The sequence below is a fragment of the Dendrobates tinctorius genome, unplaced genomic scaffold (genome assembly GCF_039654945.1).
Source record: "Dendrobates tinctorius isolate UK_male_01 unplaced genomic scaffold, ASM3965494v1 ptg000095l, whole genome shotgun sequence".
Lineage (NCBI taxonomy): Eukaryota > Metazoa > Chordata > Amphibia > Anura > Dendrobatidae > Dendrobates > Dendrobates tinctorius.
The window spans coordinates 21,107,672-21,251,850 of record NW_027361763.1 but is presented as its reverse complement, the minus strand read 5'-3'; positions in this window follow the sequence as shown (position 1 = coordinate 21,251,850).

The following is a 144,179-nucleotide window of genomic DNA, read 5'->3' as shown; positions in this document are numbered from 1 at the left end:
CCCCCTGCTTGCTCAGGATCACAGCACTTGCAAGGTTGAAATACTGTGCAGTGAGATGGAAGATGGGGACGAGGAGGAGTCCAGACTAGTACAGGGATTCCCTAGCGAGGAGACTTATTTGATTGTTTTCAATGTTGGGACAGCAATTTTTGGGGAGCACTATACTCTGGAGAATGATAGATGGGGCCCACCATACACTGGAACATTCCAAAGGTGGACATCAGACACTGGAGCAGCATTTACAGGGCCCATTATACACTAGAGCATTAGAAATTGGGCCCATTATGTTTGGAGCATTATTTGGGCCCATAAGACAGTGGAGCTTCATCCATGGGGACCAACATATACTGTAGCATTATGTGGAGCTCATCATATACTGTTTCAAACATTATATGGGACCAATGATTCTGTATGGAGAAATAGATGGGCCTCGTCATGAGATGTAAAAAGTGCAGTATTTTTCATTGTACTATACCGCTATTTCTCTGCCGTATCGGAGCATGATGAGTTGTGGTATTATGTGTTAAAGGGGCACTCTTTCGCCCAGGGCACATGAAAACCTGGAGCCAGCCCTACCCCCCCACAACTTTAGCCAAATAACCCCCATTTTTCAGTGCGTCACTAGTATTATGAAGTTAATTAAGGTTGACAAGCTTAAGTAAGAAGAATTGATGCTTTTGGCATTCAAATGGGCACTGTAGGTGTGTTTCCTGTCCTCCTCTCACTGCCGACTTTAATTCCCCATTGACTTACATTGGGTTTCGTGTTTTGGTCGAAACCCCGACTTTTCCCTATAGTCGGACGATTTTGCTCGACCCGACTTTTGGAAAAGTCGGGTTTCATGAAACGAAACTCGACCCTAAAAAAGCAAAAGTCGCTCAACTCTAGTCTTCAGTGCTGCTGGATCAATCCTGACAGAAAAAAGGACCCGTCCGTCGACCCAAAATGTGGATGATCTAACCTTCATTAAAATGAACCATGCATGGGTTTCAAAGGATCTTGTCCCACCTTCCTCTGATGACACATAGGTTGACAGAAAAATGGCTTGCATTGGTCCTCCTCTTCCTGGGACTTGACCAATTTCGCCTTTTGCATCAGCTGAATGTCCAACATCAACATATGCCAATTTGTAAACCTCCCTAACTTTGCTGCCTCCCCCCCCCCCCCCAAGGCCGGGGTCACCACCTAGCGCACAAAACCGTGCGATTGCCATTGCCCTGGACGGGTGGTAAGGTCGACTCTTGGGTGCGGGCACTGGCACAGGGTCCCTCATAGTGCAATCAAGTGTCTCTGACGGTGGTGGTGCACACCCGCCATCAGACACACCGCCATACTAAGAGGGGCCCACTGCCAGTACCGACGCCCACGAGTGGGCCCCCCTTGCTTGGGCAGGGCTACAGCATTTGCAATCTTTACCTCTCCCTGCTCCTCCGCTGTGTAGCCTGGGCTGTGAAATCCATACTGGACCTGACACCGTCTGAGCCTGCCTCCTGATCTATAGGCATATATTTTGAATGTGTAAACTATGCTATCCATACATGTTATGTGGTGATACGGTACCCTTTCTCACCTTTGTACAATCACGTGTAATCCATACTGGGCCTGAGAACGGCTGGCGAGCTGTTAAGTAAGCTACAGCACCTGTGGTTTGCACACGTAAGTTTTTCATTTTTTCAGGAATGACGGTTAGGCCTAATTCCGGAACTGCGGTTGACCAGCACTTACTGGGAAATCATCGTTCACGGGTAATAATTGTAATCCCAGATCCCCATCACTAACGTTGTTCAGCGGGTTATCTGCACCTGTAAGCGACAAACGCTGGCCTTTTCAGTATAGCACACATGCAGCCATGGACATGTAAGGGCATGACACACCAGTTATTGGCCAATCTCACGTGCAAGAGCCTCGCGTGTCCCTCTAGTAAGCCAGACTCGGACCGCGGGGCATGACGGAGTCTCGTTCGTTAACGGAATTAAGCTTGCAATGTGTGCATCTTTTCGGTTGCTGGATGGTTGAGGTTGCCCGTGTTGAGTCAAATTACGCCGCAGGCTCCACTCCTTGTGGTGCCCTTCTGGTCATTCCTTTAAGGTTCAGCTTTGCAACCATACTGCCCATGTAAACCAAACACTTTGCCTTCATGGACGCTGTTTGGAGGGTCGTGACTCGTGGGAATAACGCCGCCCAATCAGTTGACCTGCTAGAGAGATCCTTCGTTGCTCCCAAGTATGACATCACACTCCCTAGGAGGAAGGTATGCCACTGTGGCGACCGTACTCCTGGTTGCGACACAAGTGCACTGATGCCCAGCCACTGGGCGATGACTCTGCTGGTACATTGACCCAGACCACTACATTCCCCTCGCACTCTACACAGCCTGAATCTGACCCTAATGAAACTCAGGTTACCCTTCCCATATACTGTTCCACCTTATACGGTGACAAAGAGGAAGCTGCAGATGAAAGTGCAGGTTTGGCCCACCCGCCGTCAGACACACTACCATACTATCAGGGGCCCTGTGCCAGTGCCATCGCCAATGAGTGGGCCCCCCTGCTTGCTCAGGATCACAGCACTTGCAAGGTTGAAATACTTACCTCTCCCTGCTCCACCGCCATGACGTCTTCTGCGTTTTCTGACAGTGATATTCTGATCAGAGAGCACAATGACATCACGTCTGTACGCCCTCTGCCTAAACAGCCAAGTGCAGTGAGATGGAAGATGGGGACGATGAGGAGTCCAGACTAGTACAGGGATTCCCTAGCGAGGAGACTTATTTAATTGTTTTCAATGTTGGGACAGCAATTTTTGGGGAGCACTATACTATATATGGAGCATTATGTGGGCCCATAAGACAGTGGAGCTTCATCCATGGGGACCAACATATACTGTAGCATTATGTGGAGCTCATCATATACTGTTTCAAACATTATATGGGACCAATGATTGTCTATGGAGAAATAGATGGGCCTTGTTACTCTGTATAGCGCACTATGCGGTGGCCATAATACTGTATGGAGTAATACACTGTCCGTTTTTGGAGCTACTGGAGAATTTAAAATGGATATCAGTCATGAGATGTAAAAAGTGAAGTATTTTTCATTGTAGTATATCACTAATTGTCTGCCGTATCGGAACATCATGAGTTGTGGTATGTGTTAAAGGGGAGCTCTTTGGCCCAGGGCACATGAAAACCTGGAGCCAGCCCTACCCCCCCACAACTTTAGCCAAATAACCCCCATTTTTCAGTGCGTAACTAGTATTATGAAGTAAATAAAGGGTGACAAGTTTCAGTAATAAGAATTTATGCTTTTGGCATTCAAATGGGCACTGTAGGTGTGTTTCCTGTCCTCCTCTCACTGCCGACTGTTCTTCCCCATTGACTTACATTGGGTTTCGTGTTTCAGTCGGACCTCCGACTTTTCACTATAGTCGGCCGATTTCGTTCGACCCGACTTTTGCGAAAGTCGGGTTTCGCGAAAACCAACTCGACCCGAAAAAAGGCAAAGTCGCTAATCTCTAGACAACAGTCAATTTTTTGAAAAAATATATTTTAAATGCGCCCAGACTAGTGGTTTATAAAAATTTTAACCCACTGTAACTTTGCACAAAGCATGTTAAACTGTATGTATGACTAATTGAATTAAGAAAACTATTTGAACTTTTTTGGAGTGTTTATATATGACGAAAATGTACCCATGAACACGTAATGGTGTATGGATGAGCACTATAATATCACTAAATTTTTAAGAAGTTTTTTTAGGCTTTTATGGCAACAAAGTGTACTCATGAATAGTGTTGAGCATTCCGATACCGCAAGTATCGGGTATCGGCCGATATTAGCGGTATCGGAATTCCGATACTTAATTCCGATACTTTTTTCATATCGGATTCCGGGATCGGAATCGGAATAGGAAGTTCCCATCATGCTATGAGCCTGCTTGCTTTGATTAAGCCAATGGGAATCCTCCGAAGTGTGGGCACATCCTGTTAGGCATGTAGGCATGTTAACTATTGGCATGGCTGTGATTGGCTGCCGAAATGATGTCATGATGCACTATAAAAGCCACCGCAGCCGCCATTTCTGGTCACTCTGCTGTGAATTCAGTTAGGGACAGGCTGCTGTAGAAGACTGTGAGGGACAGTTAGAAATAGCGATTCCACCAAACATCTAGTGCTTTACCCAGGCTACATAAACCACCACTGTAGCCTTCTTTGCCCTAGCAGCAGTGTTCACAGCTGTCTGCAAGGGCTGTGTGAGTGCAGCTCACGCTGTGGAGTGGGTCCTGCAGCCACGTCAGGCTGTAGGCCACCCAGTGTGATCACTGCTGCCTCATACATCTTTTATTTTTTGAGCTGCATTTTTTAAATAATTTCAATCTAGTGTGCTTCCATCCGTATCCATATACGTTGGTTGCAAACACTAGTAGTAGACAGCGGAGCCTTTCTGCAGCCTTTCAGTGCTAGTGTCCACTTTGCTGCACTGTTCACGGCTGTCTGAGAGGTCTCTGACTGTGTGTGAGTGCAGCTCACGCTGAGTAGTGTGTCCTGCAGCTACGTCTGGCTGTAGGACGCTCAGCGTGCGTCACTGCCTCACACATATTTTTATTTGAGTGCAGCTCATTTTTTCTTCTATTAGTGTGCATCCATCCGTCTCCATCTACGGTGGTTCCAAACACTATATAGGAGTACACAGCGGAGCCTTTCTGCAGCCTGTCAGTGCCAGTGCCCACTTAGCTGCACTGTTGACGGCTGTCTGAGAGGTCTCTGACTGTGTGTGAGTGCAGCTCACGCTGAGTAGAGTGTCCTGCAGCTACGTCTGGTTGTAGGACGCTCAACGTGCGTCACTGCCTCACACATATTTGTCTTTGAGTGCAGCTCATTTTTTCTTCTCCTATTAGTGTGCATCCATCCGTATTCATCAACATTGGTTGGTTGCAAACACTATATAGGAGTAGATAGAGGAGCCTTTTTTTCTGGCTTGTGCCCTGCCGGCGCAGCCAGATTAGTATTACCCAATTTTTTGGGAGCCTCATCTTTTGCATTGTAGGTTACCTGCCTGCATTGTAATAGCTCCAAAAAGTTGGTGATACTATCAGTTTCAATTCTTTGTTCTCATACTTTGAGTTTGTTTCAAACAAAGAAACCACATAAAAAGTTCACCAAACACTACATTTTGAACTTGTGTAGGCCACATCAGCTCCTATTAAAGTCTAGTCCACACACACACACTTCATAAAATTAGTGTTTCTTGTACCTGTAACCAGCTGTTCAGGAATAAGCACACTAAGGCCCCCCTTTGTACTTTTTTGCCTATCTTAAGCAGTCTTGCAAGATGAAGAAGGCAGGGAGTAAGGCGCGGGGGCGTGGGCGTGGAGTTTCAGCAGGGAGAGGACGTGGGGATTCTGCAGGGAGAGGACGTGGGGATTCTACAGGTAGAGGACGTGGGGATTCTGGGCCTGCTGCGGGCACCAGTGGATCAGCATCCCCCAGTTTTAGCAGGCAACAGTCCTTTATGCGCAGCTTTGTAGGACCTCAACGTACCCCACTGCTGCGGGAGGAACAAATTGAAGCCGTTGTCGGATGGATGGCAGCTAACGCATCGACTTCAATTACTTCCGCATCCTCTCAGGGTCAGAGCACCGAAGAGCAACCATCTGTCTCTTCACCACCTGCCAAAGTGCCCAGGCAGTCAGAGAGACATGGACAGGAGCCATCACAGTCTCTACTTCTGTTCTCGGAATCTGTTGGCTTGGAAAGAGGGGGCCAGCCAAGCAGCATTCCTGAATGTGAAGAAGAGGGAGTATGCAGTGATGCGCAACTTCTTTGTCCCTCTGAATCTGAAGAGGCGAGTGGGCCAGTGCCTATGGTCAGCACACCTCAGTACGCATCAGATGATGACGAGACTCAGTTGCCACTTTCTGGTGCGTACGGTGCTGGCGAGACAACCCCGGAGAAGCAGCTGTTTGAAGAGGGGAGGGAAGATGATGAGGTCCTTGACCCATCATGGCGTGAGCAACAGGAAGGTGGTGGGAGCAGCTCGGAGGAAGAGATTCCCCTACCGGCCAAAACAGGAGGCAGAGGGAGGGGGAAGACTTGGTTGCCTGTACCCTCCACTTCGGCACCCGTTAGGAGCATTCCTCCTTCCAAAGGCAAACCGGGCGCTCACAAGAGTTGCAGTGCGTGGTCCTTTTTTGACACAGTTGCAAATGACATTTGCTTTGTCAAATGCAAGCTGTGTCATCAGAGAGTCAAAAGAGGGAGAAATGTCAGCAACCTCAATACCACAAATATGTGGAAACATGTGCGCACCAAGCACGAGTTGGAGTTGCAGAGACACCCTGAAGACGTAGGCCAACGTACAGCACCACCTACCACCTCTTCAGTTCGTGTTGGGCCCTCTTCCTCCAGCTCACACACTGCTGGTTCGGCTTCCTCACAGGATCGCCAAGGAAGAACCTCTGCCACTGTTGTCCGGAGACCCTGTCAGATTCCACCCATAACAGCACGTTCCCATCCATCACAGCCATCGGTAGCACAGGCATGGGATAAAAGGCGCCCTTACTCGGCAAACCATCCCCGAGCACAGTCTCTGAATGCTGGCATTGCCAAACTTCTGGCATTTGAAATGCTGTCATTCAGGCTGGTGGACACTGACACCTTCCGGGACTTAATGGCATTGGCAGTCCCCCAATACAACGTGCCCAGCCGCTTTTATTTCAGCAGGCGAGCCGTCCCTGCCCTGCAGAAACATGTTGAGGGCAAAATAAAACATGCGCTACTAAACGCCGTTAGTAGCAAGGTCCACCTGACCACCGATGCGTGGACCAGTAACCATGGACAGGGACGATACCTTTCCCTCACTGCCCACTGGGTCAATGTTGTGGAGCCGGGTACGGATCTGGAGAGTGGCGCTGTACGTGTTCTTCCAACGCCACGGATTGCAGGACTCCAGTCTGTACACATAGACTCCTCCTCCTACTCAAGTTCCTCAGAAACAGCAGAGCAGGAGCCTGTTACGACCGATATGAGCACAGCCGTGGCCAAACGTCAACAGGCTGTACTCAAATTAATTTATTTGGGGAATCGAAGCCACACAGCGCAGGAGCTCTGGAATGCTATCAAGCTGGAGAGCGATGTGTGGTTTGGGCCAGCGAATCTCCAGCCGGGCTTGGTAGTGTGTGACAATGGCCGAAATCTGGTGGCAGCTCTTGGCCTAGGCAACCTCACACACATCCCATGTCTGGCACATGTTCTTAACTTGGTCGTGCAGAGCTTTCTGAGGGACTATCCGGATCTTGATGCACTGTTGCACAAGGTCCGCATAGAGTGCGCTCACTTGCGACGTTCCAGCACGGCAAGATCGCGCCTCGCTGCTCTGCAGCGACGATTTGGCCTTCCGGAACATCGCATCATATGTGACCTACCCACCCGGTGGAATTCAACGTTACATATGTTGGAGCGGTTGTGTGAGCAGCAGGCAGCAGTCATGGAGTACCAGCTGCATCAGGCGCAAACAAGTCGCACTGTGCGCCGTTCACACTTCAGCACCATTGAGTGGGCCTCTATGAAGGACATCTGCCTCGCTTTGCGTGCCTTCGATGAATCCACGCGGATGGCGAGTGCAGATGATGCACTAGTCAGCATGACTGTCCCCCTTATCTGCCTGCTTCAACAAACACTGCAAGCACTAAGGGATGAGGTTTCAGAAGAGGTGGAGGATGAGGAGTCCCAAATGCCATCTGCTTCTGGACAGTCTGCGCTACGTGTTTCCTCACAAAGGCCTAGGCAGGGGACACTTTGTGAGGAGGATGAGGAGGAGTCGATGGAGGAGGAAGACATCTCTCCAGAGGAGGGAGGTACACAAACCTCTACTCAGTATGTACAGCGAGGGTGGGGTGATGCAGAGCAGGTCGAGGTCACGCCTCAAACAGGGGACAGCGGTTCTTTGGCAGTTGGGAGTCTGCAGCACATGGTTGATTTCATGCTGCAGTGCCTGAGAAACGACCGCCGCATCGCCCACATTCTCGTCTCGGCTGATTATTGGGTGTACACCCTCCTAGATCCTCGCTACCGGGACAGCGTACAAAGGCTCATACCAACGTTGAACCGGGAGCGAAAAATGCGGGAGTACGAAGAGTCACTGGTGCAGTCCATAATGTTTTCCATTCCACCCGACAGCATTGTTGCTAGTGCTTTACAAAGCAGCTCTGTGCGTCGAGGCAGTGGAGGAAACTCTGCACAAAGAGGGAGCAGAGGCAGTGCCGCAGCACAAGGCAAGACCACTATGGCCCAAATGTGGCAAAGTTTTGTGTGTCCACCACAATTGTCTACACCATCAGCGACGCCTCGAGTCAGCAGGAGGCAACGCTTCCGTCAGATGGTGTCAGACTACATGTCTTGCCCTGTCGCTGTACTCCCAGATGGCTCTTCCCCCTTCAAGTTTTGGGTCTCTAAGCTGGATACATGGCCAGAGCTTAGCCAGTATGCATTGGAGGTGCTGGCTTGCCCTGCTGCCAGTGTATTATCGGAACGTGTCTTTAGTGCCGCAGGTGGTGTACTAACAGACCGTCGCACGCGACTATCTTCCGATAATGTTGACCGGCTGACTTTTCTGAAAATGAGCAAGGCCTGGATCTCCAAAGACTTTGCCATTCCTCTTACAGACTAAATTAGTGGTTGGCAACTGTATCCAGGTCTGCTGGTGTGTTCATTTTTCTACCACCTGAACTATAATCCCTGTGCTTCAACACAGCCAGTTGTCACTCAGATGTGTCGTCTGCACAGAGAAACACACTAGCTCCTGTGTTACTGGGGTTCAGTAATGCCAGCTGATCCCCTGCTGTGTGGACGGCAGAGTCACCAGCTCCATCAACATTCAAACCACTACTGATTTTTAACCGTGCCCAACTTAGGTCTCTGGCTCCACTGTCTCTACTATTTCCCCTGACCTCCAACCCCGCCATCTACATCTCTGAAGTGGCGTCAGCACAATCTACACTTGTTCCTGTGTTCCTGTGGCTCAGTCCCATCAGTTTATCCCCTGATGTGTGTCCGGCAAGGTCTCCTGCTCTGTCCACATTCCCATAACCAGTAGTGGGAATGAGGACAGAGCTGGCGAACTTGCCGGACAAACATCAGGGGATCAACTGATGGGACTGAGCACCAGTAACACAGGAACAAGTGTAGATTGTGCTGACGCCACTTCAGAGATGTAGCTGGCGGGGTTGGAGGCCAGGGTAAATAGTAGAGACAGTGGAGCCAGAGGCCTAAGTGGAGCATGGTTAGAATCAGTAGTAGTCCACATCCTCCATAAAAACCGATGACCATTGGCCTCTGCATGCGGCATGCGTAATCCTGGGCTCCAACAGCGTCAGTTGGTGTTCAGAAGTGTCGTCTCCACAGAGCCAAACACATTCGTTCAAGTGTTAGTGGGGTTCAGCACTGTCAGCTGTTCCCCTGCTGTGGAGATGGCAAGTCTCCTGCTGCCTTCACCTGCCAAAATCCAGTAGGCCCCAGCCTGCTCCTCGTCTAATCCTGGGCTCCAACAGCGTCAGTTGGTGTTCAGAAGTGTCGTCTCCACAGAGCCAAACACATTCGTTCAAGTGTTAGTGGGGTTCAGCACTGTCAGCTGTTCCCCTGCTGTGGAGATGGCAAGTCTCCTGCTGCCTTCACCTGCCAAAATCCAGTAGGCCCCAGCCTGCTCCTCGCCTAATCCTGGGCTCCAACAGCGTCAGTTGGTGTTCAGAAGTGTCGTCTCCACAGAGCCAAACACATTCGTTCAAGTGTTAGTGGGGTTCAGCACTGTCAGCTGTTCCCCTGCTGTGGAGATGGCAAGTCTCCTGCTGCCTTCACCTGCCAAAATCCAGTAGGCCCCAGCCTGCTCCTCGCCTAATCCTGGGCTCCAACAGCGTCAGTTGGTGTTCAGAAGTGTCGTCTCCACAGAGCCAAACACATTCGTTCAAGTGTTAGTGGGGTTCAGCACTGTCAGCTGTTCCCCTGCTGTGGAGATGGCAAGTCTCCTGCTGCCTTCACCTGCCAAAATCCAGTAGGCCCCAGCCTGCTCCTCGCCTAATCCTGGGCTCCAACAGCGTCAGTTGGTGTTCAGAAGTGTCGTCTCCACAGAGCCAAACACATTCGTTCAAGTGTTAGTGGGGTTCAGCACTGTTAGCTGTTCCCCTGCTGTGGAGATGGCAAGTCTCCTGCTGCATTCACCTGCCAAAATCAAGTAGGCCCCAGCCTGCTCCTCGCCTAATCCTGGGCTCCAACAACGTCAGTTGGTGTTCAGAAGTGTCGTCTCCACAGAGCCAAACACATTCGTTCAAGTGTTAGTGGGGTTCAGCACTGTCAGCTGTTCCCCTGCTGTGGAGATGGCAAGTCTCCTGCTGCATTCACCTGCCAAAATCCAGTAGGCCCCAGCCTGCTCCTCGCCTAATCCTGGGCTCCAACAACGTCAGTTGGTGTTCAGAAGTGTCGTCTCCACAGAGCCAAACACATTCGTTCAAGTGTTAGTGGGGTTCAGCACTGTCAGCTGTTCCCCTGCTGTGGAGATGGCAAGTCTCCTGCTGCATTCACCTGCCAAAATCCAGTAGGCCCCAGCCTGCTCCTCGCCTAATCCTGGGCTCCAACAACGTCAGTTGGTGTTCAGAAGTGTCGTCTCCACAGAGCCAAACACATTCGTTCAAGTGTTAGTGGGGTTCAGCACTGTCAGCTGTTCCCCTGCTGTGGAGATGGCAAGTCTCCTGCTGCATTCACCTGCCAAAATCAAGTAGGCCCCAGCCTGCTCCTCGCCTAATCCTGGGCTCCAACAACGTCAGTTGGTGTTCAGAAGTGTCGTCTCCACAGAGCCAAACACATTCGTTCAAGTGTTAGTGGGGTTCAGCACTGTCAGCTGTTCCCCTGCTGTGGAGATGGCAAGTCTCCTGCTGCATTCACCTGCCAAAATCAAGTAGGCCCCAGCCTGCTCCTCGCCTAATCCTGGGCTCCAACAACGTCAGTTGGTGTTCAGAAGTGTCGTCTCCACAGAGCCAAACACATTCGTTCAAGTGTTAGTGGGGTTCAGCACTGTCAGCTGTTCCCCTGCTGTGGAGATGGCAAGTCTCCTGCTGCATTCACCTGCCAAAATCCAGTAGGCCCCAGCCTGCTCCTCGCCTAATCCTGGGCTCCAACAACGTCAGTTGGTGTTCAGAAGTGTCGTCTCCACAGAGCCAAACACATTCGTTCAAGTGTTAGTGGGGTTCAGCACTGTCAGCTGTTCCCCTGCTGTGGAGATGGCAAGTCTCCTGCTGCATTCACCTGCCAAAATCCAGTAGGCTCCAGCCTGCTCCTCGCCTAATCCTGGGCTCCAACAACGTCAGTTGGTGTTCAGAAGTGTCGTCTCCACAGAGCCAAACACATTCGTTCAAGTGTTAGTGGGGTTCAGCACTGTCAGCTGTTCCCCTGCTGTGGAGATGGCAAGTCTCCTGCTGCATTCACCTGCCAAAATCAAGTAGGCCCCAGCCTGCTCCTCGCCTAATCCTGGGCTCCAGCAACGTCAGTTGGTGTTCAGAAGTGTCGTCTCCACAGAGCCAAACACATTCGTTCAAGTGTTAGTGGGGTTCAGCACTGTCAGCTGTTCCCCTGCTGTGGAGATGGCAAGTCTCCTGCTGCATTCACCTGCCAAAATCCAGTAGGCCCCAGCCTGCTCCTCGCCTAATCCTGGGCTCCAACAACGTCAGTTGGTGTTCAGAAGTGTCGTCTCCACAGAGCCAAACACATTCGTTCAAGTGTTAGTGGGGTTCAGCACTGCCAGCTGTTCCCCTGCTGTGGAGATGGCAGTCTCTCCTGCTGTCTCCGCATTACAAAGACAGTAGGCCTCTGCCTACACCCTCCTATTTCCTGGGCTTCAACACAGCCAGTTGTAGCTCGGAAGTGCCGTCCACACGGAAAGAGACACTTGCTCCCGTGTCTCAGTGGGGTTCAGTAACGTCAGCTGATCCCCTGCTTTGTGGATGGCAGTCTCTCCTGCTGTCACCTCTTTCAAAATACAGTAGGCCTCTGCCTACACCCTCCTATTTCCTGGGCTTCAACACAGCCAGTTGTAGTTCGGAAGTGCCGTCCACACGGAAAGAGACACTTGCTCCCGTGTCTCAGTGGGGTTCAGTAACGTCAGCTGATCCCCTGCTTTGTGGATGGCAGTCTCTCCTGCTGTCACCTCTTTCAAAATACAGTAGGCCTCTGCCTACACCCTCCTATTTCCTGGGCTTCAACACAGCCAGTTGTAGTTCGGAAGTGCCGTCCACACGGAAAGAGACACTTGCTCCCGTGTCTCAGTGGGGTTCAGTAACGTCAGCTGATCCCCTGCTGTGTGGATGGCAGTCTCTCCTGCTGTCACCTCATTCAAAATACAGTAGGCCTCTGCCTACACCCTCCTATTTCCTGGGCTTCAACACAGCCAGTTGTAGTTCGGAAGTGCCGTCCACACGGAAAGAGACACTTGCTCCCGTGTCTCAGTGGGGTTCAGTAACCTCAGCTGATCCCCTGCTGTGTGGATGGCAGTCTCTCCTGCTGTCACCTTATTCAAAATACAGTAGGCCTCTGCCTACACCCTCCTATTTCCTGGGCTTCAACACAGCCAGTTGTAGTTCGGAAGTGCCGTCCACACGGAAAGAGACACTTGCTCCCGTGTCTCAGTGGGGTTCAGTAACGTCAGCTGATCCCCTGCTGTGTGGATGGCAGTCTCTCCTGCTGTCACCTCTTTCAAAATACAGTAGGCCTCTGCCTACACCCTCCTATTTCCTGGGCTTCAACACAGCCAGTTGTAGTTCGGAAGTGCCGTCCACACGGAAAGAGACACTTGCTCCCGTGTCTCAGTGGGGTTCAGTAACGTCAGCTGATCCCCTGCTTTGTGGATGGCAGTCTCTCCTGCTGTCACCTCTTTCAAAATACAGTAGGCCTCTGCCTACACCCTCCTATTTCCTGGGCTTCAACACAGCCAGTTGTAGTTCGGAAGTGCCGTCCACACGGAAAGAGACACTTGCTCCCGTGTCTCAGTGGGGTTCAGTAACGTCAGCTGATCCCCTGCTGTGTAGATGGCAAAGTCTCCTGCTGCCTACACAGTCATACCACTACTGATTTTTAACCGTGCTCCAATTAGGCCTGTGGCTCCACTGTCTCTCGTATTTCCCCTGTCCTCCAACCCCGCCAGTTACAGCTCCGAAGTGGCGTCTGCACAATCCACACTTGTTCCTGTGTTACAGGTGTTCAGTCCGGTCAGTTAATCCCCTGATGTGTGTCCGGCAATGTCGCCTGCTCTGTCCACATTCCCATTATGGGAATGTGGACAGAGCAGGCGACATTGCCGGACACACATCAGGGGATTAACTGACCGGACTGAACACCTGTAACACAGGAACAAGTGTGGATTGTGCAGACGCCACTTCGGAGCTGTAACTGGCGGGGTTGGAGGACAGGGGAAATACGAAAATCAGTGAAGCCACAGGCCTAAGTGGAGCTTGGTTCAAATTAGTAGTCTACAACCGATCTTAAAATTTCTTCAATGCAGCCTCAGCCTGCTCCGTGCTTGTCCCTGGGCTTCAACACAGCCAGTTGTTGCTCGGAAGTGCCGTCTTCACAGAGTAAAACACTAGCTCCTGTGTTTGTGGGGTTCAGTAACGTCAGCTGTTCCCCTGCTGTTTTGATGGCAATCTGTCCTGCTGCCTCCCAATTGACAGCACATCAGGCCTCAGCCTGCTAAGTGCTTGTCCTGGGCTCCAACATCGCCAGTTGCTGCTCATAACTGACTTTGGCACGGGTACTCCCTCCTGCCCAGCTTGGTTCCAGCCCTGCCTGCTGTTTCCGGGAAGTGTCAATGTCAGTTTGCCACCCCAAGTTGCCATGTCGTGTTGCGGTTGGGTTAGCCGAGGCTAGGGTGCCAGCAGTTTAGGTGCTTCCTATGTGGACTGCGGGTTCTGGTAAGAAAGGCTTGTTCCATAGTGCCAGTAGGACAAGCACCCCCTGTAGGACTGTGTGATTCGGTAACTGCGGCCAGCTTGCGGCATGCCAACTTTGCTTTTCAGGGGTAACTTCTGATACCCCTCCGTGTTCCAGCACCGTCAGCTGGTTCTCGTCAGAGCCTTTGGCCTAGGTGCCTCCATCTCGGTATCCGAGTTCCGGCAACGTCTGCTGGTCCTTGGTAGTGCTTTGTAGCACAGGTACCTCCTGCTTAGTAACCGTGTTCCAGCACCGTCAGCTGGTCCTCGGTTGTGCCATTGGCTCTTATTCCTTCTGCTGCCCCTCCGGGTGCCAGCACTGTCAGCTGGTCCTCGCTATTTCCATTTGCTCTTGCAGCTTATGCTACCCCTCCGGGTTCCTGCACCGTCAGCTGGTTCTCGGCAGAGCCTTTGGCCTAGGTGCCTCCATCTCGGTATCCGAGTTCCGGCAGCGTCTGCTGGTCCTTGGTAGTGCTTTGTAGCACAGGTACCTCCTGCTTAGTAACCGGGTTCCAGCACCGTCAGCTGGTCCTTGGTTGTGCCATTGGCTCTTATTCCTTCTGCTGCCCCTCCGGGTGCCAGCACTGTCAGCTGGTCCTCGCTATTTCCATTTGCTCTTGCAGCTTATGCTACCCCTCCGGGTTCCAGCACCGTCAGCTGGTTCTCGTCAGAGCCTTTGGCCTAGGTGCCTCCATCTCGGTATCCGAGTTCCGGCAACGTCTGCTGGTCCTTGGTAGTGCTTTGTAGCACAGGTACCTCCTGCTTAGTAACCGGGTTCCAGCACCGTCAGCTGGTCCTCGGTAGTGCCATTGGCTCTTGTTCCTTCTGCTGCCCCTCCCGGTGCCAGTACCGTCAGCTGGTTCAAGAGGACAAAGAACAGGAAGACAACCACCAAGATGCAGAACAACAAGAGAGAGAAGACCAAGAAGCATAAAAAAAACAAAGCAGAAGAACATTAAGCATAAGACTAATACTCTGAGCAAATGATATTATCTTATTTATAAGCAGAAGAAGACTAAGCAGTGTATGGGGGTGAGTCCGTTCCTCCTCGTGGTGCCCCTGGAAAAGGCCTGCTGCTGCAGGCCAAACTGAATGCGGACAAATCCTGTTGTAAATCTTTTGTGACAGGCAGAACGGAAGGTGTAAACTTCTAACTTTTCCAGATAACAACTACAGGAATGCCTGACACAAACAAGAATATGATGAAGAAGAATAGGAAGAAGATGAAGAAGTTGAATATGTAGAATAATAATTGTTGAATAAGAAGAATATGAAGAATGTAAGAAAAGGAAGAAGAAGAAGAAGAATGTAAAAAAAGGAAGTAGAAGAATTTAAAAAAGGAAGAAGAAGAAGAATGTAAAAAAAGGAATAAGAAGAAGAATGTAAAAAAAGGAAGAAGAAGAATGTAAAAAAAGGAAGTAGAAGAATGTAAAAAAAGGAGGAAGAAGAAGAAGAAGAATGTAAAAAAAGGAATAAGAAGAAGAAGAAGGTAAAAAAAAGGAAGAAGAATAAGAAAGAAGAAGAAAGAAGAAGAAGACATACATGTCTGGCAAAATATAAATGAGGCTAACATAGTCAATATCTTTGTAACTCCTAACATCTTTAAAAAAAAAGTTTAATTCCTGCTATTCCATTTGATTGGGCTAAACCTCTATGGCTTTAATGTCTCCTCCACCTCCCACAATACATTCTACATTATTCTTAGTTGTTTTTCTTCATGTAGAATTAACCTACAAGGAAAGAAAGGTTTTTTTTTAATTCCGATATTTTGGCCCCATTGACTTGCATTGGTTCCCGGTATCGGAATCGGCGATACCGATACTTTTTTTTAAGATCGGCCGATCCATTCCGATCCGATATTTTCAAGTATCGGCTGGTATCGCTCAACTCTACTCATGAACACGTCATACTGTGAGGATGATCAGCATAATACCAATAAAAAATTTTGACAACATTTTTGAGGCTTTTATACTGACGAAATGTAACCAAAAAGACGTAATACCCTATAAATGAGAAACATAATACCGTTACATTGTTGAACAAGTTTTTTGAGGTTTATATAGTGTCAAGATTTGAGGTTGTGGGTTATAAAAATCACCTAGGCAGGTTAACGATGCAACTATTTTTTATTCCATAAATCCGTGTTGTGCAACAAATCCAAGTAGATGGCCAACATACACTGTCCTCAGTTCTCAAGTTCCCTATCTGAGATCAGTAGTTCCACTAGCCCTGTACCAGGCGATACCCACTGTCTCCCCACTTTTGGTTTGCCCACAGATTTCATATCTCCAGCCAGTATAGTGTGCAGTCACAGCCTATATTCCTCCAGATGATAGCTATCGTGACCGTAGCTCATGGATTCTCCTCCAGCCAACAATCTTTCTCCCAAACTGCATAGATCATCCATCCATACAGCTTGGAACCTCTCTCATCAAAGTCACTGATTCAAAGCATGTGTCTTTTTCTCCCTCCTCTGTGGTGATGACTCCCCTGGGTCTACTCTCTCCAGCCACACAATGGGCCTAAGCTGGTAGAACAAAGGATTGATAGGATGATTGCTTTACTTGTACCTTTAGCAATCTACTGTTTGATCTTAGGTTTACATAAGATCCAGCCTGCTGGTCTTCCTCTATTTCTAGTCACTGAATGGAAACATTGATTCCTGAGGATGAACTGAAGAGCAAGCAGGTCACTAATAAAGCACAAGAAAATTTCTAATAAACAACACAACAATATCGACTAGTGATGAGCGAGTACTAAAATGCTCAGGTGCTCATTGCTAGGGTCGAGCAAATTGGAATGCAAGGCTGCACAACTCGAACAATGAGCCCAATGTAAGTCTAAGGAAAACCCAAGCTATTTTGTCGTGATCGACCGGAGGTTTTTTTAGGGTATCAAAACATCGGAAATCTATGGGAACAGTGCTCAAATGACATCAGCATTTCTGACTCCCAGGTCACTACTGTGAACAATGTTGTCAGAGTCTTACGCCACTTTTGCTGGCGCACAATAAAACATACAAAAATGAAACCAAAATGTATTTTCCTGGAAAATATGTTAAGGAACATTCTTTCCAGGGTAATGATTTGTATGCGAGGCAAAATAAATAACCAAAAAAAGTGTTCTTCCACCGCTTGGGCTATGTTCACACGTTTTTGATGCGTTTTTCAACTTTAGCACTGCTTTCAACCAAGACAAATACATTCAGTGGGAAATGTCATTTTAACATTTTACAACCTTAGCCGGCCATGTGGTGTGTGACACATGATCAGACACATCCTGTTCCATTCATGAATGAGGGACTGTAAAAAGAAGGAGGAGGGCCATGAGGCAGACTTTAATATTTTTAAAGAGACAGCAGTTGGTCCTCACAATTCTTATAGAGCCCTCAGCTGGCTAGGCTTTGTTGTTCCCATTATTAAACAGTGGGTCTCCTATGCTGTTATTGCCTATGCAATGAATGCAAGGACTGACCCAAATTTAGTCGCACCCCAATAACCCTTTGAACAGACGTCTTGGATGGCCATCTGAAAGCATTGTTCCCATAATTAGTAATTTTGCCCTCCCATACTGTTTGGCTATGCATTGAATGCAAGGTCTGCCCTTCCTTAAAGTTTCAAGCACCGCAATAACACTTGGAACAGACATCCTTGATGGCCACATGAAACCAAAGATCCTATTATTATGAATTTTGTACTTCCACAAAATTTTCCCATGAAGTGAAAGCAAGGCCTGATCCAAATTTGGGTACACCACAATGACCCAAAAAACAGATGTCTTGGATTGCCACATCAAACCAAAGTTCCCATTAGTATTCATTTGTTACTGCCATACTGTTTGCCTATACATTTAATGCAAGGCCTGCCCTGCCACAATTTTACACGCACCCCAATAACACTTTGAATCGACATTCTGGATGGCTACATGAAACCAAAGTTCCCATTATTAGAAATGTCATAGTCCCATACTGTTTGCAGGCTCTTCATTTAATGCATGGCCTGCGCCAAATGTGCATGCACACCAATCCCCCTTGGAAAAAAAGTGGAGGAGGGCCTCATAAAACTTTTTCCCATTACAAAAGAGCGGGTTTCCTTTACTTGTAATGCCCATACACTAAGTGTATAGTGACAAACATACTATGTAAACATTTTTTTTTACGGGTATCATAAACACCCATTTTATATCTGAGAGCCTCCGCAAAGGACATATTCGCCATTCTGTGTCTCCTGTTGCTGCAGGGTTCTTCTTTGTAAAAAAAAAAAAAAATGACTGTGGTCTTTGGCCATGCCCTGACTTTCGTGAACTTAATATAATCACGATTAGAAACACATATCCTCTTCCACTCATGCCAATTTGTGTAATCAATTGTCTGGGGCCAAATGGTTTTCGAAGTTGGGCTTGCAGGGGGCTTATAACCTTATCCGGGTAAGGGAGGGGGATGAGTGGAAGACTGTGTTTCTTACCTCTGAAGGGTTCTTTGAAAATCTTCATCATGTATGTGTTCTCTGATTTTATTGAGCAGTTTGTGGTCATATATGTAGATGATATTTTTATCTATTCATCAGATAAATGAGCCCACATTGGTCATATGCAGGCTGTTCTCCAGAGACTCAGGGAGAATCAGCTCTTCGCTAAATTAGAGAAATGCTTGTTTTTTTGTTCAAGAACTGTTATTCTTGGGGTTCATTGTCTCTGGTGAGTGTTTTCCCATGGATCTCAAAAAGGTTCAGGCCAATGTGGATTGGGTGCAGCCCCGGGACCTTAGGAGTCTTCAGTGCTTCTTGGAATTCGCCAATTAATACCGGAGCTTTATTAAAGGGTTTGTAATCCATACATAGAAAAAAGACTCAGCACAGCTGCACCTCCACAACCTCTGCTGTATGCCTAGAAGTCAAATCACACACATAGTTAAAACGCCATGAAACCACTAAGAACGGGTGCTCAATCCATGAAGCAAACAAGGTCAATGTCCAAATAAAATAAAGGCTACTATATTTTGAATGGTGAGTACCATCCTTTACTTTTTTTATTTGGTTATTAAAGGGTTTTTACAGGTGGTCAAGCCCCTTACTGACTTGACACAAAAGGGGGCTGATGTGAAGAACGTTACCAGCTTTCTTGACTCTGAAAAATTGTTTTATGACTGCCCCGGTTCTGGTTTCAGCTAGATCCATCTGAACCCTTTGTGGTGGAGGTTGACACCGCGGAAATGGGGGTGGGAGCGGTGTTGTCCAAAGAGCCCCCCACATTGACCAATCTGAGACCTTGCGCCTTGTTTTCTAAAAAAATTTTCCCCGGCAGAAAGAAATGTGGGCAATCGTGAACTGCTGGTGGTGAGGTTGACTTTTGAAGAATGGAGGCATTTTTTGGAGGGGGCTGCTCATCCTATTACGGTGATTACTGATCACAAGAACCTGGCATACATTGAGTCTGCTAAAAGATTGAACCAGAGGCAGGCACGATGATCACTTTTTCCCGGTTCCAGTTTTTGATCACTTTTCGTCCAGGATCCAAGAATATGAAGGCCGATGCCTTGTCTCAGTCTGGATCCGATTTCTTCTTCGGAACCTCCATCCTCCATTCTTCAACCAGTGGTAGTGGTGGCTGATGTCTCATCGGAGGTGGAATGGGAGATTCAAGAAGCTCAGTCTCAAGCTCCCGCATCCAAACCTGTTGATAAACTGTTTGTTCCAATTCAGTTTCGCCTCAGGGTTCTTTGAGAGTTCCATAATTCGGTTCTAAGTGGTCATCTGGGATCTCAGCTATGCGGGAAGCCATCGTAAGGGTATTTTGGTGGTCTTCTCTTTCGTCTGATGTTAAGAAGTTTGTGTCTGCTTGTGAAATTTTTGCCTGCACTAAGAGCTCTCATAACCGGACGGCTGGGGAATTGGTGCCTTTGCCAGTTCCTGATTGACCATGGATACATTTGTCCATGGATTTTATTACCAATCTTCCCCCTTTCAAGGGAAATACTGTCATATGGGTAGTTTTGGACAGATTTTCTAAACAAGCACACTTTGCACCCTTGGTGGCTTTGCCTTCTGCAGAAACTTTGTCCAGGGTGTTTGTACAGCATGTGGTTCGTTTGCGTGGTGTGCCCTTGAATGTGGTGTCTGATCATGGAGTGAAGTTTGTGTCCAGGTTTTAGAGAGTTTTTTGCAAAAGGCTGGGTATTGAGTTGTCCTTTTTATCTGCATATCATCCAGAGACCAAAGGCTAAACTCAGCGGACAAACCAGTCGGAGCAAATTTTGCGCTGTCTCTCCACTTCCAGACAGGATGATTGATGTGATGCATTATCTTTAGCAGAGTTTGCCTTCAATAACTGTCTTAATCATTCTGCAGGCTTTTCTCTGCTCTTCTGAAATTACGGGTTCAATTCACACTTTGGGGGAGTTCTCCCATTTGGACTCTGGTTGCCCTGGGGCTGCTAAAGCTTTAGAGTGGTTGGGGGATTTGTGGTGGGAGGTCCAGAGGAATATTGGGGAATCTCAGAGGAAGTTCAAAGTTTTTGAGGACTGGGCTGTGGGACCTACGCTCCAGCAGGTTGGGGATAAAGTTTGGCTGTCTACGAAGAACATTAAGCTTAAGGTTCCTGTAGTGAAATTGGGGCCTAAGTTTATCGGCACCTATGAGATCATGGTAGTGGTTAACCCGGTGGTGTTTTGCTTGTGACTTCCTTCGTCTTTTAAGATCCCCAATGTATTTCATATGTCCCTGTGGAAACCATTAGGGGCTGTTGAGGAAGGATCAGTGAATCTTTTGCCACCCATTTCGGTAGATGGGCTGGAGGAGAATGAGGTAGAGCACATTGTGGATTCCCGGATGGTCCATCGTTCTCTTCAGTATCTTGTGCATTGGAAGGATACGTTTTGGAGGACCCATCTTGGGTTCCTGCTCGTTCGGTTCATGCCGATCGTCTGGTGCAGTCTTTTCATGCCCTATTTCCTGGGAAACCTGGGGGTTCGGTAGCCCCCCTTGTGAGAAGTGTGCTGTCATGACTTAGGATGAGGTCATTCTGGCCCCATCCTGGTCAGGTCAGGGATAAGTCTGTCCTTTTCTCTTTAGTTCTGGGGTGGCTACTTAATGCTGGCAGTTCCTGGGTAGTGTCGGTGATACTTCCACCTAGTCGGTTTGAGGTCGCTGACTCAGGTTACTCTCCATATCGTTGTTCTTCTGCGTGTCTCTGTTTGCTGTGTATGACCCAGTTTGCCCCCTGACTATGGTCTCTATCTTTCTGCTCGGTACTGACTCATTCCTCCTGGTCTGTCTTGTCCCCGGTTGCCTCATTCCCATCTGGCTTCTGACCCTCAGCTTTGCACTGACTACATTATTGGTTTTGTCCTTTGTATTCTGTGCCCTCGGCCAGCATCTGTCCTTGCGCGGGTTAGCTTCGCCCCCTAAAGTCATGTAATTGGGTAGCTCCACCTCTGCGGTCACGTGACCTGCTAGATCCGCCCCCTGTGCTCATGTGACTGGCTAAGCTCAGGTCCTGTACGCACTTCGCTCCTCTGTCTAGTGGCGCACCTCCCTTGTTAGCGCCCCCAGCCTTAACCCCAGTGACACTGTCCCCATGTCACTACAGTGATTATCTGGATTTATTTTTGATATTTTATCTCTCAATGTTAAAATTAACCTTCATTTAAAATCATAGACTGTTAATGTCTTTGTCAGTGGGCAAACTTAGAAAACCAGCATGGGATCAAAAACTTATTTCCCCACTGTCCCCCATCTATATATCTATCTATAGTCAGTCAGCGTTCTCTCAGAACATGTTATCAGCGCTGCTAGTGATGTTCTGATCGGTACGCCTATCCATCTAGACTGCCTAAATTTCATTAAAATTAACAAGAATCGCAGATGACTTTTGCATGCCAGTCTCAGATTGGGCAGACTAGGCGATGGTGTCATTTTTAGTGTCATGTATTGATCTCGCATTATTGCAGTCTGTGCCATCTTTGTGGTGTCTTCTTTGCCTGGTGTTGCTATTGCTGCTGATGTTACAAACAAATTTTTGAAATGTGGAGACTCCACGTTGGGTCTCCTTCTGGTAGGTTGCCTATGGTAGGGTGTGTGTCAGAGGCCTATTATAATATTTCTACTCTGTGGAAAATGATGCCACTTTAGTGGTGTGTGACAATTATTTTTTGAAATGTGGAGACTCAAAGTTGGAACTCCATCTGGTGGGTTGACCGTGTAAATAGGGCTCTCAGACAAGCAGGCGTGCACTTACTTTCAGATCATTATCTGTGTTACTATTCTTACTTTTTTTATCAATAGTACTCAATGAAACTGATATTAGTGCCATTTAAGCATGGCTGGAATAAGAAAATAAAATTGGAGATATGGCATGAGGTGTGAGGTCTCCCATCTAAGAAGGCTTACACCGTTACATTAACAACCAGGTCCTCATTAAAACTTTAATTCCAAGCTGTAAATGTTGGGCAGGCCCTGACACCTCATTTATTGCCCATGGCTGACTGCTGCTATGCCGTTATAACAGGTTCTACTGCGGGTCAATGAATCAGTCAACTACCTGTGCTACTATTTTTGCATTTTTTCTATCAATAGTGGTCAATGAAATTGATGTTTGTGCCATCTGAGTGTGGCTGGAATAATATGGAATAATAAAAAAGTAAATTGGAAGTGTTGCATGAGCTGTGAAGTCTCCCAGCTAAGAATACTTACCTCTCCCTTCACCACCACATACTCATTTAAACTTCAATTTCTAAAGGGTAAATGCTGGGCCAGATACTGATACCTGATGCATGACCCACTGCTGACTGATGCTGTGTCATTTGTAAATTTCTATTGTGGGTCGATTGATGCCACTATTCATGGTGTCTGCCCCAAATTTTAGCAGTTTTGGAAGCCTTTCGTCACCCCATACAGTGGTGTCAAAGCCTTTGGCTTTGCCCTCATTGTCTCCAATGGGATTTGGATATGTTTGTCGAACCATTCGGGGAATGGTTTGGCGAATGGTGGTCCGTTCAGTGAATCCAAACCGACCTTTGAAAGTTGGTGAGCAGGAAGGCAGTGAAGCTACAGTTCAGGCAAGAAAACAGCAGCATGGTGAAAAAGCCGAAATTGGGCACAAACTGCCCACACCTCCACAGTGCTGCCCAATCTGCCAACAACTCCAACATGTGTAGGCAGTTTTTCAAAAATCTCTGCACCACCAAGTTCAGCACATTTACCAGGCAAGGTATATGTGTCAAACCTGCCAGGCCCAATGCTGCTGTGAGATTTCTCTCATTATTGCATACCACTAGGATGGTCTTGAGGTTCACCGGCACCAACAACTCATTTGTACGCGGTTTGATCCCAGTACACAGCTCCTGTGCATTGGGGGATTTGTCCCTCTAACAGAGAAGTTTCAGAACAACCTGCTGTCATTTCCCCCTGGTCTGTGCTGAAATTGATGGTGCAAATGTTCCTGTGACGGGTTGAAGAGGTGGTAGGGCAAGTGGAGTAGGAGGAGGCAACCTGGACAAATAAATGTCCAGCCATGCTAGATGGTGGTAGTTAGAGTTGAGCGAAACAGGTCGGTCAGATTCAAAAATCGGCAACTTTCACCAAAGTCCGGTTTCGCCAATCGAAACCCGACCCTAACGTGAGGTCGGCCATGAGGTCACCGATCAGTGCGCCAAAGTCACGTTTCAAATGATGCTTTCAGCGCCTTTTCTCACCCAATGATGGAGGATTCACACTGTGGGCAACGAGACGACATGCGCAGCAGCCAGCACCATCTTAGAGAAGGGCATTGAAGTGATTGGCTGGCTTTGTGGGGCGTCACAGTGGGTATAAAAGGCTGTGAACGCCGACCGCCATCTTACTTCTGCCGATCTTACAATAGGGAGAGGTGCTGCTGCTGATTCTGAACAGGGAGAGAGTTAGGCAGGGAAGAAGAAAAAAAAACTGCTTCTGCTGATAGCGCTTTTCACTGTACAGTTAGTGTGCAGTGAAAGGGGAGGATTTTTGTTGTGTGCAGCAGCGCTGGTGGTGATTAGGCTGCCTTTTAAGGCTACCTGCTAGTTGCATTGCTGTGTGCACACTGCTGATCAAACTGCTTTTTTCAAAGCACTCCAAATTTTATTATTTTGCCTGGTGAGTTACTGAGCGTTCATTTTTTCACACACTGTCTAGCGGTGTACGCTCCTCACACATTACCGTGTATCAGCTGGTATCACGGACAAATAGAAGCTATTTGGGTGTGACTCTGGAAGAAAAAGCCGAGGAGTTTGTCCATTTTTCCAGACCTACACCTTAGAGTTGTGTCCGTTTTTCAAACAGTTTTGTAGATCTGCTGTTTGATCATGGTCAAAACTAGACAGAGACAGCGTGTGTCAGTCCGTATACAAATACACGGAGCTTGACAATTTTACATACACACACTGCACAGCGGTGTACGCTCCTCACACACTACCGTGTACCGCCTTCTAGTACGGACAAATAGAAGATACCTGTGTGTGACTCTGGAAAAAAAAAGCCGAGGAGTAGTGTAGAGCGATACCATCCGATATCGTGAAATATCGGATCGGATTAGATCGGACCGATACCCAAAAAGTATCGGGTATCGCCGATTCCGATACCGGAAACCCATGCAAGTCAATAGGGCAAAAATATCGGAATGAAAATAAACCCTTTCTTTCCTTGCACATCCAGATCGGGAGGGGGGACTGTGCGTGTGTGCGGGTGGGGTCTGTGCGGGCCTGCCGGGGGTCTGTGCGGCCTGCCGGGGGTCTGTGCGGGCCTGCAGGGGGTCTGTGCGGGCCTGCAGGGGGTCTGTGCGGGCCTGCAGGGGGTCTGTGGGGGCCTGCCGGGGGTTGTGTGTGTGTGCAGGCATCGTCCGATGGGACTACAAGTCCCATCGGGCTATGCCTGCTACAATGACAGTGATTGACACATTAGCCAATGATGGGACAGTAGTAGTCCCATCATCCGGCTAATGTGTTGAATGTAAAAAAAAAAACCATACATACTACATATATACAACATACATACTTCATATATACTACATTCATACAACATGCACACATACTACATATATACAACATACATGCATGCATACTACATTCATACAACATACATACTACATACTACATACATACTACATATATACAGTTGTGGCCAAAAGTAGTGACACCCCTGCAATTCTGTCAGATAATACTCAGTTTCATCCTGAAAATGATTGCAAACACAAATTCTTTGGTATTATTATCTTTATTTAACTTGTCTTAAATGAAAAAACACAAAAGAGAATGAAGCAAAAAGCAAAACATTGATCATTTCACACAAAACTCCAAAAATTGGCCAGACAAAAGTATTGGCACCCTCAACCTAATACTTGGTTGCACAACCTTTAGCCAAAATAACTGCGACCAACCGCTTCCGGTAACCATCAATGAGCTGCTTACAATGCTCTGCTGGAATTTTAGACCATTCTTCTTTGGCAAACTGCTCCAGGTCCCTGATATTTGAAGGGTGCCTTCAACAAACTGCCATTTTTAGATCTCTCCACAGGTGTTCTATGGGATTCATGTCTGGACTCATTGCTGGCCACCTTAGAAGTCTCCAGTGCTTTCTCTCAAACCATTTTCTAGTGCTTTTTGAAGTGTATTTTGGGTCATTGTCCTGCTGGAAGACCCATGACCTCTGAGGGAGACCCAGCTTTCTCACACTGGGCCCTACATTATGCTGCAAAATTTGTTGGTCGTCTTCAGACTTCATAATGCCATGCACACGGTCAAGCAGTCCAGTGCCAGAGGCAGCAAAGCAACCCCAAAGCATCAGGGAACATCCGCCATGTTTGACTGTAGGGACCGTGATTTTTTTCTTTGAATGCCTCTTTTTTTCTCCTGTAAGCTCTATGTTGATGCCTTTGCCCAAAAAGCTCTACTTTTGTCTCATCTGACCAGAGAACATTCTTACAAAACGTTTTAGGCTTTTTCAAGTAAGTTTTGGCAAACTTCAGCCTGGCTTTTTTATGTCTCGGGATAAGAAGTGGGGTCTTCCTGGGTCTCCTACCATACAGTCCCTTTTCATTCAGATGCTGACGGATAGTAGGGGTTGACACTGTTGTACCCTCAGACTGCAGGGCAGCTTGAACTTGTTTGGATGTTAGTCAAGGTTCTTTATCCAACATCCGCACAATCTTGCGTTGAAATCTCTTGTCAATTTTTCTTTTCCGTCCACATCTAGGGAGGTTAGCCACAGTGCCATGGGCTTTAAACTTCTTGATGACACTGCGCACGGTAGACACAGGAACATTCAGGTCTTTGGAGATGGATTTGTAGCCTTGAGATTGCTCATGCTTCCTCACAATTTTTCTCAAGTCCTCAGACAGTTCTTTGGTCTTCTTTCTTTTCTCCATGCTCAATGTGGTACACACAAGGACAAAGGACAGAGGTTAAGTCAACTTTAATCCATGTCAACTGGCTGCAAGTGTGATTTAGCTATTGCCAACACCTGTTAGGTGCCACAGGTAAGTTACAGGTGCTGTTAATTACACAAATTAGAGAAGCATCACATGATTTTTCGAACAGTGCCAATACTTTTGTCCACCCTCTTTTTTATGTTTGGTGTGGAATTATATCCAATTTGACTTTAGGACAATTCTTTTTGTGTTTTTTCATTTAAGACAAATTAAATGATGATAACAATACCAAACAATTTGTGTTTGCACTCATTTTCAGGAAGAAACTGAGTATTATCTGACAGAATTGCAGGGGTGTCAGTACTTTTGGTCACAACTGTACTACATTCATACATACATACTACATACTACATATATACTACATTCATACAGCATACATACATACATACATACTACATATATACTACACTCATACAACATACATTCATACATAGTACACACTACATACATAAAACATGCTACAGACATACTACATACAATACATTCATACATTACATACATATAGACATACAGTACATATAACAGAGTACATAGTCACCATCACTTATCACTTTGATCCCCGAAGCCAGTGTCATCTGTAAAAATATTAAAATAACAAACAGTCAATATACTCCCTGATCCACAGAAATCCATGAGTGTCCCACGATGATCTCCCGTGGAGAACAGCAGCATCAGCTAATGCGACCGCTCTCTAGGGGCCCCAGGAATACAATGACAGGAGGTTGGTATTCTTCCGCACTGTATTCCTCCGCCACTGTAAAAAAATAGTCCCTAGTCTCACTTTTGGCACTGCTGTGTCAGAAAGTTCCCACGCAGCTTTTGCCATAAAGTGAGACCAGTGAACTATAGTAACCTCTCAGTGATGCACTGCAGGAGATCGTCGTGGGACACTCGTGGATTTCTGCAGATCAGGCAGTATATTGGTTGGTTGTTATTTTAATATTTTTTACAGTGAGATGACACTGGCTTCGGGGATCAAAGTGACAAGTGATGGTGAGTATGTACTCTATGTTATATGTACTGTATGTCTATATGTATGTATTGTATGAATGTATTGTATGTTTGTATGTAGCATGTTGTATGTATGTTGTATGTATGTAGTAAGTATGTAGTATGTATGTTGTATGAATGTAGTATATATGTAGTGTGTATGTAGTATGTATGCATGTTTTATGAATGTAGTATATATGTAGTATTTATGTATTATGTAGTATGTATGTATGTTGTATGAATGTAGTATGTATGTATGCTGTATGAATGTAGTATATATGAAGTATGTATGTTGTATATACAGTATGTAGTATGTATGTAGTATGTATGTTTTTTTTTTTTTTTTTACATTCAACACATTAGCCGGATGATGAGACTACTACTGTCCCATCATTGGCTAATTTGTCAATCACTGTCATTATAGAAGGCATAGCCCGATGGGACTTGTAGTCCCATCGGACGATGCCTGCACACACACAACCCCCGACAGGCCCGCACAGACCCCCGGCAGGCCCGCACAGACCCCCAGCAGCCCGCACAGACCCCTGGAAGGCCCGCACAGACCCCGGCAGGCCCACACAGACCCCGGCAGGCCCGCACAGACCCCCGGCAGGCCAGTACAGACCCCCGGCAGGCCCGCACAGACCGCGCATCATGATGACATCATTTCAGCAGCCAATCACAGCCATGCCATTAGTTAACATGGCTAACACAACTGGCTCATTGCATTATGGGAACTTCCTATTCCGGTATTCAATATTGTAAAAATATTGGAACTCGGTATCGGAACTCCGATACAGCGAATATCGGCCAATACCCGATATTTGCAGTATCGGAATGCTCAACACTACCGAGGAGTTTTTCCATTTTTCCAGACCTACACCTTAGAGTCCTGTCCGTTTTTCAAACAGTTTCGTATATCTGCTGTTTGATTATGGTCAGAACTAGACAGAGACAGCGTGTGTCAGCCCATATACAAGTACACGGAGCTTGACAATTTTACATACACACATCGTATAGAGCTGTCCGATTATCCAAAAGTATTGTATATCTGCTGTTCGCATTTCAGTCACTTTTATACCTAGTCAGCGTGTGTGTGTGACGCTCTATAAATACCTATACGGAGATTGTTAGTTGCACAAAAATCGTATACAGCTGTACACTTCTGATACAGTTCCATATATCTGCTTGTTGGATTACGGTTCAATACATACTGTGTGAGCGTCTGTGACTAACATAATATATACGTTGATTTAATTTGTTTAATACACCTTACACAGCTGGACGCTCTCATACAGTACCTTCTCTCTTCTGGTATTTTTGGTACATTTTCCCAAACATGAGGAAGTATGGTGGAAGAGGCCGTGGACGTGGGCAGGGGGGCGCAGCTGGTACTGATGGTTGTGGTACATCGGCTGGTTCTGGCAAAGGCACAATAGCAGCTAAGGCAGAAGGTGTTGAGCTTGCATCATCCTCTGGCTCAAGAAGGCCTGTAAGGTTGCCTTTTCTTGGAGTAGGAAAACCGCTTTTAAAGCCGGAGCATCAGGAACAGGTTTTGGCATACATTGCCAAAATAGCCCCCAGCTCTATTGCCTCCTCTTCTGAATGGTCGGAACCTGCAAGCACGGAGTTGTCAGAGCAGGGTTCTGGTCATAAAAGACCTCTTTCCTTGTGTCCTTCACCCCCACCAAAAGTTAAGGATGCGGCAGTCCACACTTCAGATTACTATATGGAGCTCTTTTCACATACCATGCTTGGGTTATCCAGTCAAATCCTGAATTCCTCAGTCCAAGATGAATCTTACATGGAGTGCACTGATGCTCAGCCACTGCTAGATGATTTTGCTGGTACATTGACCCACAGCACTACATTGCCCTAGCAGTCTATTGACTCAGAATCTGACCCTGATGAAACCCAGGTAACCCTTCCCGCATGCTATACCACCTTACACGGTGACACAGAGGAAGGTAAAGAGGAAGGTGCAGATGAGGTGATGGATGACCCAGTTCTGGACCCGGATTGGCATCCATTGGGGGAGGAGGGTGGCGCTGGCAATAGCTCAGATAAGGAGAAGGATCCGCAGCAGGCATTCATATCGCAGCAGTGGTTATCTAGCAGGCCTGTAGCTGTCCTAAAACATGGAACAAAAACTAAAAGAGTTGCAGGACAGCTTGACCAGACGGTCAACTTAGCACAGCCTGCAAGGCCAGAAAATGTTTACCATAGTACGTCTTTGTCCAAAATCCTACTGATGAGGCAGAGGTTGAGGCAGCGTTGCACACGAGGTGTCCCGCTATCGAACAGCTAGTGGTAAGCGTCAGCAGGCTGTGTTAAAGAGGATATCTTTGGGCGACAACAGACACACCGCGGAGGTACTGGCCGACTACTTGCAGCAACAAACAGAGTCATGGCTGGGCAGTCTACATCTTGAGACAGGCAAGGTAGTCAATGATAACGACCGTAATTTTGTTGCAGCCATAGCCCGTGCAAAACTCACACACATACCTTGACTGTCTCACACTATGTACCTGGTGGTGCAGTGCTTCCTTAATAATTATCCTGAGTTAACATCCCTGCTCCATAAGGTGCGAAGACTGTGCTCGCACATCCGTCGATCGGCCGTACACTCCAGTCGTACGCAGAAGCTGCAGTGATTGCTCCACCTCCCCAAGCACCACCTAATCATAGACTTTGCAACAAGGTGGAACTCCACCCTGCACATGGTTGAGAGGCTGTGCGAACAGAGGCAGGCTGTAATGCATTTGTGGGAGGATACACGGGCAGACAGTTTGAGGGAAGACATGGAATTGTCAGGTGTGCAGTGGTCAAAGCTGTAAGACCTCTGTAAAGTCAATAAGTGTATTGAGGAATGCACACGGCTGGTAAGCGCAGACGACGCCATCATAAGCATTAGCATCCCACTTATGTGTCTGCTCATGCAAAGTTTGATGCACATTAAGGATCAGGCATCTGCAGCGGAGGAGGAGGAGGAGGGAAGCCTTGATGACAGTCAGCCATTGTCTGGTCAGGGAACGGTCCTGGATGAGGTGGAGGAAGAAGAGGAAGAGGAGTAGGATGAAGATGAGGGGAATGATTATTTTGGGCAGGAGGATGTTTCTCAGGGGGCAAGAGAAAATGTTGGCATTCCAAGGTCAGGTACAGTCTTTGTGCGTGACTGTAGGGACGTGGATTTGCCAGAAACTGCTCCTTCACCCACCAAGGGCCAGTGCATCATTGACACCTGGAACATTGGCCCACATGTGCGATTATGCCTTGCGGATCCTAAAAAGGGACCCCCGCATTGCCAAAATGATGAGGGATTATGACTACTGGCTGGCCAGCATCCTCGATCCACGCTACAAAGGCAAATTACACAACGTCATGCCACAGGAGAACCTAGAGATAATATTGGCAAACAAACAAGCAACTCTGGAAAACCGTTTGTTTGACGCTTTCCCAGCAGACAGCAGCGGTGCTGGTTCTCCCACGAGCCGTAGTGGGCACAATGGAAGAGGTTTTCGTGGTGCACACAGCAGAAGTGGCGTTGGAGACAGGGGTTTAATGACCATGTTGTGGAATGATTTTTCAAGTACCGCTCACATGACTGCTAATACTGCATCGATGGAAAGTGACAGGAGACAGCAGTTGTCAACTATGGTTACAAACTACTTTTCCTCCCATATCGATGTTCTCCCTCACAGGTCATTCCCCTTTGACTATTGGGCCTCTAAACTGGACGCCTGGCCTGAATTGGCACAATATGCCTTACAGGAGCTCGCTTGCCCTGCTGCTGGTGTGTTATCTGAAAGAGTCTTCAGTGCTGCTGGATCAATCCTGACAGAAAAAAGGACCCGTCTGTTGACCCAAAATGTTGATGATCTAACCTTCATTAAAATGAACCATGCATGGGTTTCAAAGGATTTTGTCCGACCTTCCCCTGATGACACATAGGTTACCAGAAAAGTGCCTAGGTCTTTTCCTCCTCTTCCTCGGACTTGCCCAATTACGCCCTTTGCAGCAGCTGAATGACCAGCCAACACATCAACATATGCCAATTTTTAAACCTCCCTAACTGGGCTGCCCACCCCTCCCCCAACAGCTGGGGTCAAGACCTGGCGCACCCGGGCAAGTGCCATTGCTCTGAACAGGTGGATGGGCCCACTGATGGCCGACGGCAATGTCTCAGGGCTCATCATAGTACAATACAGTATCTCAGACGGTGGGAGGGCCCACTCATCAGACACACCAGCGTACCATGAGGGGCGCTGTGCAAGTATCGTTGACCATGATTGTGCCCCCCCCTGCTTGGTCATGGCCAAAACACTTGCAAGTTACAAACTTACCTCCCCCTGCTCCACCGCTATGTAGTCTGGGCAGTTAAATCCTTCTCAGGGACGGCCACTAGAAATTTGGTGTCTAAATCAATGATGGTTAAGATGTAGCTATGGCCTGTCCTGCTGGCCTCTACCTTCAGATGATCAATGGCTACCATTTGAAATGGACGTCAACTTACAAGCGGATGCAGTGGTGCTTTATGATCACCTTTCACAATTGTGATAGTCACAGACGTGTGACATTCCTGCCACCATTTTTTCAATGTCTCCTCTCATGCCAATCCAATAGAATCGCCTACGGCCTGTGGCTTCTGTCTTTTGCACTCAAAAATGACCAGACACATCATGATAGGCAGTGAGGACCATGAGTACATCTCTCCCTGTGATCACAATTTGATGGAGACGAGTAACGGCAATGTGATCCACACTACTGCAATAAAGCAATCCTTTCTTCACAAAGAACCTTTTTCGCTTTCTCCACAGACACAGTAATTGAGGGTCTGCATCGCCTCTGCAACATCTACCGGGAGGTTTTCCCACGATGAGTAATTCCAAAATTTCTGCTAACACTCGACTTTGCGTCTATAATTGTATCCATGTAGTTTCCAGTAGCGGAGAGTCTGGACTGGCTTACTGAGATTGAAATATATACAAAGATTTAAAAGTACCACAACTCTGTATACTGGTGTACGCTATGAATACCTTTCCCTTTTTCTACTTTTTTAATTCTGGTGTAATACATAGTGAGCCTGTGAGTGTCTGTGTCTGACTCCGGAAGTATAGACGGAAATTTAACCCTAGACCGGACACACCAGATATGTACCTTGTTTCAAAAATTTGTATTAAGGTATCATCTGTAGGATAACCAACTGTGGGGGGACCCTCTTCTTGCCGCAGACAAACACGAGACTGAGACAGAGTTTGTATTGAACAGGTCTGTTTTTAGTGCCCATCCTTCTGTCGACAACAGCAATTCACCACAGCCGTTTCACATTTCTCTGTACACAGGCCCCGGTACCTTCACTACCTTTGTAACCATAATCGTTGCGTCCTCTGTGGCTCTTCCACTGTGGCTGGTCTAGGCCCAACCACCACAGCGCTGCCCCAGTCTGAGCACATCGTCTGTATGATAGCCCCAGGCCGTCTTCGTCTGTGGCTACCGTCCTCTGAAAGCGTTGTGTTACATAACCCATTTACAGCTTTTCATATTCTTGTGTAATCCATAGTGGGCCTGAGAGCGTTTGTGTCTGCCTCCTGAAATGTATATGGAGAATCAGAATGTTTACACTATACTATATGTGCCTTGTATTTGGTGATACTGTACCCTTTTTCAACTTGTTATTTTATTGGGTAATCCATACTGAGCCTGTGAGCGTCTGTGTATGCCTCATGAAATGTATACAGAGATTTACTGTTATCCATAGACTGTATAGAGCTGTACGCTTCTCATACAGTACCATATATCTGCTGGTATTTTGGGTCCATTTTCCAAAACATGAGGAAGTATGGTGGAAGAGGACACGGATGTGGGCGTAGAGGGCCACCTGGTACTGATGGTGGTGGTGGTGCATCTGCTGGTAGTGCCAAAAGCACAATAACAGCTAAGGCAGGAGGTGTTGAGCCAGCGTCATGGTGTAGCTCTGGAAGGCCTGTAAAGCTCCCTTTTCTGGGAGTAGGTAGACTGCTTTTAAAGCCGGAGTATCAGGAACTGTTTGTGGCTTATATTGCTAAAACAGACTCCAGCTCTATCGCCTCCTCTTCTGAAGTTGTAAAAAATGCAAGCACTGAGTCATAACTGCAGGCTCCTGGTCAGGAGCAACCCCTTTCCTTGAGTTCTTCACCCACACCAAAAGTGAAGGATGTGGAAGCACACACCTCAGATTACTCCATGGAGCTCCTTTCACATACCATGCCTGGGTTAATTAAAAATAGGGCCCATCATGTACTGGAGCAATGCAAATGGGGTAGATAAGAGCAGCATCTAAGGGGCCCATTATACACTGGAACATTACAAATGGGGCCCATTATATATGGAGCATTATTAGAGCGCATCATACACTGGAGCATTATCCATGAGGCCCATCATGTACTGGAGCAATGTGAATGGGGCAGATCAGACACTGGAGCAGCATCTAAGGGGCACATCATACACTGGAGCATTAAAAATGGGGCCCATTATATATGGAGCATTATTAGGGCCCATGATATACTGAAGCTTCATCCATGAGGCCTGTCATGTACTGGAGCATTGTAAATGGTGCAGATCAGACACTGGAGCAGCATCTAAGGGGAACATCATACACTGGAGCATTACAAATGGGGCCCATTATATATGGAGCATTATTGGAGCCCATCATACACTGGAGCATCATCCATGAGGCCCATCATGTACTGGAGCATTGTAAATGGGGCAGATCAAACACTGGAGCAGCATGTAAGGGGCACATTATACACTGGAGCATTACAAATGGGGCCCATTATGTATGGAGCATTATTAGGGCCCTTCATACACTGGAGCATCATCCATGAGGCCCATAATGTACTGGAGCATTGTAAATGGGGCAGACCAGACACTGGAGCAGCATCTAAGGGACCCATTATACACTGGAGCATTACAAATGGGGCATTATGTGCAGCTCATCATACACTGCATGGAACATTATATGTGACTAATTATTTGGTATGGATAAATATATGGGGCTCATTATTCTGTATGGCGCACAATGTGGTGGCCATAACACTGTATGGAGTAATATACTGTCCTGTTTTTGAGCTATTGTACAATTTAAAATATATCAGTCATGTCATGTAAGCAGTGAAGTATGTGTCATTGTACTACACCTATATTTCTGTGGCGTATCAGAGCATCATAATAATAATAATATTCTTTATTTAGCATCATGAGTTGTGGTATGTGTTAAAGGGGCGCACAAACACTCTTTGGCCCATGGCACACAAAAACCTGGAGCTAGCCCAACCCCCCACAACTTTAGCCAAATAACCCCCAGTTTTCAATGCGTAGCTATTATTATTAAGTAAATTAAGGTTGACAAGCTTCAGTAATAAGAATTGATGTTTTTGGCATTGAAATGGGCACTGTAGGTGTGTCTACTGTCCTCCACTCCCTGCCGACTTTGCTTCCCCATTGACTTGCATTGGGTTTCGGGTTTCAGTCGGCCTCCGACTTTTCCCTATAGTCGGCGGATTTCGTTCGGCCCGACTTTTGCGAAAGTCTGGTTTCATGAAACCCGACTCGACCCGAAAAAAGGCAAAGTCACTCATCTGTAGTGGTAGTACATGAGCTAGAATGCCTTCCGCCTCTAATTAGGAAAAGGAGAAGAGGTCGTTAGGGAGATGTAACATTCCTGGCCGTGCTTACTGGTCCACATATCGGTGGTTATGTGGACCTTGCCACTTATATTGTTGTGCAGTGCACACTTTATTTTGTCCTCAGCATGTGTGTTTAGTGTAGGGATGGCAAGCTTGGAAAGAATTCGTGATTGGGAACAATGTACTGCAGGACAGCCACAGGCATCGTTTTTCTTCTTCTTCCATCTCCACCAGCCAGAATAGCAGCATTTCAAAAGGCCATTAGTTTGGAAATACTGACGTTCAGGGCTATAGCTAGTGAGTGGCTTGGAGGGTATACCCTATTTCTCTAGAGGGTTTGGGGAATGGTAAGCTGAACACTTCCATGGGACGCTGTGGAGATGTTTGGTTACACTGGTGGTGGTTGTGATATTGTCACATCCTCTCTTTGAGGGGAAGCAGGTGGCCCTTTTGATTTTGAACTTGGGGAAGTGTCCGAGATGGCAACATAGGAGGGAGCAGAAGAAGGATCAGATTTGTAATACTTTTTAATACATGTTTTTAATATAGTCCCCTCCTCTTGTATTTTTGGGGACCAACTGGATACCGTAGAATGTAATGCCTATGTACGATTTATTATGTTTTTCATAGAAGTGTCATGATAAGGGGTGCCCTCTGAAACCTTGACTTATGTCGTCTAGGTGTTCTTTAATCCAGTCCCTTAAATGTCTTTTGGTGCGGCCGATGTATATTTTATCGCATGGACATTTGAGGCTATAAATAACCCCAGTGGAATGGCGCAAGTAATCATGGATTTTATGGAGTATTTGTTTATATTATTTGAATCGCTAAAAGATGTGTATTTAGAATTGAGAGTCCTCAGTGGTTGATACCTTTTAAAGGCTAACTGAAAAGATGGTAACAAACTGCAAGCTCTCAAGACTACGCAGGTCTCTTCATCAGGCTAGACTAATACAAAATCTGAAAATCTAAAAAGGTATCACCCACTGAGGACACCCAATTCTAAATATTCTTCTATCTACTGGCTAACATGGTACAAAGATATATATCTTTCCCGTAAAAGAAATGTAGGTAGTTTTACCACATTTTGTGCGTATACAGCACGGGCATCTGCCACAAGATAAAAACCACTGGGCTTTGATATTGTGTGTTTATTTGGAATAGAAATTATGCAAATTGTCTCTCCAGAGAGGAAGAGGACTAGAACTCTAGTGCCACCTATTGGAAGTAGCAATTCTAAAAGTCAATGTTGACCCTTTAACGAGTCTTGTTACATAACTTAGGATAAAAGCCAAGCCAGAATCTCCATTGCAGACACTGTTTCGGGGTACTGCCCCTCATCAGTGCAAAGTGTGAGATCTGGCTTTGCTATGTGAGAGGTTTCTGACCGATATTCAAGAAGTATCATCTCTCCTTGCTGAGAATGACATGCCAAGCATGTCGAGGTGGGGAGACTTGAAAAATGAAATTCTCAATGCACAATTGTTAACAATTCCGAAAAGAGGGAAGAATAGGAAGCATTAAGGAAACCAGGATGGATGAACACAGAACTTAAGCACATGCTAAAAAGGAAGAAAGAAATGTTTATAAAATAGAAAGAGGGAGGCATATCTAAAGAAGAATATAATGCTGTCTGCAGAACTTGCAGGGCACAAATCAGATTATTAAAGCTGACAATGAATTGAGGCTTATTAGAAGGTGACGGGGTGCTCACTGCTCCAGTCTGGTGCTCAGAGGAAAAATTAGAACATATTATAGAAAAAACCTCGGCACACAGTAATGCATGAATCCAATGAATTGAGGCTTGCAAGAGACATCAAAAGCAATAATAAAGGATTTTGGGGATATGTCAAAAGTAAAAGAAAAGTCAAAGATGCTGTAGGATTTTTACAGGATGAAAATGATGAAATAGTAAGACAGGATGTTGAGAAGGCTGAACTTTTAAATTACTATTTTGCATCTGTTTTCTCTCAGAAAGGAAATGTAACATCAACTGTTCTTCACAGTCCTATTAAGGGAATAGAAGAATCCAGGATATCTATAAACAGAAAGATAGTGAGGAAACACTTAGCTAACCTAAATTAATTCAAGTCTCCAGGTCCAGATGAATTACACCCAGAGTATTGAAGGAGATAGCAGAAGACATTTTTGAACCCCTCTCCATAATCTTTGAAAGTTCTTGGAGAACAGGAGAAGTCCCAGAATACTGGAGAAGAGCAAATGTTGTCCTATCTTCAAAAAGGGGAAGAAGGTGGACCCAGGCAACTATAGATCTGTGAGTCTGACTTCTATACCAGGAAAGATCTTTGAACAAATTATTAAACAACATGTATGTAAGTACCTGGATAAGAATGAAGTGATTAAACAGTCAGCATGGGTTTGTAACTAATAAGTCATGTCAGACTAACTTATTTTCCAATTGATTGGGTGGCTCAGGGAAATGCTGTAGATATAGTATATCTTGACTTCAGCAAAGCATTTGTCAAAGTATCTCACACAATCCTTATTGAAAAAATGGCTTATGGAATGGACAAGGCAACTGTTAGGTGGATTCATAACTGGCTTAGTGATTGGACTCAAAGAGTGGTCGTAAATGGCTGCACATCCAATTGGAAGAATGTCTCAAGTGGGGTACCACAGGGCTCTGTCCTGGGCCCTGTGTTGTTCAACATCTTTATCAATATTTTAGATGAAGGAATTGAGGGTAAATTGATTAAATTTGCTGATGACACAAAGCTAGGAGGGATAGCTAATACTAGAGAAGAGAGAGAGAGGATTCAAAAAGATATAAATAAACTGGAGCAGTGGGCAGCAACTAACAGAATGGTTTTTAACAGGGAAAAACACAAAGTACTACATCTGGGCAATAAAAATGAAAAAAGCATATACAAAATGGGAGGAATAGGGCTTGTCATGTCCCACGACTTGGGAAATCTTTTAATATTTGCATTGCTTGTGTTCTATCCTTGTTGCTAGGCAGAAGTTTGCCTTTCCCTGTATTTTGTCCCTCCACCTGTATGCATCTTCTTACATGTCCTCTGAAGAATATTCCTTTTTACCTGCTGCTTTCATCATCATACAAGAATTTCAGTTAAAGCATCCCTCTTTTCCTGGAGTCTTCTTACATGAGATCGTGGCTGAGTTAAGCTGTCTGATTAATCGGTATGAACGTGAGTGCAGGTCGATACAGAAAGGGCCCAGAAAGAGAGGTCTATCCAGGCACCATACGTTCTACATATCCATGAGTCAGAATAGTAAAAAGGAATAACCTGCCTTCAGAGACAGTAACTCAAGGTCTGTGCTGAATCTCAGTGGAAAAGGACATTTTCCAGATAGACTGTAACCCAGTTCCAGCCAGACCCCAGCGTGCATAGAAGCCACTGCAGCTGAACAGAGTGGAATATAACTCCCATCATTACACAGGACCCTGCAGCTGCTCCAGCATTAGATACAAAGTATCAACTCTGTGCAGAGTCTCTGTGTATTTCCTGTTGCTGAACAGTGAGAAGTATAACCCTCATCATCAACTCTTCCTGCCTGCAATCTAATCATGTCTGAAGCAAGGAATACAAGGTTCCTACCAGACTTACAAGCACAGGAAAGAGACCCAGACCCCCATCCACCATCTAGCGAAAGGGGAAAACGTACAGTCAAACCCACATGGAAAGTCATGGAGAATTTAGAGACTGCAAAATGTGAATTATATAGTGATGTGTCTTTAGTATGGAAGAAAGTGCTGAGTCATATAGACACTGCATCAAGGCCTGCTTCTCATGAGTTACCACCAGAGGGAGTCCTAGAACAATTATGCACAGCATACCAAATGTATGTGGAGAAGAGTGACCAATATATTATTCTCCTGAAGAAACTGAATCTCCCAGAGACTTTAAACGAATTGCAAGGTTTCCAGCAGCTTAATTCTGAAAGAGACTGCACTGTACTTGACATTAAAGCCAAGATAGAGGCTAGAATCGCACGAACACCAGATGCATCAACTCGCACATCCAAATCGTGTAAGCACTCAAAACGTTCATCTAGGTCAAGTTCATCAAAATATTCTACTCTTACTGAGCAGCTTATAAGAGCACGTGCTAAGGCTGAAACTACTAAGGTACAAGCTGCCTTTGCACAAAAGAGAGCAGACATGGATGCAGCTGCTGCACAAAAGAGAGCAGAAATGGATGCTGAAGCGGCACGCATGGAAGCTCTAGAGAAGGAATGTGAGCATGCAACAGCCATGGCAGAATTAAAGGTACTCGAGCAGGCTATCAGTGGGAGTCAAAGAGACAACGTCAGTTTGTATGAAATGGAGGCAGAAGACCCTATCGAACGCACAAGAGACTACGTGCTAAGCCAAGATGGCGAACCGCAGATCATCACTAACACTCCTGATGGTGTTGACGCTTCTCCAGAGCACCAGGATGCCGATCCACTTACAGAATCCTGCATTCAAGGTCAGTACAATGCTCCCAAACTTGAACTTCCTTCATATTCCAGTATGCGCCAAAACCCTGCATCTCACCAAACTCCACAGGCTAATACCTACATGCAACCCAATATGCCGGCAGGTCATTATACCCTCGACAACCACACAGTGCCACCTCCGCAGGTAGCAGAAACTATACCCACCAAACCAGTTGCTGGACTAAATGCATATGCCACTCCATACTTCCCCATGTTTCAAGGCCAAGACATCTCCACCCCTATGTACAACACCGCTCAGCCTACAATTGTGCATCCTAAGTCAGAAAGAACAGACATGTCCGACTTCGCAAGGTACATGATTCGCCGTGAACTTACTAAAACCGGTCTCACAAGGTTCGACGACCAACCTGAAAATTACAGAGGTTGGAAAAGTGCCTTTAGAACCGTAACTAGTGACCTCGGCATCACTGCTGCGGAAGAGCTGGACCTGCTGATCAGATGGTTAGGACCACAATCCACAGAGTGTGTCAAGAGACTCAGGTCTGTACATATCAGTAATCCAACGGCTGGTCTCATGGCTGCATGGGAAAGACTAGAGAGAAACTTTGGCAGTCCAGAAGCCATAGAGGATGCACTGTTCAAGCGACTACAGAGTTTTCCAAAGATATCAAGCAAGGACAGTTCAAAGTTCCTAGAGCTCAGTGACCTGCTGTTAGAGCTCCAGCTGGCCAAGGCAGACACCCACCTACCTGGCCTCAGCTACCTGGACACTGCTCATGGAGTAAACCCCATTATCTCCAAGCTACCATACAATGTACAAGAGAAGTGGACTGCAATAGGGTCAAAATACAAGAAAGACCATCAAGTGTCATTTCCTCCATTCTCCTACTTCTGTGAGTTTATAAAAGACATTGCAGAGCGTAAGAACGACCCAAGCTTTTCCTATGGAGAATCCAGTTGCCCAGCTTCACCTCCTTCTAAATACGTGAGCACACACTCGAATGACAGAAACCGCAGGGGTCCAGTGTCAGTGAAGAAGACGGATATTCTTCCCTTACCAACATCAGCCCCAGGCAAGAGCAACAAGGGTGAAAAGATAGAGAACCCAAATCGTGAGTGTCCCATCCACAAGAAGCCACATCCCTTAAAAAAGTGCATCGGCTTCAGGAAGAAACCGCTCCAAGAACGCAAGGAACTTCTAAAGAAGTTCAGGGTATGCTACAGATGTTGTGCTTCTACTGAACACCTTGCTAAAGACTGTAAAACTACAATTAAGTGTATGGAGTGTGACAGTGAGGATCACGTACAAGCACTCCACCCATACCGTCCTGACTCTACACGTACTCCTTCCCCCACCACGAGCCATGGAGGGGAGGACGCAGCTCAAACTGCAAGTCATACCACAATATCTTCTTCATGCACAGAAGTCTGCGGAGAAGGTCTCTGGGACAAGTCCTGTGCGAAGATTTGCCTGGTGAACGTATATCCCAACGGTCACCCAGAGAAAGCCGTGAAGGTGTACGTCCTCTTGGATGATCAGAGCAACCGATCACTTGCAAGGTCAGAACTCTTTGATATGTTTAACTTAAAGGGAAATGCTTACCCTTACACCTTAGGTACCTGCAGCGGTGTTACAGAGGTCTCTGGGAGAAGGGCCAGTGGTCTCATAGCAACATCCCTCGACAACACCGTGGAGATACCCTTACCTACACTTGTCGAGTGCAACCAGATTCCATCCAATCGAGAAGAGATCCCAACGCCAGAGGCTGCTCTTCATCACCCACATCTCAAGGGGATAGCAAACAAGATACCAGCCCTCAACAACAGCGCAGATATCCTGATTCTGCTTGGCAGAGACATTCTCCGGCTGCACAAGGTACGTCAGCAAATTAACGGACCACACGACGCACCATTTGCCCAACGCTTTGATCTAGGCTGGGTAATTATAGGCAATGTTTGCATACTCAAGATGAAGAGACCTAATAACTAGAGTTGAGCGAAACGGGTCGAAAAAATTCAAAAGTCGCCGACTTTTGGCAAAGTCGGGTTTCATGAAACGAAACCCGACCCTAGGATGAGGTCGGCCACGAGGTCGGCGACTTACGCGCCAAAGTCGCGTTTCAAAAGTTTGTTTTGCGCTCTTTTTCAGCCAATCAGGATCCACGGACACTGTGGGCAACGTGATGACATAGGCACGGGTCACCACCATCTTTCAGAAGGGCATGCAAGTGATTGGCTTGCTTTGGTGGGCGTCACAGGGGTATAAAAGGGCGTGCATGCCAACCGCCATCTTACTTCTGCCGATCTTAGTATAGGGAGAGGTTGCTGCTGATTCTGTAGGGAGAGCGTTAGGCAGGGAAGAAGACAAAAAAACTGCTTCTGCTGCTAGCGATTTGGCCTGCACAACACACAAGTCACTGTGTGTGCAGTGCAAGGGGAGGCTATATTGTGGTGTATCAGTGGTGTTGGTTGTTGGGCTGCCTTTTAAGGCTTCCTGACACGCTGGCATTGCTGTTTACCCACTGCTCCGCAAACTGCTTTTTTAAAAGCAATCCAATCTCCCTTATCCTCTCGTCACTTTGGTCACAGGCAGCTGTGCCATCGAGCGTGTCACATAGTGCTCAGATATCAGTGGGCCTCACACCATCCACAAGTGTCCAGTGTCCAAAAGTGTACGCAGAGATTCAAAATCTCCATTATCCTCTCGTCACTTTGGTCACAGGCAGCTGTGCCATCGGGCGTGTCACATAGCGCTCAGATATCAGTGGGCCTCACACCATCCACAAGTGTCCAGTGTCCAAAAGTGTACGCAGAGATTCAAAATCTCCATTATCCTCTCGTCACTTTGGTCACAGGCAGCTGTGCCATCGAGCGTGTCACATAGCGCTCAGATATCAGTGGGCCTCACACCATCCACAAGTGTCCAGTGTCCAAAAGTGTACGCAGAGATTCAAAATCTCCATTATCCTCTCGTCACTTTGGTCACAGGCAGCTGTGCCATCGAGTGTGTCACATAGCGCTCAGATATCAGTGGGCCTCACACAATCCACAAGTGTCCAGTGTCCAAAAGTGTACGCAGAGATTCAAAATCTCCATTATCCTCTCGTCACTTTGGTCACAGGCAGCTGTGCCATCGAGCGTGTCACATAGCGCTCAGATATCAGTGGGCCTCACACCATCCACAAGTGTCCAGTGTCCAAAAGTGTACGCAGAGATTCAAAATCTCCATTATCCTCTCGTCACTTTGGTCACAGGCAGCTGTGCCATCGAGCGTGTCACATAGCGCTCAGATATCAGTGGGCGTCACACAATCCACAAGTGTCCAGTGTCCAAAAGTGTACGCAGAGATTCAAAATCTCCATTATCCTCTCGTCACTTTGGTCACAGGCAGCTGTGCCATCGAGCGTGTCACATAGCGCTCAGATATCAGTGGGCCTCACACCATCCACAAGTGTCCAGTGTCCAAAAGTGTACGCAGAGATTCAAAATCTCCATTATCCTCTCGTCACTTTGGTCACAGGCAGCTGTGCCATCGAGCGTGTCACATAGCGCTCAGTTATCAGTGGGCCTCACACAATCCACAAGTGTCCAGTGTCCAAAAGTGTACGCAGAGATTCAAAATCTCCATTATCCTCTCGTCACTTTGGTCACAGGCAGCTGTGCCATCGAGCGTGTCACATAGCGCTCAGATATCAGTGGGCCTCACACCATCCACAAGTGTCCAGTGTCCAAAAGTGTACGCAGAGATTCAAAATCTCCATTATCCTCTCGTCACTTTGGTCACAGGCAGCTGTGCCATCGAGCGTGTCACATAGCGCTCAGATATCAGTGGGCCTCACACCATCCACAAGTGTCCAGTGTCCAAAAGTGTACGCAGAGATTCAAAATCTCCATTATCCTCTCGTCACTTTGGTCACAGGCAGCTGTGCCATCGAGCGTGTCACATAGCGCTCAGATATCAGTGGGCCTCACACCATCCACAAGTGTCCAGTGTCCAAAAGTGTACGCAGAGATTCAAAATCTCCATTATCCTCTCGTCACTTTGGTCACAGGCAGCTGTGCCATCGAGCGTGTCACATAGCGCTCAGTTATCAGTGGGCCTCACACAATCCACAAGTGTCCAGTGTCCAAAAGTGTACGCAGAGATTCAAAATCTCCATTATCCTCTCGTCACTTTGGTCACAGGCAGCTGTGCCATCGAGCGTGTCACATAGCGCTCAGATATCAGTGGGCCTCACACAATCCACAAGTGTCCACTGTAAACAAGTGTGTGCAGAAATTCTAAAACTCCCCTGTCCTATAGACACCTTGTACCTTGTTTTACATTACTATATAGTTTGTTGGATTTTGTCTACATTTCTACCAAAAATGAGGAAGGCTGGTGGAAGAGGCCGTGGAATTGGGCGGGGGTTGGCAGCTGGTAATGATGGTGTTGGTGGTGGATCTGATGGTAGTGGCAAGAGCAAAATAGGACCGAATGCAGGAGGTGCTGACCCTGCATCATCGTCTGGCTACATAAGGCCTCGAACGCTTAGTTTTCTAGGAGTTGGCAAACCGCTTTTAAAGGCAGAGCATCAGGAAACAGTTTTGTCTTACATTGCTGACTCAGCCTCCAGCTCTATCGCCTCCTCTTCTTCAGTTGTAAAAAGTAAAAGCACTGAGTCGTCATTGGAGGCTCATGTTCATGAACCACACCTTTCCTTGTGTCCTTCACCCCAACCAAGATTGAAGGATGACGCAGGCCATACTACTGATTACTCCATGGAGCTGTTTTCACATACCATGCCTGGATTATCAAGTGAAATGGTGAATTACCCAGGCCAAGATGAATCTGACATGGAGTGCACTGATGCACAGCCGCTGATGGATGATTCTGCTGGTACATTCACTCAGAGCACTACATTGTCCTCGCAGTGTACAGAGCCAGATTCTGACCCTGATGAGACTCAGGTGCCCCTTCCAGCACACTATACCACCATACACGGTGACACAGAGGAAGGTGCACATGACATAGAAGAGGAGGTGATGGATGACCCAGTTGTTGACCCAGATTGGCATCCATTGGGGGAAGAGGGTGCTGCTTCCAATAGCTCAGATGAGGAGCATCCACAGCAGACATCGACATCGCAACAGCTGTTATCTGGCAGGCCCGGAGCACTCCAAAGACAGGTTCCAAACATCAAAAGAGTTGCTGGACAGCTTGTCCAGAGGGTCAAAAGATCACAGCGTGCTAGGCCGCAAAATGTCTGCCAAAGTAGGAAGAGTGCAGTGTGGCACTTTTTTGAACAAAATCCTCATGATCAGGCCAAGGTTATCTGTAAGAAGTGCGCAAAGACCTTTAGCCGTGGGAAAAATCTGAAAAATTTGAATACCAGCTGCATGCTTAGACATTTAACCAGCATGCACTTGCAAGCGTGGACACAACACCAAACCTCAAGTGCCACATGTGCAACTGATCACAACGAAGGTAGTCAGCAACGCTACATTGTTTCCCCCACTGTAAGCCCACCGGTTAGCACAGCAGCAAATGTTGAGGTGTCGTTGCAAGGCCACAGCAGTCAGGGAATCCCACTGTTATATCAACGAAAGACTGATTCTAGGCCATCAGAAAGAACACCAACTCCATCACCATCATCAACCCTCTCTCAGTCCGCCCTGTCCACCGCTACTTCCACCATATGCAGCTCTCAAGTCCAGCTCACCCTCCCAGACACTATGAGTAGGTCAAGAAAGTACTCAGTCTCTCATCCGCGTACACTGGGTTTGAACGCCCACATTGCCAAACTAATCTCGTTTGAGATGATGCCCTTTCGGTTGGTGGAAAGCACAGCTTTCCGCGAACTGATGGCCTATGCAGTACCACGCTATGACCTACCCAGTCGCCACTTCTTCTCTCGCAAAGCCATCCCAGCCCTCCACCATCATGTGAAAGACTGCATTGTCCATGCACTCAAGCAGTCAGTGAGCGGAAAGGTGCACCTCACAACTGATGCATGGTCCAGTCGGCATGGCCAGGGCCGTTACGTGTCCATCACTGCGCACTGGGTTAATGTGGTGGATGCAGGGTCCACAGGGGACATCGGTGGTGGGACAGTGCTGCCTAGCCCACGGTATAGGAAACAGTTGGCTGTAGGCGTTCGACCCTCCTCCTCCTACTCCAGAAGCGAAAGCTCGTCCACAGAGCGCAGTCGTACGAGCACTCCATCTGCAGCTGCCACTGTTGCACACGATGTGTCCCCCTATCGAGCAGCTAGTGGAAAGCGTCAGCAGGCTGTGTTGCAGATGATGTGTTTGGGCGACAGACACACCGCCGAGGTGCTGGCCGAGTACTTGAAGCGACAAACTGAGTCATGGCTGGGCAGTGTACATCTTGAGGCAGGCAAGGTAGTTAGTGATAACGGCCGTAATTTTGTGGCAGCCATAGCCCTTTCAAAACTCAGCCACATACCTTGCTTGGCTCACACCTTGAACCTGGTGGTGCAGTGCTTCCTCAAAAATTATCCGGAGTTAACAGCCCTGCTCCAGAAGGTGCGAAGACTGTGCGCGCACATCCGCCGGTCGCCTGTACACTCCGTTCGTATGCAGAAGCTGCAGCGATTGCTCCACCTTCCCAACCACCGCCTCATTATCGACATTGCAACAAGGTGGAACTCCACCCTGCACATGGTGGAGCGGCTGTGCGAGCAGAGGCAGACTGTAATGCATTTGTGGGAGGATACACGGGTAGGCAGTTTGAGTGCAGACATGGAGTTGTCGGGTGTGCAGTGGTCAAAGCTGAAAGACCTCTGTAAAGTCCTTCTGTGTTTTGAGGAATGCACACGGCTGGTAAGCGCAGAAGACGCCATCATAAGCATAAGCATCACACTTATGCGTCTGCTCATGCAAACTTTGATGCATATTAAGGATCTGGCATCTGCAGCGAAGGAGGAAGAGGAGGAGGAGGAAAGCCTTGATGGCAGTCAGCCATTGTCTGCTCAGCGAAATGTCCTGGACGAGGTGGAGGAAGATGAGGAGTAGAATGAGGGGGATGATTATTTTGGGGAGGAGGATGTTTCTCGGGGGGCAAGAGAAAATGTTGGCTTGCCAAGGTCAGGTACAGGGTTTGTGCGTGACTGGAGGGATGTGGATTTGGCAGAAAGTGCTCCTCCACCCACCACTGTTAGTGCATCATTGACACCTGGAACATTGGCCCACATGTGTGATTATCTCTTGCAGATCCTAAAAAGTAACCGCCGCATTGTCAAAATTATGAAGGATGACGACTACTGGTTGGCCAGCATCCTCGATCCATGCTATAAAGGCAAATTACAGAACATCATGTCACAGGAGAACCTAGAGCTAATATTGGCGAACAAACAAGCAACTCTGGTAAATTGTTTGTTAGAGGCATTCCCAGCACACAGCAGCGGTGCAGGTTCTACCATAAGCCGTACTGGGCCAAATGAAATAGGCGATTGTGGTGCACACAGCTGAACTGGCGTTGGAGACAGGGGTTTCCATGTTGTGGACTGATTTCTTGAGGACCACTCACACGACTGTTAATACTGAATCAATTGCAACATACAGGAGACAGCAGTTGTCAACTGTGGTTCAAAATTACCTCTTCTCCCCTATCGATATTCTCCCTCACAGTTCATTCCCCTTTGACTATTGGGCCTCTAAACTAGACACCTGGCCTGAATGGGCACAATATGCCTTAAAGGAGCTCGCTTGCCCTGCTGGTAGTGTGCTATCAGAAAGAGTCTTCAGTGCTGCTGGATCAATCCTGACAGAAAGAAGGACCCGGCTGTCGACCCAAAATGCTGGTGATCTCACCTTCATTAAAATGAACCATGCCTGGGTTTCAAAGGATTTTGTCCCACATTCCCCTGATGACACATAGGTTGCCAGCAAAATGGCTTGCTTTGTCCTCCTCTTCCTCCGACTTCTGTAATTCCTACATTTGCAGCTGCTGAACGTCCAGCTTACACCTCAACATATGCCAGTTTTTCCACCTCCCTAACTGGACTGTCCCCCCAGGGCCAGCGTCATCACCTAGCGAACCCGGGCAAGTGTCGGGGCCCTGAGCAGGTGGGGGGACCTACTCGTGGGCGACGGCACTGGCACAGGGCCCCTCACAGTATGCAAAAGTCTCTGATGGTGGGGGGCCCACTCGCCGTTACAGACACAGTCGTACTTTGAGGGGCCCTGTGCCACTGCCGTCATCCACGAGTGGGCCCCCCTGCTTGCTGAGGGCACCAGCACTTGCAATACTTACCTCTCCCTGCTCCACCACTGTGACTTCTGTGTTTCCTGACAGTGACATTCAGATCAGAGAGCGCGATGATGTCTCATCTGTACGCCCTCTGCCTGAACAGTCCAAGTGCACAGAGCTGGAAGATGGCGACACTGAGGAGTCTAGAGTAGAGCAGTGCCCAGCGAGGAGAGGTATTTCTTTTTTTAATGTTTGGAGCAATATATGGGGAGCATTATACACTGGAGAATTATATATGGGGCCCATCATACATTTGCGCATCATAGATAGGGCCCACTATACACTGGAGCATTATATAGGCCCATCATACACCTGCGCATTATAAATGTGGTCCATCATACACTGGAGCATCATATTCAGGGCCCATTATATATGGAGAATTATACACTGTTTGCATAATTATTATTAGGCAAGTTGTATTTGAAAGGATTCTTTTTATTATTGAACAACAACTATGTTCTCAATCAACCGAAAAGACTCATAAATATGAAAGCTTCATATTTTTGGAAGTTGGAGTGTTTTGTTTTTTTTTTAGATTTGGCTATCTTAGGAGGATATCTGTTTGTGCAGGTAACTATTACTGAACAGAATTATTAGGCAACTTAATAAAAGCCAAATATATACCCATCTCACTTGTTTATTTTCACCAGGTAAACCAATATAACAACACAAAATGTAGAAATAAACATTTCTGACATTCGAAACCAAAAAAAGGGACCAACATAGCCACCTTTCTTTACAATGACACTCAAAATCCTTCCATCTATATATTCTGTCAGTTGCTTGATCTGTTTACGATCAACATTGTGTGCAGCAGCCACCACAGCCTCCCTGACACTGTTCCCAGAGGTGTAATGTTTTGACTCCCTGTAGATCTCACATTTTATGAGGGACCACAGGTTCTCTATGGTGTTCAGATCAGTTGAACAAGGGGGCCATGTCATTATTTTTTCATTTTTTAGACCTTTACTGGGCAGCCACGCTGTGGAGTATTTGGATGCATGTGATGGAGCATTGTCCTGTATGAAAATCATGTTTTTCTTGAACGATACCGACTTCTTCCTGTACCACTGCTTGAAGAAGGTGTCTTCCAGAAACTGGCAGTAGGTCTGGGAGTTGAGCTTCACTCCATCCTCAACTGGAAAAGGTCCCGCAAGTTCATCTTTGATGATATCAGCCCATACCAGTACCCCACCTCCACCTTGCTGGCATCTGAGTCAGAGTGGAGCTCTCTGGCCTTTACTGATCCAGCCTCGGGCCCATCCATCTGGCCCATCAAGAGTCACTCTCATTTCATCAGTCCATAAAACCTTACAAAAATCTGTCTTAACATATTTCTTGGCCCAGGCTTGACGTTTTATCTTATGTTTCTTGTTCAAAGGTGGTCATTTTCCAGCCTTCCTTACCTTGGCTATGTCCCCGAGTATGGCACACCTTGTGCTTTTTGATACTCCAGTAACGTTGCAGCTCTGAAATATGGCAAAACTGGTGTCAAATGGCATCTTGGCAGCTTCACGCTTGATTTTCCTCAATTCATTGGCAGTTATTTTGAGCCTTTTTTTATCAACACGCTTCTTGCGACCCTGTTAGCCATTTGCCATGAAACACTTGATTGTTCAGTGATCACTAGTGTTGAGCATTCCGATACTGCAAATATCGGGTATCGGCCGATATTCGCTGTATCGGAATTCCGATACCGAGTACTGATATTTTTTCAATATCGGAATCGGAAGTTCCCATAATACAAAGAGCCACTGCTGTGGCTCTGATTGGCTGCCGAAATGACGTCATCATGATGCGCGGTCTGTGCGCATGATGATGCGCCGTCAGTTCGGGCCTTCCGGGGGAGTCTATGCCGGCCTGCCCGGGGGTCTGTGCCAGCCTGCCCAGGGGTCTGTGCAAGCATCGTCCGATGGGACTACAACTCCCATCGGGCGATGCGTGCTACCATGACGGTGATTGACACATTAGCCAATGATAGGCCGGATGATGGGACTACTACTGTCCTATGTGTTGAATGTAAAAAAAAAAATATATATATATATATATATATATACATACTACATGCATACTACATGCATGCAACATACATACATACTACATATATACCACATGCATGCAACATGCATACTACATGCATGCAACATACATACTACATATATACCACAAGCATGCAACATGCATACTACATATATACCACATGTATACTACATGCATGCAACATACATACAACATACACTCACTGGCCACTTTATTAGGTACACCATGCTAGTAAGGGGTTGGACCCCCTTTTGCCTTCAGAACTGCCTCAATTCTTCGTGGCAGAGATTCAACAAGGTGCTGGAAGCATTCCTCAGAGATTTTGGACCATATTGACATGATGGCATCACACAGTTGGCGCAGATTTGTCGGCTGCACATCCCTGATGCGAATCTCCCGTTCCACCACATCCCAAAGATGCTCTATTGGATTGAGATCTGGTGACTGAGGAGGCCATTTGAGTACAGTAAACTCATTGTCATGTTCAAGAAACCAATCTGAGATGATTCGAGCTTTATGACATGGCGCATTATCCTGCTGAAAGTAGCCATCAGATGTTGGGTACATTGTGGTCATAAAGGGATGGACATGGTCAGCAACAATACTCAGGTAGGCTGTGGCGTTGCAACGATGCTCAATTGGTACCAAGGGGCCCAAAGAGTGCCCAGAAAAAATTCCCCACACCATGACACCACCACCACCAGCCTGAACCGTTGATACAAGGCAGGATGGATCCATGCTTTCATGTTGTTTACGCCAAATTCTGACCCTACCATCCGAATGTCGCAGCAGAAATCGAGACTCATCAGACCAGGCAACGTTTTTCCAATCTTCTACTGTCCAATTTCGATGAGCTTGTGCAAATTGTAGCCTCAGTTTCCTGTTCTTAGCTGAGAGGAGTGGTACCCAGTGTGGTCTTCTGCTGCTGTAGCCCATCTGCCTCAAAGTTCGACGCACTGTGCGTTCAGAGATGCTCTTCTGCCTACCTTGGTTGTAACGGGTGGCAATTTGAGTCACTGTTGCCTTTCTATCAGCTCGAACCAGTCTGCCCATTCTCCTCTGACCTCTGGCATCAACATGGCATTTCCGGCCACAGAACTGCCGCTCACTGGATTTTTTTTCTTTTTCGGACCATTCTCTGTAAACCCTAGAGATGGTTGTGCGTGAAAATCCCAGTAGATCAGCAGTTTCTGAAATTCTCAGACCAGCCCTTCTGGCACCAACAATCATGCCACGTTCAAAGGCACTCAAATCACCTTTCTTCCCCATACTGATGCTCGGTTTGAACTGCAGGAGATTGTCTTGACCATGTCTACATGCCTAAATGCACTGAGTTGCCGCCATGTGATTGGCTGATTAGAAATTAAGTCTTAACACACAGTTGGACAGGTGTACCTAATAAAGTGGCCAGTGAGTGTATATACAACATGCATACTACATATATACTATATATGTATGTTGCATGCATGTGGTATATATGTAGTATGCATGTTGCATGTACTATTTATGTATGTTGCATGCATTTAGTACATGCAACATGCATACTACATATATACCACATGCATGCAACATACATACTACATGCAACATACATACTACTAGTGTTGAGCATTACGATACCCGATATTTGCAGTATCGGCCGATATTCGCTGTATCGGAATTCCGATACAGAGTACCGATATTTTTTCAGTATCGGAATCGGAAGTTCCCATAATGCCAAGAGCCACTGCTGTGGCTCTGATTGGCTGCCGAAATGACGTCATCATGATGCGCTGTCAGTTCGGGCCTTCCGGGGGGCTTGTACCGGCCTGCCGGGGGGGGGCTGTGCCGGCCTGCCCGGGGGGGGGGCTGTGCCGGCCTGCCCGGGGGGGGCTGTGACGGCCTGCCCGGGGGGGGCTGTGACGGCCTGCCCGGGGGGGGCTGTGACGGCCTGCCCGGGGGGGGCTGTGACGGCCTGCCCGGGGGGGGGCTGTGCAGGCATCGTCCGGGGGGCTGTGCAGGCATCGTCCGGGGGGCTGTGCAGGCATCATCCGATGGGACTACAAGTCCCATCGGGCGATGCCTGCTACCATGACGGTGATTGACACATTAGACAATGATGGAACAGTAGTAGTCCCATCATCCGGCCTATGTGTTGAATGAAAAAAATACATACTACACACATACTACATACATACTACATATATACCACATGCATGCAACATGCATACAACATGCATACTACATATATACAACATACATACATACTACATATATACCACATGCATGCAACATGCAAACTACATATATATTACATATATACCACATGCATGCAATATATATGAAACATGCATACTACATATATACTACATGCATGCAACATGCATACTACATATATACCACATGCATGCAACATACATACAACATATATACTACATGCATGCAACATACATATATACTACATGCATGCAACATACATACTACATATATACCACATGCATGCAGCATGCATACTACATATATACCACATGCATGCAACATGCATACTACATATATACCACATGCATGCAACATGCATACTACATATACTACATGCATGCAACATGCATACTACATATATACTACATGCATGCAACATGCATACTAAATATATACTACATGCATGCAACATGCATACTAAATATATACTACATGCAACATACATATATACTACATACAATACATTCATACAATACATACTGTGATAAAACACTCCGGGATCGCCTTTGCTGGGGTCAAAGGTCACGTGCATTCAGCATGAAACTCAGGCGCAGAGCTGGGATTCGTGTATAACTGACCCTGGGTCAGGTTTATTAACGGTGAAAGCAATGCAAAAGGAAATAAAACATAAAACAAATCCTTGCCTGTCCGGCACTAACTAAACAATGGACAACCTAACTACCAACTGGCGGGCTTCTCCCGTCCAGCCAAACCACAGTTGCAGTGGGCACTGCTTCCACTCACGTGTGTCTCTCACACAGACAGGCTCTCTGTGTTCCCAGGCTGAGACACTCACACAACCACCTGGCATCCTTTTATATCCACCTCCCATTATTCATTAGCAAGCAGGTGCGATACTGACCAGACTAGGCCACATAGGAAAGGAATCTGGGCGAGATATACCTGCCCTCATCCACTATTCCCACATGATTCTCACATATCCCCCCCCTCTGCTCAGACCACTCTGGTCGAGCAATGACACCCGCCAAACAGTGCACTCGGGACAGGGCATCTGCATTCCCCATCTGTACCCCTGGGCGGTGCTCCACCGTAAAAGTGTAGGCCTGCAGGGCAAGGAACCACCGGGTCACCCGGCTATTCCGTTCCTTGTTCAAGTGCATCCACTTGAGAGGGGCATGGTCAGTGATCAGCCTGAACTTTCGGCCCACCAGGTAATATTTGAGGGCCTCTAGAGCCCACTTAATGGCGAGGCACTCTTTTTCTACGACTGCATACCTTTGCTCGTGTTTATTCAGCTTCCTGCTGAGATAGAGGACTGGGTGTTCCACTCCGTCCCTCACTTGTGAGAGTACGGCCCCGATACCGGTATCAGAGGCATCCGTTTGTACCAAAAACTCGCTGCGGAAGTCCGGAGTCACCAGTACTGGTTGAGAGCAAAGTGCCCGTTTTAGGCTATGGAAGGCTTCTTCAGCCGCTAAACTCCATTTAATCATGACGGAGTCTTTCCCTTTTGTAAGATCCGTCAAGGTGGTAGCGATGGCTGCAAAATTGGGTATGAACCGGCGATAATAGCCGGCGATCCCCAGGAAGGCTTGCACCTGCTTCTTGTTGACAGGTTGTGGCCAGTCCTGAACCGCCTGAATCTTATCAACCTGGGGTTTAACAACACCCCTCCCAATTACATACCCCAAATACCGGGCTTCTTCTAGCCCGATGTGACATTTCTTGGGGTTCGCGGTTAGACCTGCCTCCCACAGGTCGTCAATCACAGCTTGTACTTTCTGGAGATGAGTCTCCCAGTCCAAGCTGTAAATGACAATGTCATCCAAATAGGCCGAAGCGTACCGCCTATGTGGCCTCAAGACTCGATCCATCAGTCTCTGGAAGGTCGCCGGTGCCCCGCGCAGTCCAAACGGCATATACACAAACTGAAATAAACCTTCCGGCGTAGCAAATGCCGTCTTTTCTCTGGCAGCCTCAGCCAGAGGGATCTGCCAATACCCCTTTGTTAGATCTAGGGTCGTAATATACCGGGCTTTTTCTAACAGATCTATTAACTCGTCAACCCGGGGCATAGGATAGGCATCAAATTTTGAGACTGCATTCAGTTTCCTGAAGTCATTGCAGAACCGGATGGTGCCATCCGGTTTAGGAATTAGCACAATCGGGCTGGACCACGCACTGTGCGATTCCACAATGACTCCTAACTCTAACATTGCCTTCACTTCCCGGGAAACGGCTTCACGGCGCGCTTCCGGGATTCGGTAGGGCTTTACGTGAACTGTGACACCAGGTTCCGTTACGATGTCATGTTTCATTAGTATAGTCTGCCCGGGTTTTTCTGAGAAAAACTTTTGGTTGTGAAGTAGAAACTGCCTGACCTCCGTCTTTTGCCGCTCCGAGAGAGTCTCTGCAACCCGTACCTCCGGTACGGTATGCGAGCAGACAGGACGGGCCAGCTCCGCTGACAAGGCAGAACGATCCTTCCAGGGCTTTATCAGATTTACATGATAAATCTGTTCAGGTTTCCGTTTACCTGCCTGGTATACTTTGTAGTTTACTTCACCAACTCTTTCGTTAATCTCAAAAGGGCCCTGCCACTTTGCCAGGAACTTACTGTCCACCGTGGGGACCAGGATCAACACCCTATCTCCGGGTGCAAACGTACGGATCTTGGCGCCCCTATCATAGATTCTTTTTTGGGCTCCTTGAGCCTGTATCATGTGTTCTTTGACGATAGGCATAACAGCCGCAATACGGTCCTGCATTTGTGTGACGTGATCTATCACTGCTTTAAATGGAGTGACCTGACCCTCCCAGGTTTCTTTTGCAACGTCTAACAGTCCGCGAGGACGTCGGGCGTACAATAACTCGAAAGGCGAGAATCCCTTGGAATACTGGGATACTTCCCTGATGGCAAAAAGCAAATACGGAAGTAAATAGTCCCAGTTCTTCCCATCCTTGTCTATCACCTTTCTCAGCATCTGCTTCAGAGTTTTATTGAACCGTTCAACCAACCCGTCTGTTTGAGGGTGATACACGGATGTGCGCAACGGTTCGATTTGTAACAATCGGCAGAGCTCCTTCATTATCCTGGACATAAAGGGGGTCCCCTGGTCGGTGAGTATCTGTTTTGGTATACCGACCCGACTAAACACATGCACCAGTTCCTTGGCAATCGTCTTGGTGGCCGTGTTACGCAAAGGGATGGCCTCCGGGTAACGAGTGGCATAATCCAAGATGACCAGGATATGTTGGTGTCCACGTGCAGACCGTGGAAGGGGCCCAACTAAATCCATCCCAATCCTCTCAAACGGGACTTCAATAATAGGTAGGGGTACCAAAGGGCTACAGAACTGGGGCTTAGGTGCAGAGGCTTGGCAGTCAGGACAAGACTCACAATATACACGAATATCGTGATGCATGCCTGGCCAAACAAAACAGTGTAATATCCTTTCGGTGGTTTTCTGGACTCCCAGGTGACCTCCCATCACATGTCCGTGGGCCAGGTCCAGCACCTGCCGCCGGTAGGGTTTTGGCACGACTAATAGTTGCACCGTATCTTCCCCCTTTTTCTCTATCTGATAGAGTAAATCATTCTCCAGAACCATGTAAGGATATGCCAGCCTAGAGCCAGGTTCTACGGGTACCCCATTTATCACTTTTACATTTGTCCTAGCCTGAGAAAGGGTAGGATCCTTTATTTGCTCGCTTTGTAAGTCATCTTTCTGAACTTCTAAATACGGCAAACGGGGAGGTGGACGGCTGTCGGCCTCCTCCTCTTCCCCGGTCTCCTCCGTATCACCCGCCATGACTGAAAACGGGAACTGCAGGTCATTTCCCGCAGACTCTTCCCCAGAGTCTTCTGGGGAGACCTCTTCCAGGGGTTCGGGACCCCCACGCGCCCTGGGAGAAGAATCATGTACACGATTAAGCAAGGGCATCAGCTGATTCTACCACAATTGCCAGAAGTGGGGAAAATCCCGGCCCAGGATAACATCATGCAATAACGCCGGGACGAGTCCCACTTTATACTGCACAGACCCATAGGAAGTAGTAATGCATATGATCGTGGTGAGGTACGAACAGGTGTCTCCATGCACACACGTTACAGAAAATTTGTCTGATGGTCCAGTCGGGGCTGACACCAGACTGGCCTTCACCAGAGTCACCACACTTCCCGAGTCTAACAATGCCACCACATTTTTGCCATCAACAGTTAAATCACACAAGTGTTTTTCCGCATCCTTTTGACCGGCATTCACACTCACCACCCGTGCAACCATAGACATGCGGTTTTTAGAGTCTGTGACGTCGCACTGCATGGGTTCAGTAGTGACCGGACAGTTCGCAGCAATATGTCCCATCTCTTGGCAGCGGAAACACCTAACGGTCCCCTTGCTTAGACCATAGTTCGTTACTCTCGGCCTCGCAGTGCAGGCAGTCCCGTTTTCCTCCCCCACTGTCTTAGGGATTTTTCCTTCTCCCCTACTCCCTGGAACAGTCTTACCGGTTCCCCGTGGAGATGATGAAGAACGAGGTGGGGTAGCGTTGTCTCGGAGTCCTTCCGCCACGGAGTAACGTTCAACCAGATCCACCAGTTGATCTGCCGTCGTAGGATTTCCATGGCTTACCCACTTCCTCAGGGCTGGCGGTAGAGCTCTCAAGTACTTGTCCATGACGACTCTCTGGATTATCTCTGGCGCTGTCAACACCTCGGGTTGTAGCCACTTCTTGGATCAGGTCGAACATCTGTGACCGCGGTGGTTTATCCGGCTGATAAGTCCATTGATGCACTCTCTGTGCACGGACAGCGGTCGTCACTCCCAGCCGGGCCAAGATCTCGGCTTTCAGTTTGTCAAAGTCCTGCGCGGCTTCAGGCACTAAGTCATAATAAGCCTTTTGGGCCTCACCGGAAAGAAACGGGGCAATCAGGCCGGCCCATCGTGCCTTCGGCCATTTTCCTCGCACCGCCGTCCGTTCAAACGTGGTCAGGTATGCCTCGACATCATCTTCGGTCGTCATTTTCTGCCAGTACCGACTCACGTGAATCACTCTCGACTCGGCTTCCAGGTTAAGCTCAGGTAAGCTTGCCAAGCGCTGCGCCACCTGCTGGAGAAGCGAACGATCGGTAACTGTCATGTCCACCAACTCCTTCAGCTGGGCCATCATCACCCGATTAGCTTCTTGCTGGACGGCGGTGGACTGTACCAGCGCTTTCACCACGTTCTCCATGTTCATGCTTGCAACGTGTTGCCCGCGTTCTCCACCACAATGTGATAAAACACTCCAGGATCGCCTTTGCTGGGGTCAAAGGTCACGTGCATTCAGCATGAAACTCAGGCGCAGAGCTGGGATTTGGGTGTAACTGACCCTGGGTCAGGTTTATTAACGGTGAAAGCAATGCAAAAGGAAATAAAACATAAAACAAATCCTTGCCTGTCCGGCACTAACTAAACAATGGACAACCTAACTACCAACTGGCGGGCTTCTCCCGTCCAGCCAAACCACAGTTGCAGTGAGCACTGCGTCCACTCACGTGTGTCTCTCACACAGACAGGCTCTCTGTGTTCCCAGGCTGAGACACTCACACAACCACCTTGCATCCTTTTATATCCACCTCCCATTATTCATTAGCAAGCAGGTGCGATACTGACCAGACTAGGCCACATAGGAAAGGAATCTGGGCGAAATATACCTGCCCTCATCCACTATTCCCACATGATTCTCACAATATGTAGTATATATGTATGTTGCATGTAGTATATATGTTGCATGCATGTAGTATATGTAGTATGCATGTTGCATGTAGTATATATGTTGTATATATGCATGTAGTATATTTGTTGTATGTATGTTGCATGCATTTATTAACTATGTAGTATGTATATTGCATTTAGTATATATGTAGTATGCATGTTGCATGCATGTGGTATATATGTAGTATGTATGTATGTTGCATGCATGTAGTATATATAGTATGTATGTAGCATGTATGTAGTATGTATGTAGTATGTATGTATGTTGTATGAATGTAGTATATATGTGGTATATATGTAGTATGTATGTATGTTGCATGAATGTAGTATATATGTGGTATATATATGTTGTATGTATGCATGTTGCATGCATGTAGTATGTATGTAGCATGTACGTAGCATGTAGTATGTATTTTTTTTTTTTTGTACATTCAACACATAGGCCGGATGATGGGACTACTACTGTTCCATCATTAGCTAATGTGTCAATCACCGTCATGGTAGCAGGCATCACCCGATGGGACTTGTAGTCCCATCGGACGATCCTGCACAGACCCCCGCAGCCTGCACAGACCCCCGGACAGTTGATACAGCCCCCCGGCAGGCCGGCACAGCCCCCCGGCAGGCCGGTACAGACCACGGCAGCCTGCACAGACCCCCGGACAGTCGGTACAGACCACCGGCAGGCCGGTACAGCCCCCCGGCAGGCCGGTACAGACCCCCGGACAGTCGGTACAGACCACCGGCAGGCCGGCACAGCCCCCCGGCAGGCCGGCACAGACCCCCAGACAGTCGGTACAGACCACCGGCAGGCCGGCCCAGCCCCCCGGCAGGCCGGTACAGACCCCCGCAGCCTGCACAGACCCCCGGACAGTCGGTACAGACCACCGGCAGGCCGACACAGCCACCCGGCAGGCCTGTACAGACCCCCGGACAGTCGGTACAGACCACCGGCAGGCCGGCACAGCCCCCCGGCAGGCCGGTACAGACTCCCGCAGCCTGCACAGACCCCCGGACAGTCGGTACAGACCACCGGCAGGCCGGTACAGATCCCCGCAGCCTGCACAGACTCCTGGACAGTCGGTATAGACCACCGGCAGGCTGGCACACCCCCCCGGCAGGCTGGTACAGACGCCCAGACAGTCGGTACAGACCACCGGCAGGCCGGCACAGCCCCCCAGCAGGCTGGTACAGACCCCCGTAGCCTGCACAAACCCCCGGATAGTCGGTACAGACCACAGGCAGGCCGGTACAGACCCCCGGACAGTCGGTACAGACCACCGGCAGGCCGGTACAGACCCCCGGACAGTCGGTATAGACCACCGGCAGGCCGGCACAGCCCCCCGGCAGGCCCGTACAGACCCCCACAGCCTGCACAGACCCCCATTCAGTCGATACAGACCACCGGCAGGTCGGCACAGCCCGGCGGCAGGCCGGTACAGACCCCCGGACAGCCGGTACAGACCCCCGCAGCCTGCACAGACCCCCGGACAGTCCGTATAGACCACTGGCAGGCCGGCACAGCCCCCCGGCAGGCCGGTACAGACGCCCAGACAGTCGGTACAGACCACCGGCAGGCCGGCACAGCCCCCCAGCAGGCTGGTACAGACCCCCGTAGCCTGCACAAACCCCCGGATAGTCGGTACAGACCACAGGCAGGCCGGTACAGACCCCCGGACAGTCGGTACAGACCACCGGCAGGCCGGCACAGCCCCACGGCAGGCCGGTACAGACCCCCGCAGCCTGCACAGACCCCCGGACAGTCGGTATAGACCACCGGCAGGCCGGCACAGCCCCCCGGCAGGCCGGTACAGACCCACGCAGCCTGCACAGACCCCCGGACAGTCGGTACAGACCACCGGCAGGCCGGTACAGACCCCCGGACAGTCGGTATAGACCACCGGCAGGCCGGCACAGCCCCCCGGCAGGCCGGTACAGACCCCCACAGCCTGCACAGACCCCCGTTCAGTCGGTACAGACCACCGGCAGGTCGGCACAGCCCGGCGGCAGGCCGGTACAGACCCCCGGACAGCCGGTACAGACCCCCACAGCCTGCACAGACCCCCGGACAGTCCGTACAGACCACTGGCAGGCCGGCACAGCCCCCCGGCAGGCCGGTACAGACCCCCGGACAGTCGGTACAGACCACCTGCAGGCCGGCACAGCCCCCCGGCAGGCCGGTGCAGACCCCCTCAGCCAGCACAGACCCCCGGACAGTCGGTACAGACCACCGGCAGGCCGGCACAGACCCCCGGACAGTCGGTATAGACCACTGGCAGGCCGGCACAGCCCCCGGCAGGCCGGTACAGACCCCTGCAGCCTGCACAGACCCCCGGACAGTCGGTACAGACCACCGGCAGTCCGGCACAGCCCCCCGGCAGGCCGGTACAGACCCCTGCAGCCTGCACAGACCCCTGGGCAGTCGGTACAGCCTCCCGGCAGGCCGGTACAGGCCCCCGGACAGTCGGTACAGACCACCGGCAGGCCGGCACAGCCCCCCGGCAAGCCGGTACAGACCCCCGCAGCCTGCACAGACCCCCACACAGTCGGTACAGACCACCGGCAGTCCGGAACAGCCCCCCGGCAGGCCGGTACAGACCCCCGCAGCCTGCACAGACCCCCGGGCAGTCAGTACAGCCTCCCGGCAGGCCTGCACAGACCCCCGGACAGTCGGTACAGACCACCGGCAGGCCGGTACAGCCCCCCGGCAGGCCGGTACAGACTCCCGCAGCCTGCACAGACTCTTGGACAGTCGGTACAGACCACCGGCAGTCCGGCACAGCCCCCCGGCAGGCCGGTACAGACCCCTGCAGCCTGCACAGACCCCCGGGCCGTCGGTACAGCCTCCCGGCAGGCCGGTACAGACCCCCGGACAGTCGGTACAGACCACCGGCAGGCCGGCACAGCCCCCCAGCAGGCCGGTACAGACCCCCGCAGCCTGCACAGACCCCCGCACAGTCGGTACAGCCCCCCGGCAGTCCGGGACAGCCCCCCGGCAGGCCGGTACAGACCCCCGCAGCCTGCACAGACTCTTGGACAGTCGGTACAGACCACCGGCAGGCCGGCACACCCCCCCGGCAGGCCGGTACATACGCCCGGACAGTCGGTACAGACCACCGGCAGGCCGGCACAGCCCCTCGGCAGGCCAGTACAGACCCCCGCAGCCTGCACAGACCCCCGGATAGTCGGTACAGACCACCGGCAGTCCGGCACAGCCCCCCCGGCAGGCCGGTACAGACCCCTGCAGCCTGCACAGACCCCCGGGCAGTCGGTACAGCCTCCCGGCAGGCCGGTACAGACCCCCGGACAGTCGGTACAGACCACCGGCAGGCCGGCACAGCCCCCCAGCAGGCCGGTACAGACCCCCGCAGCCTGCACAGACCCCCACACAGTCGGTACAGACCACCGGCAGTCCGGAACAGCCCCCCGGCAGGCCGGTACAGACCCCCGCAGCCTGCACAGACCCCCGGACAGTCGGTACAGACCACCGGCAGGCCGGCACAGCCCCCCTGCAGGCCTGTACAGACCCCCGGACATTCGGTAAAGACCACCGGCAGGCCGGTACAGACGCCCGCAGCCTGCACAGACTCCTGGACAGTCGGTACAGACCACCGGCAGGCCGACACACCCCCCCGGCAGGCCGGTACAGACGCCCGGACAGTCGGTACAGACCACCGGCAGGCCGGCACAGCCCCCCGGCAGGCCAGTACAGACCCCCGCAGCCTGCACAGACCCCCGGATAGTCGGTACAGACCACCGGCAGGCCGGTACAGACCCCCAGAAAGTCGATACAGACCACCGGCAGGCCAGCACAGCCCCCCAGCAGGCCGGTACAGACCCCCGCAGCCTGCACAGACCCCCGGACAGTCAGTACAGACCACCGGCAGGCCGGCACAGCCCCCCGGCAGGCCGGTACAGACCCCCGGACAGTCGGTATAGACCACCGGCAGGCCGGCACAACCCCCCGGCAGGCCGGTACAGACCCCCGCAGCCTGCACAGTCCCCCGGTCAGTCGGTACAGACCACCGGCAGGCCGGCACACCCCCCCGGCAGGCCGGTACAGACGCCCGGACAGACGGTACAGACCACCGGCAGTCCGGCACAGCCCCCCGGCAGGCCGGTACAGACCCCTGCAGCCTGCACAGACCCCCGGGCAGTCGGTACAGCCTCCCGGCAGGCCGGTACAGACCCCCGGACAGTCGGTACAGACCACCGGCAGGCCGGCACAGCCCCCCAGCAGGCCGGTACAGACCCCCGCAGCCTGCTCAGACCCCCACACAGTCGGTACAGACCACCGGCAGTCAGGAACAGCCCCCCGGCAGGCCGGTACAGACCCCCGCAGCCTGCACAGACCCCCGGACAGTCGGTACAGACCACCAGCAGGCCGGCACAGCCCCCCGGCAGGCCTGTACAGACCCCCGGACATTCGGTACAGCCCCCCGGCAGGCCGGCACAGCCCCCCAGCAGGCCGGTACAGACCCCCGCAGCCTGCACAGACTCCTGGACAGTCGGTACAGACCACCGGCAGGCCGGCACACCCCCCCGGCAGGCCGGTACAGACGCCCGGACAGTCGGTACAGACCACCGGCAGGCCGGCACAGCCCCCCGGCAGGCCAGTACAGACCCCCGCAGCCTGCACAGACCCCCGGATAGTCGGTACAGACCACCGGCAGGCCGGTACAGACCCCCAGACAGTCGATACAGACCACCGGCAGGCCAGCACAGCCCCCCAGCAGGCCGGTACAGACCCCCGCAGCCTGCACAGACCCCCGGACAGTCAGTACAGACCACCGGCAGGCCGGCACAGCCCCCCGGCAGGCCGGTACAGACCCCCGGACAGTCGGTATAGACCACCGGCAGGCCGGCACAACCCCCCGGCAGGCCGGTACAGACCCCCGCAGCCTGCACAGTCCCCCGGTCAGTCGGTACAGACCACCGGCAGGCCGGCACACCCCCCCGGCAGGCCGGTACAGACGCCCGGACAGACGGTACAGACCACCGGCAGTCCGGCACAGCCCCCCGGCAGGCCGGTACAGACCCCTGCAGCCTGCACAGACCCCCGGGCAGTCGGTACAGCCTCCCGGCAGGCCGGTACAGACCCCCGGACAGTCGGTACAGACCACCGGCAGGCCGGCACAGCCCCCCAGCAGGCCGGTACAGACCCCCGCAGCCTGCTCAGACCCCCACACAGTCGGTACAGACCACCGGCAGTCCGGAACAGCCCCCCGGCAGGCCGGTACAGACCCCCGCAGCCTGCACAGACCCCCGGACAGTCGGTACAGACCACCAGCAGGCCGGCACAGCCCCCCGGCAGGCCTGTACAGACCCCCGGACATTCGGTACAGCCCCCCGGCAGGCCGGCACAGCCCCCCAGCAGGCCGGTACAGACCCCCGCAGCCTGCACAGACTCCTGGACAGTCGGTACAGACCACCGGCAGGCCGGCACACCCCCCCGGCAGGCCGGTACAGACGCCCGGACAGTCGGTACAGACCACCGGCAGGCCGGCACAGCCCCCCGGCAGGCCAGTACAGACCCCCGCAGCCTGCACAGACCCCCGGATAGTCGGTACAGACCACCGGCAGGCCGGTACAGACCCCCAGACAGTCGATACAGACCACCGGCAGGCCAGCACAGCCCCCCGGCAGGCCGGTACAGACCCCCGCAGCCTGCACAGACCCCCGGACAGTCAGTACAGACCACCGGCAGGCCGGCACAGCCCCCCGGCAGGCCGGTACAGACCCCCGGACAGTCGGTATAGACCACCGGCAGGCCGGCACAACCCCCCGGCAGGCCGGTACAGACCCCCGCAGCCTGCACAGTTCCCCGGTCAGTCGGTACAGACCACCGGCAGGCCGGCACTGCCCCCCGGCAGGCCGGTACAGACCCCCGCAGCCTGCACAGTCCCCCGGACAGTCGGTACAGACCACCGGCAGGCCGGCACAGCCCCCCGTCAGGCGGGTACAGACCCCCGCAGCCTGCACAGACCCCCGGACAGTCGGTACAGACCACCGGCAGGCCGGCACAGCCCCCGTCAGGCCGGTGCAGACCCACGCAGCCTGCACAGACCCCCGGACAGTCGGTACAGACCACCGGCAGGCCGGCACAGCCCCCCGGCAGGCCGGTACAGACCCCCAGACAGTCGGTATAGACCACCGGCAGGCCGGCACACCCCCCCCGGCAGGTCGGTACAGACCCCCGCAGCCTGCACAGACCCCCGGACATTCAGTACAGACCACCGGCAGACCGGCACAGCCCCCCGGCAGGCCGGTACATACCCCCGGACAGTCAGTACAGACCACCTGCAGGCCGGCACAGCCCCCCGGCAGGCCGGTACAGACCCCCTCAGCCAGCACAGACCCCCAGACAGTCGGTACAGACCACCGGCAGGCCGGCACAGCCCCCCAGCAGGCCGGTACAGACCCCCGGACAGTCGGTATAGACCACTGGCAGGCCGGCACAGCCCCCCGGCAGGCCGGTACAGACTCCTGCAGCCTGCACAGACCCCCGGACAGTCGGTACAGACCACCGGCAGGCCGGCACAGTCCCCCGGCAGGCCGGTACAGACCCCCGCAGCCTGCACAGACCCCCGCACAGTCGGTTCAGACCATCGGCAGACAGGAACATCCCCCCGGCAGGCCGGTAAAGACCCCTGCAGCCTGCACAGACCCCCGGACAGTCGGTACAGACCACCGGCAGGCCGGCACAGCCTCCCGGCAGGCCGTTACAGACCCCCGGACAGTCGGTACAGACCACCGGCAGGCCGGTACAGACCCCCGCAGCCTGCACAGACCCCCGGACATTCAGTACAGACCACCGGCAGACCGGCACAGCCCCCCGGCAGGCCGGTACATACCCCCGGACAGTCAGTACAGACCACCTGCAGGCCGGCACAGCCCCCCCGGCAGGCCGGTACAGACCCCCTCAGCCAGCACAGACCCCCGGACAGTCGGTACAGACCACCGGCAGGCCGGCACAGCCCCCCGGCAGGCCGGTACAGACCCCCGGACAGTCGGTATAGACCACTGGCAGGCCTTCACAGCCCCCCGGCAGGACGGTACAGACTCCTGCAGCCTGCACAGACCCCCGTACAGTCGGTACAGACCACCGGCAGGCCGGCACAGTCCCCCGGCAGGCCGGTACAGACCCCCGCAGCCTGCACAGACCCCCGCACAGTCGGTTCAGACCACCGGCAGGCCGGAACATCCCCCCGGCAGGCCGGTACAGACCCCTGCAGCCTGCACAGACCCCCGGACAGTCGGTACAGACCACCGGCAGGCCGGCACAGCCTCCCGGCAGGCCGTTACAGACCCCCGGACAGTCGGTACAGACCACCGGCAGGCCGGTACAGACCCCCGCAGCCTGCACAGACCCCCAGACAGTCGGTACAGACCACAGGCAGGCCGGCACACCCCCCCAGCAGGCCGGTACAGACCACCGGCAGTCCGCACAGACCCCCGGGCAGTCGGCACAGACCCCCGGAAGGTCCGTACACCCCCTGAGAGGCTGTACAAGGACAGAAAAGGGCTTTTCTTATTCCGATACCGGAAGTCCCATAGACTTGAATTGGACTTCCGGTATCGGAATCGGCGATACTCGATATTTTTTTCGTATCGGGCCGATACCAACCGATCCGATATTTTAGGGTATCGGATGGTATCGCTCAACACTAATATATGCATGTTGCATGCATGTAGTACATATGTTGTATGTATGTATTGCATGCATGTAGTATATATGTTGTATATATGTATGTTGCATGCGTGTAGTATATAGATTCAAGATTCAAAAAAGCTTTATTGGCAGGACTAAATACACATTAGTTTTGCCAAAGCAGGTGTGCAGAAGGGAATAGGGATAGGGACTGCAGGGATGTCGGGTAGGGGCTGTAGGAAAGGTGGATGGGGCAGATCCAGGATGGGGCTATAGAAATCCATGGCATAGGGAAGGTGGATGGGGGCATGGGGGCAGATCCAGGATGAGGCTATAGAAATCCATGGCATAGGTAAGGTGGATGGGGGATTGGGGCATATCCAGGGTGGGGGCCATAGAAGTCCATGGCATATCATAGTTCTCTTTCTTGCAGTCTATGGCATTCGCTCACATATTGCGCTGCTATCTCCACTGCTCTCTCTTCTTCCCCCAACAGGATATATGTTTTCTCTTCCTCCTTCATGGTGGTGAAATCCGGGAAGAGATGTGAGAGTCTCCTGAAGTGAGTGTCCCTCACTGCTGAGTACTTGGAGCAGTGTAGCAGGAAGTGGGTCTCATCCTCCAGGGCCTCCTGGTCACAGTGTTGGCACAGTCTTTCCTCCCTGGGCTTGTAGCTCTGCCTGTGTCGGCCGGATTCGATGGCCAGACTGTGGGCACTGAGTCTATACCGGCTCAGGATCTTGCGGACTTTGGGGTCCGGGAGTTTCTCCAGGTATGGAGCCAGTCTGTAGTCTCTCTGTATATATGTATGTTGCATGCATGTAGTATATATGTAGTATGTATGTTGCATGTAGTATATATATATGTTGCATGCATGTAGTATATATGTTGTATGTATGTATGTTGCATGCATGTGATATATATGTAGTATGTATGTATGTTGCATGCATTTAGTATATATGTATGTTGCATGCATGTAGTATATATGTAGTATGTGTGTTGCATGCATGTAGTATATATGTAGTATGTATGTTGCATGCATGTAGTATATATGTAGTATGCATGTTGCATGCATGTAGTATATATGTTGTATGTATGTTGCATGCATGTAGTATATATGTTGTATATATGTATGTTGCATGCATGTAGTACATATGTAGTATGCATGTTGCATGTAGTATATATGTAGTATATATGTATGTTGCATACATGTAGTATATATGTGGTATATATGTAGTATGCATGTTGCATGCATGTGGTATATATGTAGTATGTATATTGCATGTAGTATATATGTAGTATGCATGTTGCATGTAGTATATATGTAGTATGCATGTTGCATGCATGTAGTATATATGTAGTATATAAGTAGTATGCATGTTGTATGCATGTAGTATATATAGTATGTATGTAGCATGTATGTAGTATGTATGTAGCATGTAGTATGTATGTAGTATGTATGTATGTTGTATGAATGTAGTATGTGTGCATGTAGTATATGTGGTATATATGTAGTATGTATGTATGTTGCATGCATGTAGTATGTATGTAGCATGTATGTAGCATGTAGTATGTATTTTTTTTTGTACATTCTACACATAGGCCGGATGATGGGACTACTACTGTCCCATCATTGGCTAATGTGTCAATCACCGTCATGGTAGCAGGCATCACCCGATGGGACTTGTAGTCCCATCGGACGATCCTGCACAAACCCCCGCAGCCTGCACAGACCCCCGATACAGACCACCGGCAGGCCGGCACAGCCCCCCGGCAGTCCGGTACAGACCCCCGCAGCCTGCTCAGACCCCCGGACAGTCAGTACAGACCACCGGCAGGCCAGCACAGCCCCCCAGCAGGCCGGTACAGACCCCCGCATCCTGCACAGACCCCCGGACAGTCGGTACAGACCACCGGCAGGCCGGCACAGCCCCCCGGCAGGCCGGTACTGACCACCGGCAGTCTGCACAGACCCCCGGGCAGTCGGCACAGACCCCCGGAAGGTCCGTACACCCCGAGAGGCTGTACAAGGACAGAAAAGGGTTTTCCTTATTCCGATACCGGAAGTCCCATAGACTTGAATGGGACCTCCGGTATCGGAATCGGCGATACCCGATACTTTTTTCGTATCGGGCAGATACCATCCGATCCGATATTTTAGGGTATCGGATGGTATTGCTCAACACTAGTGATCACGCTTCAAAAGTTTGGCAATTTCAAGACTGCTGCATCCGTCTGCAAGACATCTCACAATTTTTGACTTTTCAGAGTCCGTCAAATCTCTCTTCTGACCCATTTGCCAAAGGAAAGGAAATTACCTAATAATTAAGCACACCTTAAATAAGGTGTTGATGTCATTAGACCACACCCCTCCTCATTACAGAGATGCAAATCACCTGATTTACATAATTGGCATTTGTCTTTCAAGCCTATACAGCTTGGAGTAGGACAACATGTATGAAAGGATGATGTGATCAAAATACTCATTTGCCTTATAATTCTGCACACAATGTATAGGCCCACCATACACTGAAGCATCATCCATGGGGCCCATCATATACTGCAGCATCATATGGGGCCCATTATATATGGAGCATTATATAGGCCCATCATACAATGGAGCATCATCCATGGGGCCCATCATATACTGGAGTATCATATATGGAGCATTATATAGGCCCATCTGTTGTGAATTCGCTTTCTGGCCTCCCTCTGGTTATTACTGAAGGTAGTGGAGCTGGTCAGACTGACAGATGGTTTGTGAGTTCTCTATCTGGGCTCCCTCTGGTGGTTACTGGAGGTAATGGAGCTGATCTGATTAACAGAGGCTTGCCACCTGATAATGAGGACGACGATTGGAAATCTGGGGTTTTAGATTGGGATTTAAGACAGCCGACTCCCTCTATCCCTGCTGGTGATTTTCTTCTTGCCTCCTGAGGTCTGATGTTTCCAGCTCAGTCCCTGCATGTTCAGCTAAGTGTTCATTTGCTATTCTGTTTGCATTTGATCTGGTTTTGTCTATCTCAGTTTTGTGTGGGTCAGCAGGCTCCGGCTGGGGCTGTGCAGAATCAGAAATAGCGGGATTTTTTATCCAACAATAGAGTTCAAATTAGCACAGGATAAAATATAACCTTTAATGATATGTTAAAATAACTGACAAAGCATCACCACAGTGAAATACTAACAACACCAACCGCATAAACGGAAAAAATAAATGTAAAAAGTACTCAAAGATCTCTCTATCCTATTAACAGTACAGGCCTCTGATAGCCACAGCATCTATTGGAATGTTTTTACATATAGCAGGTTCTCCTTGAAGTGGAATGTCTGCATCACATTCACTGAACCGTCTGTATAGTGAAAAACTTTCTTCCAAAAATTTTTATGCCAAAAAAAAGCTATAGTGCATAACATGAATTACTGCAACAAATCTTCAACATAGATAATTAACAAACATGGATCCTTATCCATATAGTCATACATTGAATAGAGAGTTATTGCACAAGAGGCCATATACATATACGCAGCTAAATGAAGGAGGCAGCGGGGAGAAAAAAAAAGATATATAATGCAAAATGACCATATCAAGGAACCTTGCTGCCTCACTGTACAAGTGAGCATTCACATTGCTCAATTTCATATAAACAGGTAATGCCGCTTTAACACATGCTTTTATTGCGGCTTTTGCATGAAAAGATCTCACCCATTAAGGAGGTTTCACAGTTCTCCAGTATTACCAGATCACCAGGTCCATGTTGCGTTAGTGGTGCGGTATTAGCTGCCTCCAAATTGCGTCTCCCGATGCGTTTCTTTTAGATGTACTCATCAGGGGAGTCTATAGCAAAAGTAACCGGCTGCTTTACCAAGGTCCCCCATTATCATGGTTGAAATAGCGTTCACTGGGAGCGACATCACTCAAAGACACGCCCACAGCGTGTGACGCGCTTCCTGTGGATGGGCGCGCTTGGTAGCGTCATACAGATCCGGCCAATATCACGCTCCTGTCACTATAGTGACCATCAGAGCTTAGGAAGAGAAAACTTCCATTCAAAGCCATTCTGCTGTGTCCATTCATAAGTATCGCGTCGTCCACAAAAATAGTTAGAAATAATAATAAAAGCACATAGGGCTCCAAAGGACATTAACACAATAAACCTTTACTTACAGAAAGGCATTGTATATCTATCATATATCCCCTGTTTCCAAAATATTTATATAAAAGGGGAAATAAATCAATAGTGGCATAATTCAGAAAAAATCAAAACATTCATGACAGCAACCATAAGAGTCAATCAAGGCAATTTGTTATCCTAAGTCCTGAAAGAATTATTTTTAAAAAATATTTTTTTAAAATATTTTTGAGATTCATTTGAAACTACCTCGAGGAGAGGAGGAGAAAGGACCAAGGGCTGTGAAGAATCACCATCCATTGTTGTGAGTTCATTCTCGGGTTCCCCTTCTGAACTCCCTCTGGTGGTGTTGGGAGGTGGTGCGGCTGGTTTGATCGGTGGAGATCTGCCACCTGAGGATGGGGATGATGATTGGATCTCGGGAGTCTCAGATTGGATTTAAGACAGCCGACGCCCTATTTAGTTGCTGGTGATTCCTTCTGGCTTGTCAGCTCTTGGTTTTCAGCTCTGTTCCAGTCATCTAAAGCTAAGTTTTTCTGCTAATGTTCACACTTGATTTTGTTGGTCTATTCAGTTTTTTGTGTGGTCTGCCAGCCCCGGCTGGGGGCTGAGCTGAATTTCCACTCTTATTTATCAGTATTTTGCCAATTGGCTTTTTGTCCCTTACTAGTTCGGTCTCTTTTTCCTCTGTCTCAGAATATTCCAGAGTGCTGATATAGTGGGAGAAGTCTAGTGACTTCAGGGTTAATTTTGCTATCAGAAGTGTTGGACATTATTTTATAGGGTTTTTTGCAGGTTGCAGACAGTGACTTGCCTTTCCTGTCTAGTTAGTTTGAGCCCCATCATTTGCTCAGCCTATTTTCCTGCCTGTGTTTGTGCCTTCATCTTATTTCACCGTCAATACATGTGTGGGGGCTATCTATTCCTTTGGGGTCTGCTCTGGGGCAGTTAGTTTTCCCTTTTCTTGTTTTAGGCTTATGTAGTCCTCCGGTCATAACGAGGCATCTAGGAACATCGTAGGCACGCTCCACGGCTACTGCTAGTTGTGTGGTAAGATCAGCGATCTGCAATCTGCATAGTTACCAACTTCTCTGGTTTTCTGTGGCATAGCTAGTTTTGTTTTTTTTCTCCTCGGTGATGAATTCATAACAGAATCATCAGCCATACCGCAGATTCTAGGGTACTCAAAAGCAGAAAAGTAAAAAAAAAAAAAAAGTGTCAGAATTTTTTTATGTATATTTTTTCCTCTTTTTCTCTGGGGCTGTAGGAGGATTTTTTTCTTTTTTTTTTCTTAATGGAGATTAAGAAGAAGAAGATTAAGATTAAGAAAAATGGAGATCGTGTGGAGCAGCTCACTGCTGAAGTGCGGGGAATTTCCGCCTTTCTCGCTCATTCACATGCTGCTGAACCAAAGATCCCTACTTCTGATGTGGTTTTTGGGGACCGGTCTAAATTTTTTAACTTTAAGAATAATTGTAAATTATTTCTTGCCTTGAAGCCTAATTCATCAGGGAGCTCTGCGCAGCAGGTTAAAATTGTCATCTCTTTGCTGCACGGCGATCCCCAGGATTGGGCGTTTTCTTTGACACCTGAAGATCCTATTCTGTCTAATGTGGATGCATTTTTTCAAGCCTTGGGGTTGTTGTATGATGAATCTAATGCTGTTGATCAAGCTGAGAGAACTCTGTTGGCATTAGACCAGGGTCAGGATTTTGCAGAGTTATACTGTCAAAAATTCCGAAAGTGGGCAGTCCTTACTACATGTAATGATAGTGCCTTGTCAGCTCTCTTTCGGAAGGGTTTGTCAGAAACTGTAAAAGATACTATGGTGGGATTTCCTGTTCCCTCTGGTCTTGATGATTCTATATCATTAGCCATTCAAATTGATCGGCGTTTATGTGAATGCAAAACTACACGAGAGGCGCTGCCACCTTTTGGACAAATGTCTGAACCTATGCAATGTGATGGGGTTTTGTCTAGGGCGCAACGTCAGGAGTTTAGAAGGCGTAATAAGCTGTGTTTTTTCTGTGGAGACGTCTCTCATACTATTTCTGTCTGTCCAAAACGAGAGAAACGTTTTGCACACACATTTGTTGTGGGCAGTATACAACCTAAGTTTCTTTTGGCAATTACTCTGATCTGCTCCTTATCCACATTTTCCACGAAGGCTTTTGTGGATTCAGGAGCAGCATTGAATCTGATGGATTTAGACTTTGCTAAACGTTGTGGTTTTTCCATGACGCTTCTGCGGATGCCTATTCCTTTGAGGGGTATTGATGCTACTCCTTTGGCGGAGAATAAACCTCAGTTTTGGACCCAGGCGACGATGCGGGTTTCCCCAGACTGCCAAGAAAATTGTAGATTTCTGGTGCTGCATAATTTGCATGATACTATTGTTCTGGGTTTTCCTTGGTTGCAAACTCATAATCCAGTTTTGGATTGGAAATCTGGGTCTGTGGTGAGTTGGGGTTGTCAGTGTGTTCTTAGGGACGCTCCTGCTTTCTCCATCTCTCCTCAGTCTCATGATATTCCTGATTATCTATCCAATTTTTCTGATGTATTTAGTGAGAGCAAGTCTGCGTCTTTGCCTCCTCATAGGAGTTATGACTGTGCAATTGAGTTGATGCCTGGGTATAAATTTCCCAAGGGTCGGCTTTTCAACTTATCAGTACCCGAACATGATGCTATGCGATCCTATATTAAGGAGTCATTGGAGAAGGGTCATATTAGACCATCCTCATCACCTTTAGCTGCTGTTTTTTTTTGTGGCCAAGAAAGATGGTTCATTAAGACCGTGTATTGATTATCGTTCCCTTAACAAGATGATGGTTAAATATCAGTACCCGTTACCTCTGATGTCTGATTTATTCTCCAGAGTTAAGAGTGCCTGCTGGTTTACTAAGCTTGACCTAAGGGGGGCGTATAATCTTATTTGCATCAAGCACGGGGATGAATGGAAGATGGCGTTTTATACTCGGGAGGGACATTTTGAGTACCTGGTGATGCCTTTTAGGCTCACTAATTCCCCTTCTGTCTTCCAGTCCTTTATGAATGACATTTCCCGTGACTTTGTGGATAAGTTTTTGATCATCTATCTGGATGATATTTTGATCTTTTCTATTGATTGGGATTCTCATGTTGAACACGTCCGGACTGTGTTCCGGATTTTGAGGGAGAATTCCCTATTTGTTAAGGGATCGAAATGCCTCTTTGGTGTACAGAGGATTTCATTTTTGGGATTTATCTTATCTCCATCAACTATTGAAATGGACCCGGCCAAGGTACAGGCCATTTGTGATTGGGTTCAGCCTACTTCTTTGAAGGCCCTCCAGAAGTTTTTGGGTTTTGCTAATCTCTATCGTAAATTTATAGGCAATTTTTCTTGTCAAACCACTGACTGATCTGACCAAGAAGGGCGCTGATGTGCTGAACTGGTCTCCTGAGGCTATCTCAGCATTTCAGGAGCTTAAGCAGAGATTTACTTCAGCTCCAGTTTTACGGCAACCTGATGTCTCACCTCCATTTTAGGTGGAGGTAGATGCTTCTGAGATTGGTGCAGGAGCTGTTTTTTCCCAAAAAGACCTTGTGACTTATAAGATGAATCCCTGTGCCTTCTTTTCTCGAACGTTCTCCTCATCTGAACGCAACTATGACATGGGGAATCGGGAATTGTTGGCCATGAAGTGGGCATTTGAGGAATGGAGACATTGGTTGGAGGGAGCTAGACATCAAGTTGTGGTCCTCACCGATCACAAGAATTTGATTTATTTGGAGTCGGCCAAACGCTTGAATCCTAGAGAGGCTAGATGGGCCTTGTTTTCACGCGTTTTAATTTTGTGGTCTCTTTTCTTCCGGGCACTAAGAATGTTAAGGCAGACGCCCTTTCTAGGAGTTGCTTTGCCGATTCTCTTAGTGTGACTGAGCCTACTACTATTCTAGGTGAGGGGGTAGTTCTTTCTGCCATTTCGCCCGATTTGAGACGCGCCTTGGAGGAATTTCAGGAGGAAAAACCTGAGCGTTGCCCTATGGGAAAATTGTATGTTCCGGACCAGTGGAGAAAGAGAGTGATGTCTGAAGTTCATTGCTCCACATTGGCTGTCATCCAGGTATTTTTGGTACCAGAGATTGGTGAGTCGGTCTTTTTGGTGGCCTGTCTTATCTCGTGATGTCAGGAGTTTTGTGCAGTCCTGTGTCACTTGTTCTCGGTCCAAGCCCTGTTCTCGTTCTAGTGGGTTGCTGATGCCCCTGTCGGTGCCCAGGAGGCCATGGACCCATATCTCAATGGATTTTATTTCCGATCTGCCTGTCTCTCAGAGAATGATTGTTATCTGGGTGATTTGTGATAGATTTTCTAAGATGATCCATCTTGTACCACTCCCAAAGTTGCCATCTTCTTCTGAGTTGGCGCCCTTGTTTTTACAACAGGTGGTTCGGTTGCACAGGATTCCTGAGAACTTTGTGTCGGACAGAGGAGTCCAGTTTGTTTCCAGATTTTGGAGAGCTTTTTGTTCCAAACTGAGAATTCAGTTGTCATTCTCCTCTGCATTTCTTCCTCAGACCAATGGACAGACTGAGAGAACAAACCAGACTTTGGGGTCATATTTGAGATGCTTCATAACTGCTGATCAGGATGACTTGGTCTCATTTTTGCCCTTGGCTGAATTCACGCTAAACAATAGAGCTAGTTCTGCCACTTTGATGTCGCCCTTTTTCTGTAACTTTGGGTTTCAGCCTCGATTTTCTTCAGGGCAGGTGGAATCTTCGACCTGCCCAAGTGTGGACACTGTGGTAGAGAGAATGCAGCAGATTTGGCACCAAGTGGTGGATAAGTTGTCCCACTCTCAGGAAAAAGCCCAACGGTTTTCCAACCGGCATAGGACCATTGGTCCCCGATTTAAAGTGGGTAATATGGTTTGGTTGTCTTCAAAGAATATTCCTATGAAGGTTGTGTCTCCAAAATTCAAGCCAAGATTCATTGGATCTTATAAGATTTTGGAGATCCTTAATTCCGTTTCTTTCCGATTGGCTTTTCCAGTTGCATTTAAGATCCATAACATGTTTCATAAATCTTTGTTGAAAAGGTTTGTAGAGCCAGTAGTTCCTATGGTGGCGCCTCCTGACTCTGTATTGGTAAAAGGCAATTTGAAATATGAGGTAGAGAAAATATTGGATTCTCGTTTGGCTAGACGGAGACTCCAGTACTTGGTCAAATGGAAGGGTTATGGCCAGGAGGATAATTCTTGGGTCTCTGCTTCTGACATTCATGCCGAAAGATTGGTTCATGCTTTTCACCTGGCCCATCCTGATCAGCCTGGTGGCATGGTTGAGGGTTCGGTGACCCCTCCTCAAGGGAGGTACTGTTGTGAATTTGCTTTCTGGCCTCCCTCTGGTTATTACTGAAGGTAGTGGAGCTGGTCAGACTGACAGAGGGTTTGTGAGTTCTCTTTCTGGGCTCCCTCTGGTAGTTACTGGAGGTAATGGAGCTGATCTGATTAACAGAGGCTTGCCACCTGATAATGAGGACGACGATTGGAGATCTGGGGTTTCAGATTGGGATTTAAGACAGCCGACTCCCTCTATCCCTGCTGGTGATTTTCTTCTTGCCTCCTGAGGTCTGATGTTTCCAGCTCAGTCCCTGCATGTTCAGCTAAATGTTCATGTGCTATTCTGTTTGCATTTGATCTGGTTTTGTCTATCTCAGTTTTGTGTGGGTCAGCCACCACCGGTTGGGGCTGTGCAGAATCACCGTCCATATGCTACTGCTTGTGCCAGTTTGTTTTTGTCCCTTATAAGATTGGCCTCTTTTTGCTCTGCTTTCAGAATATACCAGAGTGCTGATATAGTGGGCGAAGTCATGCAACTTCAGTGTTTTTTGCATCAGATGTGTTGGACTTTTTGCAGGGTTTTTTGCGTGATTGCAGACAGCGTCTTTCCTTTCCTGTCCTGTCTAGTCAGTGTGGGCCCCATCATTTGCTCAATCTATTTTCCTGCCTGCGTTTGTGTTTTCATCTTGTCTCACCAACAATATATGTTTGGGGGCTATCTATTCCTTTGGTGTCTGCTCTGGGGCAGTTTAGATTTCCCCTTTCTTGCTTTAGGCTTAGTTAGCTCTCCGGTTCTGCCGAGGCATCTAGGATCATTGTAGATATGCTCCACAGCTGCTGCTAGTTGTGTGAATAGGATCAGGGGTCTGCATTCCACTTAGTTACCAACCTCTCTGGTTTTCTGTGGCTTAGCTTGGGCTTGCTCTCCTCCTCGGTGACCCAATCATAACACACATCATACAATGGAGCATCATCCATGGAGCCCATCATATACTGGAGCATCATATGGGGTTCATTATTTATGGGGCATCATATAGGGTATGGAGCATTATATGAAGCACATATGGGGCCTATTCTGTATGGAGCATTATATGGAGCCCATGCTGTATGGAGCAATATATGGGGCCCATCATATACTGTATGGAGCTTTATATGCAACTCATTATACTGTATGGAGCAATATGTGGGGCTCATTCTACTCTATGGAGACCGTCCTATACTGTATGGCACATTATATGGGGACCATCATATACACTGTTGCATTATGTGGAGCTCATCATATACTGTATGGAACATTATATGGGACAAATTATTCTGTATGGAGAAATAGATGGGGCTCATTATTCTGTATGGCGCACTATGTGGTGGCCATAATACTGTATGAAGGAATATGCTGTCCGGTTTTTGAGCTATTGTAGAATTTAAAATAGATATCAGTCATGTTATGTAAGAAGTAAAGTATTTGTCATTGTACTATACCAATATTTCTCTGCCGTATGGGAGCAAAATGAATTGTGGTATGTGTTAAAGGGGCCCACTGACACTCTTTCGTCCGGGGCACACAAAAACCTGGCGCCAGCCCTACCCCCCCACAACTTTAGCCAAATAACCTCCAGTTTTCAATGTGTAAACTATTATTATAAAGTAAATTAAGGTTGACAAGCTTAAGTAATAAGAATAGATGTTGTTGGCATTGAAATGGGCACTGTAGGTGTGTTTCCTGTCCTCCACTCCCTGCCGACTTTGCTTCCCCATTGACTTGCATTGGGTTTCGTGTTTCAGTCGGACCTCTGACTTTTCGTTCGACTCGACTTTTGAGAAAGTCGGGTTTCATGAAACCCGACTCGACCCTAAAAAAGGCAAAGTCGCTCATCTCTACCCAGGAGCCTAAGTGATATTTTGTGGTACATGGAACGATCCATTACCACAATGCCGCCACCTTTATCCGCCGGAAGGATAATGATTTCATTATCTTCTTGGAGATTAATAATAGATTTCTTTTCCTAATTGAGATTTTGAAAGGCATTTTTGGGATTGGTAGTACGTAATTTTCTAATGTCCTTAATAACGATAACTTCTCATGCCTTAAAGGAGTTGGAATACTCCTGGACTGGGTTGAAGATGGAAGGATTTGAAAGATTGGTGTGGATATATTCTGAAGGTATGGTATTAAGAGAAGAATAGTGAATACTAGGGTTGGTTGCAGTTTTCTTTAAAAAATATTTATTTAACCCTCCGTCAGGAACAATGGATCTGACAGGCGCAGCTCTTCTACTTTCATTTCTCCCTTCTCACCAGATTTTCAGGAAACCCCCTCCCTCTAGAAAGTCTCCTGGCTCTAGCTGCTGTGTGAAACCTGATACCACAGTTGGTCTGCAGAGCTTCAGGAAGGAAGATATAGCTGTGCTGGCTTCTCAGGCTCATTGGTCCCGAACACATCACACTTTATAAGGTTGGTATGTAATGTTTTTAGTCATTACTATTGTTTATTTAGCTTGTTTTATGAATGGATAGAGAAAGGTTTGTGGATATTTCATATAAATAAGGCAGATTTTCTAACAAATGAAAGTGTGCTTCTCAGGCACATTGTTCCCTAATGCATATTCTCTCTCTTGCTTCAGATTATCTTCTGAAATGGAGAAGAAAATGTATGATCTTTCAAAACCCCATCATGTTGAGGAAGTGGGAAACATGCTGTTAAATGATGAAGATGATGCAGACCCCACAATGATGGAAAGGTTTTGGTTTCCTATGTACCATGCGAAAAAAAAAATGTACTTCTTCTCTCAACGCTTGATAATGATGATGCCATCGATCCTAAATCTGAAGCACAACAAAAACCAGAGATTATTACTTTTTATAATGAAACCAAAGGGGGTGTTGATACAGCTGATCAGATGTACTCAACTATTAGCGTCAGCAGAAACACCAAGCACTGGCCAATGGTCATATTTTTCGCTATGCTAAATTTGGGTGGTATAAATTCACAAATCATTTACCTTGAAAACCAGCTTGAACCACTCCGTAGACGCTTGTACCTGAAAAAATTGGCCCATTAACTAATGCTTGAAGAGCTACGCAGGAGAAGTATGAAAACCATCGGTATCCCCTCTGGCCTTCAAGTTAGGCTCAAAAGATTCCACCCAGATATTGATACTGAAAATCCTACACCTGTACCACCTCCCAAAAGAAGGAGATGCACCACCTGCACCATGGAAAGCGGGAACAGAAGGCTTTCTAATTATGAATGTCTCAAATGTCATCATGCAATCTGCCTGACACATGCAAAAATGTATTGCAATTCTTGCTCTTTGCTTTGCAAATGTGTTTTTTTCTGGGGAACCTTCAGGATTAGTGTTGAGCGATACCGTCCGATACTTAAAAGTATCGTATCGGATGGTATCGGCCGATCTGAAAAAAATATCGGGTATCGCCGATTCCGATACCAGAAGTCCCATTCAAGTCTATGGGACTTCCGGTATCGGAATAAGAAAAACCCTATTTTTGCCTTGTACAGCCTCTCTGGGGTCTGTATGGGCCTTTCGGGGGGGCTGTGCCGGCCTGCCGGGGGGTCTGTGCAGGCTCCGGTGGTCTGTGCAGGCCTGCCGGTGGTCTGTGCAGGCTCCGGTGGTCTGTGCAGGCCTGCCGGGGGGCTGTGCCAGCCTGCCGGTGGTCTGTGCAGGCTCCGGTGGTCTGTGCAGGCCTGCCGGGGGGCTGTGCCGGCCTGCCGGTGGTCTGTGCAGGCTCCGGAGGTCTGTGCCGGCCTGCCGGTGGTCTGTGCAGGATCCGGGGGTCTGTGCCGGCCTGCCGGGGAGCTGTGCCGGCCTGCCGGGGAGCTGTGCAGGCTCCGGTGGTCTGTGCCGGCCTGCCGGGGGGCTGTGCCGGCCTGCCGGGGGGCTGTGCAGGCTCCGGGGGTCTGTGCAGGCATCGTCCGATGGGACTACAAGTCCCATCGGGCGATGCCTGCTACCATGACAGTGATTGACACATTAGCCAATGATGGGACAGTAGTAGTCCCATCATCCGGCTAATGTGTTGAATGTAAAAAAAAAAAAAAATTACATGCTACATACATACAACATGCATACTACATTTATACTACATGCAACATGCATACTACATACATGCTACATACTACATGCATGCTACATACATGCTACATACTACATACATACTACATACATAATACATATATACTACATGCATGCAACATACATACAACATATATACTACATGCATGCAACATGCATACTACATATATACTACATGTAACATACTTACTACATATATACTACATGCTACATACATGCAACATACATACTACATACATAATACATATATACTACATACATGCTACATACATACACACTACATGCTACATACATGCAACATACATACTACATACATGCTACATACTACATACATGCTACATACATACTACATATATGCCACATGCATGCAACATGCATACTACATATATACTGAATTTCCCATGCAGCAATGGCATAAAGTGAGACTAGGGACTACTACTGTCCCATCATTGGCTAATGTGTCAATCACTGTCATGGTAGCAGGCATCGCCCGATGGGACTTGTAGTCCCATCGGACGATGCCTGCACAGACCCCCGGAGCCTGCACAGCCCCCCAGCAGGCCGACACAGACCACCGGAGCCTGCACAGACCACCGGCAGGCCGGCACAGCCCCCCGGAGCCTGCACAGACCACCGGCAGGCCGGCACAGCCCCCCCGACAGGCCGGCACAGACCCCCGGAGCCTGCACAGACCCCCGGACAGTCGGCACAGCCCCCCGAAGGCCCGAACTGACGGCGCATCATGATGCGCACAGACAGCGCATCATGATGACGTCATTTCGGCAGCCAATCAGGGCCACAAAAGTGGCTCATTGCATTTTGGACTTCCGATTCCGGTATCCGATACGAAAAAAGTATCGGTACTCGGTATCGGAATTCCGATACGGCAAATATCGGCCGATACCCGATACTTGCGGTATCGGAAAGCTCAACACTATTCAGGATCTAATTCAGATTAATTCTGTGTGTAATATTATTCTAGGTGCCTAGAAAATGTTTTTGTGCCAAAATTTTCTCTTTTTAATAACCGTTACTTGATATCATTGGGGCTATTTGGTGAGAGTTTTGAAATTTGTGTATATCAAAGTTATTACTTTTATGTTGAGTAAATGGGTTTGTTTTGCACCTGATAATGTGTAGTCTCTTTTATTACATCCCTATGAAGGTCTCTGATCACTTTTAGATCACTGAAATTGAGAAAATTAGATATTCTAGGCATTTTTCTAGCCTGCGCTTGACAGGCACATTGTTCCATTACGAGTTAGTGCGAATATTGTTCCTGACGGAGGGTTAAAGCTAAGTTTCTTAAAAATTTCTTTACACTTACATACAGGTCAAATGGTCTGGCAGGGCTGGTGGCAGCAAATTTTAATCCTTTTTGTGAGAGTGTTTGCTTGTTTGGTGTTAATTCATGCAAGCTGAGGTTGAACATTTTCAGTTCATTTGAAGCTTGCTTTTTTATTGTTTTCTATTTGGTGAGTTTCCCACCCTCTGGCTTGCGGTCAGAAAAAATGCCGAGTGATTGTGGGATATGTTTTAGTCTTAGTATTATTTTTGGTAATACCGGTAGGGTTAATGGATCTGTTTGGAAATTTCTTTAAATGAGTAATTGTTCATTGGGTTTAGCGACCTTGTAGAATTGTTTTCGGTCTGTTATATTTAGTGATAGATGTTTGAAATGATGATTTGTGATTTGTACTGGTAGAAGGAGTAATACAACCCCTACACGTGGTCCTTCAGCATTTAACCTGTGGTATGTCGTTCTGAGGCTCATGTATGTCTGTTTGGTGAAGACTGCCAGCCACTATGCATAATAAGCACTTTTGCACTATGCATGCACTTTTCCACAAACTATTTTTGCATTATGCACTTGATTTTTTATTTTTATGCAATTGAGTAGTGCCCTGCGCTCTTTACAATCCATACATGAGAATTATAAATAAATGAATTTGGATATTCATGAATTTTTAGAAGGATAATGTATTTTTTCCACCACTAGGAGGCAGTATAAAGATAAAGAATATATATAAAACTATGTGATGCATTTTCTCAAATAATTTTTAATAAAACTATGTAAATAACTAGAGATTTTTAAAATGCACATGTTTTTTCCTTCTATGAATTAATGTGGATAATTTCTAGAGGTTAATATATATGAATTAAGAACGACTTTATGATAGGATAATTGTGTCCTGGAAAAATCTGTATAATTGATACCACATTTTAAAAGGACGTACCATGTGTTGCCTAATCATGTACCATTTTTAATGTGTATGTTTTGCTATATGTCAGTAATGTTTATTTTTTAATATTACAAATCAAGTAAGTACGTTCATTCCCTTATAAGGTCCACATCCTTCCTCCCACTTCACCCACTTTTTTTTTCTTTAGTGGGTGATTCACCTCATAAATCCATTGGACCTATATTTTTCCACTTGCTAAACATCTGGACCTATATCCACTACACCACCAATGACTTTAAGAGTATGTACATCTCTACTACTCTCAAATATTTAGTGCGGTGATTGTCATTATTGTCTATTTTTTATTTGTGTTTGACTAATAATTAGATTAGGGTTTGTGTGTAAAATTTGGGACATGTAGGTGTTAAATTAAGGGGTAAATTCGTTGAAAAAAATTGCGTGGGATCCCGCGATAAATTCGCAACCAGAGAGGGAAAGCCAGTGAGTGAGGGCTGATATTAATAGCCTTGAGAGGGACCATTGTTTTTGGCACCCCCCTGGCAAAAATCTGCCCCCAGACACCAGCAGTTTTGGGCACCACATTTTAAAAAAGACATCAACAAACTGGAGCAAGTTCAGAAAAGAGCGACCAGAATGGTGACCGGTCTGCAAACCCTGTCTTATGAGGAAAGGTTGCAGGATTTGGGATTGTTTAGTTTGCAAAAGAGAAGACTGAGAGGAGACTTAATAGCTGTCTACAAATATCTAAAGGGCTGTCACATTGTAGAAGGATCAACTTTATTCTCATTTGCACAAGGAAAGACTAGAAGCAATGGGATGAAACTGAATGGGAAGAGACACAGATTAGATATTAGAAAAAACTTTTTGACAGTTAGAGTGATCAATGAGTGGAACAGGCTGCCACGAGAAGTGGTGAGTTCTCCTTCAATGGAAGTCTTCAAACAGAGGCTGGACAGACATCTGACTGGGATGATTTAGCGAATCCTGCTTTGAGCAGGGGGTTGGACCAGATGGCCCAGGAGGTCCCTTCCAACTCTACGATTCTATGATTCTATGATTCAATGCCACTACTAGGCGCTGACTCTAACTTCGATAACCCTATTACATACACAACCAAGGGAGGGGAATTATAATGAGTCAGTCACCAGAAACATGCATCCATCATCACACACACCAGCACATAATTCTATACTAGCGCATGGCCGGGTGGCCATGCGAGGCTTTTATAGTTGCAGCCTTCCGGGACCTTTCTAGAGGTCCAATCGGAGCAGCAACAGGACCTGAGCACATGACCTGCGACCTCCAATGAGAGGTCGTCCCACGGGCATGCTCAGTGGACCGAAAGAGGGACTTTGTCCCAGGAGCTGCTCGCTGCTGGCTAGTATGGATTGCTATAGCTGTACCAGAGGTGGCAGCAGCAGCAACCAAACCGACAGCACTGACTTGGGCAAGACTCTGGGATCGACTTCTCTGCTGAGCAGTCTACTCTGCAGTCGGGGAAGAATGGGAGACCTTAGAAGGCAAGGCTTGGGATTCCTCCTGTGCAGAAGGAGAAGCTCGATGTCTAACACTCACTGGCTTTCTCTCTCTGGCTCCAAATTTACCACGGGAGCCCATACAATTTTTTTCAAGTAATTAACCCCTTTATTTATCACCTATATGTCCCATATTTTACACACAAATCCTAATTTAATTATTAGTCAAACACATATAAAAAAATAAATGAAATGAAATGGTTTACTCTACTCGGGTTTTGGAATGATTTCACAGAAGCGGGCAATTGAATTAGTGGCTATTATGCTACGTAGAACTCTTCCATATTTTTCTCGCCACCATAGACTTGCATTGGTGCATATCGCCCGTAATATGCTGACAATTGCAGCATGCTACGATTTTCTCGACCTGTAAAATATGGCAGAGAAATATACGGCTGATGGGAGCTGCCCCATAGAGAAACATTGGTCAGAGTGCAATGCGTTGTTTTAACGCCTCACACTCCGTATTTCTCTCTAGTGTGACCCCGGCCTTACTTTCTAATCCTGACTTTCTTCAGTACAATGCTTACAAGCTAGAAAGTAGTGGTGGTCAATCTCCTAGGACCCAAGCTGTAAATAAAAAATAAGTGTTAATATCTGAAGAGCTGCTGAAAAATGTCATAAGAATTAATCTAGTTCTTGCAAGTGCTGTAATCGCCAAAAATATTCATTTCTGAAAATAGGAATATGTTTTTAATGATTGCTGGTGGTCTGACAGTCAGGATCCTATCAAGATTTGGATTCTGAAATCCAGGTTGTACTGAGCCCCTTCATGATTGGAGTGGAGCTGTGCATTCTCAACCTCAGCTGTGTTCACCATCTATAGAACTGTATGGAATAGCCTATGGAGTAGAATATGTAGTAGTAATAATAATTATGTTCCTATGTTGTTACTGTATTTTTCAGATCAGTTATGGTGCAATGGATCCTATTATGAGCAATTCAAAACTCTTTCCATCGTTCTTCCAAGCTCTTCCCAATTACTCAACCCAGTGTCTGGCCATTATACAATTACTCAGATATTATAACTGGACGTGGATCGGTGTTATTACATCTGATGATGATTTCGGAGAGAAGCAGAGCCAGGAGTTAGAGATAAAGGCTGCCACATATGAGATTTGTGTTGAGTATATTTTTAAGATAAAGGATAACACAGAAAAATATGTAGATTATTATCAAAAAGTAAAGTTTATTAACAAATCAACTTCACAAGTCATTGTCATTTGTGGAACATTTTCTGGCTTCATTGTATTCTTTTTTGAGAAGGAACTCAAAGCCCTCGAGAAGACCTTAATTGTACCAGCAGGTTGGATTGCTAACATCATGCCACCTAAAAATACAAGGTCACCATTTCATGGAAGTCTGGTGTTTTCTCCACCTACTAAAAAGATGCCAGATTTAAAAAATTTCCTGCAAGAAATTAGCCCAAGAAATCGTCCAGATGACATTTTATTGGCGAGCATCATTGAACTTGTTTTTGGTTGTTTTACCACTCTTCAAATGAGAAAAATTTTTATTCATAAACCTGATCATGAATGCAACAGAACGATTAAGTTAGGTGAACTTGGGAGCAGTAGCTATAATACTGACAGTTTTAGGGTCACTTATCTTGTGTATAAATCTGTCTACGCCGTGGCACATGCTCTACATGAGATGCAATCACAGATGGCAAAAAATATAAAATACAAAGAAAATCAGAGACTGCTGCAAAAGGTAAGAAATAACTTATGAAAAGCATAGGATTAAGTCTAACATAAGAATGAAGCATAAGCTACAATGGAAGCAATTCTCGACTAAATGACTTACAATTATCACACAATAATTAAAAGTGAAATTCCCTCACCCCCATTCTAGTCAGCAATTATTAAAATTCACATTGCTCTTTAATCGCTTATCATTACAAGGGATTTTGATTTGTAGTACCAAGCAATTAATTAATTAGTACAGTACAGCTGAATAGTATTGTTAGATAAAGCTCACCCATGCTTGATGTGTATGTGTTGATCAATCCTGCAGGTGATACGTGACGCAGCATAGACAAAGGTGAAGAGGTTCCAGATGTACTTGATAAAGTCCAATAGTAATTTGTAGTCTAGAAAGTGGTGGCTTAAATCAAATAATATTTATTGTTAAGCATTAAAATATAGAAAGTACAGAAGAGTTTCTCTGATACTTTTCGAATCAATCCGAAATTTAATCCTCTAATGACCCATTCAGTATTTGGTCAGTATTTTACATCAGTATTTGTAAGCCAAAATCAGTAGTGGGTGAAAAATGCAGAAATGGTGACTAGTAGAGTTGAGCGAAACGGGTCGAAAAATTTCAAAAGTCGCCGACTTTTGGCAAAGTCGGGTTTCATGAAACGAAACCCGACCCTAGGATGAGGTCGTCCACGAGGTCGGCGACTTACACGCCAAAGTTGCGTTTCAAAAGTTTGTTTTGCGCTCTTTTTCAGCCAATCAGGATCCATGGACACTGTGGGTAACGTGATGACATAGGCAGGGGTCACCACCATCTTTCAGAAGGGCATGCAAGTGATTGGCTTGCTTTGGTGGGCATCACAGGGGTTATAAAAGGGCGTGCACGCCGACCGCCATCTTACTTCTGCCGATCTTAGCTTAGGGAGAGGTTGCTGATTCTGTAGGGAGAGCGTTAGGCAGGGAAGAAGAAAAAAAAACTGCTTCTGCTGCTAGCGATTTTGCCTGTACAACACACCAGTCACTGTGTGTGCAGTGCAAGGGGAGGCTATATTGTGGTGGATCAGCGGTGTTGGTTGTTAGGCTGCCTTCTAAGGCTTCCTGACAGCTGCATTGCTATTTACCCACTGCTCTGCAAACTGCTTTTTTAAAAGCAATCCCAATTTTTTTTTTGTCCTGCTGAGGTACTGAGCGTGCATTTTTTCACACCATACAGCGTCAGTGGGCCTCACACAATCCAAAAGTGTCCAGGGTCCACTAGTGTCTGCAGAAATTCAAAATCTCCCTTATCCTGTAGTCACTTTTTTCACACCTGTGCCATCGAGCCTGTGACATGGCACTCTGATATTCAGTGGGCCTCACACAATCCAAAAGTGTCCAGTGTCCACTAGTGTGTGCAGAAATTCAAAATCTCCCTTATCCTGTAGTCACTTTTTTCACACCTGTGCCATAGAGCCTGTGACATAGCGCTCTGATATTCAGTGGGCCTCACACAATCCAAAAGTGTCAAGTGTGCACTAGTGTGTGCAGAAATTCAAAATCTCCCTTATCCTGTAGTCACTTTTTTCACACCTGTGCCATCGAGCCTGTGACATAGCGCTCTGATATTCAGTGGGCCTCACACAATCCAAAAGTGTCCAGTGTCCACTAGTGTGTGCAGAAATTCAAAATCTCCCTTATCCTGTAGTCACTTTTTTCACACCTGTGCCATCGAGCCTGTGACATAGCGCTCTGATGTTCAGTGGGCCTCACACAATCCAAAAGTGTCCAGTGTCCACTAGTGTGTGCAGAAATTCAGAATCTCCCTTATCCTGTAGTCACTTTTTTCACACCTGTGCCATCAAGCCTGTAACATAGCGCTCTGATATTCAGTGGGCCTCACACAATCCAAAAGTGTCCAGTGTCCACTAGTGTGTGCAGAAATTCAAAATCTCCCTTATCCTGTAGTCACTTTTTTCACACCTGTGCCATCGAGCCTGTGACATAGCGCTCTGATGTTCAGTGGGCCTCACACAATCCAAAAGTGTCCAGTGTTCACTAGTGTCTGCAGAAATTCTAAATCTCCCTTATCCTGTAGTCACTTTTTTCACAACTGTGCCATTGAGCCTGTGACATAGCGCTCTGATATTCAGTGGGCCTCACACAATCCAAAAGTGTCCAGTGTCCACTAGTGACTGCAGAAATTCAAAATCTCCCTTATCCTGTAGTCACTTTTTTCACACCTGTGCCATCGAGCCTGTGACATAGCGCTCTGATATTCAGTGGGCCTCACACAATCCAAAAGTGTCCAGTGTCCACTAGTGTGTGCAGAAATTCAAAATCTCCCTTATCCTGTAGTCACTTTTTTCACACCTGTGCCATCGAGCCTGTGACATAGCGCTCTGATATTCAGTGGGCCTCACACAATCCAAAAGTGTCCAGTGTCCACTAGTGTGTGCAGAAATTCAAAATCTCCCTTATCCTGTAGTCACTTTTTTCACACCTGTGCCATCGAGCCTGTGACATAGCGCTCTGATATTCAGTGGGCCTCACACAATCCAAAAGTGTCCAGTGTCCACTAGTGTCTGCAGAAATTCAAATTCTCCCTTATCCTGTAGTCACTTTTTTCACACCTGTGCCATCGAGCCTGTGACATAGCGCTCTGATATTCAGTGGGCCTCACACAATCCAAAAGTGTCCAGTGTCCACTAGTGTCTGCAAAAATTCAAAATCTCCCTTATCCTGTAGTCACTTTTTTCACACCTGTGCCATCGAGCCTGTGACATAGCCCTCTGATATTCAGTGGGCCTCACACAATCCAAAAGTGTCCAGTGTCCACTAGTGTCTGCAGAAATTCAAAATCTCCCGTATCCTGTAGTCACTTTTTTCACACCTGTGCCATCGAGCCTGTGACATAGCGCTCTGATATTCAGTGGGCCTCACACAATCCAAAAGTGTCCAGTGTCCACTAGTGTCTGCAGAAATTCAAAATCTCCCGTATCCTGTAGTCACTTTTTTCACACCTGTGCCATCGAGCCTGTGACATAGCGCTCTGATATTTAGTGGGCCTCACACAATCCAAAAGTGTCCAGTGTCCACTAGTGTGTGCAGAAATTCAAAATCTCCCTTATCCTGTAGTCACTTTTTTCACACCTGTGCCATCGAGCCTGTGACATAGCGCTCTGATATTCAGTGGTCCTCACACAATCCAAAAGTGTCCAGTGTCCACTAGTGTCTGCAGAAATTCAAAATCTCCCTTATCCTGTAGTCACTTTTTTCACACCTGTGCCATCGAGCCTGTGACATAGCGCTCTGAAATTCAGTGGGCCTCACACAATCCAAAAGTGTCCAGTGTCCACAAGTGTGTGCAGAAATTCAAAATCTCCCCTGCCCTATAGACACCTTGTACCTTGTTTTACATTACTATATAGTTTGTTGGATTTTGTCTACATTTCTACAAAAAATGAGGAAGGCTGGTGGAAGAGGCCGTGGAATTGGGCGGGGGTTGGCAGCTGGTAATGATGGTGTTGGTGTTGGATCTGATGGTAGTGGCAAGAGCAAAATAGGACCGAATGCAGGAGGTGCTGAGCCTGCGTCATCGTCTGGCTCCATAAGGCTTCGAAGGCTTAGTTTTCTAGGAGTTGGCAAACCGCTTTTAAAGCCAGAGCATCAGGAAAAAGTTTTGTCTTACATTGCTGACTCAGCCTCCAGCTCTATCGCCTCCTCTTCTGAAGTTGTAAAAAGTAAAAGCACTGAGTCGTCATTGGAGGCTCATGTTCATGAACCACACCTTTCCTTGTGTCCTTCACCCCAACCAAGATTGAAGGATGACGCAGGCCACACTACTGATTACTCCATGGAGCTGTTTTCACATACCATGCCTGGATTATCAAGTGAAATGGTGAATTACCCAGGCCAAGATGAATCTGACATGGAGTGCACTGATGCACAGCCGCTGATAGATGATTCTGCTGGTACATTCACTCAGAGCACTACATTGTCCTCGCAGTGTACAGAGCCAGATTCTGACCCTGATGAGACTCAGGTGCCCCTTTCCGCACACGATACCACCATACACGATGACACAGAGGAAGGTGCACATGACATTAAAGAGGAGGTGATGGATGACCCAGTTGTTGACCCAGATTGGCATCCATTGGGGGAAGAGGGTGCTGCTTCCAATAGCTCAGATGAGGAGCATCCACAGCAGACATCGACATCGCAACAGCTGTTATCTGGCAGGCCCGGAGCACTCCAAAGACAGGTTCCAAAAATCAAAAGAGTTGCTGGACAGCTTGTCCAGAGGGTCAAAAGATCACAGCGTGCTAGGCCGCAAAATGTCTGCCAAAGTAGGAAGAGTGCAGTGTGGCACTTTTTTGAACAAGATCCTAATGATCAGGCCAAGGTTATCTGTAATAAGTGCGCAAAGACCTTTAGCCGAGGGAAAAATCTGAAAAATGTGAATACCAGTTGCATGCTTAGACATTTAACCAGCATGCACTTGCAAGCGTGGACACAACACCAAACCTCAAGTGCCACTGATCACAAAGAAGGTAGTCAGCAATGCTACATTGTTTCCCCCACTGTAAGCCCACCGGTTAGCACAGCAGCAAATGTTGAGGTGTCGTTGCAAGGCCACAGCAGTCAGGGAATCCCACTGTTATATCAACGAAATACTGAATCTAGGCCATCAGAAAGAACACCAACTCCATCACCATCATCAACCCTCTCTCAGTCCGCCCTGTCCACCGCTACTTCCACCATATGCAGCTCTCAAGTCCAGCTCACCCTCCCAGACACTATGAGTAGGTCAAGAAACTACTCAGTCTCTCATCCGCGTACACTGGGTTTGAACGCCCACATTGCCAAACTTATCTCGTTTGAGATGATGCCCTATCGGTTGTTGGAAAGCGCAGCTTTCCGCGAACTCATGGCCTATGCAGTACCACGTTATGACCTACCCAGTTGCCACTTCTCTCGCAAAGCCATCCCAGCCCTCCACCATCATGTAAAAGACCGCATTGTCCATGCACTCAAGCAGTCAGTGAGTGGAAAGGTGCACCTCACAACTGATGCATGGTCCAGTCGGCATGGCCAGGGCCGTTATGTGTCCATCACTGCGCACTGGGTTAATGTGGTGGATGCAGGGTCCACAGGGGACAGCGGTGGTGGGACAGTGCTGCCCAGCCCACGGTATAGGAAACAGTTGGCTGTAGGCGTTCGACCCTCCTCCTCCTCCTCCTCCAGAAGCGAAAGCTCGTCCACAGAGCGCAGTCGTACGAGCACTCCATCTGCAGCTGCCACTGTTGCACACGAGGTGTCCCCCTATCGAGCAGCTAGTGGAAAGCATCAGCAGGCTGTGTTGCAGATGATGTGTTTGGGCGACAGACACACCGCCGAGGTGCTGGCCGAGTACTTGAAGCGACAAACTGAGTCATGGCTGGGCAGTGTACATCTTGAGGCAGGCAAGGTAGTTAGTGATAACGGCCATAATTTTGTGGCAGCCATAGCCCTTTCAAAACTCAGCCACATACCTTGCTTGGCTCACACCTTGAACCTGGTGGTGCAGTGCTTCCTCAACAATTATCCGGAGTTAACAGCCCTGCTCCAGAAGGTGCGAAGACTGTGCGCGCACATCCGCCGGTCGCCTGTGCACTCCCTTCGTATGCAGAAGCTGCAGCGATTGCTCCACCTTCCCAACCACCGCCTCATTATCGACATTGCAACAAGGTGGAACTCCACCCTGCACATGGTGGAGCGGCTGTGCGAGCAGAGGCAGGCCATAATGCATTTGTGGGAGGATACACGGCCAGGCACTTTGAGAGCAGACATGGAGTTGACAGGTGTGCAGTGGTCGAAGCTGAAAGACCTCTGTAAAGTCCTTCAGTGTTTTGAGGAATGCACACGGCTGGTAAGCGCAGACGACGCCATCCTAAGCATGAGCATCCCACTTATGCGTCTGCTCATGCAAACTTTGACGCACCTTAAGGAGCAGGCGTCTGCAGCCAATGTTGATGAGGAGGAAGAGGAGGAGGGATTCCTTGATGACATTCAGCCATTGTCTGCTCAGGGACCTCTCCTGGACGAGGTGGAGGAAGAAGAGGAGGAGGAGGATGATGATGGGGATGATTACTTAGGGGAGGAGCATGCATCTCGTGGGGCAAGTGAAAATGTTGGCGTGGCAAGGTCTGGTACAGGGTTTGTGCGTGACTGGAGGGATGTGGATTTGCCAGAAAGTGCTCCTACAACCAGCACTCGCAGTGCATCATTGACACCGGGAACATTGGCCCACATGTCAGATTATGCCTTGCAGATCCTAAAAAGGGACCCCCGCATTGCCAAAATGATGAACGATGACGACTACTGGTTGGCCAGCATCCTGGATCCACGCTATAAAGGCAAATTACAAAACATCATGCCACAGGAGAACCTTGACCTAATATTGGCTAATAAACAAGCAACTATGGTAAATCGGTTGCTTGAGGCATTCCCAGCACACAGCAGCGGTGATGGTTCTCACACGAGCCGTACGGGCCGGGGGCAGCTTGGCAGAGGTGTTCATGGGGCACACAGCAGAAGTGGCGTTGGAGACAGGGGTTTCATGACAATGTTGTGGACTGATTTTTCAAGTACCGCTCACACAACTGGTAATACTGCATCGATGGAAAGTGACAGGAGACAGCAGTTGTCAACTATGGTTACAAACTACTTTTCCTCCCATATCGATGTTCTCCCACACAGGTCATTCCCCTTTGAATATTGGGCCGCTAAACTGGACACCTGGCCTGAATTGGCACAATATGCCTTACAGGAGCTCGCTTGCCCAGCTGCAAGTGTGCTATCGGAAAGATTCTTCAGTGCAGCTGGATCAATCCTGACAGAAAAAAGGACCCGTCTGTCAACCCAAAATGTGGATGATCTAACCTTCATTAAAATGAACCATGCATGGGTTTCCAAGGATTTTGTCCCACCTTCCCCTGATGACACATAGGGTGACAGAAAAATGGCTTGCTTTGGACCACCTCTTCCTGGGACTTGACCTTTATCGCCTTTTGCATCAGCTGAATGTCCAACATCAACATATGCCACTTTCTAAAACTCCCTAACTGTGCTTCCCCCCCACCCATGGCCGGGGTCACCGCCTAGCGCACGACACCGAGCGAGTGCCGTTGCCCTGGACAGGTGGGTAGGCCGACTCTTGGGCGCGGGCACTGGCACAGGGTCCCTCATAGTGCAATCAAGTGTCTCTGACGGTGGTGGTGCACACGCGCCGTCAGACACACCGCCGTACTATGAGGGGCCCAGTGCCAGTACCGACGCCCACGAGTGTGCCCCCCTTGCTTGGGCAGGGCCCCAGTATTTGCAATCTTTACCTCTCCCTGCTCCTCCGCTGTGTGGTCTGGGCCGTCAAATCCATACTGTGCCTGACACCGTCTGAGCCTGCCTCCTGATGTATAGACATATATTTTGAATGTGTACGCTTTCCATACATGTTATCCGGGGATACGGTACCCTTTCTCACCTTTGTGCAATCACGTGCAAGCCATACTGGGCCTAACACCGTCTGAGCCTGCCTCCTGATGTATAGACATATATTTTGAATGTGTACGCTATCCATACATGTTATCGTGGGATACGGTACCCTTTCTCACCTTTGTGCAATCACGTGTAATCCATACTGGGCGTGAGAACTGCTGGCGAGCTGTTAAGCAAGCTACAGCACCTGTGGTTTGCACACGTAAGTTTTTCATTTTTCAGGAATGACGGTTAGGCCTAATTCCGGAACTGCGGTTGACCTGCACTTACTGGGAAATCATCGTTCGCGGGTAATAATTGTAATCAGTGATCCCCATCACTAACGTTGTTCAGCGGGTTATCTGCACCTGTAAGCGACAAAAGCTGGCCTTTTCAGTGTAGCGCACATGCAGCCACGGACATGTAAGGGCATGACACACCAGTTATTGGCCAATCTCATGTTCCAGAGCCTCACGTGTCCCTCTAGTAAGCCGGACTCGGACCGCGGGGCATGACGGAGTCTCGTTCGTTAACGGAATTAAGCTTGCAAAGTGTGCATCTGTTCTGTAACTTGCATGGTTGAGGTTTCCCAGGTGGAGTCGAATTTAACCGTAGGCTCCACTCCTGGTGGTGCCCTTCTGGACATTCCTTTAAGGTTCAGCTTTGCAACCATACTGCCCACGTAAAACAAACACTTTGCCTTCATGAGCGCTGTTTGGAGGGTCATGACTCGTGGGAATAACGCCGCCCAATCAGTTAACCTGCTAGAGAGATCCTTCGTTGCTCCCAAGCATGACATCACACTCCCTAGGAGGAAGGTAATGCCACTGTGGCGACCGTACTCCTGGGGGCGACACAAGTGCACTGATGCCCAGCCACTGCTCGATGAATCTGCTGGTACATTGACCCAGATCACTACATTCCCCTCGCACGCTACATGGCCTGAATCTGACCCTGATGAAACTCAGGTTACCCTTCCCATATACAGTTCCATCTTACACGGTGACAAAGAGGAAGCTGCAGATGAAAGTGCAGGTTCGGCCCACCCGCCATCAGACACACCACCGTACTATCAGGGGCCCTGTGCCAGTGCCGTCACCAACGAGTGGGCCCCCCCTGCTTGCTCAGGATAAAAGCACTTGCAAGGTTGAAATACTGTGCAGTGAGATGGAAGATGGGGATGACGAGGAGTCCAGACTAGTACAGGGATTCCCTAGCGAGGAGACTTATTTGATTGTTTTCAATGTTGGGACAGCAATTTTTGGGGAGCACTATACTCTGGAGAATGATAGATGGGGCCCACCATACACTGGAACATTCCAAAGGTGGACATCAGACACTGGAGCAGCATTTACAGGGCCCATTATACACTAGAGCATTAGAAATGGGGCCCATTTTGTTTGGAGCATTATTTGGGCCCATAAGACAGTGGATCTTCATCCATGGGGACCAACATATACTGTAGCATTATGTGGAGCTCATCATATACTGTTTCAAACATTATATGGGACCAATGATTCTGTATGGAGAAATAGATGGGCCTCGTCATGAGATGTAAAAAGTGAAGTATTTTTCATTGTACTATACCGCTATTTCTCTGCCGTATCGGAGCATGATGAGTTGTGGTATGTGTTAAAGGGGCGCTCTTTCGCCCAGGGCACATGAAAACCTAGAGCCAGCCCTACCCCCCCACAACTTTAGCCAAATAACCCCCATTTTTCAGTGCGTAACTTGTATTATGAAGTTAATTAAGGTTGACAAGCTTAAGTAAGAAGAATTGATGCTTTTGGCATTCAAATGGGCACTGTAGGTGTGTTTCCTGTCCTCCTCTCACTGCCGACTTTTATTCCCCATTGACTTACATTGGGTTTTGTGTTTCGGGACGTCCCCGACTTTTCCCTGTAATCGGCCGATCTTGCTCGACCCGACTTTTGGAAAAGTCGGGTTTCACGAAACGAAACTCGACCCTAAAAAACCAAAAGTCGCTCAACTCTAGTGACTAGTGATGGGTGAGCACTAACATGCTCAGGTGCTCGTTACTCGGCTCTAGCAAATTGGAATACTCGGGTACTCTACCCGAGCAATGAGCCCAATGTAAGTCTATGGGGAAACTTGAGCATTTTTCCGGCGCCCCCCGGCTGTCTTCAGAGGGACTAGAAATTGCAGAAATCGATGGGAGCAGTGCTCAAATGATATGGGAACAGCATGGGGAAGACCTCTGGAAGCATTTCTGACTCCCAGGTTACGGCTGTGAACAATGTTGTCCGAGTGTTATGCCACCTTTACAGGTCAACACTAAAACATACAAAAACTAAACCAAAATGGATTTTCCTGGGAAATATGTTAAGGAACATCCTTTCCAGTATAATGACTTGTATATAAGGCAAAATAAAAAACCAAAAACAAAAATGCTCCTCCACACCTTGGGCTATGTTTACACGTAGTGTTTTCGATGCAAATGCATTCACTGGAAAATGTCACTTTAACATTTTACAACCTTAGCTGGCCATGTGGTGTGTGACACATCCCCAGACACATCCTGTTTCATTTATGAAGGAGGGACTCTGAAAGTCGCAAAGCCTATTTTAATAGGGCCATCAGGCGGCCCTTACGATTCTTAAAGGGCCAGCAGTCGGCCCTCACTATTCTTAGAGAGCCATCAACTGGCTATGTTTTGTTGTTCCCATTATTAAACAATGGGTCTTCTATACTGTTATTGCGTATGCAGTGAGTGGCAGGGCTGCCCAAAGTTTGGACGCACCCCAATATCCCTTTGAAGAGATGTACAGGAGGGCCTCCTTAAAACAATGTTCCCTTTATTAGGAAATTAGTCTCCCATACTGTTTGCCTGTGCAGTAAATGCAAGACCTGCCCAAAATTAAGATGCACCCCAATATCCCTTTGAAGAGACGTACAGGAGGGCCTCCTGAAAGCAATGTTCCCATTATTAGGAAGTGGGTCTCCCATACTGTTTGCCAATGCAGTGAATGCAAGACCTGCCCAAAATTGGGATACACCATAATTCCCCTTAGAAAAGACGTACAGGAGGGCCTCCTGAAGACAATGTTCCCATTGTTAGGAAGTTGGAATCCCATAATGTTTGCCTATACAGTGAATGCAGGGGCTGCCAAAAATTTGACCGCACCATAGTGCCCATTTGAAGAGAGGTAGATGAGGGCCTCCTGAAAACCAAGTTCCCATTATTAGGAAGTGGGTCTCCCTTAGTGTTTGCCTATGCAGTGAAAGAAGGCCTGCCAAAAAGTTGTAGGCTGTCCAATGCCCCTTGAAAGAGATGTGAAGAAGGGCCTTTTAAAAAAATGTTCCCATTAGAAATGAGCGGGTCTCCTATTCTTGTAATGCCCATGCACTAAATGTATGGGCTGACAAACATTTATCACTGGGGGATATACATGAACATATTGTGCAACAATTTTTTTTACAGTCATCATAAACACCCTTTAAAAAAGTTATGTTGGTGTTTCATCATGGACCATGTCCACCCTGGTGATATGGTGGTGGAGGATAAGGATGAGGAGAAGGAGGAGGACAACAGCAAATAGCCAAAATCAGGAAGCGTATACCTATGTGTGGGTGTGAAGAGGTGCATGGGAATAGACCTCCCAAAAAAAGACACTTGTTTTGAGATTATGTTACACTTCTATCATTCGATGGTGTTGAGAACTCTGGCCCAATCCAGCCATTGTTCATTTATATAACAATCAGTCTGTTAGTATTTTCAGTTGACTGGTGGATGCGCTTATCAGTTATAAATCCACCAGCGGCCCTAAAAACCTGCTCTGACAAAATGCTAGCGGCAGGATAGAACAGGACCTCCAATACGCAGAGAGCCAGTTCATGCCACTTGTCCAGCATGTATACCCAATAATTATGAGACAGAGGAATCACAGAGGATCTGTCGCAGATCTGGTTCTCAGATTAAAACTGTTTTCTTTCAGGCCATCGGGGGTTAATGTCAGTTTTTCCCCGCTGGCATGCTGGTGTAATTGCATTGCTGGTGGGTCAGTTGATGTGGTTGGTGACCACTCCCACAACCTTTAAAAGGTCACCTGATACATCAGCAGACTGTCGGTGTTAGTTCATTCTGCAGCGACCGTGCTAGAGACAGGAGCTTCCTGGGTGCAGTGGTGCTTCAGCTTCAAACATTGTATCTGGTATCTCTATCCTGCTGTGTGCTGCTTTGCAGCAGAGAAAAGCTAAGTTGTATTTTTGCTACCTTGTCCCTTTGGTGTCTGTCCATTCCCTGTGTCTCTTACCTGCAGTGGTGCGGCTAGTGCCTGTCACCCGCCAGTTCACTAGCTAGGGCAGTTTTAGGTGACATTTTAGGGACTAGGTATCCTGACATCGGTACGAGAAAGGACTTGCATAGGGTGTTAGGTGTTTGGTTATAACAGGGACAGGCTCAGGTTGGAGCTCAGGAGGTGACCGTCCCTGATTCCCTAGTGTCAGGGCTTCCCTCTCCCCTATTCCATTGGCGTTATGTTGCTGTGTTGTTTAGGGATCGATTAATCATTGGGTCGTGTCACACTGGGCCAGTAAATCCGTGACATTAACACCGACCTGCTCATTTTTTTTCCGGTGAGCCATGGCCCAAATGCAGGCCTTTGCCCAACTGCTTCAGACCCTCACTGATGAGCTTAAGGTGTTACGTGGTGAGGTGGTGCAGCAGCTGCAGCAGTTTGTGGGGTTCTGGGCTTCGGCTCAGGTGCAGGCCAAACCAGAACCCAAGTTATCTCTCCCTGACAGGTTCTTTGGAGGGAGAGATAAATTTTTGGTTTTTCATGAAGCCTTCAAGTTATACTTCAGGCTCCGTCCTCGTTCATCGGGGAGTGAGGAACAACGGGTGGGAATCTTCCTTTCCCTTCTTAAGAGTGATCCTCAATCCTGAGCCTTCTCCCTGCTGACCGTTTCTCCATCGCTGCGGTCAGTGGATGAGTTTTTCTCGGCTCTGATGCTGGTGTATGGAGATCCTGATGGCGTCTCTCTGGCGGAATCACGACTCCATAAAATGAAGCAGGGGGTTGGCCGGCTAAGGAGTACTGCACAGAGTTCAAGAAGTGGGCCACTGACACACAGTGGAATGACCCTGCCATTAGGAGCCATTTTGTGCACGGTCTGTCCACAAGGTTGCAGGATACTCTTGTGCAGTATGAAGCCCCCAGGTCATTGGAGGCTGCCATGTCCCTTGCCATCCGGGTGGATTGATGCCTTGGGAGAGGCATTCACCAAATTTGCCCCCTCTAGTCCTTGCTAGGGAGGACACACCTGAGCAGGTGGACAAACCCATACAGGTGGGAGGAGGTGGTTCCCAAATGAGGTTGCCTGCGGTTTGGGAGTGGGGGCATGTTTTTACTGTGGGCAGACCGGTCATTTTATCAATGTCTGCCCAGCGTGCGCCAAAGTACCTGAATCATCTAAAAAGCTGCGCCCCCCTGGTCATGTGGAGGGAGGTGACCAGGGAGTGCATATTTCCTTGATTTCCTCATCTCGGTGTACCTTACCTGCTGTGGTGGTTATTGATGGGGTAACTGAAAATACTCCGGTTCTTGTTGACAGAGGAGTGGGAGTCAATTTGGTGCATGCTCATTTTGTCCATACCCATGGCCTGATGAGTGGGATGCTAGCGAGACCCCTAAGTGTCCAGACCATTTATTCTGTCTCACTCAGCTAGGGGAGGGTTACCCAAGTTGTAGACAATATACATCTGCGTATAGGGGTTTGGCATGAAGAGTCCTTGTCGTGCTATGTCTTGGAGGGTATGCCAACTCAAATGGTCTTACGACTCCCTTGGTTGATAAACACAACTTGGATATAGATTGGCAGTCCAGGGAAGTAGTCAGCTGGGGTCAGTCGTGTAAGGACTGCTGCCCTGGAGCTATGATCCCTGCTGTCCTTCTTCAACCTACCCCTTCTTCTCCAGTTGGGGCACCAGAGGTGCTGCCAGGGAGTAGGGGCAAGACTCAGCCATACATGCCAGACTGCTAACAGGCAAGACTTCTGTGTCCTCACCAAGAGGATGACTGACCATGCTCTCCTCCTTCTCCTCCCTGTCCTCATGGCATCCATGCTGAACAGACGGTATGGCAGTTGTGCAGGGAGTACCATCTAAAGTGCATGAAACTAGCTCCTGTTCTTCCTACTCATCCTCCTCTTCCTCATGTCATCCAATCCACTTTGGGATGAGATGAGGCTGGGCTGTGTGTAATCACCCTGTATGGTTCCTTGATCCATCTCATTGTGCTCCACCTGCAATGCATCCTCTTTGATTGTGAATAGGTAGCATTTCAGAAGATAGAGAAACAAGATGGTGATGCTAATTATGGCATCATCGCCGCTCACCATCTTGGCGGAGTCCTCAAAGATTTGCAGGATGGTACATATGTCAAACATCCATGTCCACTCCTTAGGTCTTATGTATTAAGTCTGAACTGAATATCGACGGCCTTGTTGGTGCTGGTAGTCAACAACTGCCCTCTTCTGCTCACAAATCCTTTACAAAATATGCAGTGTAGAATTCCAATGCGTGGGGACATCAAACACCAGTCGGTGAGCCGTAAGCTGCAAACACTGCTGAAGCACATCATTGGTGGCGGAAGCTGTAGCAGACTTTCTAAAATGGGCATACAGGCCGCGTACTTTCAAAAGAAGATCCGGCAGCTTCGGGTAGCTATTGTGAAACCATTGAACAACGAGGTAAAGCACATGGGCCAGGCATGGTATGTGTGTGAGCTCGCCTCGCTTCAAAGCTGCCACCAGGTTCCGGCCATAGTCACACACGACCATGTTTGACTGTAGGTTCAGTGGTGTCAGCCACAGGTTGGTCTGCTCTTTCAGAGCTGTCCACAACTCTTCAGCATTGTGCGGTTTGTCACCGAAGCATATTAGCTTCAGTACAGCCTGTTGACGCTTGACTGAGGCAGTGCTGCAGTGCTTACAGTTTGTGGCTGATGTTTTCAATTTGGAGATGGAGACTGAAAAGGAGGATAATGAGGAGGAGGTGCAGGAGCTGTAGATTGTGGGGGCAACCCTGTTTGATGTAGGGCCAGAAATCCTTGGCTTCGGGAGGACATGTTCCATCCTAACGTCCGACTGGATCCCGGCTTCCACTATGCTAACTCAATGTGACGTCAACGAGATGTACTTCCCTGCCCACACTCACTTGTCCACGTGTTTATTGTTAGGTGGACTTTCCCAGTAACAGCACTATTGAGGGCATGGCTAATGTTGAGGGACACGTGTTTGTGTAATGTGGGGACGGCGCACTGGGAGAAATAGTGGCAGCTAGGGACTGAGTACTGAGGGACGGCCACCACCATCAGGTCGCACAAAGCTTCCATCTCTACGAGCCTAAAAGGCAACATTTTGAGCTCAAGCAGACGAGAAATGTGTGAATTTAGTACTGTGTCCACTGGGGCATTGGCTTCATATTTTCACTTGCTTTCCAAGGAGTGGTATATAGACAACGGAATGCTGCACTGGGACAAGGACGTGGACATGCTTGATGATGGTGCTAATTGAGTGTATGCAATGACAGGTGCAGGGAAGGAGGCATCTTCGCATGCACCATGAACAGTGGATTGGCTTGCGTGCACACCAGTGGAAGTAGCAGTGGTGTCACACTCAGACAGTTTCTGGACCCTGGGATTCAGCCCACAAAGTCTTGTGCTTTTCAGCCTTGTGCTGATCATGCTGGTGGTGGTTAGGCAGGTAGTTTTGCTATCCCTGCTTATGCGGGCATGGCAGGTGGTGCAAGTGGCCTGTTTGGGGTTATCTGCAGAGTTTTTAAAAAACAACCAGACTCGGGAAGACCTAACAGTTGTACTGCCATCTTCTGTTGTGTTGGTATTACTGAGAATGGTTACCACACTGTTTATTCCTGCCTGTTGGGGTGCTATGCCTCCTTCTCCTTGTGAGCTGCTCTCCTCACTCTGCATGTCCTCCTGCCTGCTTTGGTCAGTTACTATATCATCCCCCACCTCATCTTCCACTTCCGTACCCTGACCTTCCTCCTGACTTTCTTGCAATTGTGTTTCATCGTCATCCACCTCTTCTGACATGTTCCCACCATTGCCTTCATGTGACCGTGGTTGATCAATTATTTGGGCATTACTACATGCCATCTCCTCTTGCCTTGCTTCAACTGGACCGGGCAAGAGGTCCAAATCTATAAATGGAAAAGTGAACAGCTCTTCAGAGTGTCCAAGTGTGGGTTCAGTTGTCTCCAGGCACTCGGCATGATGGCAGCAAGGAGAAAAAAGGTGAGGAATATGTGGTCCAGAGTCATGGCCGCTCAGACTTGATCGTGTAGAAGACAGGGTGGTGTTGGTGGTGGCGGCAAAGTGACTGGACGCATTATCCGCTATCCAACTAACTACCTTTTGACACTATTATAGGTTCAGTAGTGGTGTGCTGCTGCAGTCCCCTAGTAATTGGGACAGGAACGTTGGGTGAGAAGATGTGGGTATTTGTTGCGGCCCAATTTAAGCTTGCCCACGGCCTCAGCCTCCGCATGCAACATCACCATCACGTCCAGTTCCCCGTCCCTTGCCACATGCCTTGCACATTTTAAATGGAGTACAATATTTTCCACGTTCACTACAAATGGCTGGATTTGGAGCAAACTTATATGTGATCCGTGTGCGGTAAAACCACAGTTTACAATATCTGGCCTGTAGGTAACATTTTTTTCCAGCAAACTAGTGACAGTAACTAGTCTAAGACCCAGCAAAAAAATTCAATGGAGCCCTGAAATGGCACAATTCTAAGCACACTGATATTTGATGTTTGTGATGGAGATACCCCACATTAAAATATCTGGCCTGTGTTCTTTTTTTGCATCAAACTGGTGTCAATAACTAGGCTAAGAAAGAGCAAAAAAATACAATGGAGGCCTGAAATGGCACAATTTTAGACACATTGGTAAATGATGCGTGTGATGGATATTAGGGATGGCGGAACGCACTAAATATAAATAATAGGAAGTGCGTTCGCCGCCCGGGGTCCACCGTGCAGTAGATGTAACAACCGCTGCTGAGTAATGGCAGACTCGCTTATATGGCGGTATACTGCGCTCGGGTTAAACGACACCCGGGGTGCGCAGAGCGGACTGTGTTAAACTCACAGAGGCCCTAAAGCATAAACGCCGAGCCTGTTAGCTTCACAGGTCTCAGCTGGCGTGCACACACTGTATATGGTCACAGGACATGGCCCAAGACAGAGGTCGGTGTCCGTCTTGACCTACCGTGCATGCGGCGTCACAAGCGCAGACGCGGTAAGTGCTGCTAACTGCAGCGCAGCGGTAACTACTGCAGCTATACAATAATGCCGTGAGGCGTGACACCATCGGACGCTAGTGCAGAGGTGCGGTATGTGCTGTGGCGTATGGCTTGCGACTGACTGGCGCTGACTATCTCTCTAGTTCCCTATCCAGATGCGTAATATCAGAGGGAAGGGGTTTCAAATGAGTCAGTCACCAGAATCATACATCCGTCAACATTCACACATAGCAAGTATAGCCTATACTAGTGCATGGGTGAGTGGACATGCGGGCCTTTTATAGCCATGTGCTTCTGGGACCTTCCAGATCTCTGAGATGGGCCAATCAGATCAGGACAAAGACCTGAGCATGTGACCCCTGATCTCCACTGGGAGATCGTCTCGTGGGCTTGCCCAGTAGCGCAGCAAGAGGACTTAGCCTCTGGAGTGGTTTCCTGCAAAGCAGATTGCGCTGCCATTGCTGGTCCAGAGGTGGCAGCAACATCCAGACCCAGAGAGCTGGTCTGAGCAGGGTGCCTGGATAGCAAAGATTGATGTGCAGGTCCCTGAGCGGTCGGAAAGGAATGGGAGACCGCAGGATGTATGGCTCTGGTTTCCTGCTGTGCAGCTGCAGGAATCCGACGCCTAACATTACCCTCCCTCTGAGCCTGGCCGCGATCAGGAGCAGAGCGTGGATGTTCTCCTCTGGCTCCCAGGTCTGGCCTCTGGACCATGACCCTTCCAGTCAACCAAATAAAACTTTTTGCCACGCACAATCCTGCATCCCACAATGGTGTTAACCTCAAACTCATCCGAAGACAAGTCGGATTACCCCGCAGATGACTCAGAGAACTGGGCCATGTGAACAGGTTTGAGAAGGGACACATGGAAAGTGTCAGAAATGGCTAAATGTGGAGGAAGAGCCAGGCGGTAGACCACCGAGCTGATTCGCTCGAGAACCTTAAAAGGTCTGATGTATCGCGGTGAGGACTCGGCCCGCAGCTTGATGTTTCGAGCAGAGAGCCACACCAAGTCGCCGGGGGAAAAGGTTGGAGCAGGTCGCCGATGTGTGTCGGCGGATGCCCTCATTCTTTCTTTAGAGGAAAGAATAGCATCCTGAGTGCGATCCCAAATGTCACGAGCCTCCACTGCCCAGTCTGTCACCCTGGAGTCAGCGGAGGACACTGGCATCGGGACAAGGACGCGCGGATGCTGGCCGTAGTTTAAAAGGAATGGCGTCTGACCAGTGGAAACAGCCTCTGCATTATTCATTGCAAATTCAGCCCATGGTAGCAAGGATGCCCAGTCATCCTGCCTGGCAGAGACGAAATGCCGCAGGTACGTGACCAAGGTTTGGTTGGCTCTCTCAACCAAGCCGTTCGTCTCGGGATGGTACGCGGAGGACAGGTTTAGCTCAATGCTGAGTAGGCTGAAGAGCTCCCTCCAAAATCGGGCCGAGAACTGGGGACCTCGATCACTGACAATTTTGTCTGGCATGCCATGCAGACGGAATACATGTTTTATGAACAGTGTGGCAAGACCATGAGCGGAAGGCAACCGTGCGAGTGGCACCAGATGCATCATTTTAGAAAAATGGACGGTGACCACCCAGATAACCGTACTGCCACCAGACTTGGGCAGGCCAACCACAAAATCCATGCCAACCATCTCCCAAGGTCTATCCGCCACCGGCAAAGGGTACAATAACCCAGCTGGCCTCTGTCTAGAGGACCTGTTCTGTGCACACGAGACGCATGCTTGTATGTATTCCTTAGTGTCTCGAGCCATGTGCGGCCACCAATACGACCTTCCAGGAGTTCTGTGGTCCACTTATTGCCAAAGTGACCACCCACCCTGTACTCGTGCGCCCAGGCGAGAACCTCTGGCCGTAGCTGAGGAGGCACAAAGGTCACGCCCGGTGGCACTGACTCGAGAGCAACTGGAGCCACGGTCGTAAAGCTCTCCGGAGGGAGAATTAACCATGGCTCAGCCTCCCCTTCCTCCGCTGAGACCACCGAGCACGAGAGAGCATCCGCACGGACGTTCTTCTCTCCAGAGAGATAGTGCAAGGTGAAGCGGAAGCGGGAGAAGAAGAGCGACCACCTAGCTTGACGAGAGTTCAAGCGCTGGGCCGTTTGTAAATAGACCAGATTTTTATGGTCCGTATACACCTGGAAGGGAAACCGGGCTCCCTCCAGGAGATGTCTCCACTCGGAAAAGGCCAACTTCATTGCTAGCAGCTCCCTGTCCTCGATGGAGTAAGTCTTCTCCGCCTGTGAGAAGGTCTTAGAGAAGAAGAAGCAGGGATGCATCCGACCTTCAGCATCCTTCTGGAAAAGGACTGCTCCTGCACTGACGGAAGAGGCATTCACATCCAGGATAAACGGTTTATCCACATCGGGACGGTGTAAGATGGGAGCGCCAGCAAAATGGGATTTTAGAGATGAGAAGGCCTTGGAGACCTGTTCAGACCAAGTGTTAGGATTAGCTCCTTTCTTTGTGAGAGCAACCAAAGGAGCTACCAGTGTGGATAAGTGAGGTATGAACTGGCGGTAATAGTTGACGAACCCTAGGAAGCGCTGCACTGCTTTGAGTGAGTGTGGTTCCTGCCAGTCCATTACCGCTTGCAGTTTGGCCGGATCCATAGCCAACCCCTGGGCCGAGATGATGTAGCCCAGGAACGGCAAGGACTCCTGCTCAAACTGGCACTTCTCCAGCTTGGCAAAAAGAGAGTTCGCCCACAGACGGTCGAAGACCCTGCAGACGTCTCTCCGGTGGGAGGTCAAATCTGGCGAGAAGATGAGGATGTCATCCAGATAGACCACCACCGAGGTGGAAAGCATATCGTGGAAGACGCCGTTGACAAAATCCTGGAAGACAGCAGGCGCTTTACAAAGGCCGAAGGGCATGACCAGATATTCATATATTGGTATTAAAGGCTGTCTTACACTCGTCTCCTTCGCGAATGCGGATCAGGTTGTACGCCCCCCGTAGATCTAATTTCGTAAAGATCCGGGCCCCTCGCAACCTGTCAAATAGCTCAGAGATCAACGGGGGAGGGTATTTGTTTTTAACTGTAATGGCGTTGAGACCTCTGTAGTCAATGCAGGGACGTAACTCTCCGCTCTTCTTCTGCACGAAGAAGAACCCTGCACCAGCCGGCGACACCGACTTTCTGATAAAACCTCTGACCAGGTTCTCCCGGATATATTGAGACATAGTCTCTGTCTCAGGGAGTGACAGCGGATACATACAGCCTCTAGGAGGTTCCGTGCCTGGCAGAAGATCTATCGGGCAATCGTAAGGACGGTGCGGCGGGAGCGTCTCTGCAGATTTTTTAGAGAAGACGTACGCGTACTGGTGGTAAGGTTTAGGAATCGCAGAGAGATCCATGGGCACTTCAGTGGAAGCTACCTGAACACTGCCCTTCAGGCACCTTCTCTCACAGTCCTTGCTCCAACCCAGTATATTCCTCGAAGCCCAATCAATATGAGGGGAGTGACAACGGAGCCAGGAAACTCCGAGAAGCACCTGGTCGATGTCAGCTGGCAAAATGAACAAGGACAGAATCTCATGATGAGAGGGTGAGATTGAGAGCCCGAGTGGGGCTGTCTGGTGGGTCACCTGAGATGGTAAAGGTGCACCATTAACCACCCTGATGGTCAGAGGTTGGGGCAGTAACACCAGTGGAATAGCGTGTTTCTGGACGAAGGTTGAGGACATAAAGTTCCCCTCAGCCCCGGAATCCACGGTAATCTCTACCTCCCAGGTGGAGGCCCCACTATCTAATGACGCTCGGAATACCGGTTTGGGAGAAAAGGGTTTCATATTTGTCTGGCCACCACCTACGACCACTGGACATGATCGTCTTTCTGACCGCAGAGGACACGTGCTAGCTGAGTGACCAAACTGCTGGCACTGGTAACAACATGCGGAGTTTTGCACCGGACGTGGCTTGGAGCTGGTGCGAGACACCTCCATAGGTTCGGAGGATGTAAGCTCCTGAGCGGAAGATCTTAGCAGCTCGTTGAAGGTGGGAGCCAAGTTAACCCTTCGTCTGGATTGCGCACGTTCCAGCCCGCGCTCCGTAAACCGGAGATCAATGCGGGTGGAGATGGCAATCACTTCCTCCAGAATTGTGGGGACCTCTCTGGTTGCTAGAGCATCTTTGACATGCTCTGCTAGCCATCTCCAAAACACAGGGATGAGTGCTTTATCGGGCCACTCTAGTTCGGAAGCCAATGTCCGGAATCGGACGGCATAATGGCTGACCGAGAGATACCCCTGTGTTAGGACCAATAATTGGAGAGAGGTGTCGTGCGTGATCCATGGTCCCAAAAATACCTGCTTTAGAGCCGCGAGGAACTGAGCAGCCCCCTGAACCATGGGATCATCACGCTCCCACAATGGCGTAGCCCACTCTAATGCCCTGCCAGATAAAAGAGAAACAATAAACCCCACCTTAGCCCGCTCTGTAGGGAACCGTGCAGCCAGTAACTCAAGCTGGATAGAGCACTGACTCACGAATCCCTTACAGGTGGCGCTGTCACCCGAAAACTTGTCGGGGAGCGGGAGGCGAGATATTGTCGGTATAGGCGTGAGTGTGGGCATGCGTGAGACAGCCTCTGCGACTGCCTGAGCAGCGGCTACCATAGCATTCGCAGCTGAGGTGGAGCTCTCGATAGCCGCCAACCTGCTCTCCAGCTGCCGAATGTACCGCTGCAGCTGCTGCAGGTCCGCCATTACTAGCCAGACCCTGGCGCTAGTATAATGTTAGGGACAGCGGAACGCACTAAATTTAAATAATAGGAAGTGCGTTCGCTGCCCGGGGTCCACCATGCAGTAGGTGTAACAACTGCTGCTGAGTAATGGCGGACTCGCTTATATGGCGGTATAATGCGCTCGGGTTAAACGTCACCCGGGGTGCGCAGAGCGGACTCTGTTAAACTCACAGAGGCCCTAAAGCATAAACAACAGAGGTCGGTGTCCGTCTTGACCTACCGTGCATGCGGAGTCGCAACCGCGAACGCCAGTAAGTGCTGCTAACTGCAGCGTGGCGGTAACTACTGCCGCTATACGATAGTGCCGTGAGGCGTGACACCATCGGACGCTAGTGCAGAGGTGCGGTACGCACTGTGGCCTATAGCTTGCCACTGACTGATGCATACTATCTCTCTAGTTCCCTATCCACATGCGTAATATCAGAGGGAAGGGATTTCAAATGAGTCAGTCACCAGAATCATACATCCGACACCATTCACATATAGCAAGTGTAGCTTATACTAGCGCATAGGCGAGCGGCCATGTGGGCCTTTTATAGCCATGCACTTCCGGGACCTTGCAGACCTCTGAGATGGGCCAATCAGATCAGGACAAGGACCTGAGCATGTGACCCCCGATCTCCACTGGGAGATCGTCTCATGGGCATGCCCAGTAGTACGGCAAGAGGACTTAGCCTCTGGAGTGGTTTCCTGCAAAGCAGGTTGCGCTACCATTGCTGGTCCAGAGGTAGCAGCAACATTCAGACCCAGAGAGCTTGTCTGAGCAGGGCTCCTGGATCGCCGAGATTGCTGTGCAGGTCCCTGAGCGGTCGGAAAGGAATGGGAGGCCGCTGGATGTGTGGCTCTGGATTCCTGCTGTGCAGCTGCAGGAATCCGACGCCTAGCAATGGAGATACCCCACATTAAAATATCTGGCCAGTATTCCTTTTTTATTGGCAGCAAACTGTTGTCAATACCAAGGCTGAAGCAAGACGTTAGCATAACTAGAGAGTGGTGCTCAAGTAGGATCCCAAGTAGTGATGAGCAAATATACTCGTTGCTCGGGTTTTCCCGGAGCATGCTCAGGTGTCCTCCAAGTATTTTGGTGTGCTCTGAGATTTAGTTTTCGTCATCTCAGCTGCATGATTTTCGGCTGCTAGACAAGCTGAATACATGCCTGTTTGTTAGGGAATTTCCACATGTATTCAGGTTGTCTAGCAGCCGTAAATCATGCAGCTGCTTCGACAAAAACTAAATCTCCGAGCACGCCAAAATACTCGGGGGATACCCGAGCAGTGAGTATACTCGCTCATCACTAATCCCAAGCCGTATACTCTTATGTGAAAACTTGACACACACCAAATGGATTGCAGTGAAAAGGATGTAATACACTGCAGAACGTACAACACACTGACGTTTCTGTCGTATAGACCTTCCTCAATGTACTAATAAAGAAGAAATAAACAAAAACAAAATAAGAACTGAAGTCTATAAAATGCAATGCAGTTATTATTTCATAGGGTCACAAGAAAGCAATGAATCAGTGCTTGAAAGCTATCACGACATCATGAGCACAAGTGGAACGATCATCTGAGTAATGTAAATAGACTAGAGTCTCAATACATTAAAATTATTGTGATAATACGTAAACAGAGATTATATGAAAGGGAAACAAGGGGAGGAAAAAAGAAAAGAAAAGAAAAATGTATAATTTGGACCTACCTAAATGAACTACTTAAAGGTAGTCAGGGGTTCGCCTCGTATTGTATAAATAGATGCTTGTCTCTGCTATAGTAGTGTTACTTGGGAACCGTAGGGTTAAAAAGTGAAGAAGACTTACCCAGCAAGGTGGTGTGTAGGGTGTGGAGGATACGGTATTGTCCGCTAGTCATATCAGCCATAATGGCCCACATTGTGCATTATATGCAGTGCATGGTGTGCCGGAAGTGCAAGGACGCGCGGCCGATAGTGGTAAACTCAAAGTGACATCATGCGTTTCAAAGAACTTAGTCTATGCATTCCACAGTGCTGTGAATAGTCTTATCTGTCACAGGAACTGATGTATGCGTTCCATATTCTGGATATGGAGCAAAATGGCAGGGTAGGTGCTCATATTCAAAAGGCAGTGTGGGTGGGAAGAGAAGATAAGGTAGGTCCAAGTAGAAGATCACAAATGGAGAAAATTTTCTTAATCAGCACTGATGATTCTGTGGAGAAGATGTACAATATTAGTATGAGATCATTAAAGTTGTAATATGTCATATTCTTCGAGACAGAGATATTAAATGTCTATGGCTTACAGTGTACATATTACATATTATGTAATGACATGGCAAATAACGTACATTATTACATTATGACTTAAAGGACTGGAGGTCATAGTCCCTATTCAGGCCTTTTGGGGCCATGGTCTCTAGTTCATGAATCCAGAAAGCGTCTCTCATTTTGAGGAGGTTGATCCAATACCCCCCGGCGTAGAGATACCGGTTCAATGATTTGGAAATGCAACTGTGAAATTTTAATACTCTAGAGGAGATCTGCATGGAGGAATGGGCCAACATACCATCAACAGTGTGTGCCAACCTTGTGAAGACTTACAAAAAACGTTTGACCTCTGTCATTGCCAAAAAAGGATATATAACAAAATATTGAGATGAACTTTTGTGAATGACCAAATACTTATTTTCCACCATAATTTACAAAATAAATCTTGCCAAATCAGACAAGGTGATTTTCTGGATTTGTTTTCTCATTTTGACTCTCATAGTTGTGGTCTACCTATGATTTCAATTACATGCCGCTCTCATCTTTTCAAGTGGTGGAACTTGCACAATTGGTGGCTGGCTAAATACTTTTTTCCCCCACTGTATAACACTCTCCTCAAAGTCTGCCATGTAGCAATTTGCATAAGGCGGTGCAGCATTCAAGCCCATGATTTCGTGATAGCTTTCAAGCATTGTTTTCTTGTGACCCTATGTTATTATAACTGCATTGCATTGTAAATACTTCAGTTCTTATTGTTTTTGTTTATTTCTTCTTTATTAGTACCTTGAGGAAGGTCTATATGACCGAAACGTCTGTATATTGTATGTACTGTATTAAACCCTTTTCACTGCAATCCATTTAGTGTGTGCCAAGTTTTCACATAAGAGTATATAGCTTGGGATCCTACATGAGCACCACTCTCTAGTTGTGCTAACGCCTTGCCTTACCACTATTGACCCTTACGTTAAGCACACTATCTTTTTGGGTCATGTCCTCTGTCACATTCTCATATAATGCGGAGGAAGCATCTTGCATCATAGAACAGTCTAATGTCTCTAGCGATTTTCTTAGAGTTCCTTCCTAAGAAACCCAAGGTAGGGATCTGGAGTGGGAGCTATGTAATTTTACCAATCTGGAATTGCACTATGCTACCCTCACTGAATATCTTAAACTGCAGAGAATACCCAGGGGTTTTAGGGTCCCGCTTTGTCTCACCCTTTTCAGCGATTCCCTTGAATTTTGCTCTTGTTTTGAACAGATTCTCAATAAATGTTCATTTGACCTTATGACCCTTACATTAGAACAGCTCCACTAGGGAATCGCATCTAGCAAGGAACACATAACCAACATCGAATGTCAGCTGATATCATCCTGCACCATAGAGGAACTCAGTACCTTAAAAACAAAACTCAACACCAATTTAGAACAACAATGTCGGGACACCGAAATGAGGAACAAGTTCAAAATGGACGCAGAGGATTACGAGCTTGACAGAGTATATAAATCGCAGGACAAATCTACATACAGAAATGTCTCCACAAGATCCAATTACAGATCTTCAACAGACTTTTCCACCTCGGGATCAGACCAGGCGAGACAAGAACGACATCCGAATTCTGGTCAATTTTTAGGACAGTGACGGAGACCTGTACGAAGAAGAGGACCCGATGAAGGAAGCACTACACACAAGAGCATGAGCTCTACACGGTGGACTCGATCCCAGGTACTAATCCCCTAGTTATAAATATTTCCTCTAAATCTTTGGGGATAGCTGAGTACCAAGTACTTCAAAAGAGCCTCTCCTTCTGCCCAAGTTAAAAGTATAACACTTTTATTCTAGAGATGGACCTTCAAAGGTTCTATAAACGACTCAGACTAAAGCTTTATTTTGCTGACTCCATTACGTCAGACACACGATTAGTACCACCAGTACATTCTACACTCCTAACGTCTGATATCCTTGGTTTAAAGAAGGAAAGTCATTATAGATTGCCACTAAATTCCTATGCACTTGAGACCTTTATTGGTTTTATAGATGATTCCTTCCAAAATTTGAGAAAATATATAGACAAGGGTAAACTCCACTATCCCGCCAACCTTACCCCACTGGACCGACAGGCACTAAAATCTCTCCGGGATGATAGAGATTAAATCATCAAACCAGCAATAGTGGTCATTGATAAGTCCACATATACACAAGAGGTCTACCGACAACTGCGAAACCCAACCATATATGTGACACTTCCCGGCTATCCTACTCGCCAAATACAAAGTCTAGTCAAAGAGGTACTCACTAACTTCACTAATTTAGGGGTACTGGATTTGAGAGCCTGTGATTTCCTTACCAAAAAGTCCCAAATCACACCAGTGTTTTATATACTCCCAAAAAGCCATAAGAGCTTAGAGAATCCACCAGGGAGTCCTATTGTTGCATCTACTGATTCTGTTTTATCACATATCTCCATTTATCTGGAAAAAATCCTAACACCACTTATCAAACAGACAGCTTCCTTCATCCTGGACACAGGAGCTTTTCTAGACATTATTAGGAATTTAGGTCAGATCCCAAAGGAGTCTTTGCTGGTAACTTTCAATGTCAAGGACCTCTACACATCAATACCCCATACGGAGGGCGTAAATTCAGTATGCCGGCTCCTTACTTCATCTGAAATGGATATTGATCAGATTGATCTATGCTGTGACCTTTCACTTTAGTACTCAATTGGAACTTCTTCCTCTTTGAAGACACTTATTAATTATAGACGAAATGAACAGAAATGAGCTCGAATGTCACACCGCCATATGCAAATTGCTACATGGTGGACTTTGAGGGGAGTGTCTTATACATCAGTGACCTCTTCTGCTCCAACATTTTGGTGTGGAAGAGGTTCATTGATGATATTTTTTGCATCTGGTGTGGCACACAGGAGTCCATGGACACCTTCTTTCATATCCTCAGAACATCATGGCCAGGTCTTGATTTTACAATGACACAAGACACAAAACAAATCAACTTTTTGGATACACTGGTCATGAAGGATGACTCGGGCCTTCTAACCACTGATATATACACTAAACCCACAGGCCAGAACAGTTTGTTCTATTACCAGTGTTTCCATCCGATTAAAATGAAAAACTCAATACTGAAATCACAACTTCGGAGGGTCCGTAAAATTGTCACAGATCCAACTTTACAACAATGTAGAACTGAGGAAATGGGCTCCAAATTTGTTGAAAGAGGCTACCAAAGCACACTTTAAATATATCCTGCACATCCATGACCTCTCCGGAAAACAAAAGCATGAATCGCATTCCCTTGGTACATAATTACCATCTTTTTGCCTATTTAATTCATAAAACAATTTGACGACACTGGCATATCTTGTGGACTGCCCATCGCAACATGAAGGAATTTAATTAACCCTTTCTCCATTGCTTCAAGAGACCACGTAATCTCCGTGACACACTAGTCAAGGCTAATATAGGTCCTTTATGTCCAGTCATGAGCAACATTTTCTCCAAAACATTTCCATGTTTACAATGCACCCAGAGTAACCGTTAGGGCTGCGGATCGCACTAAATATAAAATATAAGGAAGTGCTGTCGCAACCCGGGGTCATTTATGTTATAATGTAATAATGTACGTTATTTGCAATGTCATTAAGTAAAATGTACACTGTAAGCCACAGACACTTAATATCTTTGTCTCTAAGAATATGCCACATTCTACTTTAATGATCTAATACTAATATTGTACATCTTCTCCACAGAATCGTCAGTATTAAGAACATTTTCTCCATTTGAGATCATCTACTTGGACCTCCCTTATCTTCTCTTGACACCCCTACTGCCTTAAGAATATGAGCACCTACCCTGCCATTTGCTCCATATACGGAATATGGAACGCATACATCAGTTCCTGTGATAGATCAGACTATTCCCAGCACTGTGGAAGGCATAGACTTAGTCCTTTGAAACGCATGATGTCACTTCCAGTTTACCACTATCGGCTGCGCGTCCTCGCAATTCCGGCACACCATGCACTGCATATAATGCACAACGTGGGCCATTATGGCTGATATGACTAGCGGTGGATATCGAGCCCTCCACACTCTCCACACCACCTTGCTGGGTAAGTCTTCATCACTCTCTAACCCTCCGGTTCCCAAGTAAGACTACTATAGCAGAGACAAGCATCTGGTAACCACATTTGTAATACTTCACAGACCAAACACCATAGATCCACTGCCTCTGTTACCTGGCATTTACAAGCAGTTCTACCAGTATGTGTACTGCTCTACTCCCAAAAATCTATATGTATCACTACTATGTATCTTACATTATTTGCATACTTTATCTATACAGGTCTATTTATAAAAGAAGGGGGGATCCCCTGACTACCTTTAAGTACTTATAGATTTTTCTTTTCTTTTCTCCTCCCTTTGTTTCCCTTTCATATAATCTCTGTTTACGTATTATCACATTAATTATAATGTATTGAGTCTCTAGTCTATTTGCATTACTCAGATGATCATTTCATTTGTGCTCATGATGTCGTCATAGCTTTCAAGCATTGATTAATTGCTTTCTTGTGACCGTATATTACTATAACTGCATAGCATTGTATATACTTCAGTACTTCAGTTCTTATTTTGTTTTTTGTTAATATCCTCTTTATTAGTACATTGAGGAAGGTCTATATGACCGAAACGTCTGTGTGTTGAATGTACTACAGTATATTAAATACTTTTCACTGCAATCCATTTGGTGTGTGCCAAGTGTTCACATAAGAATTACTAGGCTAAGACACAGCAAAAAAAATGTAACGGAGGCCTGAAATGGCACAATTAAAAAATATCGGCCCTGTTGGTAACTATTTTTTTTCAGCAAGCTGGTGTCAATAATGTGCCTAACACACTGAAACAAAATTTTAATTGTGGCCTGAAGTGGCACAATTTTGAGCTCACAGATATGCAATCCGTGTGGCGGACATAACCCAGCGTAAAATATCTGCCCTGTAGGTAACTATTTTTGTAAAAACACGCCAGCCAGGGGGTAGCCTCATCAGCCGCTCCAGTATTCACTGTGCTGGAGGCTGCTTCATTCCTGGTACGTTGTTCACTCTTCCTGGTATTCAAAGAATTGGAGTCAGAGGCCGGAATAAACTTAAACAGGTAAACTTTATTTTCCTCAGGGCACAGCACATCCACGATGCCTTTAGGGCTCTCAACACTGTACCAATGAAGCATCTTCTACAGAAGTACACAGCTTCTTCACAGCTACAACTGAGTGGACCACACAATGACAACGGAACAAGGCACCCGGTGAATACGGCACTTCGACCCCTCTTCCTGCAACCAACTACAGCCCACGAAGATACCCGTCTACTAGGTCGTCCACCCCCTTCTGGTAGTCCTGTCTGTTCACTCGGCTAGTGGCCCACTTGACTACTTGATCAGCTCCCACACTCGGGCCGTCACTTCCAACAGAGACTCTTTCACTGACTTCCCTGGCTTGACAGCTTACAGATACAGGATGTCATCTCCACAGACTGGCTTCACTTTCACATCAGCATCCAGATCCAGGCTTACTTCTTCCAATGGCTCTCCCATTGGCTTCAATAGCTTATTAGCTCCCAGTCTCTAGCTAAAGGTTCCCCAGTGACTCTCCCACTGGCTGCTGCTGTAGGCAATACACTCCACTTTACTTCTCAAGATGGCTGAGGGACTCTGCTTCACTCCTTGTCTCTGTCAGCCAGGCTTGTCAGGAATTCTGCCTCCTCACCAGTCTCAGAAGCTACCCCTGGCTGGACTGAACTACACCAGGAAATCTATCTCTCCTTAGTTCCCAGCTAGCCACTCCTCTACTGCCCCCCTTGTTAACCCTCTAGTGCCCTCCTAAAGGCTCCCATATAAATGTGCTCGGTGCCCCCATCTTGTGTCCCTTTTCTATAACTACACTGTCTCTACCTAATACACTTTTATAACACAGTATGGCAGTGAAACATATTCACAGATAGATAGGTATAGAACATTCCATCATGACAACCATGAAAGATAACAGTGTTAACAATATTTTACAGGGCTTAAGGCCCGACCTCCTTACATTTTTTTTTCAGCAAACTGGTGTCAATAACTTGTATTAGACACTTCAGCAAAATTGTACAGTAGCAAAGAAATGGCAGAATTTTCTGCGCACTCAGATATGATCGCTGTGATGGTTACCCCCTGATTAAAATAGCTGGGTTTTCATACTATACTATGTAAAGGATCTGGCTGTATTCTGTAAGTGTCAATAAGCAAATGGAGAAAAAAAAAGCGTGCTGTCTGTGGCTGGATACCTGGCCTTGGTATTTCCCTTGTCATATCTGTAAACTCGTAAAGAGCTGGATATTGGCTTAAAGGGCCACCTAATATGGTGGTAATGGTGGTTTCCGAAAGGAGCCACTCCTTGGCTGGGTCCTTCCCTGGAGGAAGATCTGGCTAGTCCCGTATTTGAGACTCTTAAATGAGGCTCCATGGACTTTATTTGCATATTCGTATTTCCAAGGGAGCAATGCACCTAGGATTTCACTGATTGAGCGCCTTTGCCGGCTGCCACAGTGTTTTCTTTGACTGGTCTTCCTGAGGTCAGTGATTGTTTCATGAAGGATGGGGATAAGGAAGAGGATAACACCAAGCAGACCCAATCAGGAAGCAGATAACCATGTGTGATTGTGAAGAGGTGCATGAGAATACACCTCCCCAACCACCCCAAAAAATTATTTGAGGTTATGTTTGGATGTTTTCATTCGGTGGTGTACAGAAGTCTTTGCCAATCCAGCCCTTGTTCATTTTGATAAGAGTCAGCCTGTCAGCATTGTCAGTTGACAGGCAGATGTGTTTATCTGTTATAATTCCACCAGCGGCACTAAAAACCCGCTCAGATCGCTAGCAGCAGGGCACGCCAGGACCTCCAAGGCGTAGAGAGCTAGTTCATGCCATGTGTCCAGCTTGGATACCCAATAAGTAAAAGGCATAGAGGAATCCCGGAGGACATTTGTACGATCTACAAGGTACTCCCTCACCATCTTACCAAACAATGCACTTCTTGTGACACCACATGTTGCTTCTGTGGCAGCACGATGTGAGGGTATGAGAAAACTGTCCCAGAACTTTGCCGTTGTTCCTCTGCCTGAGCTGGATTGTACATATGTCTCTCTCGCTTGTACTCCTTGACTGTACAAAAAACTCTGACGTCTGCTGCAAGTGTTCTCACATGGGAATTTTTTCAGTAATTCCGCTATGAGGGCCCTCTGGTGCAACATCATTTTTGTACACCTCTCTGCCTCTGGAAGAAGAGAATGAATGTTTTCCTTGTAGTGTGGGTCTAGTAGTGTCACCAACCAGTAATGAGTGTCCCTGAAAATCTTTATAATACGAAGGTCACGGGAAACACAGTGCAACATAAATTCAGCCATGCGTGCCAGACTACTAACAGGCAAGACTTCAGTGTCCTCACCAACATGACGACTGACCATGTTGTCCTCCTCCTCCTTATTCTCATCCTCCTCCTCCCTGTCCTCAGGCCATCCCCGTTGAACAGACGGTATGACTGCTGTGCTTGTAGTACCGTCTATAGAGGATGAAAGTAGCTCCTGTTCTTCCTCCACCTCCTCATTGTCTACGAATTCATGTTGCGACTACATGAGGCTTGGCTGTGTGTAATCACCCTGTATGGTCTCTTGGTTCATGTATTCATGCTCTAACTGCAATGCATCATCTTTAATTGTGAGCAGAGAGGTTTTCAGAATGCTGCAAAGGAGGTGCAGGAGCTGTAGACTGTGGGGGCAACTATGATTGACATAGGGCCCGCAATCCTCAGCGTGGGGAGGATGTGTTCCATCTCAAGGTCTGACAGGATCCCAGCTTCCACTATATTAACCTGTTGTGCCGTCAGTGAGATATACCGTCCCTGCGCACAGGCACTTGTCTACGTGTCCGTGGTTAGGTGGACAGCATTATTGAGGGCACTGTTAATGTTGTGGGACACATGCTGGAGTAATGCAGGTACGGCACAATGGGAGAAATAGTGGTGATTGGGGACCGAGTACCTTGGGGCGGCCGCTGCCATCAGGTTCCGTCTCAACAAGATTCCGTCTCAACAAGCCTAAAAGGTGACATTTCGAGCGAAAGCAGATGAGAAATGTGCAAATTAATCACTGTGGCCTGTGGGGCATTGGCTGCATATTTCCGCTTGCGTGCCAAAGACTGGGGTATAGACAACTGAAGGCAGGGCTGGGCTTGATGACGGTGCTGGTTTACTGTGGGCAACAACAGGTGCAGGGCCCGAGGCATCTTCACAGGCACGATGAACTGGGGATTGGCTTGGATGCGAAACAGTGGAAGAAGCAGGGTTGTCACCTGCAGAAAGTGTTCCTGGAGCCTCGGGTTTGGCCCACAAAGACAGGAGCTTTGCTGCTATGTGCCTAATCATGTTGTTGGTGGTCAGGCTGGTAGTTTTGCTACCCCTGCTGATGCGGGCATGACAGGTGGTGCAAGTGGCCTGTTTGGGGTTATCAGCAGAGTCCTTAAAAAATAACCAGACTCGGGAAGATCTAACAGACGTAATGGCAACTTCCGTCCTGTTGGTGTTACGGGGAACGGAAGCACGCCTTCTGTCTGTGACCAGCACAATGCTTGTTCCTGCCTGTTGGGGTGCTTTGTCTCCTTCCCCATGTGTGCTGCTTTCCTCGCTCTGCATGTCCTCCTACCAGGTTGGGTCAGTCACTATGTCATCCACCACCTCGTCATCCACATTCTCACCCTGCTCCTCCTCCTGACTTTCCAGCAATTGTGTCTCATCATCTTCAACCTCAGGCGACCGTGGCTGCTCAAACATTTGTGCATCACTACATGGAATATCATATTGTGCTGCTTCAAATGGAGCGGGCGAGGCCTGAATCTACAAATGGAGTGCTGAACAGCTCTTCGGAGTATCCGAGTGTGGGACCAGTTGTTTCAGGGCACTCGACATGGTGGGAGGAAGGAGGATCAGGGTGAGTAATATCCGGTCCACACTCACGGCTACTCAGACTTGACTGTGTGGAAGACATGGTGGTGGTTGTGATGGCTAAGTGACTGAAAGCATTATCCGCTATCCAACCAACAACCGTTTTACACTGCTCTGGATTCAACAGTTGTGTGGTGCGGTTCACTAGAAACTTGGACAGGAAGATCGAGCGTGAAGATGTAAGTCTTCGCTGTGGCCTGCTTTCTGCTTGACCACGGCCTCATCCTCTATATACACCATAAGCATCACGTCCACTTCACCATCCCTTGCCCCTTGCCTTGCCCATTTTAAATGGTCTACTGAAAATTAGATGTGATAAGTCTGCCTGCAAAGCAAACAATTTTCCACCACAGATACACCAGGTCTCAGCATGATATAACAGACTGTATAATTTTGCATTAAATTTGGGATGCCAAAGACTGCTGTATATAACGACTGTGACAGCCAGGCCAAAAAAAGGAAACCAGCGTTAACTGACCAAACTGTAACCACGCACAGATAAGAGCTGGCACGAAGATACAGCACCAAGAAATGGGTGGCCTATTTTTTTGCTTTGTGGCCTAAATACTGCTTTATTTCAGCAAATGTAACAGCCAGGCAAAAAAAGAGAAAAAATACGTAAACTGTCAACACTGTCACCATGCACAGATAACAGCTGGCGCGACGATACTACACCAAAAAATGGGTGGCCTGTATGTTTTTTTGGGGCATAAATAATGCTTTATTTCAGCAAAACTAAAAGCCAGGCAAGAAAGAGAAAAAAGCTGTAAACTGGCCAAACTTTCGCCACACACAGATAACAGATAACAAAGATACCGCACCAAAAAATGGGAGGCTAATACTGCTTTATGTAAGCAATAATAACAGGCAGGCATAAAAGAGAAAAGCCGTAAACTGGCAAAACTTTCACCACACACAGAAAAGAACTGGCACGAAGATACCGCACCAAAAAATGGTTGGCCTGTATGTATTTTTTTGGCTTAAATATTGCTTTATTTAAGCAAAAATAACAGCTAGGTAAAAAAGAGAAAAAAGCTGAAAATTGCCTATAAATGGCAACGAGATGGCTGGTGCCAGTTATTTATTTGCAACATTACTAGAAAACACACAGAGGTCTTGAAAATGTGTTTATTTGGCCTACTAATGGCAACGAGATGGCTGATGACAATTATTTTTTTCTCAGACTACTAGAAAACACACACTGGCCAAGAAAAATAGTTTCTTTGGACTATAAATGTACATGAAATGGCTGATGCAATATATTTATTTGCTAAACTACTAGGAAACCCAGTGGCGGTCATGAAAAATTATATACTTAGCCTAAACTGCTGATGCCAATTATTTATTTCCCAGGCTACTAAAACACCTACACCAGTCCTGAAAAATTGTTTATTTGGCCTAGAAATGTCAACGAGATGGCTAATTCCAGTTATGTCTTTGTAACACTGCTAGAAAACACACAGTGGTCCTGAAAATTTGTTTCTTTGGCCTACTAATGGCAATGAGACTTCTGATTCTAATTATTTATTTCTCAGACTACTAGAAAACACACAGCAGCTTAACCCCTTAAGCCCCAAGGGTGGTTTGCACGTTAATGACGAGGCCAATTTTTACAATTCTGACCAGTCCCTTTATGAGGTAATAACTCTGAAACGCTTCCATGGATCCCGGTGATTCTGACAATGTTTTCCCATGACATATTGTACTTCATGTTAGTGGTAAAATTTCATTCAAATAACTTGCGTTTATTTGTGAAAAAGACGTAAATTTGGCAAAAGTTTGAAAATTTCACAATTTTCCAACTTTGAATTTTTATGCCCTTAAATCACAGAGATATGGCACACAAAAAACTTCATAATTAACATTTCCCACATGTTTACTTTACATCAGCACAATTTTGGAACCAAAATTTTTTTTTGTTAGGAAGTTATGAGGGTTAAAAATTGACCATCGATTTCTCATTTTTGCAACACCATTTTATTTTTACGGACCACATCACATTTGAAGTCACTTTGCGGGGTCTATATGATAGAAAATACCCAAAAGTGACACCATTCTAAAAACTGCACCCCTTATGGTGCTCAAAACCACATTCAAGAAGTTTATTAACCCTTTAGGTGCGTCACAGGAATTTTTTGAATATTTTAAAAAAATGAACATTTAACTTTTTTTCACAAAAAAATACTTCAGGTTGAATTTTTTTTATTCTACCAAGGGTAACAGGAGAAATTGGATGGCAAAAGTTATTGTGCAATTTGTCCTGAGTACGCTGATACCTGATATGTGGGGGGGGACCACTGTTTCGGCGCATGGCAGAGCTCAGAAGGGAAGTAGCGCCGTTTGACTTTTTCAATGCAAAATTGGCTGGAATTCAGATCGCCATGTCGCGTTTGGAGAGCCCCTGATGTACCTAAACAGTGGAAACCCCCCACAAGTGACCCCATTTTGGAAACTAGACCCCCCAAGGAACTTATCTAGATATGTGAGAACTTTGAACCCCCAAGGGCTTCACAGAAGTTTATAACATACAGCCGTACAATTTAAAAAATCATATTTTTTCCACAAAAATGATCTTTTCACCCTCAATTATTATTTTTCCAAGGGTAACAGGACCCTAAAAGTTATTGTGCAATTTGTCCTGAGTATGCTGATACCCCACATGTGGGGGTAAACCACTATTTGGGAGCATGGCAGAGCTCGGAAGGGAAGCAGCGCCATTTGACGTTTTTGGCAGGAATTGAGATCAGACACCATGTCGCTTTTGGAAAGCCCCTGATGTACCAAAACAGTGGAAACCCCCCATAAATGACACCAGTTTGGAAACTAGACCCCCTAAGGAACTTATCCAGATGTGTGGTGAGAAATTGGACCCCAAAAGTTGTTGTTCAATTTGTCCTGAGTACGGTGATACCGTACTACTGTATGGGTATGAGAAAACTACTGTATGGGCACACGTCGGGGCTCGGAAGGGAAGTAGTGACGTTTTGGAATGCAGACTTTGATGGAATGGTCTGCGGGTGTTATGTTGCATTTGGAGAGCCCCTGTTGTACCTAAACAGTGGAAACCCCCCACAAGTGACACCATTTTGGAAACTAGACCCCCTAACGAACTTATCTAGATGTGTTGTGAGCACTTTGAACCCCCAAGGGCTTCACAAAAGTTTATAATGCCCGGGCATGAAAATAAAAAAATCGTATTTTTTCTACAAACATGATCAATTAGTCCCCAATTTTTTTATTTTCCCAAGGGTAACAGGAGAAATTGGACCCCAAAAGTTGTTGTCCAATTTGTCCTGAGTACGCTGATACCTCATATGTGGGAGAAAACTACTGTATGGGCACATGTCGGGGCTCGGAAGGGAAGTAGTGATGTTTTGGAATGCAGACTTTGATGGAATGGTCTGCAGGTGTCATGTGCGTTTGGAGAGCCCCTGATGTACCTAAACTATTGAAACTCCCCACAAGTGACCCCATTTTGGAAACTAGACCCCCCAAGGAACTTATCTAGATGTGTGGTGAGCACTTTGAACCCCCAAGTGATTCACCGAAGTTTATAACGCCTGGGCGTGAAAATAAAAAAAATCATTTTTTTCCACAAAAATGATATTTTTGCCCCCAATTTTTTATTTTCCTAAGGGTAACAGGAGAAATTGGACCACAAAAGTTGTTTTGCAATTTGTCCTGAGTAGGCTGATACCCTATATATGGGGGTAAAACACTGTTTCGGCGCATGGCAGAGCTTGGAAGGGAAGGAGCACCATTTGACTTTTTCAACGCAGAATTGGCTGGAATTGAGTTCCGACGCCATGTTGCATTTGGAGAGCACCTGATGTGCCCAAACAGTGGAAACCCCCAATTCTAACTCCAACCCTAACCCCAACACACCCCTAACCCTAATCTCAGCCCTAACCCTAGCCCTAACCCTATCCCTAACACTAGCCCTAACCCTAGCCCTAGCCCTAACCCTAATGTGAAAATGGAAATAAATACATTTTCTTTTAATTTTATTATTTTTCCCTTACTAAGGGGGTGATAACGGGGGGTTTGATTTACTATTTATGGCGGTTTTTATGTTTGGCAGCTGTCACACGCTAAAAGATGCTTTTTATTGTAAAAATAGTTTTTGCATCACCACATTTTGAGAGCTATAATTTTTCGTATTTTGACCCACCGATTCATGTGAGGTCTTATTTTTTGCGGGACGAGTTAACGTTTTTATTGGTATCATGTTCAGGCACGTGACATTTTTTGATCGCTTTTTATTCGGATTTTTGGGACGCAGAATGAGCAAAAACCAGCGTTTCATGAATTTCTTTTGGGGGGGAGCGTTTACACCGTTCCGCGTGCGGAAAAATTGATGAAGCACTTTTATTCTTCGGGTCAGTACGGTTACAGCGATACCTCATTTATGTGTTTTTTTATGTTTTGGCGGTTTTATGCAATGAAAACTATTTTATATAAAAAATAATTATTTTTGCATCGCTTTATACTGTGAGCTATAAGTTTTTTATTTTTTTGCTGATGACGCTGTATGGCAGCTCCTGTTTTGCCGGACAAGATGATGTTTTCAGTGGTACCATGGGTATTTATATGTGTCCTTTTGATCGCGCGTTATTGCACTTTTTGTTCGGCGGTATGATAATAAATCATTATTTTTTGCTTCGTTTTTTATTTTTATTTTTTAAGGGGTTCACTAAAGGGGTTAACTAATAGGACAGTTTTATAGGGCAGGTTGTTACGGACGCGGTGATACCAAATATGTGTACTTCTATTCTTTTTTTCTTTTTTTATTTCCAAAAAATGAATTTATTGGGGAATATTTTTTTTTTCTAATTTATTTAGCGATTTTTTTAAAATTATTTTTACAGTTTTTTGTTTTTTTTTAACTTTATTAGGTTGTCCCAGGGGGGACATCACTGTCCTGTGACAGATCAGCGATCTGTCACAGGCATAGACGCAGACTTCCTCATGCCTGCGCTTTGCAGGCACTGAGGAAGTCAGCTCCCTACAGGCCCCCGAATGTCCCCATTGCCATCTTGGATCCGGGGACCTGTAGGGAAAGAGACCCCCGCAGCAGCACTGCACATTGCGCTGCTGTGTGGGGCTCAGGGAAGCACGGAGGGAGCCGATGCTTCCCTTTAACCCCCGGTACACCGCGATCGTGTTTGATCGCGGTGTGCAAGGGGTTAAGGTGTCGGGGGCGGTCCGTGACTGCCCCTGACACTTTATGCCGGGTGTCAGCTGTGATAATTAGCTGACACCCGGCCGCGAACAGCGGCACTCACCACGTGGGCGCCGCTGATCGCTGTGACGCACTATCCTGTCCCTGGGAATTAAGTCCCAGGGCATATGGACGGGATAGTACGTCACATGGGATTAAGGGGTTAAAGGACAGTACCCTCACAGGCAAGGGGTGCAGAGTACACTAAGTGACTTTAAGCACAATACTCCTACAGGCATGGAGGGTGCAGAATACACACTAAAGCCTAAAACACAGTACTCCCACAGATGGGTTTGCAGAACACACGCAGATGCTTTTAGCTCAGTACTAGCACAGTACGCCCACAAATTATGGGTTGCAGAGATGACACAGTTATTTTGCAGAGTGCACAGTCAGAATTTGTTCCTACACGAATGGGAGCATAAGCCTTTAAACAGGCAGGATCATGCGGTGTGCCAATCAATCACAGCCTTGCCATTACTTGACTTTGGCTGCGATGGCTCCGTAAGAGCCCATAGTCTAAAAGCATATTGATTCGCTGCGCTGCAGCCTTTCAATAAGCTCTACTGGCAAACCTTTACAGGAAACTAGACAAACAAAAAAAAGGTCCATATTCGGGGCTTGGTAACGGACAATACGTGTCTGATATGGACCTGAATGTTCCCGTTTGTGTTCGCTCATCCGTATTGACAAGTGATCAGTTGATCACAGCTTAAAGTCCTCTAAGTGGTCTAATAAATTTAGTAAAAAGCAAAAAAAGTTTTAAAAAATATAAAAGAATAAAAAGAAAACTTCAAATCACTCACTCTTCCTCCATTAAAAATAAAGATGATACAAAATTAAAAAAAACACATATGTGGTATCAATGTGATCAGAAAAGTCAAATGTATCAAAATATAAAATTAATTTATCCCATCAATAAACCCTAGTAAACGGAAAAAAATTCAAGTATGACAAAATTACGTATTTTGGTTTCTGTAAAGGAATTCAAAACCGCAATAGGGTCTAATTCACATTAAAGGATTGTTAATTATAATTAGAACCATTCACCTAACGTGGTTATGAGAGACACAGCACTTATAGAGCCTGAGAACCAGCAGCGTCCCTGCTGATTCTCAGTTTGCATGTTAATGCCCGCGCCAATTTTTACAATTCTGACCACTGTCTCTTTGTAAGATAATAACTCTGGAACGCTTCCAAGGATCCCGGTGATTCTGACACTGTTTTCTCGTGACATATTGTACTTCATGCTAGTGGTAAAATTTCTTTGAAATTACTTGCGTTTACTTAGTAAAAAATGGAAATTTGGCAAATAAATTTAAAATATTGCAATTTCCCAACTTTGAGTTTTTATGCCCTTAAATCACAGAGATAAGTCACACAAAACACTTAGTAAGTAACATTTCCCATATGCTTACTTTACATCAGCACAATTTCGGAACCAAATTTTTTTTTGTTAGGAAGTTAGGCTGGTTTCACATTTGCGTTTTTTAGCGCTGGAAAAAAACGCATATGTGCGCATGCGTTTTTTCCCCTATATTTAACATGGGTGCGCATACCTGCGCGCTTGTAAGCGCATGTATGCGATTTTCATGCGCTGCGTTTTTTTGGGGTGTGCGTTTGTATTTTCCAGACGCAGCATGTTGCATTTTTTGGCCCTGCAAAAATGCTCATGTATGCGTTTTTTTGCATATGCATTTTTTTTTTTTAACCATGGAATTTAGGGGTTTGGGTTAGAGTTAGGGTTAGTTAAGGGGGTTTAGGGTTAGGGTTAGGGTCAGGGTCAGGGTTAGGGTTGGGGTTTGGGTCAGGGTTAGGGTTAAGTATGGTTTGGTTAAGGGTTAGGGTCAGGGTTAGGGTCAGGATTAGGGTTAAGTATGGTTTGGTTAAGGGTTAGGGTCAGGGTTAGGGTTAGGGTTAGGGTTAGGGTCAGGGTTAGGGTTAGGGTTAGGGTTAGGGTTAGGGTCAGGGTTAGGGTTAAGTATGGTTTTGTTAAGGGTTAGGGTCAGGGTTAGGGTCAGGATTAGGGTTAAGTATGGTTTGGTTAAGGGTTAGGGTCAGGGTTAGGGTTAGGGTTAGGGTTAGGGTCAGGGTTAGGGTTAGGGTTAGGGTTAGGGTCAGGGTTAGGGTTAGGGTTATGGTCAGGGTTAGGGTTAAGTATGGTTTTGTTAAGGGTTAGGGTCAGGATTAGGGTCAGGATTAGGGTTAAGTATGGTTTGGTTAAGGGTTAGGGTCAGGGTTAGGGTTAGGGTTAGGGTTAGGGTCAGGGTTAGGGTTAAGTATGGTTTTGTTAAGGGTTAGGGTCAGGGTTAGGGTCAGGATTAGGGTTAAGTATGGTTTGGTTAAGGGTTAGGGTCAGGGTTAGGGTTAGGGTTAGGGTCAGGGTTAGGGTTAGGGTTATGGTCAGGGTTAGGGTTAGGGTCAGGGTTAGGGTTAAGTATGGTTTTGTTAAGGGTTAGGGTCAGGGTTAGGGTTAGGGTTAGGGTCAGGGTTAGGGTTAGGGTTAGGGTTAGGGTTAGGGTCAGGGTTAGGGTTAGGGTTAGGGTTAGGGTCAGGGTTAGGGTTAGGGTTAGGGTTAGTTAGGGTTTAGGGTTTGGGTTAGGGTTAAGTATGATTTGGTTAAGGGTTAGGGTCAGGGTTAGGGTTAGGGTTAGGGTCAGGGTTAGGGTTAGGGTTAGGGTCAGAGTTAGGGTTAGTAAAGTCATGGTTTGGGTTAGTGTGAGGGGCCACCTAATGTTGGAAAAAAACGCAAACGCAGTAAAAACGCACTAAAAACGCATACAAACGCATAAAAACGCTGCGTTTTTTTATGCATGCTCATAAAAATGCTTGAAAAAAACGCAGCAGTTGTATGCTTTTGTATGCGTTTTTTCAATGCGTTTTTTTGCGGGAAAAACGCGCTGCAAAAAAAAGCAAGTGTGAAACTAGCCTTATAAGGGTTAAAAGTTGACCAGCGATTTCTCATTTTTACAACACCATTTTTTTTTAGGGACCACATCACATTTAATGTCACTTTGAGGGGTCTATACAATAGAAAATAACCTAAAATAACATAAAGGTAACAGGAGAAATTGCACCCCAAAAGTTGTTGTATAATTTGTCCTGAGTACGCTGATGCTCCATATATGCAGGTAAACCACTCTTTGGGCACATGGTAGAGCTCGGAAGGGAAGGAGCGCAGTTTCACTTTTCAATGCAAAATTGGCTGGAATTGAGATTGGACACCATGTCACATTTGGAGAGCCCCTGATGTGCCTAAATAGTGGAATCCCCCAATTCTAACTTCAGCCCTAACCCCAACACACCACTAGCCCTAATCCCAACCATAACCATAACACACCCCTAACCCTAATCCCAACCCTAACTTTAGCCCCAACCCTAACCCTCTCTTTAGCTCCAACTCTAACTCTAACTTCAGCCCCAACTCTAACCCTCATCCCAACACTAACCATAATCTCTAAACAGTGGAAACCTCACCACAAATTACATCATTTTTGAAAGTAGACACCCTAAGGAACTTATATAGATGTATGGTGAGCACTTTAAACCCCCAAGTGCTTCACAGAAGTTTATAATGTAGAGCCATGAAAATAAAAAAATCATATTTTTTTGCAAAATGATATTTTTGCCCCCAATTTTTTATTTTCCCAAGGGTAACAGGAGAAGTGGAACCCAAAAGTTGTTGTGAAAGTTAACCTGAGTATGTAGATACCCCATATGTGGAGGTAAACTACTGTTTGGGAGCATGGCAGAGCTTAGAAGAGAAGGAGCACCATTTCACTTTTTCAATGCAGAATTGGCTGGAATTGAGATCAGACTCCATGTCGCGTTAGTAGAGTCCATGATGTGCCTAAACAGTGGAAACCCCAAATTCTAACTTCAACCCTAACCCCAACACACCCCTAACCCTAATCCCAACCATAACCATAACCCTAACTACAAACCTAACACTAACACACCCCTAACCCTAATCCCAACCCCAACCCTAATCCCAAACCTATCGCTAATCCAAACCTAATCCCAGCTCTAGCCCAGTCCCAACCCTAACTTTAGCCCCAACCCTAATCCTAACTTTATCCCCAACCCTAGCGGGAAATGGAAATACTTTTTTTATTTTACTATTTTTCCCTAACTGAGTAGGGATAAAGTGGGGTTTGAGTACTATTTGTAGCGTGTTTTTATGTTTGGCAGCTGTCACACACTAAAAGATGTTTTTTATTGCAAAAAATAGTTTTTGCATCACCACATATTGAGAGCTATAATTTTTAGATATTTACGCCCACAGAGTCATGTGAGGTCTTGTTTTTTGCGGTTGACATTTTTATTGGTACCATTTTCGGGCACGAGTGCTTTTTATTCCAATTTTTTTGTGAGGCAGAATGGACAAAAAAAAGCAATTTCTGAAAATTTTCTGGTGGGGGGCATTTATACCGTTCCCAGTTCCACATGTGATAAAGCAGTTGAATTCTTCGGGTCAGTATGATACCTCATTTATATCTTTTTTTATGTTTTGGCGCTTTTATACAATTAAAACTATTTCATATAAAAAATAATTATTTTTGCATCGCATTATTTTGAGAGCTATAACTTTTTTATTTTTCCGGTGATGGAGCTATATGGCAGCTTGTTTTTTCGGGACAAGATGATGTTTTCAGCAGTACCATGTTTATTTATATCCGTCTTTTTGATCGCGCGTTATTCTGCTTTTTGTTCGGCTGTATGATGATAAGGCATAGTTTTTTTGCTTTGATTTTTTAATAGTGTTCACTAAAGGGGTTAACTAGTAGGACAGTTTTATGGTTCAGGTCGCTGCGGACGATACTAAATTTGTGTACTTTTATTGTTTAGATGTTTTTCTAATTCAAAAATTAATTTATTGATGTAATAAATATTGATTTTTGTTATTATTGTTTTATATTATTTTTAAAATATTTTTACAATTATTTTTTTTTTTATTTAATTCTTGCTTTTATACTTTGTTCCACTTGAAACACTCATTGTGTGCACCCTGATCGCTTCTATAGCATGCAGGCGCTCACAAGCCACCTTACCTGCAGGACCCCAAAGGACCCTGAGGCCATCTTGGAGACAATGGTCTCCATAGAGACCATCAGAACAATGCGATCACATCGAGTTTTTCTGACAAGAGCACTCAGGGAGCCCCCTCCCTGCGCGATGCTTTTATATGTCACTGTCACTACTGACAGAAGCTAAATGGCTCCTCACCCACCAAAAGAAAATCAGCAAATCCTCTGCTCCCAAATCCAAATGCCCTCCTCCCTTCTGAGCCCCAGTGTGCCTAAACAACAATTAAGGCCCACATGTTTGGCATTTCTATAGTGATGAGAGACCCCTAATTTAGAGATGAGTGTCTCTAGAAGCATGAGGTGAGCACAAAAATGTACTGGTCACTACAACGTACTGGTCACTACAACGTACTGGTCACTACAACGGCAGTTTCCAATTTTTACTCAGCAACATCCATTTCTGCTTGTTTCTGGAAACACCCATCGAGTCAAAATCGTAACTACACCTGCATATAAATTCCCAAAGGGTTATAATTTCCAAAATAGGGTCACTTGAGGGGGGATTCTGCTTTTCTAGCAATTAGGGGCTCTTTTTAAGGAATACACAAACTAGTTTAGGAAAATCTGTTCCTCCTGAGTCATTCTGTGAAGCAAAGTAGTACTCTACAGCCATATATGGGGTATTTCTACATTCAGCAGAAATTTTGGGACAAATTCTGGTGCCGTTTTTGCCCATTTCCCAGTGTGAAAATGTAAAATATGGGGCTAACACACAATCTTAGTGGTAAAAATGTAAATTATTTTTTCTTCACTGCCCAATGGAATAAAAGTCTGTGATACACCTGTGGTGTCATTATAACCCCTTTACTCCCAAGGGTGGTTGGCATGTTAATGACAAGGCCAATTTTTGCAATTCTGACCATTGTCCCTTTATGAGGTAATAACTAGAGTTGAGCGAAACAGGTCGGTCAGATTCAAAAGTCGCCGACTTTCGCCAAAGTCGGGTTTCATGAAACGAAACCCGACCACAGTGTGAAGTCGGCCAAGCGGTCGGCGACCCAAGCGCCAAAGTCGGGTTTCGCCGAATGCTTGCACGTGACTTTTTTCAGCCAATGAGAGAAGCGGAGCGTAGCCGGAGCATAGCTGGAGTGGGAGTGGGAGAGAGAGAGGGAGAGAGAGAAGAGAGAGAGATTTCACCGCTTCTAGGGTTAAATTTCATGCCAGGTGTGTTTACAGTCCTCCAATCACTGCCGACTTTTCTCCCCATTGACTTGCATTGGATTTCGTGTTTCACGACTTTTCCCGACTTTTCCCTATAGTCGGACGATTTCGTTCGACCCGACTTTTGAGAAAGTCGGGTTTCATGAAACCCGACTCGACCCTAAAAAAGGAAGAGTCGTTCATCTCTAGTAATAACTCTGGAACGCTTCCATGGATCCTGGTAATTCTGATTACATTTTCTCGTGACATATTGTACTTCATGTTAGTTGTAACATTTCTTTGATGCAACTTGCATTAATTTGTGAAAAAAATGGAAATCTTGCGAACATTTTGAAAATTTTGCAATTTTCTAACTTTGAGTTTTCATGCCCTTAAATATGGCACACAAAATACTTAATAAGTAACATTTTTCACATTTTTACTTTACATCAGCACAATTTTGGAACCAAATTTTTTTGTTAGGAAGTTATAAGGGTTAAAAGTTGACCAGCGATTTCTCATTTTTACAACACCATTGTTTTTTAGGAACACATCACATTTGAAGTCACTTTAAGGGGTCTATATCATAGAAAATACCCAAAAGTGACACCATTCTAAAAACTGCACCCTTAAGGTGCTCAAAACCAGATTGAAGAAGTTTATTAACCCTTCAGGTGCTTCACAGGAATTTTTTGTTTAAAAAAAATGGACATTTAACTTTTTTTCACAAGAAAATTATTTCAGGTCCAATTTTTTTTATTTTGCCATGGGTAACAGGAGATATTGGACTGCAAAAGTTATTGTGCAATTTGTCCAGAGTATGCTGATACCTGATATGTGGTGGGGAACCACTGTTTAAGCGCATGGCAGATCTCAGAAGGGAAGGAGCACCGTTTGACTTTTTCAACGCAAAATTTGCTGGAATTGAGATCGGACGCCATGTCGAGTTGGAGAGCCCCTGATTTTCCTAAAAAGTGGAAATCCCCCACAAGTGACCCCATTTTGGAAACTAGACTTTCAAGAAACTTATCTAGATGTGTGGTGAGTACTTTGAGCCCCCAAGGGCTTCACAGAAGTTTATAATGTACAGCCGTACAAAAAAATAATATTTTTCCCACAAAAATGATCTTTTCACCCCCAATTTTTATTTTCACAAGTGAAACAGGACCCCAAAAGTTATTGTGCAATTTGTTCTGAGTACGCTAATACCCCATATACTCCAACATATAGGGTATCAGCGTACTCAGAACAAATTGCCTACCATTTTTTAAGGAAAAAACATCACATTTGAAGTCACTTTGAGGGGTCTATATGATAGAATGCTGTCACTTTTGGGTATTTTCTAAAACCTGCACCCCTCAAGGTACTCAAAACCACATTCAAAAAGTTTATTAACCCTTCAGGTACTTCACTGGAATTTTTGAAATGTTTAAAAAAATGAACATTTAACTTTTTCATTTTTTTCACAAAAAATTTACTTCAGAGCCTAATTGTTTTATTTTAAAAAGGGTAACAGGAGAAATTGGACCACAAAAGTTGTTGTACAATTTGTCCTGAGTATGCTGATACTCAATATATGCAGGAAAACCACTGTTAGGGTGCATGGCAGAGCTTGGAAGGGAAGGAGTGCCTTTTGGCTTTTCAATGCGAAATTGGCTGGAATTGAGATTGGATGCCATGTCGTGTTTGGAGAGCCTCTCATGTGCCTAAACAGTGGAAACCCCCCCACTAGTGACCCCATTTTTGAAAACTAGACCCTCCCAGGAACTTATCTATTTGTGTGATGAGCACTTTGAACCCCCAAGTGCTTCACAGAAGTTTATAATGTAGAGCCACAAAAATAAAAAAAAATCATTTTTTTCCCACAAAAATGACATTTTTGCTCCAATTTTTTATTTTCCAAAGGGTAACAGGAGAAATTGTACACCAAAAGTTGTTGTCCAATTTGTCCTGAGTACGCTGATATGGGGATGTGGGAGTAAACTACTGTATGGGCACATGTTGGGGCTTGGAAGGGAAGTAGTGACGTTTTGGAATGAAGACTTTGATGGAATGGTCTTCTGGTGTCATGTCGTGCTTGGAGAGTACCTAAATAGTGGAAACCCCTCACAATTGACCCCATTTTGGAGACTAAACCCCCCCAAGGAACTTTTCTAGATGTGTGGTGAGCACTTTGAACCCTCAAGTGCTTCACTGAAGTTTATAACGTAGAGCCATAAAAATAAAAAATTCTCATTTTTTTCCACAAAAATGACATTTTTGCCCTCATTTTTTCCCCAAGGGTAACAGGAGAAATTGGACACCTAAACTTGTTGTGCAATGTGTCCTGAGTAGGCTGATACCCTATATGTGGGGGATAACCACTGTTTGGGCGCATGGCAGAGCTTGGAAGGGAAGGAGCACCATTTAACGTTTTCAGCGCAGAATTGGCTGGAATTGAGATCAGAGGCCATGTCGCGTTTGGAGAGCACCTGATGTGCCCAAACAGTGGAAACCCCCAATTCTAACTCCAACCCTAACCCCAACACACCCCTAATCCTAATCCCAACCCTTACCCTAGCCCTAACCATAGCCCTAACCCTAGCTGTAACCCTAGCCCTAACCCTAGCCCTAACCCTAATGATAAAATGGAAATAAATACATTTTTTTAATTTTATTATTTTCCCCTAACTAAGTGGGTGATAAAGGGGGGGTTTGATTTACTATTTATAGTGGTTTTTTATGTTTGGCAGCTGTCACACGCTAAAAGAAGCTTTTTATTGCAAAAAATAGTTTTTGCATCACCACATTTTGAGAGCTACAATTTTTCCATATTTTGACCCACTGAGTCAAATTAGGTCTTATATTCTTATATTTTGCGGGATGAGTTGATGTTTTTATTGGTACCACTTTCGGGCACATGACATTTTTTGATCGCTCTTTATTCGATTTTTGGGACGCAAAATGAACAAATACCAGCAATTTATGAATTTCTTGGGGGGGTGTTTATACCGTTCTGCGTTTGGTAAAATTTATTCTTCGGGATAGTATGATTGCAGAGATTACTCATTTATATTTTTTTATCCTTTGGTACTTTTCTACTATAAAAACAATTTTATATAAAAAATAATTATTTTTGCATCGCTTTATTCTGCGAGCAATAATTTTTTTTTTTTTGCTGATGATGCTGTGTGGTGGCTCATTTTTTGCCGGATAAGATTACATTTTCAGAGGTACCATGTTTATTTATATCTGTCTATTTGATTGCATGTTATTGCACTTTTGTTTGGCGGTATCATTATAAAGCATTGTTTTTTGCCCTGCTTTTTTTCTTTTTTGAAGGGGGTTCACTAAAGGGGTTAACTAGTGGGACATTTTTATAGGGTGGGTCGATACGGACGCGGCAATACTAAATATGTGTACTTTTATTGTTTTTTTATTTTACAAATAAAATAATTAATTACGGAAATTTTTTTATTATTTATTTAGGAATTTTTAAAAAATTATTTTTACACGTGATTTGTTTTTTTTACTTTATTATATTGTCCCGGGGGGGGGGGGACATTACTATATGGTGTCAGATCGCTGATCTGACCCTTTGCTGTGCACTGTGTCAGAGCAGCAATCTGACAGGCACTGCAGGTGGCTTCTCAGCGCCTGCTCTCAGCAGACACTGAAAAAGCCACCTCCCTGCAGGACCCCAAAGGCCCCCACGGCCATATTGTATCCGGAGCCTGCAGGATGGAGGCCCTCGGAACAACGCGTGCCCCCTCATAGCGTGATTCTTCCCTATGTCCCCTGTACACTGCGATCATGTTTGATCGCAGTGTGACTGGGTTTACTGTGTCGGGAGCGGTCCGTAACCGCTCCTGGCACATAGTGCCGGTTGTCACCTGTGATAAGAGCGTTACTTAGTAAAATGGGGTCACTTATGGGGGGTTTCTGCTGTTCTGGCATCTCAGGGGCTCTGCCAATGTGATATGGCACCCTCAAAGAATTGCCGAAAAATCTGCACTATAATATGGCGCTTTTTCCCTTCTGAGCTTTGCACTGTGCCTCAAAAGTAGTTTTCAACTACATATGGGGTATTGGTTTGCTCAGGAGAAATTGCACAACAAACTTTGGGGTCCATTTTTTTCATTTTGCCCTTGTGAAAATAAAAAAATAATTAGCTAAAATGATTTTTGTGAGAATAATGTGAGAAAAATGTGATATTTTTTTATTTTCACTGCTTAACGTTATAAACCTCTGTGAAGCGCCTGGGATTCAAGGTGCTCAATACACATCCAGATAAGTTCCCAAAGTGGTCTAGTTTCCAAAATAGTGTCAATTATGTGGGTTTCCACTGTTTAGGCAAATCTGGAGCTCTTGAAATGCGACATGGCATTTGCTAATTATTCCATCAAATTTTGCATTCAAAAAGTCAAAAGCGCTCCTTCCCTTCCAACCCCTGCCATGCGCCCAAACAGTAGTATTCCACAACATACGACGTATTGGCGCACCTTGGAGAAATTGCACAAAAAATGTGTTGTCCATTTTCTCCTGTTACCCTTTGACAGTAAAAAATGTCTAATGGACAATTTTTTTTGATAGAAAAGTACATTTTTATTTTTTCTTTCCACATTCCAAAACTTCCTGTGAAGCACGTAAAGGGATAATAAACTTCTTGAATGTGGTTTTGAGCACCTGGAGGTGTGCAGTTTATAGAAATCTGTAATTTTTGGGTATTGTCTGTCATAGAGGCCCTCAAAGTCACTCAAAGTGTGAGGTGGTCCCTGGAAAATATGGTTTTGCAAATTTTGTTGTAAAAATGAGAAATCACTGGTCAACTTTTAACCCTTATAACTTCCTAACAAAAAAAGAATTATGTTTCCAAAATTGTGTTGATGTAAAGTAGACATGTGGGAAATGTTATTTATTAACTAATTTGTGCGATATGACTCTCTGTTTTAAGGGCATCAAAATGAAAAGTTTGAAAATTGCTAAATTCTCTAAATTTTTGCCAAATTTCCATTTTTTTCCACAAATAAGCACAAGTCATATCACAGAAATGTTATGACTATCATAAAGTACAACATATCTTGAGAAAACATCGTCAGAATCACAAGGAACTGTTGAAGCACTCCAGAGTTATGACCTCATAAAGTGACAGTGGTCAGAATTGTAAAAATTGGCCTGGTCATGAAGGTGAAAACAGGCTTCGGGGTGAAGGGGTTAAAAGCTGCAGTGTGTTGTGAGTTCATTTTTCCCTTCACCATTGAGGTCTGATGAACTCCCTCCTCTAGTGAAGGAAGGTAGTCAGACTGATTACCAAACACCTGGGCAGCTAGATGATGACTGGGTGGCTGGAATTGAGGACTGGATATAAGGCTGCCGACGCCCTTCTTCCTGGCTGGTGATTTTCATGCTGGATTCTTGGAGACCAGTCTGATTCCTGCATCTCAAAGCTAAGTTTTTCTGCTCTGCTTTGTACTCTTCAGTTTTGTTTTTGTTTTGCCTTGTTTTTTGGGAGTTCTGCCATCCCCGGCTGGGGGTGAGCTGAATTCCATTTTTGTCTCTGATCTGTTGATCTTTTGCTCTGTCTTCAGAATATACCTGAGTGCTGATAAAGTCTTTTGAAGCCTAGCGACTTCAGGGCCTGTTTTTCCTATCAGTCGGTTGGCTCATTTTGATAAGGTTTTGGCGGATGGCAGACAGCAGCTTTCCTATCCTGTCCTATGTAGTTAGCTTGGGCCCCATCATTTGCTCAACCTATCTTTCTATCTGTGTTAGTGTTTTCATCTTGCTTCACCGTCATTATATGTTGGGGGCTGCCTATTGCTTTGGGGTCTGCTCTGGGGCAGTTTAGTTTTTCCCCTTTCTGTCTTTAGGCTATGTAGTTCTCCGGCTGTGATCGAGGGATCTAGGGCACCGTAGGAACCCCCCACAACTACTGCTAGTTGTTGTGGATAGGTTCAGGGGTCTGCAATCCGATAGCTGCCAACCTCTCTGGTTTTTCTGGACTTAGCTGGTATTTTGTTTTTTCCTCCTTTGGTGACTCATCAGAACAGAATCAGCAGCCATACCGCAGATACTAGGGTACTCAATAGCAGGAGAGTATTGTAAAAAAAAAAAAAATGTCAGAATTTTTTTTTTTTGTGTGCATATTTTTTCCTCTATATCTCTGAGGCCGTAGGGGGAATTTTTCTCTCAATGGAGATGAAGCAATTGTCTGATAGTGTGGAGCAGCTCGCTGCTGAAGTGCGGGAAATTTCCACCTATCTTGCTCATTCACATGCTGCTGAACCAAAGATTCCTACTCCTGATGTGTTTTTTGGGGATGGGTCTAAATTTTTGAATTTTAAGAATAATTGTAAATTATTTTTTGCCTTGAAGCCCAACTCGTCGGGGAACTCCGCGCAGCAGGTTAAAATTGTCATCTCTTTGCTGCGTGGCGATCCCCAGGATTGGGCGTTTTCTTTGAAACCTGATGATCCTATTCTGAATAATGTGAACGCAGGGGTTGTTGTATGATGAACCTAATGCTATTGATCAGGCTGAAAAGACCCTGTTGGCATTAAGCCAGGGTCGGGATTCGGCAGAGTTGTACTGTCAAAAAATCCGAAAGTGGGCGGTCCTTACTACCTGGAATGATGGTGCCTTGGCAGCCCTCTTTCGGAAGGGTTTGTCAGAAACTGTAAAAGATACTATGGTGGGATTTCCTGTTCCCTCTGGTCTTGACGATTCTATGTCATTAGCCATTCAGGTGGATCGGCGTTTACGTGAACGCAAAACTACACGAGAGATGTTGCCACCTGTTGAACAAATGTCTGAACCTATGCAATGTGATAGAGTTTTGTCTAGGGCGCAACGTCAGGAGTTCAGAAGGTTTAATAAGCTGTGGTTTTTTGTGGAGATGCCTTGCATATTATTTCTGTCTGCACTAAACGAGAGAAATGTTGTGCACACACATTTTCTGTGGGTGGTGTTCAACCTAAGTTTCTTCTGGTAATTACTCTGATCTGCTCCCTGTCCACATTTTCCACCAAGGCTTTTGTGGATTCAGGAGCAGCTCTGAACCTGATGGACTTGGATTTTGCTAAACGTTGTGGATTTCCTATGACACCTCTGCAGACGCCTATCCCTTTGAGGGGTATTAATGCCACTCCTTTGGCGAAGAATAAACCTCAGTTTTGGACCCAGGTGGTAATGCGGGTCGCCCCAGACAATCAAGAAAATTGCAGATTTTTGGTGTTGCATAATTTGCATGATACCATTGTTCTGGGGTTTCCCTGGTTGCAAATCCATAATCCAGTTCTGGATTGGAAATCTTTGTCTGTGGTGAGTTGGGGTTGTCGGTATGCCCTTAGTGATGCTCCTGTTTTCTCTACCTCTCCCCAGTCACAGGATGTTCCTGACTATTTGGCTGACTTTTATGATGTATTTAGTGAGAATGAGTCTGCGTCTTTGCCTCCTCATAGGAGTTATGACTGTGCAATTGAGCTGAATCCGGGGTGTAAATTCCCCAAGGGTCGGCTTTTCAATTTATCTGTACCCGAGCATGAGGCTATGCGATACTATATTAAGGAGGCATTGGAGAAGAGTCATATTAGACCATCCTCTTCACCCTTAGGTGCTGGGTTTTTTTTCGTGGCTAAAAAGGATGGTTCATTAAGGCCTTGTATTGACTATCGTGCCCTCAACAAAATTACTGTTAAATATCAGTATCCGCTACCCCTGATTTCTGATCTACTCTCCAGAGTTAAAGGTGCTTGGTGGTTTACCAAGCTTGACCTCAGGGGGCGTATAATCTTATTCGCATTAAGCATGGGGATGAATGGAAGACGGCGTTTAATACTCCGGAGGGACATTTTGAGTACCTGGTGATGCTTTTTGGGCTCATTAATGCCCCTTCTGTCTTCCAGTGCTTCATGAACGATATATTCCGAGACTTTGTGGATACATTTTTGATTATCTATCTGGATGATATTTTGATCTTCTCCAAGAATTGGGACTCTCATGTGGAACATGTTCGGACTGTGTTCCAGATTTTGAGGGAGAATTCCCTGTATGTCAAAGGATCGAAATGCCTTTTTGGGGTACAGAGGGTTTCATTTTTGGGATTTATTTTGTCTCCGTCAACTATTGAAATGGACCCGGCCAAGGTACAGGCCATTTATGATTGGGTTCAGCCCACTTCTTTGAAGGCCCTTCAGAAGTTTTTAGGTTTTGCTAATTTTTATCGGAAATTTATAGCTAATTTTTCTGGTATTGCCAAGCCATTGACGGATTTGACTAGGAAGGGTGCTGATGTGCTGAATTGGTCTCCGGAGGCTGTTTCTTCCTTTCAGGAGCTGAAGCGAAGATTCACTTCTGCTCCGGTTTTGCGGCAACCTGATGTCTCACTCCCGTTTCAGGTGGAGGTGGACGCTTCTGAGATTGGTGCAGGAGTGGTGTAGTCCCAAAAAAATCCTGTGACATCTAAAATGAATCCTTGTGCTTTCTTTTCCCGAAAGTTCTCCCCATCCGAACGTAACTATGATGTGGGGAATCGGGAACTGTTGGCCATGAAATGGGCATTTGAGGAGTGGAGACATTGGTTGGAGGGAGCCAAACACCAAGTCGTGGTCCTTACTGACCACAAGAATTTTATTTACCTCGAGTCGACCAAGCGCTTGAATCCTACACAGGCTAGGTGGGCCTTGTTTTTCACACGTTTTGATTTTGTGGTCTCTTTTCTTCCAGGCACTAAGAATGTCAAGGCAGACGCCCTCTCTAGGAGTTTCCTTGCTGATTCTCCTGTTGTGACTAAGCCTGCTACCATCTTAGGCGAGGGGGTAGTTCTTTCTGCCATCTCGCCCGATTTGAGACGTGCTCTGGAAGAGTTCCAGGAGGACAAACCTGAGCGTTGTACCAGTGGAAAGTTGTATGTTCCTGACCAGTGGAAGAAGAGAGTGATGTCTGAAGTTCATTGCTCTGCTTTGGCTGGTCAGCCAGGTATTTTTGGTACTAGAGATCTGGTGAGTCGGTCTTTTTGGTGGCCCGCCTTGTCTCGTGATGTCAGGAATTTTGTGCAGTCCTGTGGGACTTGCTCCCGGTCTAAACCTTGTTCTCGCTCTAGTGGCTTGTTGATGCCTTTGCCGGTGCCCAGGAGGCCATGGACCCATATTTCAATGGATTTTATCTCTGATATGCCTGTCTCTCAGAGAATGACTGTTATTTGGGTGATTTGGGATAGATTCTCTAAGGCTACTTTCACACATCAGGTTTTCGGCGTCAGGCGCGATCCGGCGTCGTGCCGGAACGCCGGATCCGGCAAATGTTTAGTAAAACCGGATGTGACGGATCTGGTTTTCTGCCAGATCCGTCTTTTTCTTGACAGACAAAACCGGATCCATCTCATCCGGTTCATCCGTTTTTCTATCCGTTTTTCGACGGATTACGCCGGATCCGGTTTTTAAAATTGACCCTTGTGGCCTTCCGAACGGGATTGGCTACTGGAAAACTATATATAGAGTGTTCCTACAGCCCTTCTTTGACAGGTTGTCGAGGAGAAAGTGCAGGTTGGAGAGAAGAGCAAGTTACTGGCGAAGATGGATGTTGTCATTGGAAATATTTTGAAGAATTTGGCGGATTTTATAGCGGAGGCGAATCGTTTGAGGGTGATTGTTCTGGAGAAGGAGAGAGCGAGACAGCAGCACATCAGGCATCGTAGACGACGTTTGTGGATCCACCCCATCACAGCCAAGAGAATGACGCGTGGGGTCTATTCTACACTCTGCATGGACCTTCGACGAAACCCGGATAAATTTTTTGGATATGTTCGGATGAAAATGGAGAATTTTGATTACTTGGTGGAGCGCATTGCACACCTCATAAGAAAAGCAGACACCTATTGCCACTTCTCTGTTTCACCCGCAGAGCGTCTGATGGTGACTTTAAGGTAAGCCACATTTATTGGATATGCTCGCATCAGAGCACACTTTCACTGCAATCTTGTTGGTGGTAGTTTGTATCTCCAAGTGTTATAGCTGAGTTTTGGTATGTAATGCTGTGATTTTAAACTAATTGATTGTTTTTTAATTCCCCACAGATTTCTTGCAACTGGAGAATCCCTTTCGTCACTGCATTTCCAGTACAGACTCGGGATTTCCACCATATCAGAAATAGTGAAGTACACATGCCGTGCACTGTGGGACTCCTTAGCTGAAGAGTTTTTACCAGAGCCCACAACAGAGAGGTGGATTGAAATTGCTGACAAGTTTCAACAGATATGTCAGTTTCCCAACTGCTTGGGCGCTGTGGACGGGAAACATATCCGCATTGTAAAGCCAGCCGGATCGGGATCGGAATATTTCAATTACAAGAAATATTTTTCAATTGTCCTCATGGCCATCGCTGATGCGGAATACAAATTTATTGCTGTGGATATTGGGGCCTATGGCCGCTCCAATGACTCTCAAGTTTTCAAACTGTCTGCCATGGGGCGTAAACTGTATGGAAACACCTTCCAGTTCCCACCCCCTAGACCGCTGCCGCAAACATCTGGTCCACCTATGCCATTTGTCTGTGTAGGGGATGAAGCCTTCCAGCTGTCAGAACACCTTTTGAAACCATACTCTAGCAGAGGATTGACAAGACCAAAACGCATTTTTAATTACCGCCTCACAAGAGCAAGAAGAATGGTTGAATGTACCTTTGGTATTCTGACAGCCAAATGGCGGGTCCTATTGACTGCGATCAACCTCAAGACAGAAACTGTTGACGAGGTGATCAAAGCTTGCGTGGTACTCCACAATTTTGTTATCTGCAAGGAACCCATTTCCATTGAGGACACCTCTGAAGAAACCACCTTGCAAGATTACCATGACATTACCACTAGAAGTTCTGTGACGGTTTCAGTAATGAGGGACAATTTTGCACTATACTTTATGTCACCTCAAGGCAGAGTACACTGGCAGGATGACAGAGTGTGAAAGATTTGTGCCCTAACCAAACTTGTGTACCTTCTGTACCAACAGTATATACCTTTGCCAACCAAAGTTGGCTATCTTGTCATGGTCTCTATTTTTAGCTTTAGGCCACAGGTGTGTACCTGGTTGTGTTTTATGCAAAGTATTTCACCTTTTAACAAAAGTTGTGTACATTGTTATGAAATCACCAACAATAAACACAACTTTTTAGGTGAAATACTTTGCTTCAAACACAACCAGGAACACAACTGTGGCAAAAAGCTAAAATTTACCCACAGTTATATACCTGGTTTTGAATACCTTTTTACCTTTTAAATACCCTGTATTTAACCTTTTTTTTAAACATATTTCGCCGCAGAAAGAAATGACAGACAACCAGTGTAAACAATAATTTAACTTTTATTTAAAATATTTTTTTGTTTGTAAACTGTTTTTAAAGTTAAAAAAACTTTTTTAATAAAGGTTTGAAAAAAACATGGGCATTTTTATTACAAAACACATCATAAATCTGTGTAGTGTGGGGTGGAAATACTGCTGGAGGGGCTGCGGGACACTTCGACACTGGGAGTGTGGAGAGAGGATTGGGATCGTGGTGGGGAAGGAACAGTTAGAGGTGATGGTGTGGAAAAAGCTACAGAATGGGTGGACATGTGGGAGGCAGAAGAGGTGGTGGGCGGTGGAGTGGAGGGTTGGGCAGGGACTGTAGGAGCAGATGATGTTGATGGAAAGTTGAATGGGGAAGGAGTTTGGTACGGGGAAGGAGTTTGGTACGGGGAAGGAGTTTGATACGGGGCAGGTTGCTGGAAGTGGGGAGATGACTGGTACTGGGGAGGTTGCTGGTACTGGGGAGGTTGCTGGTATGTAATAGGAGGGGGAGGATGGAAAGTGGCTGGAGGGGGTGCAGATGTAATAGGAGGGGGAGGATGGAAAGTGGCTGGAGGGGGTGCAGATGTAATAGGAGGGGGAGGATGGAAAGTGGCTGGAGGGGGTGCAGGTGGAGGAACTACAGTGGTGGGAGGTGGAGGTTGGGAGGTAACCTGCTGTAGAGCACCGTGGCACGAATGCATTACATGCATCTGCTGGGTAGGAGATAGTGTTGCCATGCACTCCACAACAGACCTGAAAAAGGTGTGGTTTGGCGAAGAACTTGCTTCTGAATGCATGGTTTGCAGAAGTGTCTTCACCTCCAGAATGCTGGAGTTGATCTGCTGAAAGCCTGCGGAGATTTGCTCTGACAAGACTTTGAGACAGTTCTGGAAAGATGCATTCAGATGCAAGAACTCTGGCGCATAACTCTTTTCCTGACCCCTCTGCCGCTGCCGCCCAGTACCCGCAGGTGTACTAGAGGTGGCAGGGGCAGAAGGGTGGGGTAAAGGGAAAGCGATCTCCTCACCAGCAGCTTCATGTAATGTAGGCGGCCACGATGCTCCTGTGCTGGTGGATGGGACAGATGGGTCGAATGTGTGGGAAGGCTGGGAAGGTGCAGATGTACCGGGGCGGTCGAAGTGTCCCTCGGTGCCGGTCTCCTCAGGGATCGCCTCAGAAGGGTCCAATCGTGCAGGCTCCCGAGTGCTGCTCACCGTGCTGTGGAATAAAGAGAAAAAAAAACAATTAAAATAGTGACATGGTATGGCCCTGGCTGAAAAAAAAAAGTTACATCTAAACATTTTTTTGTCACATGTGGTGTGTAATATTTACCTTCTGGTGAGCATTGTCTCCCGGAGGAACGACAGGGCTCATGCGTACTTGTACTTGCTCCTGCGTCCTCCAGATCCACTCGGGGCCCGCATCTCTTTATTGAACTCCTTCTTGAAACGATCCCTCACAGACCGCCACCGCTTCACAATTCTCTCCCCTGAAACGAGAAAGGACAAAGTGGTTAGTATACAACATCAGTGTTTCCCAAACTCCAGTCCTCATGGTCCCCAGGGGTCATGTTTTCAGGATTTCCAAAGTAAATAGAAATCCTGAACACATGATCCGTGGGGACCACGAGGACTGGAGTTCGGGAAACACTGGTTTAAATCAAGCAACCGGTACTGTATATACTTACGCTCTTTAATCTGGGCCCGAGCTTCGAGGTCCTCCCAGCGGTCCACAAGGAGCGAACAGATTTCCTCCCAGAGTCGTCGTGTAACGATCAGGTCAGCGTGGCGGCGGTCAGCCATATTCCAGAGCGGCTCCCTTTCTCTGACGAGATCGATGAGGCGGTCCACATCAATCCCTCCATCCTCACCGTCAGAGTCGGGAGCACGCTGTGAAGGCTGTTAAAGAAAAAGACAAAAATAACATAATTAGCCTCCACAAAAGAAATGAAATAAAAAGTGCAAAAAAAAAAAAGCAAAAATATTTATACTTACACGCTGGTGACCGCCGCGTTGCTGTCGCCGACGACCCTGGGAGGCACTGCGAGGTCCTCTTGGCCGAGCACCAGATTGGGAAGACTAGATAAGAAAACAAAAAATGTTATGTCTTTGGATGTAGGCATTTGTTTGCTGTGTGTGGTCTGCAGAACATTGTTTTCTATGTGTTGTGTGTAGTGTGATGTTGTGTTTCTGCTTTTGATGCAAAAAACTTACCAATTGTGAGCCCACTCCAAGTGTCTGTCCACCCCTTCCTTCTTCTTCAGGGAGCTCCTCTTCATCTTGTGATTCCTGTTTTGAAATAAAAGGCAATGAATACACATATATTACAGAGATGATTCATTTTGGAAATAAAAACTTACCGTCAAACGCTGACGATGCGAGGGAGGGCTCCCAGAAGATGTGCTGTCTTCCTCATGGCCAGACTCCATGGCTGTGGGTGGTGTTTCTGCTGCTGCCATTGCTGCTGCTGCTGCTGCATCTATTGGGCGGCTGTTGAATAAAGAGAAACAAAGGGCCAATGAATATCTTGATATTCCATAGCCCTAGTTTGGAGGAATGGGGGATTTGATAATTACCTTCTCTCATCTGCTGCTGGACTCCCCTCCCGTTGTTCAGCATGCTGCTCCATTTGGGGTGGTGCTGATGGTGCTGCTGCTGCAGATGTCTGCTGCCTTCTCCTGCTCCTGGTTCTTGGCTTGGGTGGCATGTTGGGTGTGGCTGAGGGTCCCATTGTCTTGCTTTTATATATGTCCTGTGGGCAGAGCTACTGAGCATGCTCAGACCAAAGAAACCGGATCCGGCCGCCGGATCCGGCTGTCGCCGAATCAGGCGCATTGCGGCGCTCATAGGCTTTCATTGTATGAAAAAGCCGGACACGCCGGATCCGGCGTGTCCGGCTTTTTCGCCGGAGACAAAAAACGTTACAGTAGCCGTTTTTTCCAGACGCCGGATCGCGTCACATTGCCGAATCCGGCGAAAATCGGATGAAACGCATGGCCATCCGGCTCGATCCGGCTCTAATGCAAGTCAATGGGGGGGAAACCGGATCCGGCATTGCATTTCGCCGGATCCGGTTTTAGTCAAAAGCGCCGGATCGCGCCTGACGCCGAAAACCTGATGTGTGAAAGAGGCCTAAGATGGTCCATCTTGTACCACTCCCTAAGTTGCCATCTTCCTCTGAGTTGGTGCCCTTGTTTTTGCAACATGCGGTTCGCTTGCACGGGATTCCTGAGAACATTGTATCTGACAGAGGAGTTCAGTTTGTGTCTAGATTTTGGAGGACTTTCTGTTCCAAGCTGGGAATTCAGTTGTCCTTCTCCTCTGCGTTTCACCCTCAGACCAATGGGCAGACGGAGAGAACAAACCAGACTTTGGAGTCGTATTTGAGATGTTTTATTTCTGCCGATCAGGATGATTGGGTTTCATTTTTGCCCTTGGCCGAATTTGCTTTAAATAATAGAGCTAGTTCTGCCACTTTGATGTCACCTTTTTTTTGTAACTTTGGTTTTCACCCTCGATTTTCTTCAGGGCAGGTGGAGCCTTCTGCCTGCCCAGGTGTTGACACTGTGGTGGAGAGAATGCACCAGATCTGGGACCAAGTAGTGGAGAAGTTGTCTCTCTCCCAGGAAAAGGCCCAGCGGTTTTCCAACCGGCGTAGGACCGTTGGTCCCCAGTTTAAAGTGGGTGATATGGTTTGGTTGTCATCAAAAAATATCGCTATGAAGGTGGCTTCTCCTAAGTTTAAGCCTAGATTCATTGGACCTTACAAGATTTTGGAGATTATTAATCCGGTCTCTTTTCGGTTGGCTCTTCCTGTTACATTTAAAATTCATAATGTGTTTCATAAGTCCTTGTTGAAGAGGTTTGTTGAACCAGTAGTTCCTGTGGTGGAACCTCCTGACCCTATATTGGTTGAAGGTAACATGGAATATGAGGTAGAGAAGATACTGGATCCCCATCTGGCTAGACGGAGATTCCAGTATTTGGTTAAGTGGAAGGGTTATGGTCAGGAGGATAATTCCTGGGTCTCTGCCTCTGATATTCATGCCGAAAGATTGGTGCATGCATCGGGCTCACCTGGATCACCCTGGTGGCATGGATGAGGGTTCGATGACCCCTCCTCAAGGGGGAGGTACTGTTGTGAGTTCATTTTTCCCTTCACCATTGAGGTCTGATGAACTCCCTCCTCTAGTGAAGGAAGGTAGTCAGACTGATTACCAAACACCTGGG